The sequence below is a fragment of the Gobio gobio genome (assembly GCF_949357685.1).
Source record: "Gobio gobio genome assembly, chromosome: 2".
NCBI lineage: Eukaryota > Metazoa > Chordata > Actinopteri > Cypriniformes > Gobionidae > Gobio > Gobio gobio.
Window position 1 is genome coordinate 72,846,212 of NC_137098.1, and position 144,179 is coordinate 72,990,390.

Genomic DNA, 144,179 nt, shown 5'->3' on the forward strand with positions numbered 1-144,179 from the left:
TCCGAGAAGAACCGTACCCCGGCAGGGCGGGGGCCTTTACCGGCCTCACTCTGTCCATGGGCTAAGACTCCATCAGAAGGACTTGAACCCCCGGCCTACACCTGGAGAGAGCGGTCTTCTGTACACTACAATTCCCTCACCCCGGCTGGGGGACTGGGATTCTGCGCTCGGCTCTACCCTCTTAACTCGCCGCTTACTGAGGGAATCCTTAGTTTCTTTTCCTCCGCTTAGTAATATATTTAAATTCAGCGTGTAGTCTCGCCTAATCTGAGGTTGTAAACAGAGGGGGGTTGAAAGCGGCCTGGGCCGGGGACTGGTGTGATTCGAAGGTCGTCCCGACCCGCCTGCGATCCCCAACCCCACCGGGTGCGAAAGCATAATGAAGTTTTATCCTCATCAACAGTCAGATCATTACTGATGGACAGATTATTTCTGCTTGAGTCTCTTATTTGTGATGCAGCTGTATTTATATATTGTGCTTGGTCACTTCCAGACCAAGAAAAAGGCATTCAATTAAGGATTATGGCAAAACAAGATGGAATAATAATTCAGCCTTAACCTCTAAAGTAAATATGTAAATTTTTCCACAGAGAAAAGACATAGTCTCACTTTATTTTCAAGAATATCTGCTTGTCTCAGAACTTTTGAAGGCAACACTCCCTAATAATTTACAACGATCACACAAGATAGCAGTGATTCAGTTAGAAACGGTTTGCCACACTCGGGTCAATGGCAGGTGAATTTACTGTAATTATTTCATACATTGCATTATTGTGATTTTGTTCATCTTTGTAAATCATCTATATTGCACATAAGTGTCAGCACAAGGAAGAAAAGTAAAACAAAAGCATTGAGGCATTTTCCAACATCTGATGAATGTGCTTGGAGTCGTGTGAGGTGATGTTTTCTTTGTATTATGTTGCAGTTGAATGTGTGTAGAATAAATCCATTTTGCATTTGACGCTTGGTGAGGTTTAATTTTGGAACCTGAATGAAAGTGAAAGCATTCAGAGGCGTCTGGAAGCAGCATAATATTTCAATATGAACCTTATAACCTTTACCCTTTTATTCTGTTTATGAATATATAAGTAAATAATACGGTGGCCGAGAGAGCTCAACGCGCTGCAAATGAAGAAAACACATGCAAATAGAAAAAACACCAGCAAATAAAGAAAACATCTTCATCAGTTTTACAACACATGCAAATAGAGAAACGCGCTGCAAAAAGTCCACAACACATGCAAATAGAGAAACGCGCAGCAAGAAGTCCACAACACATGCAAATACAAAAACGCGCTGCAAAAGTTCACAACACATGAAAATAGAGAAACGCGCTGCAAAAGTTCACAACATGCAAATACAAAAACGCAGCTGCAAATAGGCCTGCTCATAATGCATATACGATCAGAATGTTAAAACAAACAAACACCTTTCAGGTGCACCCCACCGAAGACTAATGTACGTCAATTGTTGGTGTTCCCTTTACACTTTCGTTTTGGTATGCCAGTCCCGGCGCCAGGACAAACGATTTGGGGTATTATTTTGTGTTAAAAAATAATATTAATAAATTATTAATAATAAATAATATATATTTTTTATAATTTACTTGATTTTATGACTCAAATCCCAATTAATTATTCACAGCAGAAAGTGAAACTAAGTCAGCGATGCAAGCTCTTCTTCAACATGTTCTGATAACACTATTTAACCTAAATGTATTAATATTTCCCTTGTGGCCCGTAGTTAAAAGAAATGAGAACAGAAAGGTGTTATACAAGTTTTTTTATTTTTATTTTTTTAATGAGGAGTTAGCTAATCTTATTACAGCGCGTCAGTTATGTGATGCACTATAAATTATTGTAGTGCAAATTAAAATATTAATTTAACTCTAAAAGTAGCCTAATCATCATCATCATCATCATTCAGATCATTGCAGAAAGGGCCAGATCGCCGGGCCTGGAATGTGTTGCAGCGCGTATTTGCATGTGTTGTGAACTTTTGCAGCGCGTTTTTGTATTTGCATGTGTTGTGAACTTTTTGTAGCGCGTTTCTCTATTTGCATTTGTTGTGAACTTTTGCAGCTGCGTTTTTGTATTTGCATGTGTTGTGAACTTTTGCAGCGCGTTTTTGTATTTGCATGTGTCACGGAGTGACTTAATGTGGCGGAACGTAAAATGGCGGAAATAGTTCCGCCTGGACCGTTGTCCATGAAACACAAAGCCAGTTCCGGTAACTCCAGGCAACCCAAAATTTGGGCTTATTAAGAACAGGTGTGCGAACGAACATGGCGATTTGTGATTGGGCAATGCAGAGAAGAGGAGGGGTATAAATAAGGCATTCGGAGAACAGCAAGTGTGAGGTTTATTTCTGGCAAACGCTGTGGGTGAGACGGGGCGATCAGTGTGTTGGAGGGATGTATTGAAGCGGATAATACAGACTGGGTGAAGTCAAAACAGAGTACTGGGCTGAAGAAAACACGGAGTTAAGTCGGTTGAAACATTCCTTTTGAAGTGCTTGTGTTGATGTGTATTATTACCTTGAAGAGATTGTTTACATTGAGAAGTCACCGGAAACGTGTTGAGAAGAGGAAAGAGTGTGCTGAAAGGTCGTGGTTTCGACGTTTCCATATGGTCATCCTCCGCACCGACCCTTTCCACTATCCAGGACCTATTTCCCAGCCCAACGTGGTGATCAAGATTCAAGAGTTTTATTTGTCACATACACAGTTATATACACAATATACAACTGGCAGTGAAATGTAAACAGGTCCGCTCCATGGACAGTGCAAATAACAGTTACAAGAACACAAGGGGAAATTAAAATAGAAATAGAATAAAATTAGAATAAAAAGTATTAACATAAGTAGAGTTATAAATAAATCAAGTAAGATAAAAATAGGAAATAAGATAAAAATAAAAAAATAAAATAAAAATATAAAATAAGTGGATATGATAAGTGAGAAACTGTAGACTTAAAAATAAGTGGTTAACATAATATATATATATATATTTATATATAGAGAAGTATGATGTGCATGCAATAGGTATAATTGCAAATCGGAGTATAATGTGCAAACAGGAGTATGATGTGCAAACAGGTTATTACAGGTTGTTACACAGTAACAATAGGAACGTAAAGTGCAGTGCAATGGCAGTATGTGGATGTTAATGTTTAAACTGGATGTTTATGTGTGTGCGGGCGTGAAGTGAAGTCACGTGACTGAGTTCAGGAGTCTGATGGCCTGGGGGAAGAAACTCCTCCTGAGTCTTTCAGTCTTTGCCATCAGGCTACGGAAGCGCTTACCAGATGGCAGCAGGGTGAAGTGAGAGTTTGCAGGGTGATTTATGTCTCTGATGATTTTAGTAGCTCTACCTCTGCAGCGTTTGGTGTAGGTGTCCTGCAGAGACGGGAGAGCTGAGCCTGAGATGCGCTCGGATAAGCGCACCACTCTTTGCAGGGCTTTGCCATCGTGACTGGTGCTGTTCCCGTACCACGCTGTGATGCACTGAGTCAGGACACTTTCTATCGCCCCTCGATAGAAAGTTTTCAGGATGGCTGGTGAAACCCTGAATTTCCTCAGCTGGCGCAGGTGGTACAGTCTTTGCCTGGCTTTTTTCACCTGTGTCTGGATGTGTGTAGTCCAGGTCAGATCCTCGGAGATGTTCACACCCAGGTATTTGAAGCTGCTCACTCTCTCTACCGGTGTCCCGCTGATCATGAGAGGGGAGTATGACCGATGCTGTCTCTTCCTGAAGTCCACAATCAGTTCTTTGGTCTTGTTAACATTCAGAGAGAGACAGTTGTCCTGGCACCATGATGTCAGTTGCTCCACTTCGTCCAAGTATGCCATCTCATTGTTGTTGGAGATGAGACCCAGGACAACAGTATCATCAGCAAACTTGATGATGGAGGTGGAGCTGTGTGTGGACAAACAGTCATGGGTGTAGAGAGAGTAGAGCAGGGGACTCAGCACACAGCCCTGTGGAGCTCCAACACTCAGGGTGATGGAGGTGGAGGTGAACTGGCCTATTCTCACCGCCTGGGGTCTGCCAGTGAGGAAATCTTCAATCCAGAGGCAGAGAGAAGAATTCAGGCCTAGATCCAGGAGTTTGTGTGTTAGCTTAATGGGAACTATGGTGTTAAAGGCTTAGCTATAGTCAATAAATAGCAGCCTGACATAGTTCCCACTTTTGCTGTCGATGTGAGTGAGGCAGGAGTGAAGGACGTGAGAGATGGCATCTTCAGTCGATCTATTGGGACGATAGGCAAACTGAAGAGGGTCCAAAGTGTCAGGAATGGAGGAGCAAATGTTGTTTTTAATAAGTCTCTCAAAGACCTTCATGACTAAAGATGTGAGAGCCACTGGACGATAGTCATTTAGGCAAGAGGGTTTACTGATCTTAGGTACAGGGATGATGGAGGATCGTTTGAAGGAGGTGGGGACAACAGATGTAGCAAGGGACTCGTTAAATATGGATGTAAAGAGCCCTGCGAGCTGATCAGCACAGGACCGCAGAACACGACCTGAAATACCATCCGGCCCAGCAGCTTTCCTGACATCCACACGTTTGAGTGCCCTCCGAACCTCGTCCTCCGAGACAGAGATCACGTGACCGTTGCTGCTCTGAGGGACTCTCTCTGACGCGTCACTCGCCGGCGTCGCGCTGCCGCGATTACCATCAAAGCGAGCGTAGAAAGAGTTTAACTCGTTCACCAGCAACGGATCAGCTCTCACCTCTGCAGAGGATTTAGTTCCAAAAGCACAGATGGTCCTCAGTCCCTGCCACATCCGCCGGGAGTCGTTGAGTTGGAAATGAGATTCCACTCGGTCTTTATATCGGAGTTTTGCGGCTTTAACGGCGCGCCGGAGGGCGTAACATGAAGCTTTGTACTCCCTCATATCCCCCGTTAGGAGACCGGCATTGTAAGCGGTAGTGCGCGAGTTTACTGCAGTGCGAATTGAACTGTCCACCCACGGTTTCTGATTAGGGAAGGACGTTATAGTTATTGTTTGTGTGGCTTGCTCTGTCAGTGTGTTGATAAAGCAGAGCGCCACTTCTGTGAACTCGCTGACGTCTTCAGAACTCGCGCGGAACATGTCCCAGTCGACGTCATCAAGAGCTGCCTGTAGCGTGATCTCTGAATGGGATGACCAGCGTTTGACTTCCCTCCTCACCGGGGGCTCTTGAACGAGCCTTTGTTTATATTCCGGTGTGAGGAAAATGGCGGCATGGTCCGATTTGCCAAAAGCTGGCTGTGAACGAGCTTTGTAGGCGTTCTTAAACGGAGAGTAGCAATGATCCAGTGTGTTTGCTCCTCGTGTGGGACAGGAGACATGCTGGTGAAAGTTTGGCAATACTTTCTTTAGGTTTGCTTTGTTAAAATCACCCGCGACGATGAAAGCAGCGTCGGGGTGTTTGTTTATGAAGCCGCTGGTCACATCATGGAGGGCAGATAAAGCCAGCCCCGTGTCTGCCTGTGGTGGAATATAAACGGCAGTGGCGATGACCGAGGAAAACTCCCTCGGTAGGTAGAAAGGCCGGCACATGAGAGTTAAATGTTCCAAGTGAGGCGAGCAGGATCGCGAAAGAATGGAGATGTTCCTAGGATCGCACCATTTCTTGTTTATCATGAAACACACTCCACCGCCTTTAGATTTCCCGGCCTCGGCTGTTCTGTCCATCCGAAAAACAGAGAAGTTCTCGGACGGCGTCACGGCTGTATCCGGGACCGCTGGCGTGAGCCATGTTTCGGACAGACAATAGATGTTGCAGTCTCTCATGTCCCGTTGAAAACTTATCCTGGCTCTAAGATCGTCCATCTTATTCTCCAAGGATTGGACATTTGCGAGCAAAATGCTCGGGAGAGGAGGACTGAATGCTCTTTTTCTCAGTCTGTTGCGGATCCCAGCGCGTTTCCCGCTGTGTTTTTTGAATCTTCGCCGTCGACTCGAGTGGCCATTGTTCAACTCGGCGTCCCGGCGAATCTCAGATGGAAGATTGGAGAAAGTGTCCTGAAACAGGTCAGTGTAGCGGTAACCAAATTCCAGAAGTGTTTTGCTGTCGTAACAGATCAAAGCAGATGATCCGTTGGAAAAAATAGAGAGTAAAAGAGAGTAGAATAATAAATAAAAGCAAAGTCTTAGCGGAGCGACCTGAACGGCGACCGAACACGGCGGCGCCATCTTCATTTGGGCCTGACCCTAATTCACCGTGAGTGTGTGACGTGCAGTGGGTGAGTCTTTTTGATGTGTGTACACTTGAAGAATTGTAGTGTTGTGCTGTGCCAATATTGTCAGCGATCACACCCCAGACTGAAGAGGAGGCCCTGCATTAGAGGAAGTGAATTGGTGACGGTGGGCGACTGTTATATATATATATATATATACACACACCCGACTGTGACTCATTAACCCTTTCCCCCACCTGGTGGTGGCGTGGCAACTGTATGAAGTAAGAGCTTGCCGTGAATATTGTGTGGAGTATCGAAGGAGGGGAAGTTGGAATTGGCTGCTGCGTAGAAAGAGCTTATGTGCTGTCTCTGTGTACGCTTATACGTCTGTTGAGTGCTTTCAGGTGTCCGCCCTTGTCCAGATCTCTTGTCCCACTGTTGGAAGAGGGGAGAAGGAAGCGATTGGCCCACTCAAGCAGCACATCACAGGGTGTGGCACTCTACCTCGATCTACCCACCTGGGTAATACCATCTGTGGGCGTGCTAGGCCCAGCGTGTAGCAGCCTCGACCTGTACTTACATCTGCCCTGCTTGTCAGAAGCGAAGAGGTGTTGTATCTCTCCCTAAATGTTCATTGAAGTAGTATACTGTAAAAGGAACTCTGTGTGTTTATCTGCCGCCAGTCCGCAGGAGGGAGCCAAAGGCTCTGTATCGCCGTGGGACTGTTCTACTACGTGTGGGGAGTCAACGTCAACGTGTTCCTTAGAAGTCTGTCCTAGCGAGGAAGGCTAGAAGTCCGCTGTGTGCAAATACGCCCTCCTTCGACACCTAAGCCTTGACGCGCTAAGGCCTGACGTCCGCCTATCCACGGGTCTGTGAGTTGCATCCATTCCAGCTACAAGCGTAGCATACTCACCTGTATATTCACTTGTACACCCAAAGCTAAGAGCCTAGTGTATCTTCCTGTATACTCACCTGTATGCCCAAAGCTAAGAGCCCAGTGTACCGCCCTGTATACTCACCTGTACACCCAAAGCTAAGAGCCCAGTGTACCGCCCTGTATACTCACTCGTACGCCCAAAGCCAAGAGCCCAGTGTACCGCCCTGTATACTCACCTGTACACCCAAAGCTAAGAGCCCAGTGTACCGCCCTGTATACCCACCTGTATGCCCAAAGCTAAGAGCCCAGTGTACCGCCCTGTATACTCACCTGTACACCCAAAGCTAAGAGCCCAGTGTACCGCCCTGTATACCCACCTGTATGCCCAAAGCTAAGAGTCCAGTGTACCGCCCTGTATACTCACCTGTACACCCAAAGATAAGAGCCCAGTGTACCGCCCTGTATACTCACCTGTACACCCAAAGCTAAGAGCCCAGTGTACCGCCCTGTATACCCACCTGTATGCCCAAAGATAAGAGCCCAGTGTACCGCCCTGTATACTCACCTACACGCCCAAAGCCAAGAGTCCAGTGTACCGCCCTGTATACCCACTTGTACACCCAAAGCTAACAGCCCAGTGTACCGGCCTGTATACCCACCTGTATGCCCAAAGCTAAGAGTCCAGTGTACCGCCCTGTATACTCACCTGTACACCCAAAGCTAAGAGCCCAGTGTACCGCCCTGTGTACCGCCCTGTATACCCACCTGTATGCCCAAAGCTAAGAGCCCAGTGTACCGCCCTGTATACCCACCTGTATGCCCAAAGCTAAGAGTCCAGTGTACCGCCCTGTATACTCACCTGTACACCCAAAGCTAAGAGCCCAGTGTACCGCCCTGTATACCCACCTGTATGCCCAAAGCCAAGAGCCCAGTGTACCGCCCTGTATACTCACCTGTACACCCAAAGATAAGAGCCCAGTGTACCGCCCTGTATACTCACCTACACGCCCCAAAGCCAAGAGTCCAGTGTACCGCCCTGTATACCCACTTGTACACCCAAAGCTAAGAGCCCAGTGTTCCGCCCTGTATACTCACCTACACGCCCAAAGCCAAGAGTCCAGTGTACCTTCCTGTATACTCACCTGTACGCCTAAAGCTAAGAGCCCAGTGTACTTCCCTGTGTACTCACCTGTACGCCAAAGCCAAGAGTCCAGTGTACCTTCCTACATACTCCCCTGTACGCCCAAAGCTGAGAGCCAGTGGACTGCTCTGGATATTCGTCACGTGTGGAGAAGAGGAGGAAGTTGGGGAGATCTATCTGCACATCCCTGTGAGAGGGTCAGAAGCGGCTCGGAAGCAAAGTTCTCCAGTCCCAGAGAGCTATGCCTTTCTTTTTAAAGTATCCCTTTCCCCCTTCCCACACCCTTTTTAAATAAATAAATATTGTTTTAACCTACCCGTTCTTGTCTGTTTGGTCGTTGGGGTGTTTTTGGGACATCCTCGGGGTGGAAACTGGGGGAGGAGCGAGACTCACGGTAGTGGTGGTCGGCTCCGACCTGTGACACATGTGTTGTGAAATTTTGCAGCGCGTTTCTCTATTTGCATGTGTTGTGAACTTTTGCAGCGTGTTTTTGTATTTGCATGTTTTGTGAACTTTTGCAGCACATGTGTTGTCAAACTGAAGATGTTTTTTCTATTTGCATGTGTTTTCTTCATTTGCAGGGCGTTGAGCTGTCTCGGCCACCGTAAAATAAGCTTTAATAATGAACTTTGACATTATTAGGGGCCAAGCACTGAAGGTTTGTAGGCGTTCTTATTATTCTTCCATTTCTTCTTCCGCTCTTGAGTCTATGGCAGCCCAAAGAACCGCTGGTGGGAAAGTTATGAAAAATGTGTCCCCCAAAATTGAAACCGATAATCTTCAGACAATGCCAACAAAAATGTATGGAATTCAATTTGATTCATCAAACAAAGTAAGTAGACTTATGGCTGTAGCTCTGTAATGATTTATCGTATTCAGACCAAACATGGTCCATGTCATCACAAGCATAACTTGAGGCTACTTGCTGTTTCAGCGCCACCTACTGGTGAGGAGATCCGAGATATTGCTATTTTTGCTTATAACTTTTGAACGGTTTGTCCAAAAATTGCAAAAGTCGAATGGTACCCAATTTCCCATATTGGCCATTTTGAATTTTTTAGCAAAATGCTGTATTTAATGAACGCATTAGCGTATCGTTACCAATCTCTGTATGGGTTATCTGTGCGATAACCTGAATGAGCCTGAGAAGTTTCGAGCCAGGCCACCTAGTGGTAAAATCAAATATTCACATGCTTATAACTTTGGGTGTGGTTGACTTATTTTCACGAGAGTCATATCCCTAGATTCCTGAGTCCTTGCAGAGTCCAACAATACCAAACATGCTACTGTAGGGTTTGCCTTATGGTTTGTTCAATGTTGTGATTTAGCATTTAAACAACTTTCGTGAATATCTTTGAAACCGTTAGTCCGAACAAGATGAAACCACCATAGGAAAATCTAAATTATAGGGGGTTGACTGAATATTAATGGCAAAATGTCAAAATGTCGATAGTAAGTGGCAAAAAATGCAAAGTTGGGTGTGGGTAATTTTTTTTTATGCTCATAAATACAAATGTCTATAACTCTGAGGTCACATAAAAAAGTGGTTGGACTGTGCCACTTGGTGGTGCTATAATTAAACAAAACAAGAAATTGGCACTATACAACTCAATGTATTTATGGGTTTAAACCTTTTTGCTTAAAATGTCTTTACTCATGTTTGCAGTTGGTCTGCTGCTAGCTTCCTTGTTTGAAAATGTATAATTGCTGATTGCAGCTATATTTATTATTATACAAAATGATTCATACAAGGAGCCCTAATGGACTAAATCCATAATATGTATTTTTCTTAATGACTTCACATACATTAATTAGTACACCATTCTGTGTCATGATATCACTGATTGGCTGGTGTCACCATGGGAACACATACAATCCTGCAGGTCTGTTACAGACAAAGTTGTTTGAATACACATCCAGTATATAGTTTTTTGTTTAAGGCAGTTTGCATGCTTTTGTTTATAAGTACAAAATGTGCAAGATGTAAAGTGCAGAAGAGGTATTTATGGGTAATGTGCATAAATAGGGGGAATTTACATATTGCATTGAAGTATTGCTGAAAATGTTATTTAAAATGTTATGTAATAAAAACACATTTTGTATATTTTAATTAAATATTTAAAAAATCTGAAAATAATATTTATTTTGTAGTTGTTTATTTATTTATGTTTTAAAGCCATATCAGCAGCAATGGCTATATGCATGGCAATCAACAGTATATCAACTTTTACAAATAATAATGATTGCAATATAATAATTTTGTTTTAAAAAAAAAAACATTAAATTTAATATTTGATAGAAATTCTAAAATTATTCCAGGAGAAACTTTTTAAAAATGCCCATTAATATAATTTTCTGAATAAATACATCTAATATATATATATTTTTAAAGGACATTCTATTAAAATATGTTTTTACACATGAAATTCTTACAAAATGACAAACTGTTTTTTCTTCCCCTTTCAATAAATATGAATGAGTGAGTCTTGAAAGTCCAATTCGCAATCTCGTATATACAACCTGATAATATCTATTTTCAAAATAATAACAATTAACGCCTTGATTAGTACTGGATTCACCTCATATAGTTTATTTTTACATTCTTTCCATTCCATTTGATTTGTTTTGCAGTGCACCAAAAATAAAACTTGCATTTGCACAGCACTGAAAGTATCATAAATACTTTCAGTGCTGTTTCATAAAGTTTCATAAATAAACTGGATCAAAGTGGTTATCAGAACCAGTAAGATTGTAAACTCTCTGTAGTTGCTAGATAATTCGAGTACAAAGGTTGTTTTCATCAAACTAAATCAAGGATGACTGATTTTATGTTGGTTGAGCAACCTTCTGATGCCAATTTTCATTACACCTTTCTGAAAAAACTGCCCGTGTTAGTCGCTGTTGGTTTTCCGACTGAAAATATCTCTGCTTTTCTGGATTATTCTCTATCCTGACCCAGGAGTGTTTTCTCTGAAGAGGTAAGGGAGATTGTTCACTCTTAGTCCTCTGTATGTTATGGACAGTGAATAATCTGTGCATTTACCCTTGATATGTGTGGCATTTCAAACCATAGAGTAGTTCGGATTTGATAAGTGAACATCCTAACAACATAACATCCTGCAAAAAAAAAAAAAAAAAGGCCAAACATAGAAACAATAATGTATATTCAGTTTTTGAAAGAATATTTTAATACAATTTGAATTGGTTTTCAATTGGACAAACCCAACCGTGAGTTATTGAAACATAGCATGTTGAGATGTTTATTAAACGCGACATAATCGTTTGATTTATGCTAGGTCGTTTACATCTTAACTTGTAAAAATGTACAGAAAAGTAAATCACTGTTTACACAGTACGTCCTTTATTTCAGAAATATACACTTCTAAATACAGCACATTTATAGAGCTTCTATTAATGTATATAACCTACATACACAACTCGGTTAACAAACACTTTAAGAAATAAACATTTAAAAGTATCAATGATACTTTTTTTGATTTGTAACTTTCCATGAACATAAAAATGTCCAGTTTCCTTAATGTTAATAGAAATCTTATTTAAAGGTTAGTATGATGTTCCTGAAACATTCAAACACCTGCTGTGAACAAGCACTGAAAGAAAGAGAAATAAGAAAACAAACCACATCTTTCTTCAGTCACAGCTTTAGATGAAATCAACTGAAGATAAAAAAAGACATGAAATCTCTGAAGATCTCAGCAGAGGAGGATTAAACAACTCCACAAACAGCATTACCAGCCTCACACATTAACCAGATTGACTTTGTTACAAATCAGCGTTCCCAGGCTGATGTTAAGTCAGATGGTGGGGTAGGGTGTGTATTGTTTCATCTGTCATTGGTGATCTGTCAACTGTCAGATTGACCCAGCCACTAACCCAACAGCTGGCCTGGGTAACACAGAATCTCCCAACCATGGAAAAATAACCCCAAAAAAGGGCCCAAAAGTTTCCGTACTAGACAGTATATTGGTAAAAATAAATAACCCAGCGGTGTATAGATTATTTAATGGATATGTTTTTGCCCTCTGAAGCTGAAGCTACCCCAAAATGTTCCTAAGCCCCCCTAAATGATAATAAGAACAACAATAAAAATTTGATTTATCAATAACCGTATCCTCATTCATATTTAGATGCAACAAATTATATATAGCTGGAACAAAAAAATTGCCGAAAAGTCGGAAGTTGGACAGAAGTACAAAGAGTCGTTGTGCTATCAAGATGATGTACCGCGTCTCGTTGCATTGGTGTGAACTGTGGCCGCTTTCAGAGCGTTGCAGACCGGAGCTCTACTGCAAGAAACTGGAGGATTCATCTCGTCTCGTCGTTACCAAGGTTATAATCGTTAACGATAACGAACGAAAAAACGAAAACTAGGTGGGTTGTCGTTAACTGAAATAAAAATAAAAACGAGGCATTACAAAAAAACAATAACTAACCAAAACTGTAATGTGTGTTTGGCAAAACGAACTAAAATTAAATTATAGATTAAATGTCCTTAGTTTTCGTCTTTATCAATATCTTTCATAGACCAAATAACGTTCAGCTGCATTTCCTTTCCCTGTGTCTCTCACTCACGCTCTCTCTCACATACACGCGCGCCCCACACACACACACACACACACACACACACACACACACAGCCCCTCCCCTCCGTGCACACCGCCGTCTCCATGAGAACGAGTGTTCGCCGTTGAAAGCAAGTTCGCGAAAGGTTGGTATCTTGTGAACACCTCTAACCTCATCACACATTAAAAAGTGGTATACAAATATTTTTAATTCAGAATATAATTTTGTTAATGTCGACCCGAGAAGCGATTGCTACTTTAGAAAGTTAACTAGTCGCAAGTTTGAGGTAAAATGCACCTGGGTTGTCAATGTCAAAACACTATATAAGCTGTGATTGAAATATTAAATAATGTTATTAGGCTATTGTATTGGGTAAATTTAGTAATGGGGTTGAAAATTGTACAGCTGTTGTATTTGTATAGGTTTAGCTCAATTTAGGTTTAGCTTGTATTTTAACTCAAAAATGGGTTGCATACATGCGGTTCTGTGTAATTAAATAGCATTAATAGTGGACAACTTATCTTATATAGAGAGGAATTAGATATAGTATGCTATTATTTTAGCATACATGAGCAGACAGATAACATTTAATAGTAACTCATCAGGAGCAAAGTCTGGCCTAAGTAAATTCCCCCATCAGCTTTGATGTGTCTAAAAGCTAACATTACAGTAACTTTTCTTTAACAGAGTAGAAATGGAAGAATAGGATATGTCTGTCACTTTTTACTTGTTAACATCTTGGTTTCTTGACTGGTTGTTGACATAAGTGTAGCTCTAGATGTGAGTGCAAAGATTTTGCAAACGCAAGTTACAAATACCCTGGGGGCTAAGCCCCCCCCACGTCTTCCAATAGATTATTTAATGGATATGTTTTTGCCCTCCATACAAAAATACACAAGTTTATAAATAAAACGGTCATATTCTGAAGAAACTAATGAATTGTTTTGCTGTAAGCAGACTGGAGAGTGACAGTGAATGACTTCCGATCACCATGGATTCCAGGTGAGTTTTTCAGGAGAGTAAATGATTTACTTTTTTAAATCAAATTGAGGGCAATAAATTGCTACGTTATCGTCTGTTGTGATGGTCTGTGAATTGATTCTTACAGTTGTGGTCAGAATTGTTTTATGAGTAAAATATCTCTGAAGTATATTCCCATTTATTTTTAAAAAAATTTAGCACACCAGGGTGACTAGGAACATGAAATTGTCTTGCTATGACTTCTTCTTTCACATGAGTATAAATATGAGGAAACACAAAGGCCAAATTCCCTTAATCATCCATCACAATGAGTAAAACCCAAAGAATATAGTTCTGATGTGCAGAACACAATAGAAAGTGGCTGTAAGAAAATAGCTAAAGCATTGAAAATTCCCATTTCCAACATCAGGGCAGTAATTAAGAAGTTCCAATCAACTAAAGATGTTAGGAATCTGCCTGGAAGAGGGCGTGTCTATATCATCCTAATGTGGCAAGGAGAAGAGTTTGAGTGGACAAATACTCTACAAGATCACAGATGGGGGATTACAGAGATTAGTTGAGTCTTGGGGTCAGAAAGCCTTAAAAAAATCGCTAACACTTTAGAATAAGGTTCATTAGTTAACATTAGTTAACTACATTAGTTAACATGAACTAATAATGAACTGCACTTATAACGCATTTATTTATCTTTGTTAATATTAATTTCAAGATTTACTAATACATTATTAAAATTTTGTTAACATTAGTGCACTGTGAACTAACATGAACAAACCATGAACAGCTGTATTTATATTAACTAACGTTAACAAAGATTAACTAATGCTGAACAGAGGTGTTGTTCAAGGTTAGTTCATGTTAACTAATGCATTACAATAAATTTGTATTAGTTAACATTAGTTAAAGTGCAATAGAGTCCAGGCTGAGTGCTTCCAGGACGAGTTGTCACTTTAAGGCAGAGAAAGTTGTACTCGGAAGTAGTCGTCTTCTTACCCTGTCAAGGGAATCATACGAGTTGGAGGGAGACTCTGACGTGCCGAATGGTCGAGACCCTGCCTTCAGACATCCTAATGTACTGGACCCCTTGCATTCAGTGACAAAACTCCTTATTCAGGACTATGATGCCCGTCTCTGTCATCCGGGCCCTGAGCGAGTATTCACGGAGATGCGCCAGGCCTTTTGGATTCTCCGTGGAAGGGAAGCTATTCAAAGGGTGCAACAATGCAAGGAGTCCTGAAGATCAAAATCGAAGGCAGAGATCTTCAACCCTGCTCCTGGGACGTCCTGCAAAGTTTATTTCCAAACCTGCTTCAGCACACTTGCCTGTGTATTTTCAACAAGTGATGCTGAAGAGCTTGATTAGCTTAACCTGTCTTTAATTAGGGTTGGAGCTAATCACTGCTCGACAGAGGGTCCCCAGGAGCAGGGTTGAAGATCTCTGATCTGAGCCGTTGGTACCAAAGATGGTCGACCTACCTGTGGCCCGTCTGCTATTATACAAGCCGCCATTCTCCTCCACAGGCATCGACTGCTTTGGCTCAGGCTGAGCTCTATTCCGACAAGGGTACAAACTTCAAGGCAGGAGAGAAGGAGCTCAGTGAGTCTTTTAACAGCATGTCCTCCGACTTCCAACATCTCCTAGCCAGGCAATAGATTAATTTCCACTTCAAACCCCCTGCAGCTCCTCACTTCGGGGGAACATGGGAGAGGGAGATCAATAGGCGCGTAGTGTTTCTTGACAAAGTGACATTGCCAATTACTGGCCTGGCATGAATAATACAACATTTTAAAGGTCCCGTTTTTCGTGTTTTTTTGAAGCTTTGATTGTGTTTACAGTGTGCAATATAACATGTGTTAATGTTTCATGTGTAAAAAAACACAGTATTTTTCACACAATTTACTTATCTGTATACCGCTGTTTTCACTGTCCTCAAAACGGCCTGAGAATTTCCTCGTTCTATGAAGTCCCTCCTTCAGAAATACGTAACGAGTTCTGATTGTGCCAGCGGTTCCCCTGTTGTGATTCGACAGCAGCTTAGCTCACGTTGCCCGAGAAGGTCACGCCTCTCACCATAACGGGGAGATGAACGCACTCAAACTACAGCCCCTGAAGGCCAAACAAAGGTGATTTGACTCCGGGATGAAAATAACAGCGTCTGATGGCGACAAACGCAACCAAACCGAACCGAACGCAACACTCCTTCTTCTCCACGAGGGAGCAACAAGACCACGCCCCCTTTTTCGCGTATTCTTGTGGGCGGAGGTTAGTCAACAAACTGTTCTACTGACGTAATTAAAGCAGGAAATACCAGGATGTAGTCCAAACCGGCCGTTCGCTTTATGCTTTGAAAGGGAACTTCTGTTAAATAAAATATCTCGCTTGGCATTGAACTTTGAGCTTTATAATTTTACAGGTATTATTTATGCTCTAACAGCAACATTACACACTAACTAAAGTTTGAAAAATGGGATCACGAAGAACAGGACCTTTAATTGTTCCCCTTCGAGGGAACTCGAACTGCATCATCGTGACGACACATTTGGGGAACGCCCCCAGCGTAACGCGTCTGAAGAATGAATTAAATAAGTCATATCCTGATTGGTGTTGCGTCATGACGTAGTATGTGACGGCGTACCCGGAAGATACAAAGGGACGTCGGCACACAACACAGATAGCTTTCTGCTCTTCAGCGTTAGCGCTCTGTGCCGCTTGCGCTTTGTGAGTCTTATTTGGTTTTTTTTGTATACCAACGTTGTTTTCACAAGCATTTTCTTGATGGCGCGAGCTCCGTGGCTGGTCCCGTGTCTGTTGAGGCAGCATGGCTGATCAATCATTGGGCTCGCAGATGGGTCTGTCAAGGGAACCTAAGAGTGCTGAGGCATCTTCTCCTTCCCTGTTTGACAGTTCCATTGTTCTCCTTCCCCGTGTGGAAGCCCGCGCTGCGGCTTCTTCCCCCGGGGTGGAGGACCCGGTGCGTGAGCTGTCTGATTCTGAGGAATTAGACGTGCTCTGTATCAAGGCTCGCCATTCCCTAATGCAAGATTCAATCTTGCGTTGCCAAGGCGGCGCATAGGTTTCGGGTCTGCTATTAAAGTGATACAACGTGACACGGTGAGAATGCATGTGATACTGTTGGGTGTGAGGAATGCAGTCAGCTCCTGACGGTGCTGGCTGTTTTCATTAAGAAATATCTCGAAGCGTACAGCCGTGTGCCTTTCGGGTAATTCAGCCTCGCACCCGTTGACTTTCCTCTCGAGGGATGAAAGCCAATTGTATATTAACTGCTCGAATCGCGCGTTGCTGAGGCAATGTGGGATTACTGGACCGTAATGTTTATTAAAACAGTATCGTCTGGTGATTAGGGCTGCATTTAATTCTGAGGAATTGAAATGGAATATTATCTGACTTTGAGAAGTCAGATATTTTTATTCAGCCTATCATTCAGACCATGTTTCACCGGTTGGGTATTTATGGCTGCGTTTAATTCTGATCCGCCCTAGTGTCCGCCCTAGTTTTGCGGCCCTGTCGAGCTGCTCCCTTAGATGAGGCCCCTGCTGACCAGCCCCCTCTCCCGGGAAGGAGCGATCGAGGTCTCCCCTGTGGAGCTTTTGGGATTCGATGCTGTGCTCCCGCCGTCTAGTACGCTTCGGGCCACATCGATTCTCCGCGCACACGCGCTGCACCAGACGCGTACGCACACCGAAAATCTTCCTCGATTTCGCCCTGCCGGTTAGCCGCTTCAGGGGGTCGGGAAGGAGGCTAGGTTGACACCCGAGGCTGGTCTCGAGAGGCTGGTTCCCTTAGCAGATTATCTCGGCGCACGGTTATGCCTCCGAATATATCTGTATGGGCCCTGCGTACTGTAGAACGGGGTTACAGGCCGCAGTTCAGTTCCCCTCCCCCGAAGTTCAACGGGGTGGTCTGGACTGTGGTCGGTCCGGAGCAGGTGCGGGTTATGGAACAGGAAGTACACTCCCTGTTGGTTAAGGAGGCTATTGAACGTATTCCTCCGCCAGACAGGGAGTCCGGGTTCTACAGCCGGTACTTCATAGTTCCTAAGAAGGATGGCGAGTTGCGTCTAACTTTAGATCTGAGGTACTTGGATCTCTGAGAAGATTTAGATTTAAGATGCTTACAATTCCTTTGTCGTGATTCAGATCCAGTCTAAGGACTGGCCTGTCACGGTGGATCTAAAGAGGACGCATACTTCCATGTATCCATCCTTCTGTGTCACGGGGAATTCCTGAGGTTCGCTTTCGGGGGCGAAGCATACCAATATCGGGTTTCTCCATACGGCCTGGCTCTTTTCCCTCGCGAGTAGCAGGAGTTTGGCATTGAGATGTCGTCCTTGGCTGCTCTCAGTGCTTGGGGTTGAGACTCTAAATGCAGTAGCGTGTTGACGCCTTCTCAGAGAACCGTGTTCCTGGGAGTCGTATGGGATTCTCTATGTTGTGGGCACAATTGTCCCCCGCACGTATCGAGTCCATACGGGGGATGGTCTCTAAAATGAAGCGAGGCCGCAGCATCACTGTGTAGCAGTTTAAAACTGCTGGGGCTTATTGCAGCTGCGTCCAACAGAATATCTCCTAGAGACCCTACAGTGGTGCTTGGGAACCGAGGGGCTTTCCTTGAGGGGAAATCCATTCTGTATGACCAGGGTAACTCGCAGTGGCCTTCGTTCCCTCGTCGTATGGAAGAAACCTTGGTTTCTGCCCCAGGCGCCGGTGCTGGGAGCATCATGTTGCCGGAAGACCGTTTCAACAGATGTCTCCCTTACCGGTTGGGGTGCGGTCATGGAAGGCCGCTTTGCAGAGGTCTGTGGGAGACCCGGCATTCCTCCTGGCACAACATCTGCCTGGAGATGCTGGTGGTCTACAAAGCTCTGAGGAGCTTTTTCCCGGACCTCCGCGGCCACCATGTCCGGATATGATCCAACAATACGGCCGTAGTATCGTATCTAAATCATCAGGAGGGCCTGAAGTCGCGCCCTCTATGCAGACTGGCACACCAGTTCCTCCTGTAGTCCCAGGGGAAACTGTCGTCCCTCATGGCGATGTACATCCCTGGGGACCAAAACCAGGGAGCAGACATCCTGTCGAGGCAGGGGCTGAGGCCCGGGGAGTGGCGACTCCACCCCGAGGTGGTGGAGGCCATGTGCGAGAGGTTTGGCCCGGTGGAAGTGGATCTCTTCGCGTCTCGAGAGACGTCCCACTGCCCACTGTGGTTCTCCCTCAGCTATCCGGCTCCACTGGGGCTGGATGCCATGGCTCAGACGTGGCCGAGGCTGCGTCTGTACGCATTTCCCCCGTTTGCTCTGCTCCCGGGAGTTCTGGAGCGGGTCCGCCGGGAGGGCGTCTGCCTTCTAGTAGCACCCCGGTTTGAAGAGCCCAACCCGGGTTTGGTTCTCCGACATTATCGACCTGCTAGACGGCCTCCCATGGCAGGTCCCTCTGAGGAGGGATCTGATGTCTCAGGCGGGGGGCACAATATTTTACCCTCGGCCAAAGCTGTGGATCCTCTGGGTCTGGCCCCTGAGGGGGCCCTGTACCTAGGAGATGGCCTGTCAGCAGGTGTCGTGGAGACCTTACTTAGCTCCAGGGCTCCTTCCACCAGGAGACTGTACAGCCTAAAGTGGAATGTGTTTTCCACTTGGTGTAGAGAGCGTGAGGTGAACCCAGTTATATGCCTAGTGGCTTCAGTGCTGGAGGTCCTCCAAGATCGTTTCTCCACCGGTCTTACCCCGTCCACACTTAAGGTGTGCATGGCTGCTATTGGGGCTTTCCACTCACCTGTAGGTGATGGGTTGCTGGGGAAGCACCATCTGGTTGTACGGTTCCTCCATGGGGCTCGGAGGATGAGGCCTGCGGCTCATTCCAGAGTCCCAGCCTGGGACCAGGCGGTGGTGCTCGAGGGACTGGCTGAGGCCCCCTTTGAGCCACTGGAGTCGGCCGAGGCGAGAAACCTGACCTTCAAGGTGGCCTTTCTCCTTTCCGTCACTTCTCTGAGGATAGTGGGGGACCTCCAGGCCTTGGCTATCATGCCAACTTGCATGGAGTTTTGCCCCAGGCAGAGTTAAGGACATCTTGCATCCTAGCCTGGGCTGTGCCCAAGGTGCCATCTAATGTGGCACGGTCAGTGGTTCTCCAGGCATTCCATCCTCCACCTCACGTGACGGCGGAAGAGAGCAGACCGGTTCGGGCATTGAGGATCTATTGGAGAAGTCTGCACAGTGGAGGAAGTCAGACCAATTGTTGATGTGTTTTGGTTCACCCAGGAAAGGGCTGCCTGCTTCAAAACAGACAATCAGTAACTGGATTGTCCAGGCTATAGCCACGGCTTATCAGGTGCGCAGTTTGCCTTCACCGATATCTGTGAGGGCTCATTCCACCAGGGGCATGGCCTCCTCTGTGGCCCTCCTTTCTGGAGCCTCTATGCAAGAGATCTGCGAGGCGGCCGGGTGGGCCACTCCGCACACCTTCATAAGGTACTATAGTCTGCACGTCCCTGCGACGCCTGGCACTAGAGTGCTCGCCTCCTTAGTGTGCCTGGTTTCCAGCTTCACACTGGGTGGAAGTGATTGGTGTGGCATAGTGGGTACTCGTTCCCCAAATGTTCCCAAACATCTGGGGTTATGACTATAACCCGTATTCCCCGAGAAGGGAACGAGACACTGCGTCTCGTGGCCACACCAATCAGGCAGAGCACTCGCTTCATCGCAGAACACTATCTGTGTTGTGTGCCGATGTCCCTTTGTATCTTTCGGGTACGCCATCACATACTACGTCATAACGCAACACCAATCAGGATTGAACTTATTTCATTCATTCTTCAGACGCGTTACGCTGGGGGCGTTCCCCAAATGTGTCGTCACGACGACGCAGTTCGAGTTCCCTTCTTGGGGAACACGGGTTATAGTCATAACCTGAGACGTTTTCGTGGATCCGTGTGATGTCATCTGTACAAAGGAAAAACGTCTTTTTTTAGTACATCGGTTTCATGTAAATGTGCCCTTATTTAAGTTCATGGTGCACTTTCCAAACAAGGTGATGATCTGAACCAGGTGTGTTAAATAAGTGAGACACAAAATGTGCAGAGGGTGGTTGAATCAGGATTGAAAACCACTGAATAATAATATAGGTTATATAACTTATATAACTTAATATAGGTTTTATAACTTTTACATCAGTCTCCTAGAGTCCATTATGATACGCAGTGGGTGCTAGATTATACAGCATTATAAAGTTCATACAGAACGCATTTTTGCAGTCCCCTGCATTGCTTTTTCATTGTTTTTCTATGTAAACATACGCTAGACAGACATGACCATTGCACTCGCGTCTTTTTCAGTGTGTCATGTGGACACTGCATTAAAAAAAACTTGCAGTGCTCAATTTCACAGAAGAAAAATGTGCACTCTATTCCATAACACTGCAATGTTACACATGTTGTGCTCATTCAGCTCACCGCAGTTTTAAAGCCCTATTTTTATGAGACTGTTTTTTTTTCCTTTTTAACACTACCTGTTCCGGACAGTAGGTGGGGCTGTTAGTCAAAAGGGAATTTTCTCCTCCCACCACTTTGTGAGGAAAATGACAATGATAAGTGTTCCCATTTGTTTAAAGCAGGGGTCTCCAAACTCAGTCCTGGAGGGCCGTTGTCCTGCAGAGTTTAGCTCTAACTCTAATTAAACACACCTGAACTAGCTCATCAGTGTCTAACTAGGGCCTTGTAAGACACTGATGAGCTGATTCAGGTGTTTATTTGGGGTTAGAGCTAAACTCTGCAGGACAACGGCCCTCCAGGACTGAGTTTGGAGACCCCTGGTTTAAAGGGTTAGTTCACCCAAAAATGAAAATTCTGTCATTAATTACTTACCCTCATGTCGTTCGACACCCGTAAGACCTCCGTTCATCTTCGGAACACAAATGAAGATATTTTAGTTGAAATCTGATGGCTCTGAAAGGCCTCCATTGGCACAATGCACGGTACACTCTCAAGACCCTTAAAAGGTACTAAAGACGTCGTTACAAAGTCCATCTCACTACAGTGGTTCTACAATAACTTTATGGAGTGACGAGAATAGTTTTTGTGCGCAAAAAAAACCTAAATAACGACTTATATAGTGATGACGATTTCAAAACACGGCATCATGAAGCTTCGAAGAGTTATGAATCAGTGAGTCGATTCAGCAGTTTGGATCGCCAAATTTCAGCAGTTTGGCGGTTTGACACGCGATCTGAATCATGATTCGACTCACTGATTCATAACGCTTCGAAGCTTCATGATGCCGTGTTTTGAAATGGTCATCACTATATAAGTCGTTATTTAGGTTTTTTTTGCGCACAAAAACTATTCTCGTCACTCCATAAAGTTATTGTAGAACCACTGTAGTGAGATGGACTTTGTAACGACATCTTTAGTACCTTTTAAGGGTCTTGAGAGTGTACCGTGCATTGTGCCAATGGAGGCCTTTCAGAGCCATCAGATTTCAACTAAAATATCTTCATTTGTGTTCTGAAGATGAACGGAGGTCTTACGGGTGTCGAACGACATGAGGGTAAGTAATTAATGACAGAATTTTCATTTTTGGGTGAACTAACCCTTTAAGTCAAATGAATTGTTCCAAAAACCATCCAATTCCAACCATCTTTATCTAAACATAACATGGAAACATGCCATTAGAAGACTGCTGACCTCAAGATAAATATGAATGTTTTAAAAGTCAACTATAATTGGAGTAAAATATAGTTTCTTTACATTATTATTCATGTTAAAAATGTATAAAACATTGTCATTGTATATAAACATTGAATATAAAATGTCTGCATTTTGATGGGTGTTTAATTCTTTCTACACAAAATGTCTGACATTTGCCTCCATATTTATTTTACAGAGAACTGAGTCTTCCACCAAGCAGATCAACTCTGATTCTTCAAGGTCCTCCAAAACAATATCGTCTATATACAGAGAGAGAAGTGCTTGATGAGAATGGAAAAGTCAGGAAATGGACTTGTGGGAAAAAAGACACCAGTAAACAAAACAAAATTGTTCTGCTGGTGGGAGAAACCGGCGCTGGCAAGACGACTCTCATCAACACCATGGTCAACTACTTACTGGGTGTAAAGTTTGAGGAAGAACTATGGTATGAAATCACAGAAGAAGAAGCCAGAGACCAATCAGAATCACAAACCTCTGAAATCACCATGTATGAGGTCTGTCCTGAAGAGAGTCCTGTATCGGTCACCATCATTGATACTCCAGGATACGGAGACACTAGAGGACTGGAAAAAGATCTAGAAGTTGCTTCGAACTTATCCACTCTGTTTCAGAGCAATGATGGCATTCGTGAAGTTGATGCTGTGTGTTTTGTGATTCAAGCGTCTAAGAATCGTCTCTCGGACAGACAGCATTACATCATCAGTTCAATTCTGTCTTTGTTTGGAAAAGACATTGTAAACAGCATTGTGTTTTTAATCACACACTCTGATGGTATGGAACCCAAAAACGTCCTTGACGCCATTAATAAAGCTAGAATCCCCTGCAGCCGAGACCACAATAACCAACCTGTTCATTTCTTATTCAACAACCGGCAGGCTGATGCCCGTCACACTGGAGAACGTCATATTCGTGCTCAAAGAGACGCCTGGGAAGACAGCATGGACAGCATGAAGCATTTCCTTCAGTCTCTGGATGAAAAGAACAGAAGAAGTTTAGAGTTGACTTCAAATGTCCTGATAGAGCGCATTATATTAGAAGCGTCCATGTGCGAATTCAAGAGAAAGAGTCGAAGAAGTCTGAAAAACTTCAGATTCAGCAAGCAATGATGGAAAACAAGGAAAAGATTAAGGAACGTAAAAACTTCACCATTAAAGTCAGAAAAACTGTCAAAGAGAAGGTGCCCATTGAAAGTGCTTCATGGAAGAACAGGAAGGCAACGACCTGCACTGTCTGTGAGGAAAACTGCCATGAGTTCGACTGCTGGTGGGGTTCTGATCTCAGCAAATGTAAAGTCATGAAAAACGGATACTGCACCGTGTGCACAGGGAAGTGCCATCACAGCAAACATATCAAAGAAGACAAGAAATACGTCATCAGAAACGCAAGCAAGTTGATAGAATTTGATGATTTTAGAAAGAATTATGAAAAAGCTCAAGAAGAGTTAAAGAGATTTTCGGTTATAATGGATGATCTTGACAAAGATCTGCAGGCGCTTGAGGACCAAAAGTTCATTCTTCTGTTCAATGCCTACAAGACCATCAAGCATCTGTCTCAGATCGCATTAAAGCCAGATTCTGCCTTCACTCTTCAGCATCTGAACTTCTTCATCCCCAAACTGAGAGAAGCTGGGAAAAAAGACTGGGTCCGAGAGCTGGAGGAATTGAGGAAAACTGCTGAAGCTGAAGAAGCCAATAAAAATGCTCTGAGTTACCTTCAAGCTGGTCTATCAAACTGGAACATTTCTTTGGTGAGCAAGTGAAGACAAGAGATGAATTGATGAAAATGAAGAAGACCACTTACAATGAGAAATAAATGCAGTTGACTTTTGGTAGATCTGAATGAAGTAAAAAGTTTTGTTTTATCAGAGTATCAAGCTAATTTTTATATGTTTTTAGTGTTAAAGGCAAGTCATTCCAATCCAATATGTTTGTTCAAGAACTGTAATAAATGGATATATTTCATATTAGGGTAATGGATGGTAATTTTAACAAAAAATGTCACATCTATGAATGTTGATGTGTTTACTCTTGTGGTAATCCTTGGCGTTGAACTTTATCTTCATCATTTGCTGGAGTCTTTCCTTTTTTATTTCCTTTGCTTTTGTTATGATATTTACCTCAGACTGTCTATCTTTCTTTTTTACATAATTCTTGTTAAGTAAAATAACTCAAATAAATCCAAAAATATTGTACGACATTAAGTCAAGTTTCAAGTTTATTTTGTCATGTATACAAATGTCAGTGATAATTTGCACATTGGAATGCTTAGGTTGAGGCTCAGGCATTCTACATTTGGGAACAACAGCAACTCAGCCACGAAGTGTTAGGCCACGTAAAATCACAGAGTGGGGTCAGTGCATGCTGAGGGTCACAGTGCACAGAAGTCACCAACTTTCTGCAGAGTCAATAGCTCCAGACCTCAGTGGCCTTCAGATTAGCTCAAGAACAATGCGTAGAGAGCTTCATGGAATGGGTTTCCATGGCCGAGCAGCTCATCCAAGCCTTACATCACCAAGTGCAATGCAAAGCTTGTGGGGTAAAACACGCCACCACTGACTCTAGAACAGTGGCAATGTGTTCTCTGGAGTGACCAATCACGCTTCTCTGTCTGGCAATCCAATGGATGTGTCTGGGTTTGGCGGTTTCCAGGAGAACGGGACTTGCCTGACTGCATAATGCCAAGTGTAAACTTTGGTAGAGGGGGTTATTCAGGGGTTAGGCTTGGCCCCTTAGTTCCAGTGAAAAGAAATCTTAATACTTCAGCATACCAAGACATTTTGGACAATTTCATGCTCCCAACTTTGTGGAAACAGTTTTGGGGACGGCCCTTTCCCGTGCCAACATGACTGCGCACCAGTGCACAAAGCGTCGCTCCATAAAGACATGGATGAGCGAGTTTGGTGTGGAGGAACTTGACAGGCCTGCACAGAGTGCACAACACTTTTGGGATGAATTAGAGTGGAGACTGAGCCAGGCCTTCTCATCCAACATTAGTGCCTGACCTCACAAATGCACTTCTAGAAGAATGGTCAAAAATCCCCATAAACACACTCCTAAACCTTGTGGAAAGCCTTCCCAGAAGAGTTGAAGCTGTTATAGCTGCAAAGGATGGGCCAACTCCATATTAAACCCTACGGGTTAAGAATGGGACTTCATTAAAGTTCATGTGCATGTAAAGGCAGGCGTCACAAAACGTTTGGCAATGTAGTATATATATATATATATATATATATATATATATATATATATATATATATATATATATATATATATATATATATATATATATATATATATATATATATATATATATATATATATCCTGCCTGCCTGATGGCATTTTGTTAAACAGGCTATGTGCTGGGGGACTGGGGTCAGCAATGATTTTGGGAGCCTTCCTCAGACAATAAAAATCACACTCTTCCTCTAGACACATTCTCTAGAGGGATTTGATCGATGATGAAGCAGTTTCCATACCAGACAATCAAGCACCCTGTCCAGATGCCATCGATGGCGTATCTGTAGAAGTTTGTGAGGTGAGCATCCGTAGCCAAAACTTCTTGAGCCTCCGTAGAAAGTAGATTCACTGACGATCAGACTTTACTACTGACGTGGCATGCAGGGACCAGTACAGGTCATCAGAGAGGTGCACACCAAATAACTTGATGCTCCTGACCCTTTCCACACCAGTTACGTCAATGTGTAGGGAGGCGTGGCTGTCCAACTGCATCCTCCTAAAATCAACAATCATCTCTTTGGTTTTGCCGATGTTGAGGCTTAGATAGTGTTTTTAGCTCATCTCTGTAGGCCGTCTCATTGCTGTTCGTGATGAGGCCCAGGATGGAGGTGTCATCAGCAAACTTAAAGATTATGTTGGTGCTGTGTTTGGCAACACAGTCGTGCATGAACAGGGAGTACAGTAAAGGACTGGGAACGCTGTGTAGCACCTGTGCTCAGAGTCAGCGTGGAAGAGAGGCAGTTACCAATTCTCACCCCTTGGGGTCTGCTTGTCAGAAAGTCCAAAATCCAGTTGCAATGTTGTGCCTTCAAGTCTTTAAGCTTTGCAATAAGTTTGGCAGGGATGATTGTATTGAAGGCGGAGCTGTAGTCGATGAACAACATTCTCACGTAGGTGTTTTTCTTGTTCAGGTGTGTAGAGCACTGTGTATCGCAAGACTGATGGCATCATCTGTCGATCTGTTTTTCTGGATGCAAATAGGAGAGGGTCCAAGGAGAGCAGATGTGATTTTTGGCAAGTTGCTCAAAGCACTTCATTATGGTAGAGGTCAGCGCTACAGGTCGGTAGTCATTCAGGCTGCTGACAACAGGCTTCTTAGGGACAGGGACAATGGTGGTCGTCTTAAAGCAGGAAGGGATCACAGACAGCCTAAGTGAGAGATTAAAAATAACTGTAAAATCCTCAGCTAGCTAGCTGGCACAGGCTTTGAGGACACAGCCCTGAACACCATCAGGATCTGGTGCTTTTCGTTGGTGGACCACCCTGAACATTCTGATTTTTAAAGCACATTTGTTCTCGTCTGTTGGAAGTTTCCCTGCAGGGAAGGCAGTGAGGTATTGCTATTCTCAAACCTAGCATAGGTTTGTCCCTGACAACAATAAAAACAGCGTCTGAACACAAGAACACAACAGTTTCTGATGTCTCGCTGAAACATTATCCAAGCATTTAGTTCATCCATTTTGTTGAAAGTTGTTCACAAAGTCCGTTTCAAGCAACGATCTGATGTCCAGAAGTGTTTGACGAGCGTATTGGATGATCTAGGAAGACACATTTGACAACATATTTACAAAAACTATGAAAAAACACAAAAAGCTGTAGTTTGCTCTGAGCTCTCAGCAGCGCAGCCATCTTATGTAAGTATTGGAGCATTATGAACATAGTGTTCATAATACAATATTTAAATATTTAAAATGCATTTAATGATATATCACAGTTTTGATTAGTGATAAACCTTGGGATGAGATCTTTGACCAAGGATATTCAATGATGATTATGTCATTATCAATAAATACCCAATAGATCATCCCAAGCATTTCTCTTGGCTTTGTTTTTTGTTTTGTTTTTTTGGCATAACGACTGTATCTTACACTTAAATACAACTACAGTAACCAGGGGGAAAATGCTAAAAAGTCAAGGGTCAAGAGCCCAACTAAAGCAAACACTAATCACCATAATGGTGACATCAAACTGTATTATTTTTAAAAAGATCATCAACATCTAAATCTCTGTTGATTCACAATAAGAACTTATGTGCTTCAGTCCAAGAGAAGACCAAGAAACATTGATTGTATGCTGCATTTTATTTTTAAAAGGCAGTAACTGTATTGCAGTGATGTCTATTAATCGCTTTAAGTTCTTCTTTTTTTATACGTTTTAGACATGCACAAAGTATTTGCAACTTAATAAATAAAAATAAATGCACAGTCTATCATTGTCCCAACACTCGTTTGTATGTCTTTTTATGAACAACTTACAACTTTGGTTAAAACATTCTTAAATATAAAATATAAATAAGAAATATAAGGCAATCTTTTTCTTTATGTTTTCTAAGTACACTCAACTAATTACATTTTAGAGTGAAAATATAGTCACATTTTTCAATTCACGAAAAACTGCAATTCTTATTTATTATTCAATATTTTAATATATTAAAGGGGTGGTAAAACACATTGTTTTGAAGGCTTGATTGTGTTTGTGGGGTGCACTGTAACATGTGTTAATGCTTCGTTTTAAAAAAAAAATCATTATTTTTCATATATTTGACATTTATTCTACACTGCTCTGTCCCTCCTTGTAAAACGGTCTGAAGGTTTCCGGGTTGTATGAAGCCAGTCCCTCAAAAATACGCGATGGGCTCAGATTGGTTAGCTGGCGCAGTGTGTTGTGATTCGCTAACCGCAGTGTATGTTTGTCGGAAACGTCACGCCCCTTACCTTACCGGTAGACTTTGCTTTTGTCAGTATTAGAAACGATGGCGTCAATAAAACCACACCAATCTGAGCCCGAATCAGACCCAGAACATTTTAATGAAGATAATCGAGCAGAACCTGTTCAGTCCTAATGAGTAAAGACTGCGGATCTATAATGATCGCTACTGAATGGCACTGTTACTTTTGTATTTTTAGAACGATTATAGCCAAATATCTGTCGCAAGAACTAACCCAAAACACTAAACACTGGCTTTACTATAGTAGCCAAATCACACACAGAACCATGTTTAGCATGCCTGTAGATAAACAATACATAAAAGCTCTAATCAAAGAATCATTTACACTAATGCCAGGGTCGCTGTTGAGATTTTAACGTTAGTGTTTGTAACGTTAGGTGTTCGTCGGATAACGTTAAGTATGAATAAGCATTTAACAGACTTGTTTGCAGAACAGCGCTGTCATCTGTTTACTTCCTTGCTACAACCTATTACAGGAAAACACATCGATGAAAAATAAATCAGACTTACAGGTTGTGGCCCGTAAACAGCTTCTGTTTGTAAATCCAGCTTTCAGGTCAAGCCGTTGTGCATATCCTGCATTGAACTCGCGAACATTGTGAAAGTTTTCCTCCGTGAGATGTGCTGCGGGAGGGAGCCCCGCGTGCGTCGTGCATTCACACACTGGCAGTGTTTGTCTTATGCAGCTGACGTTGTGCAAATCCGGTGTTGAACTCGCGAACATTGTGTCTCATACACACGTGCATATAACATGCTGTATGTTAAACGCTCTGCAACGCACCCCTGTCCCTATGAAGGCTGAACAGAGCAAGTACCCCAGACCTGCAATCCGGATGGAAATAACAGCGTTTCCTCGGCATCGCGGCAACAACACTCCAGCCTAACTAACTTATACCACAACAGCGCCGCGATACAAAATGGCCTCACCCCCCCTTATTTAATATTCTCGGAGGAGGGGTTTATGTAAATATTGGGCCTGGTGATGTCACCAACCCTGGAGGAATGTGTGTAGTCGCCTGCTGGCCGTTTGCTGTAGTTCTTAGAAATGGATTTCTTTAAAAGCAAATATCTCCCTTTGCTTTAAACTTTGAACGTTGTAACTTTGCAGATGTTGTTTATGCTAAAGCAGCAACATTACACGCTAGCTTAAGTTAGAATAGTGAAATCGTGGTTTACCACCCCTTTAACACATTTAAACCAATATATTTTATCATATATGAAAATATATTTTGGACAAAATCCATAGTCAGTTGTTTTACATAATGACTTAACATAAAAAAATTAATACACCATTCTGTGTCATGATATCCCTGATTGGTTGATGTTACCATGCTGAAACATACCATTCCCAATAAATCCCAATCCCGCAGGTCCGTCACTTGCTTTGCATGAATCTCTCTCTACATTGCTGGCCATTCAGAAGTTGTCATGTATCTTATGAAACGTCTTGTATTTAAATTGCAAATATTTTGCTATCCAATAAAAACAAATCCTGTTTATATATATCCTGGGTTTTTTTTTTTATAAATCTGAAAATAAGATTTGTTTTGCAGTGCACCAAAAATAAAACTTGCATTTGCACAGCACTGAAAGTATTTCACAAGTTTCATAAATAAAACTGGATCAAAGCGGTTATCAGAACCAGGAAGATTGTAAAACTCTCTGTAGTTGTAAAATAATTCTCAAACACCATGCGCACACTATATCGAGTACAAAGGTTGTTTTCATAAAACGAAATCAAGGATGACTGATTTTAGGTTGGTTGAGCACCTTTAAATGCCAATTTTCATTACACCTTTCTGAAAAGACTGTACCCCTGTTGGCCTGTGTTAGTCGCTGTTGGTTTTCTGACTGAAAATATCGCTGCTTTTCTGGATTATTCTCTATCCTGACCCAGGAGTGTTTTCTCTGAAGAGGTAAGGGAGATCGTTCACTCTTAGTTCTCTGTATGTTATGGACAGTGAATAATCTGTGCATTTAACCTTGATATGTGTGGCATTTCAAACCATAGAGTAGTTCGGATTATATAAAACTGTTTTTGTGTGAAAAATATGTCCTGGATTATCTTGCCCCCTCAGTCAAAATGAATGTGAAAATGGATTTTAATGATGAAATGGATTTTTAAAAATCTGATTTGCCAAGTGCATAGGCTTTCTAGCATTAATATTAGGCTACTATAGCAAGATTTTATTTTAGGACAGTCTGTTTCACAGTCACATTTTGATTGGCACATTTGACACATTAACCTATTGAACTTCCCGCACCGCAAAGAACGCAGCTCTACTGAGTAGGCTAAACATATGATTATTATTTATTTATTTATTTTCATGTTTAGAGGGCTAGATAATTGTTTCGTAGTTAGTTTATTCTTTCACTTATTGTTTGTCACCGGTTGCAGTTTAATTATGGTAAAACTGCTGAATTTATGAATCTAAGACATATTTATATCTGGTGGTCTAAAATGTGTTTTTTCATGGATGTAGATGAGTTGAATTTTCGAATATGTTGGCCTAGGCAATTTTCCTTTTTATTTTATATAATATTATTCAATGCTCTGCATTTGCTGAGTAGGTAACTGATATCCAGCTTGAAAAGAAAATCTTTATCTTTATCATAAGAAGCCAACATCATCTGATAACGTCTCTTGTTTTTATAAACACAGTACAGCAGACAAAGAAAAACGAATGTTAAAATGTCGTCAAAGTGCAGAACTAAATTAAAAACTGATCACATTTAAACATTTTCAACAAATCATCAACAACTAAACCAATTCGGCGACGCTGAGAAGAGCGCTTTCCTGACAACAAATGCAAAAAGTCAAAGCTCTGTGCACCTCAACATCTGGGTTGTAGTAACCCCAGGTTGTTTTTATGTCAGATGATGGGGGAGGGGTGTAATGTTTCACCCGTCAATGAGATTGACCCAGACACTAACCCAACAGCTAATAATAACCATTAAAAAGCCGGAGAGATAGTACATTTAATTTGTCATTATCCCTTGTATCTTAAAGTAACCTAGAGCAGCTGTTTGGTAATGACGTGCGTGAATTCAATCTTATTAGAAAATGAATCTGTGGGTGACCATTGTGCAACTAGACATTTTATATTAACCTAAAACAGAGAAGCTTAAATTACTATATATATATATATATATATATATATATATATATATATATATATATATATATATATATATATATATATATATATATATATATATATATAATTAAAAAACATAATATTTTCTGAGGAAACTAATGAAATGTTTTGTTGTTAACAGACTGGAGAGTGACAGGGAAGGTGTTAGTTCAAGCGATCACCATGAATTCCAGGTGAGTTGAAATTCACATGCTTTCTGCAGGATTGTAAATTATTTACTTTAAAAAATGTATTTTAATGTAATTAACTCTTTCCTCTGCTTTCCATGTTTTCACTGTTATATGGTAGGGGGCGCAATTTCTATGCACTTTCGTCTTGTGGACTTACAATAGCTGCCACGTGCATGTGTCCGTTAATTCCATAAGACTGTAGAGCAGGGGTGTCCAAAGTCGGTCCTGGAGGGCCACTGTCCTGCAGAGTTTAGCTCCAACTTGCCTTAACACGCCTGTCTGGAAGTTTCGAGTATGCCTAAAAAGACCTTGATTAGCTGGTTCAGGTGTGTTTAATTGGGGTTGGAGCTAAACTCTGCAGGACAGTGGCTCTCCAGGAGCAGATCACCGAAAAAAAACTAAAAAAAAAACATTGGCCTGCACATGTGTGCATGTTGTGTCTAATTCCATGGATTCATTGATTCTAATGACATGGATTGTTACTAATGACATGTGTGTCTTATATGGATTCAAGGTTTTCTAAAAAAAACTTCATCAAAAGATGGAGCAAATCCGACCTTTCGTGAGTTGGGGAGCGCAATGTTCCATTATAACAATTCATTCGTATTGACTATTAGGCCCATATGCGAGAGTAGGCTACCTGTGTAATGTCTTGTAGCCTATAATTTGAATTTAATTTTACTAAAGCATAAAATACAGGCGTATAAGCAGGACCTCAGTTTTTAATTGCACGTGCTTAACACAATTCTCTCACATGGTTGCGCAGCCGACAATAGCAGGTAGGGAGATATAAGTCATGAAAGCAGAAAAAGAACGCACCGCCCGGGCAATGGGTTTGTGTCGAACGCTTTCTTCCATAGCTGGCAAAAAAAAACAACGGCTTCAGAAAGAACAAACTGAGCTGGAGCTGCCTCAGCCCTCCTTAGTACTGGTAAGTTTTAACTCTCTTCCAACTCTGTTTGGGAAAGATTGACTACAAATAAGCTAGGCATGTGAAATTTAATTCAGTATAATCAATAAATAATCTATTGTAGGCAATTAAATATAAGGAGGCTATGTGATTCTGAAATTCCAATTTCATTAAAAGGCTATCGAAAAAGATATCCGTCTGGCAGGCTTACAATCACAGTAGTGTGCGACACTTTATTAAAATAAATAGCCTTCGTTAAATATTTGAACCACTGAGGCAAAAGCGCACATGAGATGTATAAATTAATATAAATATGTAATATAAATATAAATAATAAGTAATATACAAGTGTGAGCAGCGACACTTTGTTAAATTAAATAGCCTTCGTTAAATAGCAGCACTGAGACAAAAGCGCACACGAGATATATAGGGCTATATATAAATTGATATAAATATGTGAAAATATGTAATATAAATAACATAAATAATAATTATATATATATATATATATACATACATACATACATACAATCACGGTAGTGTGAGCAAGGGACTATTTGTTAAATTAGCCTAAATAGCCTTGAACCACTGAGACAAAAGTGCACACCACACGAGATATGTAAATGAATATAAATATGTAAATGTTATAAACTATAAAAAATAAATATAAATAATATTCATATTATATATTATATTATATTATATATAAAAGTAGCATAATATACAATCACGGTAGTGTGAGCAGCGGGACACTGTTAAATTAAATAGCCTTGAGCCTTCGTTAAATAGTCTTCATTAACCACTGAGACAAAAGCGCACACGAGATGTAAATTGTAAATGTAAATTAATAGCCTGAATTTGTAAAAATATGTAATATAAAAATATAAATACTAAAAATATAAATAATATATTATATTATATGCGCTGGTGTGTGCGCGAAAGTCGTTAGTTTATTGGTTGATGACGACGACTGTAATCTGAAAGTAAAAATATGGGAAATAAATAAACATGAACAAATAAATATATATTACTGATCAATACCGATAAATAAAAATGTGTTTGTTTGTCTTTGTTTATGCTGTTCCATCTTCAGATCTCTCAGTCGTGATCTGATCTGCTCTCTCAGCAAAAAATATAAAGACTGGGATGTAAACCATAGCCTAGTCTATATTTCGTTTTGCCAGCACTTTTTTTTCAGATATCATTCCATCTCTGTTCTAATTGTTCCTGTCCTAAACGTGAAAAAATCAATGTAAAATAAACATGTTCCTTATTATGTTCAATTGCCTGTGCTGGTGTGTTACCGCTGAACCGTGGGAATTTCTTGCTTTTCAACCGCGGTAAGAAAAAATCCATACCCTCCCAGCCCTACTCTCAGGAGCTCAGAGAACTCAAGCGTGGTACAGTGATAGGTTGCCACCTGTGCAATAAGTCCATTCGGGACATTTCCTCACTACTAAATATTCCACGCTCAACTGTTAGTGGTGTTATAACAAAGTGGAAGCAATTGGGAACAACAGCATCTCAGAAACTAAGTGGCAGGCCAGGTAAAATCACAGAGCGAGGTCAGCGCATGCTGAGGGTCACAGAAGTTGCCAACTTTCTGCAGAGTCAAGAGCTCCAGACCTCCAAACTTCTGTGGCCTTCAGATGAGCTCAAGAACAGTGTGTAGAGCTTCATGGAATGGGTTTCCATGGCCGAGCAGCTCATCCAAGCCTTACATCACCAAGTGCAATGCAAAGTGTGGGATGCAGTGGGGTAAAGCACGCCACCACTGGACTCTAGAGCAGTGGAGATGTGTTCTCTGAGTGACCAATCATGCTTCTCTGTCTGCCAATCCAATTGACGAGTCTGGGTTTGGTGGTTGCCCCTTCCTGTTCCAACATGACTGTGCTCCAGTGCACAAAGCATCGGTCCGTAAAGACATGGATGAGTGAGTTTGGTGTGGAGGAACTTGGCTGGCCTGCACAGAGTCCTGACCTCAACCCGATAGAACACATTTGGGATGAATTAGAGCGGAGACTGCGAGCCAGGCCTTCACTCGTTAACTTCCCTCCATCTTGTTCACTCAGATGTGCGTCATTGCTTATGTTGCATGAGTGCAACATAAGCAATAACATAAGCTTAGATATGTTGCCTTAGCCCTTGATCACTTGGAATTTAGTTTTTTTTTTCTTACGAAATTGTTTTAATGCAGCATTCTATATGTATATAGGTGTGTTTGGGTCATTTTAAATATTTCTTTAAAATAATTAATATATCAGAGTTTTTTGTGGTGGGGTAAATTAAACGTAATATGTGGTGACGTCACAATCATGTTGCATTGTGGTATATGGAGCTGCCTGAAGTGTACATATGAAGTAGACCAGCTCCCTCGGTCAAAATCGAAGGAGCGAGGGTCTGTCTATATAAACTTCCCTCTTCCACTTCACAAAGTCGAAACGCACTTCAAAATGGCGGCAGGGATTCCCCCAAGGGGGAGTGCTTAGGGAAGTTTGCGAGTGCATGTCTAAAAGTGGAGTAGAACGCAGCCTCAGTGAGCAGATGCATATGTAAATAACATGATCATCAACATTAAACAGCATATAAATCAAAACTACATCGTTTTTTTAGCAAAACGATTTTTTTTACGCCTAAGCGAGCGTATACACAGGCATTCGACGCATGTGCAGTTTTAAGCAATCTCTTGCCACGAGTTACAACCCATGTAAATACTGCAATAAAAAATGTAATGCGCATGTGAAACCTGCATGTGCAAAGTACGCGCGGTTACAAAAATCCAGCGGTGCGCGTTCAGTATGCCCATACTCCTCTAATGACGGAATTCGCACCACGCGCATTGTACGCTGACCTTCGCGTATGCGTAAAAAGGGAAGTACACTCTGGACTTCATGTTACTGAATGAAGAGCTATAGGACTGTGAAGCTTTGGAAGCTCTAGACAGTAGGTGCTGCTCCAACACTTTTTGTGAGAAAAATTGTGATGATGATGTGGTAAATGGTCCCATCTGAATAAGTCCAATTAACTGATGCAAAAACACTGGCATCCAGCCATCTACTGTATATCTAAAAAAAAACATGTCAATAAAACTGCTGACCTCAAGGTAAATATGAAAAAAAAAAAATAAACGTCAACTGTAATTGGAGTAAATTATTGTTTCTTTACATTATTATGTTCATGTATATAACACAAAATGTCTTTTATACTCTTTAATTCTTTCTACACAAAATGTCTGACATTTGCCTCCATATTTATGTTACAGAGAACTGAGTCTTCTACCAAACAGATCAACTCTGATTCATCAAGGTCCTCCAAAACGATATCGTCTACATACAGAGAGAAAAGTGCTTGATGAGAATGGAAAAGTCAGAAAATGGACTTATGGGAAAAAAGACACTAGTAAACAAAACAAAATTGTTCTGCTGGTGGGAGAAACCGGCACTGGTAAGACGACTCTCATCAACACCATGGTCAACTACTTACTGGGTGTAAAGTTTGAGGAAGAACTATGGTATGAAATCACAGAAGAAGCAGCAAGCGACCAATCAGAATCACAAACCTCTGAAATCACCATGTATGAGGTCTGTCCTGAAGAGAGTCCTGTATCGGTCACCATCATTGATACTCCAGGATACGGAGACACTAGAGGACTGGAAAGAGATCTAGAAGTTGCTTCGAACTTATCCACTCTGTTTCAGAGCAATGATGGCATTCGTGAAGTTGATGCCGTGTCTTTTGTAATTCAAGCGTCTAAGAATCGTCTCTCGGACAGACAGCATTACATCATCAGTTCAATTCTGTCTTTGTTTGGAAATGACATTGTGAACAACATTGTGTTTCTAATCACACACGCTGATGGTCTGCCACCCCAAAATGTCCTCAGCGCCATCAATAAAGCGAGAATCCCCTGCAGACAAGACCAAAGCGGCCAACCGGTTCATTTCTTATTCAACAATCGGCAGGCTGATGCCCGTCACAATGAGAGACGTTACCTTCGTGCTCAAAGAGACGCCTGGGAAGACAGCATGGACAGCATGAAGCATTTCCTTCAGTCTCTGGATGAAAAGAACAGAAGAAGTTTGGAGTTGACTTCAGATGTCCTCATAGAGCGCATTCAGTTTGAAGCATTTATTTGCAACTTACAGCTGCGAGTCGAAGAGAAAGAGTCGAAGAAGTCTGAAAAAATTCAGATCCAGGAGGTAATGAGACAAAACAAGGAAAAGATTGAGGAACATAAAAACTTCACAATTAAAGTAAAAAAGACTGTCAAAATTAAGGTTCCCATTGAAAGTGCTTCATGGAAGAACAGGAAGGCGACGACCTGCACCGTCTGTGAGGAAAACTGCCATGAGTTCGACTGCTGGTGGGTTTCTGATCCCAGCAAATGTGAAGTCATGAAAAACGGATACTGCACTGTATGCACAGGGAAGTGCCATCACAGCAAACACGTCAAAGAAGACAAGAAATACGTCATCAGATATGCAAGCAAGTTGATAGATTTTGACAATTTTAGAAAGGAATATGAAAAAGCTCAAGTACAAACCAAGAGATTCTCGGTTATAATGGATGATCTTGACAAAGATCTGCAGGCGCTTGAGGACCAAAAGTTAATTCTTCTGTTCAATGCCTACAAGAACATCAAGCATCTGTCTCAGATCGCATTAAAGCCAGACTCGGCCTTCACTCTTCAGCATCTGGACTTCTTCATCCCTAGAGTGAGGGAGGCTGGGAAAGAAGACTGGGTCCGAGAGCTGGAGGAAATGAGGAAAACCGCTGAAGCTGAAGAAGCCAATAAAGATGCTCTGAGTTACCTGAAAGCTGGTCTGGCAAAACTTGTCTTTGGTGAACAATCAGATGCGTAGCAACAGGGCAGGCAAGGCAGGCAATTGCCGAGGGCTGATCATTTAAACAGTCAGAAATGTTAACCCCCTTACAGGGAGACTCATACAGGCATGATCACTTGCATTTCTTTCCTTATAACGGCTGAAACAACTTAAAATGCTCCATCATTTATGGTTATATAGGATAAATATGTAGTAAAAACTTATGGTCATGTAAGAGTAATACATCATTTGAAACTGTAAAAGGTCTCTTTATTTGTGTAAACTCACAATAACAACGTTTATGCATGCGCTTGAGCCCAGAATAGGCTATAATCCTCCATGCATCCAGTATTCACAGCAAACACCCCAGTGTTAAATTAAATTAAGTACAGACTGACTCAGAGATAATTAAGTCATCAATGGCATGTTGATTGACCATTAGTGAAGACACCTGATGATAACAAGCAGAATCGCTGAACGAAAGAGTATTTAGGTTTTTAGGTCACCATCATGGGGAACAGTGTTTGATTTAGTTGGGCCCTTGACTTTTTAACATAACTTTTTCAAGGCAGATCTTATGCTGTAGAATCACAGAGCTGCTGAAATCAATGAAATCAACCATAGGCATAAATCATGGGGGCTCAGGACCCCCCTACTGAGGGTTGACACAACCTACAACATCTGATCACATATCTCTTGGCTTGTCTCGCAATAACTTGTCTCGCTGTGTTTAAGCAGCCTAATTAAATAAATATAAATTTGTGATTTGTCGACTAATTGCTTAAATGAATGACTACTAGTCGAGTAGAAAAATCTTTAGTCGGGGGCAGCCCTAATCAATAAATTTCCTTAGTTGACATTATTTAATTGGTAATTAGTTTATCCAGCTCCTCTACTTCAAATCAATTATGTTAACACTATTTAGTTGATAAACCAATAAAATAATAAAATGAAGATTAAATTAAGATGCTGGCCATATATTTCTATATGTATGAGCTTGTTGTTGCTTGTTCCTGTCACCACCACACAAAGCATCGTTTTTAAGGTGACAATCCATTTTAATAAATATGAATATTGTACTGTATCTTGAAGAGTATTGTATCTTCTATCATAAAGATGAAGAAACACATTACAATGTTTGTAAAAAATAAACAATTTATGTTCTCTTAGATGTGTTTTGACTACTTTTTGTATGTTGTGTTATTTTAGTGGTAACAAAGATATATTAATATACCCAGTCGTTTAGCCATCACAAGTTGGCCCTTGTCAAACTCGCTCAAATCCTTACGCTTGCCCATTTTTCTTGATTCTAACACATCAACTCTGAGGACAAAATGTTCACTTGCTTCCTAATATATCCCACCCACTAACAGGAGCCGTGAGGAAGAGATAATCAGTGTTATTCACCTGTTATGCCTGATCGGTGGACAGCTATGGTAACTTAAACTGAGAACCTTTATGTTTAAGTGTAGCCAAACTTTGATGTCATAGTTCAACCACTAGAGGGAGTGATGTGTCCGCCATAAAGTAACTGAGGATTGTGAACAACTACAAGACATTAATTTGTTAATTCGGCTGATTCGTTCTTGTTTCTCATTCCTTTGCCCTTCAGTCCTTCCATCATGATGATGACAGGCTGTATCAGGACAGAGAAAGCAAAAACTTTAATTACAAAAGTTACATAGCCTACTTCAACAGTGCTTTATCGAAGGGATACTTCGATATTTACCCCCAAAAAAATTATTCTGACATCATTTCCTCATATTACTTTCTGTGGAAGAAAATAAGAAGATATTTTGAAGACACATTTTTGGTTCCTATTCACATAACACTGTATTATTATTTATTCAAAATGAATTAATCAAAAACAAGAGGATTCGGCACACCTAGTCCAACAAACATAGCAATTACGTTAAAAGAAACAAGATATTCAAGAGCAACCATTTTAATGAAGAATTGAATAAACATCAGCTAAAGTAAAAGGAAAAGCAATAGGAAATATTTTCAGGTAAGTATCATCTATATAATTTGTAAATGTATGTATTTGTCAGGTGTGTGTAATACTGTAATTATAGTGGCACCAGCCTATATAATCATGGATGAACAATTATAAATGTAACGATTGATAAAGCCAGCAGGATTCAGAGTTATGATGAGAAATGACCTTTGGGTTCGGCTCTGAACCGTCAGTCATGCTGTTGAACCGGTTTGTCCAGTTCAAGTGAACAAAAAATGGAACCACAAACTATTTTGAGAACTTGAGTGACGGAGAGAAGGATCGGAGGAAAGCTGGCAGAACGGAGGTACGTTCACTTTAATCTGTTTTTATGGCCATAAAAGAGTGTTTTATACATGTTTAAATGATTTTACATGACAGTCACTTATATAGTCACATGGAGTTTTTGTGATGAAAACTGAATGAGGTGTCAGACTTTATATATTCAGTGCTCTCACATGGAAACATGCAGAATGATAATGCTTTATTTCTTTATGCTTTATTGCTTATGTTCTTCTGGTAAACCCCATCTGAACTGGGAAATGACACAAACTAGTGTCTAAAATAGAGACTTTCCTTTCTCATTTCTTTAGAAAAACAGCCAATCATATGTGTGTTTACATGTTTAATCAAATGTTTGAAGGATTAAACACATCACCTTATTTCTGAATGTTCAAAAATATATATTTTTAAATATTGTTAAAATGTTATTTCTTGGTTATGTGAATGTTAAGGTATCATTCTTCACACATTATTGGAACGTTACTCTTGAGTGTTCTCTGAGCGTTACTTTTTAATGTTCTCTGAGTGTTACTCTTGAGTGTTCTCTGAGCGTTACTCTTAAATGTTCTCTGAGCGTTACTTTTGGATGTTCTCTGAGCGTTACTCTTGAATGTTCTCTGAGCAATACTCTTGAATGTTCTCTGAGCGTTACTCTTGAATATTCTCTGAGTGTTACTCTTGAATGTTCTCTGAGCGTTACTCTTGAATATTCTCTGAGTGTTACTCTTGAATGTTCTCTGAGCAATACTCTTGAATGTTCTCTGAGCCTTACTCTTGAATATTCTCTGAGCGTTACTCTTAAATGTTCTCTGAGCGTTACTTTTGGATGTTCTCTGAGCGTTACTCTTGAATATTCTCTGAGCGTTACTCTTAAATGTTCTCTGAGCGTTACTTTTGGATGTTCTCTGAGCGTTACTCTTGAATGTTCTCTGAGCGTTACTCTTGAATGTTCTCTGAGCGTTACTCTTGAATGTTCTCTGAGTGTTACTCTTGAATGTTCTCTGAGTGTTACACTTGAATGTTCTCTGAGCGTTACTCTTGAGTGTTCTCTGAGCGTTACTCTTGAATGTTCTCTGAGCGTTACTCTTGAGTGTTCTCTGAGTGTTACTCTTGAATGTTTTCTGAGTGTTACTCTTGAGTGTTCTCTGAGTGTTACTCTTGAATGTTCTCTGAGTGTTACACTTGAATGTTCTCTGAGCGTTACTCTTGAGTGTTCTCTGAGCGTTACTCTTGAATGTTCTCTGAGCGTTACTCTTGAGTGTTCTCTGAGTGTTACTCTTGAATGTTTTCTGAGTGCTACTCTTGAGTGTTCTCTGAGCGTTACTCTTGAATGTTCTCTGAGCGTTACTCTTGAATGTTCTCTGAGCGTTACTCTTGAATGTTCTCTGAGTGTTACTCTTGAGTGTTCTCTGAGTGTTACTCTTGAATGTTCTCTGTGTGTTACTCTTGAATGTTCTCTGAGTGTTACTCTTGAATGTTCTCTGAGCAATACTCTTGAATGTTCTCTGAGTGCTACTCTTGAGTGTTCTCTGAGTGTTACTCTTGAATGTTCTCTGAGTGTTACTCTTGAATGTTCTCTGAGCAATACTCTTGAATGTTCTCTGAGCGTTACTCTTGAGTGTTCTCTGAGTGTTACTCTTGAATGTTCTCTGAGTGTTACTCTTGAGTGTTCTCTGAGTGTTCTCTGAGTGTTACTCTTGAGTGTTCTCTGAGTGTTACTCTTGAATATTCTCTGAGCGTTACTTTTGGATGTTCTCTGAGCGTTACTCTTGAATGTTCTCTGAGCGTTACTCTTGAATGTTCTCTGAGCGTTACTCTTGAATGTTCTCTGAGTGTTACTCTTGAATGTTCTCTGAGCCTTACTCTTGAATGTTCTCTGAGTGTTACTCTTGAATGTTCTCTGAGTGTTACTCTTGAATGTTCTCTGAGTGTTACTCTTGAATGTGCTCTTAGTGTTACTCTTGAATGTTCTCTGAGTGTTACTCTTGAATGTTCTCTGAGCGTTACTCTTGAGTGTTCTCTGAGTGTTACTCTTGAGTGTTCTCTGAGTGTTACTCTTGAGTGTTCTCTGAGTGTTACTCTTGAATGTTCTCTGAGTGTTACTCTTGAATGTTCTCTGAGTGTTACTTTTGAATGTTCTCTGAGCGTTACTCTTGAATGTTCTCTGAGTGTGACTCTTGAATGTTCTCTGAGTGTTACTCTTGAATGTTCTCTGAGTGTTACTCTTGAGTGTTATCTGAGTGTTACTCTTGAGTGTTGTCTGAGTGTTACTCTTGAATGTTCTCTGAGTGTTACTCTTGAATGTTCTCTGAGCGTTACTCTTGAGTGTTCTCTGAGTGTTACTCTTGAATGTTCTCGGAGCGTTACTCTTGAGTGTTCTCTGAGTGTGACTCTTGAATGTTCTCTGAGTGTTACTCTTGAATGTTCTCTGAGTGTAACTCTTGAGTGTTCTCTGAGTGTTACTCTTGAGTGTTGTCTGAGTGTTACTCTTGAATGTTCTCTGAGTGTTACTCTTGAGTGTTCTCTGAGCGTTACTCTTGAGTGTTCTCTGAGTGTTACTCTTGAATGTTCTCTGAGCGTTACTCTTGAGTGTTCTCTGAGTGTTACTCTTGAGTGTTGTCTGAGTGTTACTCTTGAGTGTTCTCTGAGCGTTACTCTTGAGTGTTCTCTGAGTGTTACTCTTGAATGTTCTCTGAGTGTTACTCTTGAATGTTCTCTGAGTGTTACTCTTGAATGTTCTCTGAGTGTTACTCTTGAATGTTCTCTGAGTGTTACTCTTGAATGTTCTCTGAGCGTTACTTTTGAATGTTCTCTGAGCGTTACTCTTGAATGTTCTCTGAGTGTTACTCTTGAATGTTCTCTGAGTGTTACTCTTAAATGTTCTCTGAGCGTTACTCTTGAGTGTTCTCTGAGTGTTACTCTTGAATGTTCTCTGAGTGTTACTCTTTAATGTTCTCTGAGTGTGACTCTTGAATGTTCTATGAGTGTTAGTCTTGAATGTTCTCTGAGTGTTACTCTTGAGTGTTCTCTGAGCGTTACTCTTGAGTGTTCTCTGAGTGTTACTCTTGAATGTTCTCTGAGTGTTACTCTTGAGTGTTCTCTGAGTGTTACTCTTGAGTGTTCTCTGAGTGTTACTCTTGAGTGTTCTCTAAATGTTACTCTTGAGTGTTCTCTGAGCGTTACTCTTGAATGTTCTCTGAGTGTTACTCTTGAGTGTTCTCTGAGTGTTACTCTTGAGTGTTCTCTGAGCGTTACTCTTGAATGTTCTCTGAGCGTTACTCTTGAATGTTCTCTGAGTGTTACTCTTGAGTGTTCTCTGAGCGTTACTCTTGAATGTTCTCTGAGTGCTACTCTTGAGTGTTCTCTGAGTGTTACTCTTGAGTGTTCTCTGAGCGTTACTCTTGAATGTTGTCTGAGCGTTACTCTTGAGTGTTCTCTGAGTGTTACTCTTGAATGTTCTCTGAGCGTTACTCTTGGATGTTCTCTGAGTGTGACTCTTGAATGTTCTCTGAGTGTTACTCTTCAATGTTCTCTGAGTGTTACTCTTGAGTGTTCTCTGAGCGTTACTCTTGAATGTTCTCTGAGTGTTACTCTTGAGTGTTCTCTGAGTTTTACTCTTGAATGTTCTCTGAGCGTTACTCTTGAGTGTTCTCTGAGTGTTACTCTTGAATGTTCTCTGAGCATTACTCTTGAGTGTTCTCTGAGCGTTACTCTTGAATATTCTCTGAGTGTTACTTTTGGATGTTCTCTGAGCGTTACTCTTGAATGTTCTCTGAGTGTTACTCTTGAATATTCTCTGAGTGTTACTTTTGGATGTTCTCTGAGTGTTACTCTTGAATGTTCTCTGAGTGTTACTCTTGAGTGTTCTCTGAGTGTTACTCTTGAGTGTTCTCTGAGTGTTACTCTTGAATGTTCTCTGAGCGTTACTCTTGAATGTTCTCTGAGCGTTACTTTTGAATGTTCTCGTGAACTCTTTAAAGGGTAACTAAACCCTAAACCAACTTTTTTAGTTAATGATCTGCAAGACTGGGGCTTTATTAATGCTGTTCATTGATTTGAGTAAATGTTTTGACATTTGGGTATAAAGTGTTTTAATTCTATAATATATGTTGTAAACTGTCTAAGTGCTTCCCTCTTAAGGTTGAACGGTGGCTACTGCAGTTGAATTTTCCTATTGGACGTTGTGGGTCATCGTGACGTAGGATGGTTCTTCCAACAGCTCACACGCAAGTGCTTGCCGTGGTAACGAACAACAATACTATAACGTGCTGGCGTATATAGTCTAACTTTTATTTGAGGAAAACTGTTTATAATAGGCTATTAGGTTTGAACTTATTGGTCCTGCGCTGCTTATTGATTCAGTTAATTTGAATGAAAATACATTGTATGTATCTGATCTATTTTTAGTGGCATTCAGTATAAGGATTTGACTGTTCATAGATTAGATCAGGTGTCTCATTCTCTCTTGCGCTGCTGCTTCGCTAACATTGTCGGCATCGGGAGGTAACGCAGTTTGAGCCAGCGGCTCGCATTGTTAAGGCTCCAGGTCTGTGTCTACAGACAATTCACCCTCCTCCACTTCAGGTGAAGGTGGGGGAGAATGATCGCTCTGTTGCAAAGCTACTGGCGTCACTCCAGTCATTCTCCATCTTTGCGACTCGCAATTCAGACAGCTGTCAATCAATCCGTCACAGCGGGTCTCAGGTGCGCGCCCTCCACTCAGCCCCGCCCTCGGTTCGTCCCCTCTGTCTCCGCTGGGCTCTGCCCACTTTACCAGCATTTTTCAAAAATTGCCAGTGGGTGGAGTTAAGCTCTGAGCAGGGGTTTAGTTACCCTTTAATGTTCTTTGAGCGTTACTTTTGAATGTTCTCTGAACGTTCTAAAACAAATAGTAACATTATTGAAGTCCAGATGGCTTTGAACGAACGTTCTATTAACGTCACAGAAGAATGTTTATTCATAAATATGAGAGAACGTTCTTTCTGAGCAAGCACACATCACTGATTAACCTTATACAAGCTGGACAGAGTGGGAGTAACTAGATCATGGGTTTGATTCTCAGGGATCTCACCAGACACAACATAAACAGACCAGGACAATAGGGCTGTTTAATATTTCAGTTTGACCCGCACCACACAGTTGATGAAAATGCTGGTTAACCTAGAAAGCTTCTCTTGAAATTGTGTGACTATTTCTCAATTATCGTCATGAACATGGTTTATGCATTAGACTTTTTTTATTCGAAGCACATTATAAGTCGTTTACGCCAAATAAATAAATGCACTAGACAGTGGGATAAAGCAAGAGGCATAATGACCTTCGCTGTGAGTTACAGGGAAAATAAGGGACGAGTTTATGGAAAACAGTGTCATATGAAAAGGCCAGATATGCAAACGAATGCAACCAGACAAAGACTTTATGACAGGTCCAGAGCAAAACATGACATTCTTCACTAGGAAACCTTCATAGGTAGTACGTTATTTAGTTCGTTTTCCTCATTGAATCAGGCTTGTGTTGGTCTTTCGGTTCAGGGTTTATTTCAGGACGTTCTTTGGCTGCATCAGAGATTTCAGTGGATACACACGGCAGTTTTTACAGTTTTTCGGGAGGTCTGGACGAGCCCTGGTGCTTCCCTTTGATGTGATGTGTGTCGTAAGATCCAATTCAGTGATGATAATACAGGTAAAGCAATCCTTTGTCAGTGGTTGACTCATGCGGTGTTGTGAGAGGCTTTGTGCCTGTTTATGACTCACTGGTTCAGAAGAACAACTCGTCTGAATCTAAGCAAATGTGTTGAGTTTTATGCTCTTATATACAAACTAATGTTCAGAAGTTTAGGATCGGTAAGAATTTTTTGTTTGTTTGAAAGAGTCTCTCCTGTTCACTAAGGCTGTGTTTATTTGATCAAAAAAACAATAAAAACAGTGAAATATTGCTCCAATGTAAAACAGCTGTAAATATATAGTAACGTGTCATTTATTCCTGTGATCATTACTCCAGTCTTCAGTGTCACATGATCCTTCAGAATTCATTCTAATATGAGAATTTGATGCTCAAGAATTTTTTAATGGAACCGGATTCTCAGGATTCTTTGATGAATAGATAGTTCAAAAGAATTTATTTTGTAACATTATAAATGTCTTTACTGTCACTGATAATCAATTGAATGCATCATTGCTGAATTAAAGTATGAATTTATTTATCTTACTGACCTCAAACTACACCACTACATACATCGATCAGACATAACATTATGACCACCTTCCTAATATTGTGCTGGTCCCCCTTTTGCTGACCCGTCGAGGCATAGACTCCACTAGACCCCTGAAGGTGTGCTGTGGTATCTGGCACCAAGATGTTAGCAGCAGATCCTTTAAGTCCTGTGAGTTGCGAGGTGGGGCCTCCATGGATCGGACTTGTTTGTTCAGCACATCCCACAGATGCTCGATTGGATTGAGATCTGGGGAATTTGGAGGCCGAGTCAACGCCTCAAACTCGTTGTTGTGCTCCTCAAACCATTCCTGAATCATTTGTGCTTTGTGGCGGCGCATTATCTGCTGAAAGAGCCACAGCCACCAGGGAATACCATTTCCATGAAAGGCTGGACATGGTCTCAACAATGCTTATGTAGATAATATGTGTCAAAGTAACATCCACATGGATGGAGGACCCAAGGTTTCCCAGCAGAACATTGCCCAAAGCATCACTGCCTCCGCCGCCACACCTGCTTCCCATAGTGCACCTGGTGCCATGTGTTCCCCAGGTAAGCCACGCACACGCACCCGGCCACGTGATCATCAGACCAGGCCACCTTCTTCCATTGCTCCGTGGTCCAGTTCTGATGCTCACGGGCCACTGTTGGTGCTTTGGTCGGGGTCAGGGGTCAGCATGGGCACCCTGACTGGTCAGTGGCTGTGTTGCCCCATTCACAACAAACTGAGATGCTCTGTGTATTCTCAACACCTTTCCACAGAACCAGCATTAACTTCTTCAGCAGTTTGAGCTCCAGTAGCTCGTCTGTTTGATCGGACCCCACGGGCATCAATGAGCCTCGGCCGCCCATGACCCTGTGGCCGGTTCTCCACTGGTCCTTCATGACCCTGTGGCCGGTTCTCCACTGGTCCTTCATGACCCTGTGGCCGGTTCTCCACTGGTCCTTCATGACCCTGTGGCCGGTTCTCCACTCCTACTTCATGACCCTGTGGCCGGTTCTCCACTGGTCCTTCATGACCCTGTGGCCGGTTCTCCACTCCTACTTCATGACCCTGTGGCCGGTTCTCCACTGTTCCTTCCTTGGAGCACTTTTGATAGAGACTGACCACTGCAGACCGGGAACAGCCCACAAGAGCTGCAGTTTTGGAGATGCTCTGACCCAGTCGTCTAGCCGTCACAATCTGGCCCTTGTCAAACTCGCTCAAATCCTTACGCTTGCCCATTTTTCCTGCTTCTAACACTAATATAATATATAGTATAATATATAATAATATATTATACTATATATATCCCACCCACTTACAGGTGATGAAGAGATCATCAGTGTTATTCACTTCATGTAATGTTATGCCTGATTTGTGTATACAGTATATACACTGAATATGGATACAAGCCAAGTCAGAAAGCCAACTTTATTTCTAAAGCGCTTTTATACAATGTAGAGTGAGAGATATGTGTGTGTCATCGGGTGTTTCTGCTTAGGCAACAGACGTATGGCTACACAGGTGTTTGTATTATTCTCTGTATCCAGTTCATCCTGTTCACGTACAGTAACTTCACTTTGAACGTGACATCAGTCTGTTTGTGTTGTCCAGAGTAGACACTATAAATAAACCTGTCACAGTTGTGCTCCTTTGTATCTGTACTTGTTTGTTTTTGTCTTCTAAAGAATGTGACGTGATGTTTGTTAGTGGATGAATATTGAACTTTAGGAAAATGAGTGCGTTTGCATGTTTTCTGTCAGTGCGTGTTTGAACTGTTCTCGTATTGGCAGTGTCATAATGTGTGAATGTACCTGTAACATACAGTGCCTTCACGGTATAAATACTAAGAAAAGCAAAGATGTTCTGTATCTTTGATCTGATTTGGTAGTGAAATGACGTTTCATTGTAAACCTGTCATCACTTACAGCTGGTATTTTCAGTGACGTAAACCTATACTTTCCATCACACTCTTAATGTCTCAATGTTACAATGCTGGTTCCTAATCATGAAACACAACAACTATAACTAAACCATAAAGCCTGAAATCAACTGAAGATTAAAAAAAAGACAATACATCTCTCAAGATCTCAGCTGAGAATTAACAGAGGTTTAGATGTTGATGTTTTATTGAAAATAAATTCACCATTATGGAGATCAGTGTTTGCTTTAGTTGGCCAGTTTGACTCTTGGCTTTTGTTCTTTATGGTCTTTGTAACAGTGTTTACTAAAACATAATTTGTTGCAAAGAAAGCCAGAAACAAAATGATCAGATGATATCGTTTTCAGCACAATAACTGTCTCATCATTGACCAAAAGTGGTTGTTGATAGATTATATTTACCTACAGTACTTTCTCACCATAGATTAGACATTCTGACAGAATGGGGAAAACATTTTTAGACCTACACACAGACATCAAGAGTCAGCATATGAATCTCAACAATGGTGACATGCTTCATGCTGCAATGCATGCTGGGAGCTACAATAGTATAAAACGCATGGCTCCCAGCATGCATTGCGGCATGAAGCATGTCACCATTGTTGAGATTAATATGCTTATTCTTGATGTCTGTGTGTGTCTGCAAAATTAATTTCTACAATTTATTTAAAAATCGAAATTCAGAATGTCTGATCTGTGGCAAGAAAGTTTTGTTGTTGAATATCATCTATTAACAACAAATAACCACTTTTGGTCAAGGGTAATATTAGTCAATTTATCAAAAAATTATTGTTTAAATTAGGGATGCACCGAATCCAGATTTTTGGGGTTCGGCCGAATACCGAATCCACTGGTTAAGATTCGGCCGAATCCGAAACCGAATACCGAATCCTACTCCCATCCGCAGTCCATTATCACAGTAAACACATTAATGAAGTTAACAACGTCCACAGCAGTGTAGGGATGCCATTAACTGTTTTGGTCAAGTTTACTAAAGTAAACATTGTCGTGTATGTTCTTCTAGCCGCTGTTTCATGAAGGTTTATAGAAAAATTACCCCGAGTCGTCCTCTGTCGTTTCAAAGAACAACCCAACGGACAGCGCAGGAGGCGCGCGCTAGGGTTGTGCCGACATCAAGATGGAGCGCCACCATCGTGATGATGCCACGCCCCCGTTGCGAGTCTGTTGTGTGCGACACACACTAATCCTCTTCTATAGTATAAGTTAAACTAAAAACTTAGCAGAGATTGCTCTGTAAATTAAATTGAGAATGTAACTAATGCATATATGCTATTTTAAATACTGTAGTCTATGCCAGATATATAGCCTATATTTTGAAATAATTTGAGGCTGAAACATCCATATGCGTGTTTATTTTAGCACTTCCGTCAGTGAAACAACACAGCCTATAAAACAAAAACGATTTTCAGTAAATAATGGTAACCTCAAGAATATATGAAAATTAAATATTAGTTAGAAAAATATTTGATTCATACTATTTCCCCGCAAAGATGCGTCATATACCGCTCTGCACTTTGAGAGGAATGGGACACTGAATAGACACCTTCTTGAATATCTTCGTCTTCATATGTTCTACTGATGTTGCAAAGCAACACTTGTTGTTAAAGGTCTGAAGAGTGGATTTTATTTTCCACAGGGTCAAGACATTTAGGCAATGTTTGATTATTCACTGCCAGAGAAAACTAAACTAAAATCACCGCCGTGTGTGAAATGCGCTATTCAAATAAACCAAACTTGACGCGCCTTACCAAGTTTAATAACAAGAACAAACTGTGTTAAATAAAATTTTAAGTAAAAAGGTATTCGTCTTACAGTGTTTTTTATCCTTTCCCACAGTAAAGGATGTGAATAGTTATAATAGACTTAATTATAAGCAAACGAAAGGAAGAAACGTTTATAATCCCCTGCGAACATGGGCGCGACGTGAGTGAAGATTTGGGAAAAGAAACGAGATGTCCATGTCCATTGGGATAAAATGGACTAGGCCTATTGTTCAAATTCACGGAAAATCGAGTGACCAGATCCAGATCACAAAGCAGAATGAAAAAGAGCTCTCTGACCATTATTTCCTTTCTAGGCTAAAAAAAGCTTTGTGCTTCACTCCTGTGGTAATATTCACGTGAAACAGCATTCACATACAAAACACTGGGTTAGTAAAATAACGAAATTATTTTTTTTAAAGTAGAAAATAGTATTTATGTAAAGAGATATATTAAAATAAAAAGAGCTCAACTCTTAAGTGGAAGGAACCTATTTTTCCCCCTCACGTGCAACCTAGCGGATGAATCATTATTTGGGTTAGTAAAAATAACGAAATGATGGTTTTAAGAGAATAGTATATGTAAAGATATATAGTATATTATCTACCTATTTACCTAATTCCGGTTCTTCAAAGCTTACGGATTCAGTGTATTTTCGTTTTGTCATCTTAATTTGGTAATTATTTAAGTGAAAAATATTTAGTGTAGGCCTATATATTTTATTAATTTTATTTATATTTTATCTGATCTATAGATCTATAGGCTGTTTGCAAGGTAAAATAAAATAAATTTTGGCTGCTGTCTGTGGATTCCTTCATGCACAACTCGTATTCTCTCGGATGTTTCATATGCAAATGTTATAACAGCGGCTGTTGTTAAGGGTCCTTGTCATCACGAGACAAATCGGCATTGCAAATTGAACGCGTAGCTCAACTTGAATCGCATTCTTTTGACTTAAAGTAGCTACTGCCACGTTTTCTGTTCATGAGTTCCATTTTCACTTTCAACAGCGGCGTCATTATGTTCGACCAGCGGGGCGCGCATAGTGCAAGCCTAGGGTTCGGGTTCGGTGGAAAAAAATTCTGAGGTTCGGCAGAAACCGAACCCAGTCAAAAAGCCCAATATTCGGCCGAATCCGAACCCGAACCCTGGATTCGGTGCATCCCTAGTTTAAATTATATTTTTAAACAAATTATGTGTTTCAGTGACTAAGTCAAACTGCCCAAACTAAAGGAAACACTGATCTCCATAATGACGACCAAACATTTTCAATAAAACATCAACATCTAAACCTCTGTTAATTCTCAGCTGAGATCTTGAGAGATGTATTGTCTTGATTGATTTCAGGCTTTAGTTGTAGTTGTTGTGTTTCATGATGTTGAATCATCATCACATTGTAACTGATTCAATGCCATTACCATTGATTTTTGCATGAAATTTCTACATTAATTGCGGGTGCAAACATGATGTTGATTCAATGCAGCTAATATTGACAAGTTAACATTGATTTAAAGTTGTTTCGATGGTGGCTTGCTATCTGGGTATTGACCCCTCTGTTGGTTAATTAGATGCGGGCAAATGAAAAATAAGTGTAATTAACCCATGTTAACCTCGATTTCTATTCAGTTTTGAACTGGATTGCATTGTGAAAGCCAGTTGATCTCTTGCTGATCTTTCACTGTTCACCGTTGTGTTCTTCAAGCGCAGGTGTAATGGATAACCGATCCAGGAACGACGCTTCCCTACATGGATTCACTTCAACAGACCTACGAGTGAACCTCTGAAAACATTAGTTTGGGAAACACCTGCTCTCAAACCCTCAGACTTGCCTGATGTAAGCTTTAACCCAGACATTATTTATGTATATGTATTGAGTGTGCAGAAATAATCAATTGGGCGTCTTGCTGCGTTAATAGAAGCCCAAATAAAGCCCAAGCGTAATGCTGGACGACGCCAAGGCTTACATCGAACTGGGTGTCGCCAAGCTCGAGAACGTCCCCGAACCCCTGAGACCTCGGGATAGGAACCGTCTCAGCGACGTCCCCAATCCGCGCGAGGAACGCATTTCCTCTTCTCGAAACATCTCAGAATGGACTGAACCTGACGCCGTTGACCGGAGACAGAGTTTGGCAACCTTATCTGAGAGCTCCAGGACTTCCAATGTCACCGTTGCGTTTTCTCAAAGCTCCCGGAGACCGATCCTCGTGACTCCTGAAGGCGATGGATCCCGCCCGAGGTGCGGCTGTTTCCGCGCGGTGCGGACGGCGTTCCTGCGGTGTCTGGGGGAGACGCCGCTCATGGTGTCCGGACTAGTGCTGGCCATCCTCTTCTGCGTGACCATCATCATCATCATCCCGTCCACCGGCAGGGTAAGATCCGACTGACGGGTGAACGGACGTGTGTTTCCAGGAGGTGTGTGTTTCTAAAGCAAGGTTTTGTCTCGCTCTCTCAGAGCCTCAACACTCACCTAGCGGCGTTCACAGTGGTGTGTGTGGCGGTGTGTGTCTGCGTGGCTCTTCTGGTGTGTTTGCCGTGTTTGCCGGTGGTCCGGCGAGGAGAAACGCCGCTCGCGCTCTTCATCTGGTTTCTGCTCCTCATCATCGCCGTCGTGTTCATCTTCATCGGAGGCGTCGTCACCGCCTGGGAGCAGGTCAGATGATTGTTAAGATCTCTTATTGTGTGTTTTAGTTTACTAAACAGTGACAGGACTGTCACACTTATAAAAGTAGTCCATGGCTCGCACGCTAACTTTTCTTTTTAAGCCAGAAACATGTTCTATGCAAATAATTTTCATTTAAACTTTAGTCATTTAGTCATTTTTATTCATTTTGTTTTTTAAATGTCTATATATTTTTTGTATTAATATTATAAATTAGTTAATTTGTTTATTTCAATTAGTTAGTTCATTTGAATTTTTTGTTCAAATTAGTTTTTTGTGTCTATATAGTTTTTGTTAATATATATATTTGTGTTTTCATGCTTTGTTGTGTGCTTTTGTCATTATTATTTTTTTTATGTCTATAAAGTTTTTATTTATATTTTCTTTTACATTTAAATTTTAGTTTAAAAAATAGCTTTTTTGTCATTTTTTATTGTGTTTTTTTAAACAATTTAATTTAGTTTTAGTAATTTTGTCGTCTTTTTTGTCATTTTTAGAGGGGTTTTTTAACATGTCTGTGTAGTTTTAGTAATTAATATTTCAGTTTTAGTTATTTTATTTTATTTTATTTTAGCAACTAGCAGAAATAAAATAATTTAGTTTTTTACATTTTATCTCAGTTAACATTTATTTTATTTCACATAACAAAAATGCCATTTTAATGATGTAGTTTTTGTTCAACAGTAATAAACCTGCTGTATATCTGAGAGATTTTCTCCTTTACTCTAGCTGTTTTTCATCCTCAGGTCGCGTTCTTCCTCTTTCTGGCCCTGTCCGTTTATACGGTTCTTCCTCTCAGGCTCTCATGGGCACTGAGCTTCGGCATCGGAGTGAGTGTTTGTCACATCGTCATCATCAGTGCGTATGTGTCCGTCACCAGTCCGGGGACACGTGACCTCGCCCTGCAGGTAACACACACACGCATACACACATACACACACTCTCACACATACAGACACTCACACACACACACACACACACACACAGAGCTTTACCAACACCTGAATACCTCATGGCTGGTCAGAGGAAATGTTATATGCAAAACCTGTGCAGCGGAGGCCACCGGCTGATTTTCCTGTCTCCACACGTATTCAAAACTCCTTTCTTTGTGTCTCAGTTGGTAGCGAATGGAGTGCTGTTTGTGTGCGTCAACTGTGTGGGCGTGTTTCACCTGTGGCACACCGAGCACGCTAACCGGAAATCCAGCAAGAAACGAGAAGATTTTGGCAAAAACCGTTCCACGCAGGCCAAACAGAAAAGCGATCAGGTACAGATTCCCATATATCTGACACTCTGCTTGACACACAGCGCTGCTCACGTGAAGCTCACGCTGCTCAGTTAACATGCATAATAATAATAATAGCACTAATAATTGTTTTTATTTTCAAATATTATTTTTATTTTATTTTTATTAAGTTTTGTATTTGTATATGTTCATTATAATCAACTATAAGCCATGGAAGCTTGTTTCCGCTACAGAATGAAAAATAAACACAGTTGGCCTATAGAGTGCAACGGTTGGTTCCAGAAGTAAGAATCTCTATAGAGAAATATAATATAAACCGTTAAAAACAGCCCTATTTTGAGTTATGGGGTTGTTAATCTATGGTATTTGCTTCTGCTGAAGCCGTCAGCCTGCATTTTTTCAACTCATTGTTTTTAAATAATAATGTTTCCCTCACTAAATCCGTCCTTTCAGTCAGTCACGTTTGAAGTTACATCGAAAGACTGACATTATGGGGTCTCAGTTGGGATCCCAATCACCTTCAAGTGGTAAGAAAACAGGCCAATGGACATTGACGGCGAGCCACGCCCTCAGAAATACGGGTATATAAGCTTGCCAGCAACTCACTCGTTCAGCTTCAGTTGTTTTCACAGCGCTCTGCGTCTTTTGTTGGACATAAGGCGCATTTTCACATTGAAAGAGAAAACTTGAATCGATTTTACCCTTGGGCGCTTCAACAATAAAAAAAGCAGTTTCCCTAAAAGAGCACGCACAAGTGACGTCGCGTCTTTGTAAAGATGACATTTCACCCGTGTGTTTCTGGATGCGGCCGTTTCCTGGCCTCGTCCGACAGCCACGATCGCTGCGGGAACATGACCATCGCAAAGTTAATAACGCAATGTTCCAATACCTTGAAAAATGTACCGCAGCGAACCATTTCAGTTAATATGCAGGGTGATCTGAGGGTTATAGTGGGAGCTCTCGTCCCCACGGGCCTCCCACTCCTCACATATGTTGCTGGCTGTGGAGTTTCCTGATGAGCCTGCGGGTCCTTCTCATGGGGGACCGAGCATATCCTATGGACATTGTTTCAAGGGTCAGGCATACCAGTACAAGGTCCTCTCCTTCGGGCTGTCCCTGTTTCCCCGCATCTTCACAAAGACCACAGAGGCTGCCCTTGCTACAGTAAGGGAAGTGGGCGTTCGTTTTCTCAACTATCTCAACAACTGGCTTTTTCTAGCTCACTCTCGAGATTTGTTGTGCAAGCCCAGGGACCTGGTGCTCCAGGGGCAGGACAGTAGTTCCACTTTAACAATTTCAGAGCCTCTTGGGGCATATGGTATCTGTAGCCACGGTCACACCACTCGGATTGTTGCATATTATGAGACCACTTCAGCACTGGCTAAATGGACGAGTCCTGAGATGGGCAGGCGCACATCGGTGACCATCACACCAATCTGATGGCAAACATTCAGCCTGTAGTCAGACCTTGCCTTTCCTTTAGAACAAGTGTCTAGCCACGTTGTTTTCACAATAGATGCCTCCAGAATGGGCTGCACCCCCAGGTGGTCCAGCTGATCTGGAGGCGATTCAAAGATCTCTCCAGAACCCTTCCATTGCCAGCTTTTTTACGCCCTGACTCACTTGGGACGGATGCACTGGCACACAGCTGCCCTCCGTAAATATGCGTTTCTGCCAATATGCCAGTTCTCCTGACTGCTCTCACATCTATTAAGAGGGTGGGGGACCTGCAGGCATTTTTGGTCATCGAAACGGACTTGGAATTTGGACCGGCTGACTCTCACTGGCTTAGTTCCCACCACTCCTTTTCGGGACCAGGTGGTGAACTTGCAAGCGCTGCCCCTGAAGGAGGCAGACCCAGCCCTTGGGTCGTTGTGTCTCATTTAATCCCTGCACATCTACGTAGACTGCACGCAGAGCTGTAGAGGCTCAGAGCAGCTCTTGAAGGGTCAGCAGAAGGGAAATGCTGTCTCCAAACAGAGGTTTGTCCACTGGCAGACATCTGCAGAGCTGCAGGTTGGGTGACACCTAACACCTTCACAAGATCATACAATCTCTGGGTTGAGCTGGTTTCTTCCTGTGTGTTGGGTACAAACAGGTAAAGTGCGGGAACACTGGCTGAGTGTCTCACTTGCATCTCCATTCCCCTCTAAGGGGGGGATATGAGTGGTTTCTTACTCTCCAGGTGTGTTCCCCACTTGGCGAACCCTGAATGGAGTTTCCTCCAAGTATCCTTCGGCAGTCAGACTGATGCCAGGCCCAGTACTTGAGTTGCATGCCCAGCTGGTCAGTCCCTTTGCTGGACCCATTTGTGTACAGTTCCCCTGACAGCAAACTCTCCCTGGGCAGATTTTGCTCTGCCCCATCTCTGCGTCCGTAGTGGTTCCATCCCAAACTAGGCAGGACCTACCGTAGAGATCGTCCATATGTAGCACTGGTCCTTCTTCCACATGTTACCTCCCTGTGAGCAGGATGTGGCCTCCATAGCGTCCCTTTGACTGATTGAAAAGGAACGTCTCATTACTGTCATAACCCTCGTTCCCTGAAGGAGGGAACAGAGATGTTACGTCCCACCTGCCAGAACCCTGAACCACCTACTGAATGCCGGCTTATATACTTATATACCCATATGACCTTGGGAGTGGCTTGCCATCTAAGTCTCAGTCACCAATGTCCATTGGCCTGTTTTCTTACCACTCAAAGGTGATTCGGCTTCCATTTGAGAGCCCATTTTGTAAGTTTTTTGATGAAATGTCTCCGTTACCTCCTTCAGGGAACAAGGTTTATTTTTGTCTGATTTTCAAATACTCTTTTTGCTTCAAATCAAAGTTTGTAGTGTTGTGATTGTCCTCGTAGCTGGTTGGTTTGGTTCATGCAATATAATGCTTTAATAAAGATTTTTTTAAAAATAAATTAATGCAAATAATACTTTCGGAATCAGCGCCGCTGTTGCACACTATTGCTCACACTATTTATCTCACAATTCTGACCTTTTTTCTCTTGCAATTGCGAGTTTATATATTACAATTCAGGCTTTATAATTCACATTTGTGAGTTTATATCTAACAATTCTAAGAGAAAAAGTCAGAATTGTAAACTGCCGTAGTTTTCATAGTGAACAGCCAACATTTAGATTAATGAATTATATCACATGGCAATTTATTAAATTAAACATAATAGTCCCTTGTGACGTGTTTGCTTAAACAGAATATATTTGATTCTTAATGGAATAGTCTTTAATCAGTTTTCCTCTTGTACCGGTTAACCTGTGTGTCCAGGAGCATCTCTTGTTGTCCATCCTGCCTCGGTACATCGCCATGGAGCTGAAGACTGAAATCGTCAAGCGTCTGACCGCTAAATGTACCGCCGAGGAAAATCGACCCAATTTCCACAGTCTTTACATCCGACAGCACAGAGACATCAGGTGTGACATCACACACCCACACACTCACATAAAAAAGCGTTAATTATTAGTAGTGTACACTTGCTGTAATAAACACACGGTTATTATTTTGCAGCATCCTGTACGCTGATATCGTGGGCTTCACACACCTGTCCAGCACCTGCACACCTGAGGAGCTCGTCGGCGTTCTCAACAAACTCTTCGGCAGGTTCGACGACATCGCCAAGGTGAAGAGATCTCCGTCATTGTCGCTCTTTGGATTTTTGTGTGTGTTTGACTCTTTACTTGATGTTCCACACACTCTCTGTAGAAAAATGGCTGTTTGCGTATTAAAATCCTGGGCGACTGTTATTACTGTGTCTCTGGTCTTCCTGATCCGATCCCTCATCACGCTCGCAACTGCGTTCAGATGGGCCTGGACATGTGCACCGCCATAAAGTGAGTCCCACCATCACAAACACATACAGTCCAAAAATCATCTTCTCTCTATCAGTGTTTGCCTAGGCCAACTGAAATAAAATAAAGTTTAATTGTGTGTGCACAACAAAATAAAATGTAATTATTTACGTGAGAAGATTGCATACAAAGTCAATGCATAGACGTAAAGAGACGGGGCAAAGCGAATGATGCAAATGGCTCAATCGCATCTTCTGCGCAAGTTGAAAAAACGAGCTTGAGCGGAAAATTCACATGACATTGTCGCGCAGGCCAATCATCAAAGAGCTTATTAGCAAGTTATCAAACTGGGCACCTGTCTGAAACTGGGCTGTCATCCAGAGGCAGTTTATGGAGAAGATGGTGAAATTCACAGAGTTGTGTGCGCTTCTGGATGGGGTTTGGCTTTCCAGCGTATTTGGGACTTCCACAACAGGTACAGAGCAGCAATAGTAGTTATCTCCAACATGGTTGATGACAGACAAAATGGTGGAAAAAAATGTTGTTGTTGTGCATGAAGACACTCCTCATCTCTAGGGTTGGGTAACGAACTCTGTATTTTTTAGGGCACCGACCGAATTTCGTCGGTACTACAGAGTACCGATTCACATTAAATCAATCGCTGACACATTTCGGTACCTGAGAACGCATCTAGTGATATAGACGAGTGAATATTAAACTGCAAAAAGACTATTTAAATACAAATCCTGCGTGTCCTGCGTGTCTCTGTGTGAATGAATGGTTGTTTTTATGAATTCAATTACGTAAGTAGCTAGTATATATTTCAGTAAACAAACATAACAGACAATTAACCCAGCTCTGGAATAATGTCAATAACACTTCTATAAATGACTTTTTTTCAGTTTCTGTACAGTTATTGAGGTAAACATCCCTAAAGTACCGAAAAAAAGGTACCATTGGGATCCCGGTACCGGATAAAATGTGAATGGGACCCAACCCTCATCAACGTGCAATGTTTTTATTCGCTCGAGTGACGCAAAAAACAAGTAATCCCGCAAGTAATCTAGAGCGAGTAACATTCACTTCGCTTTTGGTGTGCACACCCCATACATTTCTGGCCTTGAGGTGAGATTATTTGACCTTTGACCCTTGCAGTAAGCTGAGGGAAGCGACGGACGTGAACATCAACATGCGTGTTGGCGTGCACACGGGTCACGTCCTGTGCGGCGTGATCGGCCTTCAGAAGTGGCAGTATGACGTCTGGTCAGATGACGTGACTCTAGCCAATCACATGGAGTCTGGAGGAGTGCCTGGGTATCTATCACACAAGTACACTTTTCCTCTCATTCCTGATTATCCTAGTAATATTAGTGATGATTATGGTCCCTCATAGGAGAGTCCACATCACAGAGGAGACGCTGGGTCACCTGGGGGGGACATACCAGGTAGAGGATAGAAACGGCGGAAGTCAGGATTCGAATTTGAAGGGAAGGAAAACGTTCCTGGTTATTGATCCAAATCCAGAAAAGTGCAGTACAACAGCAGAGGTGAATAACTAAAAATGATTTTTGACTCTGTGGATAAATGATCTGTTGGTTACTTGATGGTTTGTTTACTGACTGAATGACTATTAACAAATGGTTCACTAGCTTCAGTATTGACTTACTACCGAAGCAGCAGTATTTTTGACTTTTCAAGACTTCAGTGAATAAAAGTATATTTATTTCAACAATAGTGTGGACGTGATTGTTTTCGCTCTGCTTGTGTCTCTCAGACTCATGAGCTGAAGGTGAACAACAGACCCACAGACCGGCACAAGCTCCGGGCGTCGGTGCGGATGTCGCAGTACCTGAAGTCCTGGAAAACCGTCCACCCGTTTTACAACCTCAACCAACCAGAGGTTCGATTCGCAGCTCCGCCCACTGCTGGCAGAGGCATCAGCCAATCACAGCCGGCTAGGGTCAGTGTCAATCATTATCACTGTCCAATTACACTCAATCACTTTGAATATGTTTAACGGCGCATATTAATTATGGGCATTCATTTACTTTCTCATCAACAGGAGAGCGTGGAGGTGAACACTCACAGGTGAATTTTCTTCAGGGATATGAAAGTAGACCATTTAACATAATTCATATAATGTCCAGCTAAATTAGAGATCAGAGCTCACGTTCATGCATGGCCGCTTTGTGGTTCATATAAAGGGGGTCTGAATTTGGTGCTTTTCATAACTTAATTTTGAAACGGCTGTAATTTAGGTTAGTTTCTTTTCTCAGATCATCACAAGTTCTGGACAATGGAGTGATCAACTCGTTAGACCCTCTGGAAAATGAAAGGTGAGCTAATTCACTAATGTACAATCTTCACAGGGAATCAATGATAAAGAGCATTTGACCTAATGTTGTCTTTTCATTGTTCAGGGGAACAGCGAAGCTGAACTGTGTGACGTTATGTTTTAATAACATTGAGCTGGAGAAAGAGGTGTGAATTTGAAAGCATGCTGTTGGTTTTCCATTTATGTTTGGTTTTCACTCTTATCTTCTAACCGTCTGTGTTTGTGTGCCAGTATTCGTTGGGTGAAGTCCAGGGGCTTCATCATTCTGTCGGATGTTTGGCCGTCATCTTCATCTCTGTGTTTGTGGTTCAGATGTTGACCTCGCAAAAGTGAGTGTCATATGTAATGATGATCATTTACAGGATGCTCCTGATCTTATTGTGAACGATTCACCATTATTCTAAAGCAGGGTTTCCCACACTAAAATCAAATAAATAAATAATTAAATTAAATTAAATTAAATTAAATTAAATTAAATTAAATTAAATTAAATTAAATTAAATTAAATTAAATTAAATTAAATTAAATTAAATTAAAAAATTACAAATTAAATTTAAACATTTTAAATTAAATAATAATAATAAATAAAATAAATAAAAATAAGTAAATGTAAAATAAATAAAACCCAATAAAATAAAATAAAATAAAATACAAAACAATAAAATAAAATAAAAATGAAACCCAATAAAACCCAATAAAATAAAACACATTACAATAATATACAATTAAATTAAATATAAAATAAAAAAATTTAAATAAAGCAATACAATTAAATTACATTAAATTCAATAAAACACAATAAAATAAAACATAATAAAATTAAATTCAGAAAACACAATAAAATACAATGCAAATACAAATAAAATAAAACACAATCAAATCAAACAATAAAACACAATAAAATCTTACATTTAAATTAAAATGTAAAATTAAACTAAATCATTTGTAAAATAAAAACAATCAAAAAGATAGAGACACCAAAATTGCTATGGTGACAGATCAGTCCTCAATTAGTGAGCCAAATTTCACAACTTTTTACCATACGGTTCTATGGGCTGCCATACACTCCCAAGGTGGAAGAAGAAGAAGACGGGAACGGTTTCAATAGGTGTCTTCACACCTTCAGTGCTTGGCCCCTAACAAAACAAATCAGAGAGCCGTGAACGTGAATGTGTTGTTAGATTATTGAAATATTAATAATGAATTAATTATTATAATTTTAAACGATTAAACTTAAAATCTCGAGAGAAAAGATAATATTTTAGCTGGCAAAAAAGCTTGGTACACTTTTCACCATGCAATCAATGTGCCATTGATTAAAACATTTATTTTTATTAAATACAGTATATTCCAGAAATCACATAATTTGGGACCGATCTTGATCCAGAATGGCAGATTTCTGATCACATATTTTTGGCGAGGGTTATTTTTTTCCTCACTTTAAGAAAACTTTGAAAGAGCTTTCCATATTTTTCTAGTTTTTCTGCACGAACACACAACAGAAACCCCTGGTTCTCTTTGTGCATTTACAGAAACTTTGCACTCGCGGTGTCGTATGCTGCCACTTTCCCTGTCCAGATCCTGATTGTGCTGGTGGTCTTCACTAGATTCCTGAAGGTATGACCACATGTCTTACGTGTGTGTGTGTGTGTGTGTGTGTGTGTGTGTGTGTGTGTGTGTGTGTGTGTGTGTGTGTGTGTGTGTGTGTGTGTGTGTGTGTGTGTGTGTGTGTGTGTGTGTGTGTGTGTGTGTGTGTGTGTGTGTGTGTGTGTGTGTGTTTGGAGAAAAGTCAGATTAGTGGTTGACAAATATGACTTTTTAATGGTAAACTCTTTAAATTTTACAATGAATATGTTCATAAAACAGAAGGGGCTCACAGATAGAGGTTTGTAATTAAGTATGTAAAATGTTGGTCTGTGTGTGTGTGTGTGTGTGTGTGTGTGTGTGTGTGTGTGTGTGTGTGTCAGCGCTGGAGCTCTAAGATTCCCTCCAGCATCCTCTGGGTGCCGCTGCTGTGTGACGGTGTGGCCACCAGGGCGGCGCTGCGGCTGATGCTGGTGTTTCTGTGTCTGCTCATCACGCTGCTCATGGCAGTGCTGAACATGGTGAGAAATACCTGCACACACACAACATACAGAGCGTAATGGAATTATTTACAATAGAATTACACGTGGAAAATTAAGAATTCAACACTACAGGCAAAACCATCATTTTTTCACGCACTGGTATCTTCCATATCATTTCAGACTTGTGGGAAGGATAAAAAATACAAGATACACACTTAAGTGATTATTTTATTGCACTTTATCAATTTGCATCTCTAGATTTCAGTTACAATACATATTATTAAATTAGTTTTCCTGCAGTTCAGTAACACTTATATACACCAAAACTTAGAGTTTTATTAATATCTATATTCTGAAGGTTTTTAGTGAGGGAATTGTTCATATATCATTCAACCTGATTTATATGACATTTTATTCCTAAAAACACGTTTTTTTCTATCTGTTGACAGTATTTTCTGATTTATGGAGTGATAAAAAGAGATATCCAAAATCCCCTCGCTAAAAACCTTTAACTCTAATGTGTCAACAAAATCAAACAAGAGTTTTGAGTCTAGCTTTATCCAATGTTCAGATTCCTCTTCTGGAAATGTATGCATATTTCCCAGCTGGCACAGGATGTAGACTCCAGTGTTGGGCAGACGATGGATTTTGGTTCATAATGAAAGTCGGGTTGACATCTAAATCCAACATTATTATGGAAGCGGACCCTCGACGCATGTGGCAAGGATTAAATTCTATCATTGATTGGAAACCTAAAGGAGGATCTATTATTAATGTTGATCCATCCTTGCCAAATGTATTAAATGAGTTTTATTGTCGTTTTGAAACTGGATATGTTGAACCCGTTGTTTTTTCAGCTTGTAATGAGCAGAGTTTTATAATCATTCAGGAGGACGTCCGGAGGATCTTGTCCAAGACTAAGGTTAGGAAGGCACCTGGTCCGGATTGTATTCCTCCCCGGGTCCTTAAATTGTTCTCTGAGCAACTTGCTCCTGTTTTAACTGATCTTTTTAACATGTCACTAGAGAAGTGTACTGTTCCAGTTAGTTTTAAAAGATCAATCATAATTCCAGTGCCCAAGAAGACTGTGACATGTTTAAATGACTGTCGGCCAGTGGCCCTCACATCTGTCTTGATGAAAACCTTTGAGCGGTTGGTGTTGAATTTTATTAGAGAGCAAATCCCTATGTCTATGGATTCATTACAGTTTGCATTTAGGAAAAATAGAGGTGTTGATGATGCCATTTCCTTCGCTTTGAACTCTGTCTATAAGCATCTTGATGTACATAAATCATATGCAGGAATGCTATTTATAGACTATAGTTCAGCTTTTAACTCAATGGTCCCCACAAAGCTCTTTCACAAATTGAATGCCTTGGACTCGACGATGCCATTTGTAAATGGATTTTAAACTTTCTAACTTGTCGACCACAAAGGGTCAAAATTAATGGCTGTATTTCAAATGAGTTGTATGTTAGCACTGGTTCACCACAGGGGTGTATTTTGAGTCCCCTGTTGTTTCCATTGTATACTCACGACCTCGAAGCATCTTATGATAATAATGTGATAATCAAATATGCAGATGATACAACTATCATTGGGCTGATTAGTTCAAACGATGAATCTCAGTATCGCGAGGAGGTGGAGAAGGTTGTTAAATGGAGTAAAAAAAATAATTTGCTCTTGAACACCTCGAAAACATGTGAACTTGTTATTGATTTTGGTCACAACAGGAATCAGTTGCCTATTACTATCTATGACTCTGATGTGCAGATTGTTGAGAGCTGTAAATTTTTAGGTGTGACCCTTTCTCATGAGCTCAAATACGACTAGTATTGCAAAGAAAGCGAGACAGCGCCTCTTCTTTTTACGCAGGCTTCGTGAGTTTACTCAGAATACAAAAATTCTCTTGAATTTTTACTATTGTGTAATTGAGAGTGTTCTAACTAATTGTATTACCTTGTGGTATGGTAATCTCACCTTGAAAGAGAAGAAGGCTTTGAACAAAGTGGTTCGCTCAGCGAGCAGGATCATTGGCTGCACTTTGCCGCTTCTGGAGGTCACATATAATGCTAGACTCTTGAATCGAGCTTTAAAAATTGTTAAGGATGCCTCAGGCCATCCTGCAGGGGCCTTTTTTGAGATGCTTCCCTCAGGGAGAAGGTACCGGTCGTTAAAATGTTCTACTGACCGACATTTAAACAGTTTCTTTCCTCAAGCTGTAATTGCTTTAAACAAAGCACTCTGAATGGGGTCTTTTAAAATTAAGAGAGGATTTTATCGTATAGTATTTTACTGTCTGGGTTTTTTATGTGGCATCGGCTTGTCTGTTTTATGTGGTGCTGTGTTTTGTATGTTATTTATATGTTTGTACTTTGAGCTTCTTGCACATCTTTTCCAATGTGGTTTTATACTGCAAATGGCAAATAAAGTGAACTGAGAACTGAGTGAACTGAGATTTGTTTGACGTTAAGCTGCAACGTTGGGCAGACGTCAAATTTTGGTTGGAATAAGCACCAACAACAACAAGAAAAAACGTTAAAAAAAGGTGAAGTGCATGTCAGTTCCAGCTTCACTTTTTACTAATCAGTCTGACTTTATTTCTGTCATTTGTCTACAGAAGCTCTTATTGAGAATTAACAGAGGATTAGATGTTGATGTTTTATTGAAAATTGTTGGTCACCATTATGGTGATCAGTGTATGCTTTTGTTGGGCAGCTCGACTCTTGATGAGACAGTGATGAGCGCTGCCTTTACCCAACGTTGAACAGTAAAAAATAAAGACGGACGGGGCAAATCAACTCTTGAAATATTATTATGGTACATAGTGAATCAAAATGCAATGTCGTCCGTTTGCCTAAATTAGAACACAGAACGTTCAAATGTTTTACGTACCATTTACACGGGGTAGGGAGCAGGTGTAAATTTCTTTCGTACCAACTAACATTTTGAAAATACGAACATTTTCGTGAATCCGAAAATTTACGTCAGAACGGCATTACGAACGATTTACACACAAATTCGTTCTGCTCGTGTTTCATGACTCTTGGCTTGAGTTTGTGATCTTTGTAACAGTGTTTACCAAAACACATCATTTGTTGCAATGGAAGTCAGAAAAAAACATGAGTCATATCAAACTGCACTCAAAAAAATCTGTCCTTCATAGATATTTAAATTCTGTTCACTTTACTTAAACATATTTAATATTGTCACAACTTAATTGAATTGTGTTCAATCAACCTAATATATTTAAAACTGAAGTTTACTTCATCCATTTATGTTAAAACTACATGAATCATTTTTGTTGATATAACTAATTGGGCAGTGGATCTGCAGTTCCCAGCATGCTTTGCAAGGAACTGCATTAGGAGGGTACATTTAGGGATTAAAGTGTTATTTTTTTGTTCAGTTATGTAGGACATTTAGAGGAGTTTCCGTAATGTTTTTGAATTTTGTGGTTACCATTGTGCCCAAGATTGGCACCCAGGCACTCAGGGATTTATGCTAATGTCTGCTGTGACTTTTCCTATATGTTCATTATATACTGTACATTGTGTATGATGATGAGTGAAACTGCTTATAATTGATTCCATTTAAAGGGATAGTTCACCCAAAAATGAAATGTATTCCATGATTTACTCCCCCTCAAGCCATCATAGGTGTGTATGACATTCTTCTTTCAGACGAACACAATCAGAGTTATAGTAAAAAAGCTTTATATGAATGGTAGTTTGTGTCTGTTTTTGAAGTCCATAAAAGTGCATCTATCCATCATAAAAGAAATCATGAAATGAAATGGTAGCCTGACAAGCCAGACCCACATCAAGATGTTGGGTCTGGAAACTCACCATTGGCAGGGCTCAATTCGAGGGGCGGGATAAATGGTTGTCTTTCAAATTCCCTCTGCACGCAATTGGATAGGGCCATGATTGCCACAACCAACCAGAGCAAAGAAGAAGGTGAAGCCGAGCTAACGTTAGTTGATAGACTTTCGCCGTATCCGGTCAGCAAAACTTCGAACATATCTTCTTTTCTTAAGAATGACTTCAGTGCCGTTCTTTGTTCTTTTCTCAAATAAAAGCTTAACTCCAAGTCTTCCAGAGTCGCGGCCAAAGCCGATTCTAAAGGCCGCTGCTCGTCAGCTTCTGTGTTTACGAGTAGCACGCAGAACCTCCGCAACTCTGTCGCGACGTGCCGTCATTATGTTAAGCCCGCCCACCGACTCTACACATGCTGTGATTGGCCTGACCAGAGTTTGGTTTTTCCAGCTCTCAGGTCTACCGAGAGTTGCTAGACTACACTCACGGCAAAATACATTTTCTGCCGCTACGGTGCGTCTAGATTTCTTGGCTAATGAATTGGTGCATTTGTGTGAGAAAAATATCCATATTTGGACTGAACTGATGCATGCGTAGAGTAGCGGCTGCGCAGATGTTTTGCTCTATCCTCTGCACATGCGTCAGTTCAGTTGTTATTCTTTTGCCGTCTGCCAGAAGCTTGTTATTTTACTTAATGACGTTTTAAATATGGATATTTTTCTCACACAAACCCATCGATTCGCTTCAGAAGGCCTTTATTAACCCCCGGAGCCGTGTGGAGCAGTTATATGATAGTGAAGGAATTGAAAATAATCAAAGATATTTGATATTTGAAATCCAACAAAGAAATTTGCTTTACTGTTGTCAACCCACATTCCTTATCAGAAGGGCCATCTGGAAGACAATAGAAAGGCCTGAATGGCAAATGGGTGCCACACCTTTACAGTGGGGGAAGTTTGGTCTGATTGGTCAGTTTTGGATATCTCACATTTGGTTTGGTCACATGGTCAGGGTAAGGGATAAAAGAAGATTGGAACTGTTGCTCTTTCTCTTTTTCTCTGGCTCTCTTTATTCTCTGGCTCTTGAGGTCATTGGGGGCTTCTCTTCTTTGTTCTCTTCTTCTCCCTCTCCCCCACTCTCTCTCTCTCTCTCTATATATATATATATATATATATCCCTCAGGTAACATTTTATTCATGCTGTGTACGATTAATGGTATAAGTTTATCATCTCATGCATCCATTTTGAAGCTGTTTGAAGTGTAACCATAACCAGATTTTGTCATTAAATCCTTTCTATTACGAATACTGTGCTAACTAGTTTTGATTTAGTATTGACTTTGAAGTGCTCCCTATTGCAACACAATTTAGTCATATTATAGCAACGCTCTCCCACATATTTTGCTATTGTAACTGCACTTATTTCCGTCGTTGGTATAAGTTGCAGTGGGTGGAAACCAAATATTCAACCAAAATATGACGTCTGAGTGACAATGGATTAGTCTACCGTCTTCCTGACGTCACTTTGACGTACTGTGTTTGCTGGGTCAATTAGATAATGCCTCATTGTATAACATTTCAGAAAACTGATGTCTATTCATCAAATATTGTGGCAAGCAGTGAGAAATCAATGTCAGCACATGCACACACAAATGATCGACTGCCTTTTTTATGTCTGTCTGTACAAACTCTACAGCTTGTGCGTTTGTTTCATAGGTTTTTATACCAGGCGATAACTGCTTAAATGTTTCCAACAATGCAACAGAACTGGAGCATCTCAATCTGTACACTGTGCCGGTAAGCTTCCCCCTTCTACACGGTCAGTAGATGTGAGTGCTGATGTTATATTGATGGTGTGTTGATGTGTGTTTGCAGTACTATCTGTACTGCTGTCTGCTGGCGATGTTGGGCGTGATGGTGTTCGTGCGCGTGTGTGTGTCTGCGAAATTCCTCCTCCTGACGCTGGCGTTGGTGGTGTATCTGGCGCTCTTCCTGCACGTGTACGCGCCGCGCTCCGACTGCTACGTCCAACAGTTCAACAGCACGTAAGACACACACACACACACACTGGCTTTGAGTTTATTTTAATAATTATTATACTGTATAATTCTAATAATGATATCAAATAATAATGATAATTATTACTTTTGAAATTATCAATTGTAATTCTTATAACAGTAATAATAATAATAAAAACTATTGTTTTTGTAGTTTAACTATAATAAAATTGCGTCTATTGAAATAATACTATTGTACTGTAAAATAAAAATTAATATTTAATCATTATTATAACAAATTATAATTCAAATATTAAATCACAATCAGCCACATGAATATTTAGCATAAACGCAGTTAATCATAAGTTTAGTTTAGAGTGTGTTGAATATATGTTAATTTCAAGTATTCATACGCACAGAGAGAAACTCAATGAGAATATGTGGGCGGACTTAGTTATTCATGAGGTGTTTGATTGGATGGTGTAAAGGCGGTTGAAAAATATCAAGGATTAGTGATGTCAGAATATTAATATGCTTTGATGAAGGATTATGAAGACAAACAGTTTTCCTTTATTATAACGTGACTGATGGATCATGCATAATATGAGCAGGAACATGAAATAAGAAGGAGTCAATATTGATTTTGTGACTTTAATGTTTGACAGTCCAGGTTCAGATGCTGTTTATATATTCATAACTCTAACCTGTGTCCAGAAACTCTGTGATTGATGTACACTTGTAAAAAACTGAATAAACACTATAGTTTATTGTGAAATCATAGACCGGGAGTTCTGAAGGAGCCCAAGATCATGTCCGGCATTTGGCTCGTCATTTTCTACTTGACCTCCCTTATTCTTGTGCGACAGGTAAGAGTGAGTGTGTGTGTGTGTGTGTGTGTGTGTGTGTGTGTGTGTGTGTGTGTGTGTGTGTGTGTGTGTGTGTGTGTGTGTGTGTGTGTGTGTGTGTGCGTGCGTGCGTGCACGCGTGCGTGTGCGTGTGTGTGTGTGTAAAATATATATTTTTTAAGTATTTTATTTCAGTTAAAGTTTATTTTATTTTAGTTAACTATAATAGCCCTGCTAATCTGAATAACGTGTGTGTGTGTGTGTGTGTGTGTGTGATCAGGATGAGTTGGGCTCTCGGACGGAGTTCCTACTGGAGAAGTGTTTCAAAAAAGAGACGGAGGAAATGGAGACGACCAAGAACGTCAACAGACTCCTCCTGCAGAATCTGCTGCCAGGACACGTCACAGACTTCTTCATCGGCAAGGACGTCCCGAACCAGGTGACACACTGACAGATGTTCACTGATGGAGCGCTTGAGCGTCACCGCCGCCCCCTGGAGGCGTCACAGCGCATTACACGGATGGTCATAGTTCAGACATGATCAAAGCGCAGCTGTCGCACTCGATCTCCTCCAGTCCTCCTGTCTCTGACTGAGAGTTTAGAGTGATTTAGCCAGTACAAGTCTTTTAGTATAACTGGACAAACGTCCTCCTTCAGCTCGTGTGTTTCTGCTGTCAAATCATGAGGGTCAAATATCAGGGTGCCTTAAAAACTCTTAAAGGCAGAAAATGTAAGATTTTTAGATTTATATATTCAAAAGCCTAGATCAGCGTTATATATGTTGTTGACTTGTGTACATTATCCCAAATGTTTCCAAGAGAAATCAGTGATTTTCCCCAGGACACGGATTGTGCATCGCCTATCAGTGACATCAAACCCGCTTCACCCTCCTTTGTTATTGTGTAGTAACCATGGCAACACTAGCGGCGCTTTAATATCTGTTTTATTAGCCACTGTTTGGATCGTTGATGGACAGAAACTCATCATTGTTCTCCAGCTCAACACAGTTAGTCTTATTGTGTAAATCTGCTGTTGTTGATCGATGTTTTACCGCCTGATATGATCTCACTCACTGCAGTGTGAACAAGTGTCTCATAGTAGCGCCGAGCCAACATTACAACATCACTTTAACACACTCACATGTGTGTGATATGATAAAACAGCGCTGCACACACACACACGAGCGGAAGAAGCGCTCGCGGCAGAATAAAAGCTTCGCTGTTCTCGTGTCGCGCTCGTCTCTCATTAGCAATCGCTCCAGCAGAACATGATTTCTGCCCGCGTCCCGTCCCCATTCTTTTCCACATCTCCCATGAATCCGCGCTCAATCCCGGCGAAATCAAGACACGCCTTTGTTTTGAATAGGCGACCTCTAGCGGCGAAGTTTTTAAATGAAGTTTCCCTGATAAAAGGCCTTAAAAAGTATTAAATGGTCTTAAATTCTTGGTCACATTACTGCTGAAATTTCTCCAGTCCGATGGACGAAATGTCTGTTTACAATCACTGGATTTTCCTGCGGTAGTTACTGTGTCATCAGAGAGAACTGAGGTAACCTTTTCAAATTGAAAATACAAGTTTACTGAGAAATGTCTTGAGAACGATGAGTTCTTGTGGTGGTTGAAGCCGGTGTCTGGGATCGTAAACTGTGCCGTTTGTCGGAGATGTTTTAAACTCTGTAGTGTATGGGCATGCATGCAGGGCTCGACATTATCACTCGTCCGGGACAAGTGGATTATTTTTTGACGGGGCAAGTGAAAGAGAATATATAATTGCATTATATGTTTTAAAGCTACAGAGCTTTGATTCTCATTAGCCCCGTTTCCACCGAAATTACCTGGAACAATTTGTACCAGGAACTTTTTTTACAGGAACTTTTTTCCCCCCAGATCTGCTACTGTCTGCGTTTCCACTGCGGTCTAAAGTACCGGGAAGATTAGGCAAATTAGTCCGGTGATGTAGGACTGCGGGCGACTGCTCCTCCCAGTCAGGACCGGACAGGAATCACTTTTGCGCGACACACTGTGCAACAATAACAAGTGGAGGAGATGCAAGCAGCACTGCTTTTGCTGGTTATGTATTGGTTTACTAAAGAGGTAATTAACAAAATGGGGGAAAAGAGATGAGCACTGATACTAAAGCGTATTCTGAAATCTCGTAAAGCTAGATTTAAAATAAGACAACGTATGTTATGATCAGCTATTACGAAAATTGACCGTGAGATGGCTGAGACGAACGCACGCCATTGGACAGAAAGAGCAAGACTGATATTTACTGAACGCAGAACAATCCTCGCAAGACTTTTAAAAATACTGGTTAGCATCCGGGAAGTATTCACAGCGCTTCATGTTGTTATGTTACAGCCTTATTCAAAAATTTATTAAATTCATTACTTTCCTCAAAATTCTACAAACAATATCCCATAATGACAACGTGAAAGAAGTTTGTTTGAAATCTGTGCAAATTTATTAAAAATAAAAAAATAAAAAAATCACAAGTATTCACAGCCTTTGCCATAACACTCAGAGTTGAGCTCAGGTGCTCCTGTTTCCACTGATCATCCTTGAGATGTTTCCACAGCTCGACTGGAGTCCACCTGTGGTCAGTTCAGCCGATTGGACGTGATTTGGAAAGGCACACATCTGTCTATATAAGGTCCATCAGTTGACAGTGCATGAGCACAAACCAAGCCATAAAGGAATCGTCTGTAGACTCAGAGACAGGATTGTATGGAGGCACAGATCTGGGGGAGGGCACATTTCTGCAGCTGAAGGTCCCGATGAGCACCGTGGCCTCCATCATCTGTACATGAAGAAGTTTGGGAGCACCAGGACTCTTCCTAGAGATGCCGCCCGGCCAAACTGAGCGATCGGGGGAGAAGGGCCTTATGTAGCGTTTACACCGGACGCGAACAACGCAAATAATTTGCGCTATTCACGCGAAGTTGGACGCTTGAACATTTTGAGTTTAGTCGCTTCATTCGCGCGTGACATTCACTTCACAACAGTTGCGAATTCGCGTCATGGGAGGGGCTTCTGCCAGCGGCTCGTCTTGTTGAGAAATGGCTGACATGGGCTGTGTTTACACGTCTTTTTTGTTCAAATCTACTGTTAATGTGTGACAAAACGTAGTTTTAAGACTTTTTCAGGCAATAATGTAGTTGTTTAAAGCTCAAATCTGTGGTTTATAAAGAGAGCGCCTATTTGAACATTCTATCAGGCGTTTTCGGAGTTGTGAGCTCCAGTGGATTAGCGGCGCTCAGCGCTCATCAACCCCAGCGAGAGCATCCTTTCCTCGGCCAGTCCTTCTGCCGTCTGCCGCTGGCTCTGATGTCTCTGTGGTGTGTCTCGAGCTATAATTCGTCTTGTGTAGATGTAACGGCCCATCTTTGGTCTCATGGATCTATAATTTGTTCCCTGGCAAATCGTTTAGGCTGAGGGCAAAGTTTCATTACTTTTTTATTTTTAGGCTATTTAACTTTACGTTACCGTTGTAGCTGACTAGCACTGGCTTTGAATGTTTGACTGAATTGTTTGCTTTATTATAGCTTATTATACCTTTTAAGTTACTTATACTTCTGTATTATTGATCATACACAAACTTGCATTTAACGAAAAGAGACTGGGTTGTGTTTCATGTCATTTAATGTTATCCCAGGGATAATCATATGCACACTTGTCTGAACCAGATATTAATATATGATTAATATAAACCAGATTTTCTCCTCAGTGTTGTCACTACTATAGCAAGCTCCTGATTGGTTAACGCGGCGCGAATATCCGCAAAAGTTCAGATTTTTCAACTTGGGCGATTCGTGCGAATCACGCGTCAAACGCTTCATTTGGGCGAATCGCACCGCAGAATGTCTATTCACATCTTTGCATTGACTTAACATGTAAATCGCCCCATAAGTCAGGGAGGTCAAGAACCCGATGGTCACTCTGACAGAGCTCCAGCGTTTCTCTGTGGTGAGAGAAGAACCTTCCAGAAGAACAACCACCTCTCCACCAATCAGGCCTGTATGGGGGAGTGGCCAGACGGAAGCCACTCCTCAGGAAAAGGCACATGACAGCCAGCCTGGAGTTTGCCAAAAGGATCCTGAAGGGCTCTCAGATCATGAGAAACACAATTCTCTGGTCTAATGAAACTCATGTCTGTAGGAAACCAGGCACCGCTCATCCCCTGGCCAATCCCATCCCTACAGTGATCATGGTGGTGGCAGCATAATGATGTGGGGGGGTGTTCAGCCGCAGGAACTGGGACACTAGTCAGGATCGAGGGAAAGATGAATCCTTGATGAAGACCTGCTCCAGAGCGCTCTGGACCTCAGACTGGGGTGAAGGTTCATCTTCCAACAGGACATCGACCCGAAGCACAGCCAAGATAACAAAGGAGCGGCTACTGGACGACTCTGGGAATGTCCTTGTGAATGTCAAAAAATGAAGAGCTGTTAATACTTTCCGGATGCACTGTATTATTGATTCTATGATGTGAATATGTTTTCTGTGATGTAACTGTGTGTGTGTGTGTGTTTCAGGACTTGTACAGCAAGTCGTGTGAGTGTGTGTGCGTCATGTTCGCGTCCGTGCCGCAGTTCTACAAAGAGTTTTACAGCGAGAGCAGCATCAACAATGACGGGCTGGAGTGTCTCCGCTTCCTGAACGAGATCATTTCAGACTTTGACGAGGTGTGTGTGTGTGTGTGTGTGTGTCCGATGTCATCCGTCTGTTTAATCTCTCCAACCTGTCTCATCATGTGGTTTCCTCTCACAGCTCCTTAACAAGCCTAAATTCAGTGCGGTGGAAAAGATCAAGACCATCGGCAGCACCTACATGGCGGCAGCCGGACTGACCAATCCTGCGAAGGCAGAGGAGCGGCCGGTAGGTTGCGAGCGCATGCTTGTGTTTTAAAGCACATGTTTCGCGTATGCGCAGGTTTTCATGGGTTTCGTCCATCTACAGCCCTGCGACATGTCGCACAGTCACATCCGCTGCATGCTGGACTTCGCCATTGCTCTGATGGGGAGGCTGGAGAACATCAACATGCATTCGTTCAACACCTTCAAACTGAGGATCGGTAACACACACTGCATGTTCATCACATACACACACTACAGGACAAGAGAACATGCTAGTTCATGCTAACAAAATGCTAAAACATGCTAGCAACATACTAAATCATGCTAGCAAACATGCTAATTCATGCTAGCAATATGCTAATTAATGGTAACAAAATTATAACCCATGATAACATGTTAAAACATGTTAGCAAACATGCTAAATCATGCTAGCAAACATGATAAATCATGTTAACAACATGATAAATAATGCTAGCAATGTGATAAAAAATCCTAGCAACAGGCTAAACATGTTAGCATCATCATGTTAATTCATGGTAACAAAATGTTAAAACATGTTAACAAAATGTTAAATCATATTAGCAAAATGCTAAATCATGTTAACAACATGTTAAATCATGCTATCATTGAGTTAAAACATGTTAACAACATGATAAATAATGTTAACAAAATGTTAACAACATGCTTATTAATTCTAACACGTTAAAACATTAGCAACTTGATAAATCATGCTAACAATGTGTTAAAACATGACAGGAACATTTTAGTTCATAGTAGCAGTATGTTAAAACATGCTAATTCATGTTGAAACATGCTATCAAAATGTTAAATCATGTTGAAACATGCTAGCAAAATGCTAAATCATGTAAGCAATGTGTTACAACATGCTAGAAACATACTAAATCATGCTAGCCACATGATAGAACATGGTAACATGGTAATAGTAACATGCAAATTCATACTAGCAAAGTGTTAAAACAAGTTAGCATTGTGCCAATTCATGTTACCAACATGCTAATTCATGCTAAATCATGTTGAAATATTTTAACAAAATGCTAAATCATGTTAGCAATGTGTTAAAACGTGCTAAAAATACTAAATCATGCTAGCTACATGATAACAACCTGGTAAATAATGCTAGCAACATGCTAATTCATGCTAGCAAAACATGTTAAATCATGCTAGCAATGAGTTAAAACATGTTAACAATGTGCTAAGTCATGCTATCAACATGCTAATTAATTCTAACAACATGTTCAAACATTAGCAACTTGATAAATAATGCAAACAACATGATAAATAATGATAGCAACATGCTAGCATTGTGCAAATTATTGTTTACCAACATGCTAATTCATGGTAAATCATGCTAGAAACATGTGTTCCCTTGCTGTCCCAAGCTTCAATTTCAACAATTCAATTCAAACTTTAAGCTTGTCAAAAAAGTTCAAACTTTCAGAGAAACAAACTTTACTCATTGTGTTGTGTTTTGTTCAGGGATAAACCACGGCCCCGTGATCGCAGGCGTCATCGGCGCTCACAAACCGCAGTATGACATCTGGGGGAACACGGTGAATGTGGCCAGCAGGATGGACAGCACTGGAGTCCTGGACAAAATACAGGTACGCCGCCTTTACACCTGTCCAAATATCACAACATCCATCTGTGTTGTAATTTAACCCTTAAATACATGAATCACTGCATACTATCATTATTACATGTTCGGGTCTTTAGTGATCCGGATCGAATGGACCTCTATAAAGTAAAACAAATCATATTTCGTTATCTTTTGGATCTTGGAGGGGTTTCCATTTGAGCAGATGCTTTTTCCCAGCATCACTGTCATCATCAGAGCTCATATTCGCCATCTCAACAATGTTCTCAAAACTATAGTTTTTTTCAATATTCTGATTATCGCTGACAGATTCTTCACCAGAGCCATGACACTAATATTTGATTGCGATAAAATATTTACTCTGCAGTAAATCGCTGAGCCATCATGTATCAGACACTGCCACCTTGAGGAATTAAGGTGAATTACACTTAGGGATGCAAGATACACCGATCAGGCATAACATTATGACCAGTGGAGTGAATAACACTGACCATCTCTTCATCACCTGTTAGTGGGTGGGATATATTAGGCAGCAAGTGAACATTTTGTCCTCAGAGTTGATGTGTTAGAAGCAGGAAAAATGGGCAAGCGTAAGGATTTGAGCGAGTTTGACAAGGGCCAGATTGTGACGGCTAGACGACTGGGTCAGAGCATCTCCAAAACTGCAGCTCTTGTGGGGTGTTCCCGGTCTGCAGTGGTCAGTCTCTATCAAAAGTGCTCCAAGGAAGGAACAGTCGTGAACCGGCGACAGTTCCCAACTCATAAATACGACTGCCCAACTCACAAACACGAACTTCCCAACTCGAAAATATGAACTTCCCAACTCGAAAATATGAACTTTCCAACTCATAAACACGACTTCCCAACTCGAAAATATGAACTTCCCAACTCATAAACATGACTTCCACACTTGAAAATATGAACTTCCCAACTCGAAAATATGAACTTCCCAACTCATAAACACAAACTTCCCAACTCATAAACACAAACTTCCCAACTCATAAACACGACTTCCCAACTCATAAATATGAACTTCCCAACTCATAAACATGACTTCCACACTTGAAAATATGAACTTCCCAACTCGAAAATATGAACTTCCCAACTCATAAACACAAACTTCCCAACTCATAAACACAAACTTCCCAACTCATAAACACAAACTTCCCAACTCATAAATATGAACTTCTCAACTCATAAAAAGGAACTTCCCAACTCATAAATATGAACTTCCCAACTCGTAAACATGAACTTCCCAACTCATAAACACGAACTTCCCAACTCGTAAATACGACTTCCCAACTCATAAACACAAACTTTCTAACTCGAAAATATGAACTTCCCAACTCGAAAATACGAACTTCCCAACTCATAAACACGACTTCACAACTCAAAAATATGAACTTCCCAACTCATAAACACGAACTTCCCAACTCGAAAATACGAACTTCCCAACTCATAAACACGACTTCTCAACTCAAAAATATGAACTTCCCAACTCATAAACACGAACTTCCCAACTCGTAAATACGACTTCCCAACTCATAAACACGAACTTCCCAACTCATAAATATTAACTTCACAACTCATAAACACGAACTTCCCAACTCATAAACACGAACTTCCCAACTCATAAATACGACTTCCCAACTCATAAACACGAACTTCCCAACTCATAAACACGACCTCCCAACTCACAAACACGAACTTCCCAACTCATAAACACGACCTCCCAACTCACAAACACGAACTTCCCAACTCATAAACACGAACTTCCCAACTCATAAACACGACCTCCCAACTCACAAACACGAACTTCCCAACTCATAAATATTAACTTCCCAACTCATAAACACGAACTTCCCAACTCGTAAACACGACTTCCCAACTCGAAAATATGAACTTCCCAACTCATAAACACGACTTCCCAACTCATAAACACGACTTCCCAACTCATAAACACGACTTCCCAACTCGTAAACACGACTTCCCAACTCGTAAACACGACTTCCCAACTCGTAAACACGACTTCCCAACTCGTAAACACGACTTCCCAACTCATAAACACGACTTCCCAACTCGTAAACACGACTTCCCAACTCATAAACACGACTTCCCAACTCGTAAACACGACTTCCCAACTCATAAACACGACTTCCCAACTCGTAAACACGACTTCCCAACTCATAAACACGACTTCCCAACTCATAAACACGACTTCCCAACTCGTAAACACGACTTCCCAACTCATAAACACGACTTCCCAACTCATAAACACGACCTCCCAACTCACAAACACGAACTTCCCAACTCATAAACACGACCTCCCAACTCACAAACACGAACTTCCCAACTCATAAACACAAACTTCCCAACTCATAAATATTAACTTCCCAACTCATAAACACGAACTTCCCAACTCGTAAACACGACTTCCCAACTCGAAAATATAAACTTCCCAACTCATAAACACGACTTCCCAACTCATAAACACGACTTCCCAACTCATAAACACGACTTCCCAACTCATAAACACGACTTCCCAACTCATAAACACGACTTCCCAACTCATAAACACGACTTCCCAACTCGTAAACACGACTTCCCAACTCGTAAACATGAACTTCCCAACTCATAAACACGACTTCCCAACTCATAAACACGACTTCCCAACTCGTAAACACGACTTCCCAACTCATAAACACGACTTCCCAACTCATAAACACGACTTCCCAACTCGTAAACACGACTTCCCAACTCATAAACACGACTTCCCAACTCATAAACACGACTTCCCAACTCATAAACACGACTTCCCAACTCGTAAACACGACTTCCCAACTCATAAACACGACTTCCCAACTCGTAAACACGACTTCCCAACTCATAAACACGACTTCCCAACTCATAAACACGACTTCCCAACTCGTAAACACGACTTCCCAACTCATAAACACGACTTCCCAACTCATAAACACGACCTCCCAACTCACAAACACGAACTTCCCAACTCATAAACACGACCTCCCAACTCACAAACACGAACTTCCCAACTCATAAACACGAACTTCCCAACTCATAAATATTAACTTCCCAACTCATAAACACGAACTTCCCAACTCGTAAACACGACTTCCCAACTCGAAAATATGAACTTCCCAACTCATAAACACGACTTCCCAACTCATAAACACGACTTCCCAACTCGTAAACACGACTTCCCAACTCGTAAACATGAACTTCCCAACTCATAAACACGACTTCCCAACTCGTAAACACGACTTCCCAACTCATAAACACGACTTCCCAACTCATAAACACGAACTTCCCAACTCATAAACACGAACTTCCCAACTCATAAACACGACTTCCCAACTCATAAACACGACTTCCCAACTCATAAACACGACTTCCCGACTCGTAAACCTGAACTTCCCAGAGGACATTAAATCAGGGCTGTGTGTTGTTTGTTGTCTCCTCAGGTGACGGAGGAAACCTCACATGTGGCTCAAATGCTAGGCTATAATGTCACTCTGAGAGGAGTGATCAACGTCAAGGGCAAAGGTCAACTGACCACGTACTTCATCGACACAGATCAAACGCTGAAGTCATGAGAACACTGACCACACCATCAGAGAGAGATGCAGCCGAGCGCTTGAGACATGAATCTGACATGGTATGACGGCGCCGCCAGATTGAGACTTCAGTGTTCCACTAAGGTCCTTTACGGCAGGTGTTTGCCAATTGGGGTCAGTGGAAACGTTTAGAGGAAAACAGTGTCAAAATATAAAAATAAACAATAAATGAATGAAATTATTAAAATGAATTAAGTGAAATAAAGTTTGGATGAAAGTAAATATACTGTGAATGTTAGTGGTGGCCCTACCGAGAACTAGTTAGCACTTAGATTGAACTGCATCAGGTACTTTTAAACATGAAGATTAAAGTTAACCATTGGTTTTTCTTTTGAAGCTTACCATAATGGTTCATCTATTTTATTTTTATGTAAAGTGTAAATTCTATAAATTTCCAAGCTTTTGAGTTTAGTTTTATATTGAATACATGTATTTTCTTTCACTTGTGCACTTATTTATTAATGTTTGTTAATATGTATTTAATATTTTGTATGTTCAATTTATGTGAAAAGTGTATATAAAAATGTTTCATAAAAAACAGCTCATTGTGTGTTTAAACTTTATCCATCCATGTGACTTGAAAGTTTTTTGTTCTTTTTTTCTAATGAATAAAGGGAATTTTATGGATTTTGAATTTTGGCAATGACAGCTGCCAAACAAAAAACACAATCAAACACCTTCACTGTATTTTTTCATACAAACGTTCTTAGTGAGAATTAACAGTGGTTTAGACGTGTTTGCTTTAGTTGACCCTTGACTTTATAACATAAGAGTTCGAGCTGATGGCTGCTGTGGATAAAACAGCGTGGCTCCCTCTGTTAAAGTCCCCCGGTGGTGAAACTCAAGGTTTTGATGTTGTTTATATATCTATGTGGTGTTTTTAATATGCTTTAAGCCAAACCATGTGCAAATCCATCAGTCAACACCACTGCTGAGTATTTTCTTGGTTCTATTTCCTGGTGTTTCTTGCGTCACAAACTACCTTGTAACCAATCACGTCAATGTGTGATCATCAACGAGTGGCTCTGTGAGCTGGTGCGAGTGAGTGGAGGCGGGGATCATTTGCATATTCATTTAACCGTATAAGGAATGAGGCAAGGGTGTCGAGTTACATTTACACTATTGTAAGCCATGAACAAGAAAAATTCACAGGAAAAAACTGCTTAAATATGTTATTTTGCTTATCAAAGATGAGTTTTAAGGGATACAATTATTGACTACAGGGGGACTTTAAGCTGCCCTTTGAGTGAGAAGATCCCTTCTATTTCGGGTATGCCCTTGCTACCTTCTTAGCTCAGTTGTCCAGGCTAATGAGTATATGTTTCCCCCAAAAAATAATCATTGTCATTTGCACTATTTTTTATGAATAAAGTGATGTTAATCAACCTGGGCTCTGGGAAATATGTTTAGCAGGGCATGAGCGCTCCCCTTCATGTATAGGGTGATTTATTAGAGCTGCAGCTCACCTACACTGTCAAATCTAAAACTAACACGTTTTAGGTAACTTACTTAATGTCTTAACTTAATTGTAAAAATCAAGTAATCTCTATTATTCACCAACTATGCCTTCTTTTACTCAGAAAACCCAAGATAAGATTAATTTGATTGGTTTGAGTGCCAGTTTGAGGCGAGGCAATTCTTAATCAACTTTTCACTCATTTTCTCCAGTTATCTTTCTCTAGTTGCGTTCACTCATTTCTCAAAGACATCTTGAATGATCAATGTTGTCTTTGAAGGAGTAGAAAAAGCTGGTAGTTACAGAAGTGACAAGAGTGGAAGAGGAAAGACTGCTTGTTAAATCTGTTGGCCAAGGTCAACAAGGCCAGTGGACGGAGTGGGCTGACATCCTACCAAGGTCAGTCAGTTGGAGCGACCATTGGAGAATTCCCCAGTTCCCCAAGCAATACAATTTTAAAAGACCATTATTTGACAAGAAATATAGTCAGCATATGAATCTCAACAATGGTGACATGCGTCATGCTGCAATGTTTGCAGTGTGTCCCTTTAAATGCAAATGAGCTGTAGCTCCGAGCCCCCTTTCAAGAGGAGGGCGAAGCTTCAATAACTTGTGTTAGCAGCTCTGATTAAACGCAGACACATTTAAAATGTCAGAAACTGTTCCGCCTTTTATGATCAAACCGGAGTTGGTCAATGATGGAGAGACTCCAGAAGAAGAGACAACATGTAGAATGAGACAGGACGTTTCTGAAGGGATAGTTGATGAATATATGAATATATACAATTTGTAAGAGCGGGACAGTTAGTGCAGAAATGCCTTACTAAGCACAAAGCATCGAGCCTGGCCAGTGGCAGGGACTGGTCATTACGACCAGACCCGAACAGGCGACTGCAGTTCCCCGCTTCTATCGCGCAAACAACATTGAGACTGGACCTTTTGTTGTGGTCCGAAACGAGCAAGCGGGTGGGAGGGTGCCCTGGGAGGAAGCAGTACAGGAGGAATATGAGCGGAAAAAGTCACGGTATGCCGACCTGGTAGCAGAATGTCAGGGAAAGGGATGGAGAGCAATAACTTACCAGTGGAGATCAGCCGCTTTCTGAGGGACATCGGCTTCAGCTCTGGCGAGGTCAGGTAGGCCTTAAAGGGGTGGTAAACCACGATTTCACTATTCTAACTTTAGCTAGCATGTAATGTTGCTGCTTGAGCATAAACAACATCTGCAAAGTTACAACGTTCAAAGTTTAAAGCAAAGGGAGATATTTGCTTTTAAAGAAATCAGTTTCTAAGGACTACAGCAAACGGCCGCTAGGGACTACTACACATTCACCCAGGTTTTGCTGACATCACCAGGCCCAATATTTACATAAACCCCTCCTCCGGGGAATATGAAATAAGGGGGGGCGAGGCAATTTTGTATCGCCGCGGGGAAGCGTTAGTAGGCTGTGTTTTTGCCGCAATGCCGAAGAAACGCTGTTATTTTCATCCGGATTGCAGGTCTGGGGTACTTGCTCTGTTCAGCCTTCTTGGGAAGGGGGTGCGTTGCAGAGCGTTTAACATACAGCATGTTATATGCACGTGTGTTTGAGTCAGCGGGGAATCAGGCGCGCGCAGGGCTCCCTGCATCCACCGTCTTCGCGATTTCAATACCAGATTTGCACAACGTCAGCTGCGTGAAAAAAACACTGCCGGTGCGTGGATGCACGACGCGCGCGCTGCACATTTCACGGAGGACAACACAAACTTCCACAAACTTCGCGAGTTCAATACAGGATATGCACCACGGCTTGTCCTGAAAGCTGGATTTACAAACAGAAGCTGTTTATGGGCCACAACCTGTAAGTCTGATTTATTTTTCATCGATGTGTTTTCCTGTAATAGGTTGTAGCAAGGAAGTAAACAGATGACAGCGCTGTTCTGCAAACCAGTCTGTTAAATGCTCATTCATACTTAACGTTATCCGACGAACACCTATCGTTACAAACACTAACGTTAAAATCTCAACAGCGAACCTGGCATTAGTGTAAATTATTCTTTGATTAGAGCTTTTATGTATTGTTTATCTACAGGCATGCTAAACATGGTTCTGTGTGTGATTTGGCTAACTTACTAGTTAAAGCCAGTGCTTAGTGTTTGTTTTGGGTTAGTTCTTGCGACAGATATTTGGCTATAATCGTTCTAAAAATACAAAAGTTAAAGTGCCATTCAGTAGCGATCATTATAGATCCGCAGTCTTTACTCTCGAGGACTGAACAGTTTCTGCTCGATCATCTTCACTCAAATGTTCTGGGTCTGATTCGGGCGGTAAGGGGCGTGACGTTTCCGACGTGCACTGCGGTTAGCGAATCACAACACACTGGGCCAGCTAACCAATCTGAGCCCACTGCGTATTTTTGAGGGACTGGCTTCATACAACCCGGAAAGCATCAGACCGTTTTACAAGGAGGGACAGAGCAGTGTAGAATAAAGGTCAAATATATGAAAAATAAGGCAATTTTTTTTAAAACGAAGCATGAACACATGTTACAGTGCACCCCACAAACACAATCAAGCCTTCAAAAGAATGTGTTTTACCACCCCTTTAAAAGAGCTTGCCGAAGAGGCGGAGAAAGGAAACTTTTGGCTATGGATGTGGAGGAAGGACAAGAGCTGGGGTGCTGAGAAGCCTCAAGGCATAAGGACCTGAGATCTAATTCCTGCCGCAGGGGGTGGCAGGGAGACGTCCCTGTCCGCTGTCCCACCACCCTGAGATGTTCTGGGACTAAAGGGATGAAACTTCGGTGAAAGGTGGCAATTCGACACCGGTGCAGATGCGTCAGGCCGTAATGCCCAGGAGGTTTTACCATCAACCTGTTTCTAAACAAACATTTGAGAGAACATCACGTATGCTGACTTCATGAATTGATGTTGATTTTCCTAAAATGTTTTTGTTTAGTCACCATTATGGAGATCATTGTTCCTTTTGGTTGGGCACTCATTTATATTATTGTAATTCTCTTCATATTGATGCAGCAAGAAATCACAGTTATTCGGTTTCAAAGGAAGGGAAGTAGTATAGGGTGCTTTTGACCTGACGTCTAACTAAATCACTAACTAGTGTATTTTTCATGTCGAATAATGATCTTTCAAGAATGTGTTGCTAACACTGTCATAAACACCTTGTGAAACTTTTAACTGGGTTGATATAATCCCTCTATATTTGTGACAATATCTTGCGATTGACCATTCTTGATTCACGCACAAGCTTCAACATTCAGCATCAAAACACAACAATGGTGACCCTTCAGACGGCTGTGTTTTCTTTGATGTTGTTAACCTAAAGAAATCCTCATTCAAACAGACTCTTAGAGTTTGTATATGAGAAATGTGCAGCATTTGCTTATTGTACTTGTCGTGCTTCAGTCTGGGACACATAGTTCTGGCTCATTTGTTTCTGCGATCAAACTCTCAAACTTTGCATTAATCTAGTAATCTTCCTCTGACTCCTCAGAAATGTGGACACATATACACATATACAGCTGCAGTCCGTAACTTTTTTTGGTTAAATATTTTCCAAAATCCATTTTTGAGCAAGTACTTAACCAGCCGGTGTTCAAAATGATCTCATTACCTTAGCCCCATTCACAGCTTGTAATAATGTGTTATAATTTGAGTGGTACGGGTGGGTTTCTGTTGCAAATTTTAGCATGGTGCCATTCGTCTTTATACATACACGTCCATATACTGTACATAAAGAAGGAGTCCGGCTTGTAGGTTATCGCATGTGAAGATGCTGCAGGTGACGGATCATTTATAGCCTTTTCTTACAGCAGCTGGAATACTTAAACGTATCATGTTGATGGTGGATTGTAATCCAGAAAGGTCCAAACCACAATCATCAGCGATTGAATCATAAACTGGAGATTCAACCATAGTCAAAAGCAAAAGATTAGATCTACACTTCTACAGGTAACACTAATACACACTGTGTTAGAAGCAGGAAAAATGGGCAAGCGTAAGGATTTGAGCGAGTTTGACAAGGGCCAGATTGTGATGGCTAGACGACTGGGTCAGAGCATCTCCAAAACTGCAGCTCTTGTGGGGTGTTCCCGGTCTGCAGTGGTCAGTCTCTATCAAAAGTGCTCCAAGGAAGGAACAGTGGAGAACCGGCCACAGGGTCATGAAGGAACAGTGGAGAACCGGCCACAGGGTCATGAAGGAACAGTGGAGAACCGGCCACAGGGTCATGAAGGAACAGTGGAGAACCGGCTACAGGGTCATGAAGGACCAGTGGAGAACCGGCCACAGGGTCATGGAGGACCAGTGGAGAACCGGCTACAGGGTCATGAAGGAACAGTGGTGAACTGGCCACAGGGTCATGAAGAACCAGTGGAGAACCGGCCACAGGGTCATGGGCGGCCACGGCTCATTGATGCACGTGGGGAGCGAAGGCTGGCCCGTGTGTCCGATCAAGTAAATAAGGAAGATAATGCATTAGGGCCTCTTCTATCATGTCCGAATGATTTAAAAACCTGGCTGTTTGTCAGTTTCCTGCATTTAAATGAATGCAAAACTGAGATTATTGTGTTTGCACCCCCTATTGTATCTGGGTATTGATTTAGGCACTTTATGGTAAATCCATGGTAAAAAAATTTAGGGGTAATGTTCTATGACTCCCTAAAATTTGACAAACAAAATAAGAACTTTGGCAAGTCAAGCCATTTTTGTAATTTGATGATCTAGAGAGAGTGGTGCACGCATTTGTGTCCTTATGTTTGGGACTACTGTAATGCCCAATTGACACGACTGCAAATTGTTCAGATTGCTGACAGGTTCTCCAAAGTGGGACCACTACAATTTTGTTTTCTTCAATTGGTTGCACCATCAAGATCACTCTGATCAAAAACTCCTGACTGTCCCAAAGGTCAAGACGTAAACTTTTTTGGGGGGATCGTTCTTTTTCAGTGTTGGCTCCGAAGCTGTGGAACAGTCTGCTTTTGCATATTAGAAGGTTTCTTTTAAAATCTCTCTCTGGCTTTTCTGTCTGTCTCTGCTTGCTGATATGTTAATAGCTTGTTTGTTTTTATGTGAGTAGTTAGATGTATGGTAAATAGACTGCATTTATACAGCGCTTTCAACAGACCCATGGCCATCCAAAGCAGTTCACATATTGCCTCACATTCACTTCACATATTGCCTCATACACCGACAGCGGTGTCAGCCATGCAAGGCGCCATCCAGCTCGTCGGGAGCAGCTGGGGTTAGGTGTCTTGCTCATGGACACCTCGACACTTGGTCAGGTGGAACCGGGGATTGAACCTCCAACCTCCTGGTTAGTAGACAACCTACATGAACCACTGAGCCACTGCCACCACATTTAAATGACCTTACCTTACCTAACCATGTGTGCTCTGAGCAGTGTTGATTTAACACTGGGGATTTAGCAGTGTACAAATTGTTCAATGACCCTGCAAATCCATTTAAATCGCGTTTTAGCTCATTTAAAATGTAAATCAGTGTCTGTTTTCATACTAAAACATTTTGCATTGATGCAACAGGTTTTTGCATATGTGATACACGACAAACTGAGACTGATTAAATGAGAGGAACGCAGTCATCAGACCTTCAGTCTGTCCGCCACTACAGGTAAATGATGCTCATGCTTATTTGAGGAAGATCTCTGTGTTTAAAACTGATAAGTTGTTTAAAGATGTTTTGATCCTGGAAACGCTGAAGCAGTTCTGCTGGACTGTGAAACAGCATTTTCTGTATGCAAGTTAGACCTCTTTGGTTACTTTGAAGCAAGTTTTTGGTTTTGGTTAAATCACTGTGATTGAACTTTCATGATTTCAACATCTTGCTGACATTATAACATGAAGATCTCATTGAATTTTGTAAGGCAAGTAACACTGGGACAGAAATACTGAGGCACTGCGATTTACTACGACACACCATCACAGGGTGAAAATCACAGGTAAACATGTTTTGATTTATCATTCAGGGGTGGAGTGAGCAGTTTGATCGCTCTGAATTAAAACATCATGTTTAATACACAGCAAAAAAAACTGTGTTAAATGAACTCTGAATCAGTGTTAAAGTTAATGAGATAATTCAGTGATTGATGAACACCTTCCATTTACATTTATGCATTTGGCAGACGCTTTTATCCAAAGCGACTTACAGTGCCATTATTACAGGGACAATCCCTGTAACCCTTTTAAAACTGTAGTTTAAAACTAATGCTTATATTTATGGGGAGTTGATAGACTCACTTATTTATGTTCTCCATTTGAAAACATTAGACTTTGTAAATGTATTTAGCCTGTTGTTAATATTCTGTAGTTATAAATAAAGATACAACAGCATTAATGTTAAAAGACTTTGCACTGTATTAAAAAAATGCACTCTTTCATTCTATTTATTGATGTAGAAGTGTCTTTTGTTCTGTATATAAGGGAGCGAAATTGCATAAATTACAGTGTTTAAAAAGTTCAGTTCAGTGCTGTTGCTATCCATCCATCCATCCATCATCTTCCGCTTATCCGGGGCCCGGTCGTGGGGGCAACAGTCTAAGCAGAGACGCCCAGACTTCCCTCTCCCTAGCCACTTCCTCCAGCTCTTCCGGGGGAACCCAGAGGCGTTCCCAGGCCAGCCGTGAGACATAGTCCCTCCAGCGTGTCCTAGGTCTTCCCCGGGGCCTCCTCCCGGTGGGACGTGCCTGGAACACCTCCCCGGGAAGGCGTCCAGGAGGCATCCGAAATAGATGCCCGAGCCACCTCAGCTGGCTCCTCTCGATGTGGAGGAGCAGCGGCTCTACTCCGAGTTCCTCCCGAGTGACTGAGCTCCTCACCCTATCTCTAAGGGAGCGCCCAGCCACCCTACGGAGAAAGCTCATTTCGGCCGCCTGTATCCGGGATCTTGTCCTTTCGGTCATGACCCACAGCTCATGACCATAGGTGAGAGTAGGAACGTAGATTGACCGGTAAATCGAGAGCTTTGCCTTGCAGCTCAGCTCCTTCTTTACCACGACAGACCGGTACATCGACCGCATTACTGCAGAAGCTGCACCGATCCGTCTGTCAATCTCCCGTTCCATCCTTCCCTCACTCGTGAACAAGACCCCAAGATACCTGAACTCCTCCACTTGAGGCAGGAACTCTCCACCCACCTGAAGCGGGCAAGCCACCCTTTTCCGACTGAGAACCATGGCCTCGGACTTGGAGGTGCTGATTCTCATCCCAGCCGCTTCACACTCGGCCGCAAACCGTCCCAGTGCATGCTGAAGGTCCTGGCTTGAGGAAGCCAACACGACAACATCATCCGCAAAAAGTAGTGACGAAATCGTGTGGTCCCCAAACCGGACACTCTCCGGCCCTTGGCTGCGCCTAGAAGTTCTGTCCATAAAAATTATGAACAGAACCGGTGACAAAGGACAGCCCTGCCGGAGTCCAACATGCACCGGGAACAAGTCTGACTTACTGCCGGCAATGCGGACCAAGCTCCTGCTCTGGTCGTACAGGGACCGAACAGCCCTAAGCAGGGGGCCGCCGACCCCATACTCCCAGAGCACCCTCCACAGGATGCCACGAGGGACACAGTCGAATGCCTTCTCCAAATCCACAAAACACATGTGGACTGGTTGGGCAAACTCCCATGAACCCCCCAGCACCCTGGAAAGGGTATAGAGCTGGTCCAGTGTTCCACGACCGGGACGAAAAGCACACTGTTCCTCCTGAATCCGAGGTTCCACTATCGGCCGAATTCTCCTCTCCAGTACCCTGGCATAGACTTTCCCGGGGAGGCTGAGAAGTGTGATCCCCCAATAGTTGGAACACACTCTCCGGTCCCCCTTCTTGAAAAGAGGGACCACCACCCCGGTCTGCCACTCCAGAGGTACTGTCCCCAACCGCCATGCGATGTTGCAGAGGCGTGTCAGCCAAGACAGCCCCACAACATCCAGAGACTTGAGGTACTCAGGGCGGATCTCATCCATCCCCGGTGCCTTGCCACCGAGGAGCTTTTTAACCACCTCGATGACTTCAGCCCGGGTGATGGACGAGTCCACCTCTGAGTCCCCAGCCACTGCTTCCTCAACGGAAGACATGTCGGTGGGATTGAGGAGATCCTCGAAGTATTCCTTCCACCGCCCGACGATATCCCCAGTTGAGGTCAACAGGTGCCCATCTCCACTGTAAACAGTGTTGGTAGGGCACTGCTTCCCCCTCCTGAGGCGTCAAACGGTTTGCCAGAATCTCTTCGAGGCTGACCGATAGTCTTTCTCCCTGGTGTTGCTATAATTGTAAAAAACTGAAATAATACAATAATTAAATATCGGTTATCGTCACATAAACATGCAAATAATCGGTATCGGTTATAACAAATAAATATCGGTCGATCACTACACCTGCCGTTAACAAGCAGAATCACAGAAGGACATCGTCACCATGATGGAGATCGGTGTTTGCTTTAGTTGGGCTCTGACTTCATCAATTATGGTGATCTATAAATTGAAATAACGTCACTTATACTTCACCAATGGTCCATCATCACTCAATTATTCACTTAATTATCTCATTAACTTTTAATGATAGCCTTTTAACACTGCATCTGCTTAGGCAGGCTGAAAAGCTATTTGAACCAAATCAGGCTTCAGTGTTTTGGAGAAGACAGAGTTTCCCCATCAAGAGAAAATATCTGATACAATACTCGTTCCCGTTATCTCAGGGAACAAATGTTACGCCAGTAACCGGAATGTTTTTCTCATAGGTGTCTCATCATGATGAACGGGCTACAGTTTCTGCTTTTCTCAGGTTAGTTCAGGGTTTTGGTAAATGTGTTAATTTCTTGTTTAAGATTATTTTCCCATCCAAGTAGCTAACAGGGAATGTTCTGGCAAGGTTCTCTCAAAGTTAGGGGTGTATATAATATAATATTTTAATAGTCTGAATCATGTCTGCTGAATATAACCTGAATGTAAACTCATGGCTTCTTTTTTCTTCCTCCAGCTCTGTTGCACGTCACATTCTCTCTTCATCAGTTTGTCTACGTGACTAAACCTGTGACCTGGACGGATGCACAGAAATACTGCAGAGCGCATTTTACGGATCTCGCCACCTTCGATAACCAGGAGGATCACGATCTGCTGCTGAAAAATGCGGGAATGGGAAACATCTGGATTGGATTGTATCGCAATACGTCTACTGGAGACTTTGTCTGGTCAGATCAGAGTAACTCCTCTTTCAGTAAATGGAGCGCAGGAATGGGGGATACTCAATTGTGTGCTAAAGTTTACACCGGTTTTTGGTATGAGAGCAACTGTCTAAACCTTTATCCTTTTGCGTGTTATATTGGTGAGTTGTTATCTTAATATATGCATTTCTTCAGAACTTAATTTGATTGAATGTGTTTTGCTTCACACATGGCTTTGGAACGGCTTTAATGCTTAGCTAAAACAATGATTTGAACTAAATCTAATATCTTTTGAATGTTTTTTTCTTTAATGTTATACTTGCTACTTTTGAATGTTCTCTGAACTTCCTGAAATGTTCCTGTAATGTCTCACTATAAAATCCTTAAATGTCCTAATTGAACTAAGGCCTATTCCTGGCTTAATCTAAGCGCCGTCTGTGAAACTCAAAGTGCATGGAAATGAAACTAACTAAATATAACTGACAACTGATTGAACGTTATTCTGTATGACTCTGAATCCTTCAGCAGGGCAACCCATAGTCCCACTGAAGAGACAGATCATGAAACTGGAGGTGAAATCAAGTGAAGATCCGAATGATCCGGAAGTGATGAACAAGATTTTATTGAAGGTGAGTCTCGCTCTTCTTACCACTGTAATTCCACAGCAGAAATATCCTTCATAAATCTGTTTGTGTTCTTCAGATGAAGCAGATCCTGAAGGAGAAGGGACTGGAAGAATATGCTAAACTTTCATGGAGAATCCAATCCGATGGGAACGTCTTCCAAAAGAAGGACCAGAAGAGAGACTCCACTCAGCAGACATGCGTTTCCTAATTTGACGGAAAATAACAACTTTTTTTTATTTACATTCGTTTTCTTTTCTTTTAAATTGTACTCAAAACTCTGTAAAACGATATCTGTAACATTAATAACTTGGCTTTTATTTTAAATATTATGCCATCAATGACAAATTTATGTAAAATTATAAGAATAATGGCGAAAAACACTAACCCTAACCCTAACAAAAAATGTAATATTAAAGCGAAATATCCTAATTTTAAAAACTTTTCAGAAATGTTCATGGTAATACTTTACAATAAGGTTGTATTAGTCAACATTAGTTACTGCTTTAGTTAACATGAACTAATGAACAATGCCTGTAGCTTTACTGTTTTTCTAAAGCTGCGTTTCCACCGCAGGAACTTTCCCCAGGAACTAGGAACTTTGGGGTGGTACTCGGTGTGTTTCGACAGCAGGGTCTAAATGAAGTTCCGGGTAAATATTTCCCCCTCCAAACCACCCTGCTCCCGGGGTAGTACTTTTTCAAAGTTCGGGAACTTTCGGGGGTGGGATTTGAGCGCTGAACATGCTGATTGGTTGAGCTCACGCAGCATTTTATTTCAACCAGTATTTTTAAAAGTCTTGCGAGGATTGTTCTGCGTTCAGTAAATATCAGTCTTGCTCTTTCTGTCCAATGGCGTGCGTTCGTCTCAGCCATCTCACGGTCAATTTCGGTAATAGCTGATCATAACATACGTTGTCTTATTTTAAATCTAGCTTTACGAGCTTTCAGAATACGCTTTAGAATCAGTGCTCATCTCTTTTCCGCCGTTTTGTTAATGACCTCTTTATTAAAACAATAACGCTGCTTGCATCTCCTCGTTATTGTTGCAGACAGTGTCGCGCAAAAATTATTACTGTCCGTCTCTGACTGGGAGGAGCAGCCGAGCGGAGTACTTCCCGGTACTTTAGACTGCAGTGGAAACGCAGACAGTAGCAGATCTGGGGGGAAAAAAGTTCTTGTAAAAAAAGTTCCTGGTACAAATTGTTCCGGGTAATTTCGGTGGAAACGCGGTTTAAGGTTATCTTACTGTACATATTTATATTAGTTTACATAGCAGTTGACACATTTCTAACTCACCATCTCACTCTAAAGGTAAAAATGCTGTGTGTCTTATGAACATTATTTAATAAGCCATTGATTTTGGGCTGTTGGTAAACATAATTCTACAGTGGAAACCATCTGAACATCAACGGATAGGTTGTTCATGTTTATATGCACTTTACTATCATTACTTGCATTAAACAAAGCATTTATTAATGGATTTTTTGTCCCTTATTGTAAAGTGTACACTATTTCAACATGAATTGATGTGTTTAGGGATGTTGTATTTATGTTATACATTTATGTTATATATCTCTATCATCAAGTAAACAATATCATCTGATCATATTTTCTCTTGCTTTTCTTGCCATAACAAACATATTTACAGCAGCCAACTAAACCAAACACTGATTACCATCATGGTGACTTCAAACTAAAATTATTATTTTCAGTAAAACATCAACATCTAAACCTCTGTTAATTCTCAATAAGAGCTTCTGTAGACGTATGACAGAAATAAAGTCTGTCTGGTTAGTAATAAGTGAAGCTGGTGATGCTGTTTGTGGAGTTGTTTAATCCTCAAATTTTGATTAAAGAGCACCTATCATGGCATTTAAAATGTTCCAAATATTGTTTTAGAAGTCCCCAACAACAGTTTTTCATGCATGCAATGACAAAAAACACTTTAGTTTTCTTATAATATGCATTCATTTTTACCTGTTTTGACAGCGATTCTCAAATGATTCCTTTAGTGATTCATTTTTCAAAACCCTGCCTTTACGTGACGCTGATCTGCGGTGATTGGTCAGATGACCCAGTCAGTTGTGATTGGTATAGTCTGTGCAGATATTTTCGGAAACGGAACGCCCATCAAAGTCTTATAGTGACAGTAATTTGTTAATATGTGTCAGGAGTTATGAATATGAAAACCGCGTCGGTACCGTTTGATTGTAATATGAGCCTCAGCTGATCTCATTCATAAAAAAACTCCTCTATTCTCCTCATGAAGACTCGCGACAAATCAACATCCCTCAGGGCTTTTAGTTCAAAAGTGTGCAGATGAGGAGAAATATTGATAGATTCTCATATGTCTGTGTCAAATTTCTAAACAGAGGAGTATTTTTTATTCAATACTTCCTCAAAATGCGCAGATATAGCCTAATCATGAGCGATTGAGTCTCTTATGTGTTGTTTTCAACTCATCCTGGCAGCCGGAGGGCGCTCTGTGCACATGTAGTCCATATATGGTACAGACAGACGAAGAAGATACCATGTGCCATAATAGAAGTCCATAATAAAAGCTTCCTGAGATCGCGAAACATGCAAATAGAGACATTTGACGATTAAATAAACACATAATCGCGACAATGTATGGTTTGTCTTCAAGCCACTTAGTCTTCAAATGCTCATCCTTAAGCAGATGAAAAAAGTTTGCTTTTGAGTCGCACTTCAGAACACAGTCTCGTCGCCATGATGTTTTCTAGTTTTCACTGGCGTCTCGTCTCCATGATGTTTTCTAGTTTTCACTGGCGTCTCGTCGCCATGATGTTTTCTAGTTTTCACTGGCGTCTCGTCGCCATGATGTTTTCTAGTTTTCACTGGCGTCTTGAAGCAATAAGTATTCATATAACTTGACAAGTTGACGTCATCTAGTCAGAGAAAAAGCTTTGGTCTTCTAACGATTCTTAAAAATGACTCAGAGTCGACTCTTACTTTTGAAAGAAAATAACTATATATACGGTGCACTGTCATATTTCAAACTTTGCAGGATGATTTTGTTCACTTAGATCTATGTTACACACTACATGAAAGGTAAATTTCAAAATTCCATGATAGGTGCTCTTTAAATTATATACAGAAAGAACGCTCCCTTTACCAGTAACGCCGCTGGCCGTTTTGATGCCCTAAGTGCGATCACATTATGATTTTCTATAAATTGTATTTTAATTTTGATCAAGGTTTCATAAACTAATTGCCTGTATATTTAATACATAAGAAGCAAAATAAGAGCGCGGGGAATGGATTGACGTGCGTAACGAACCCACTGGCCTGTTTCCGCGGCCTTTGAGTAAGGCTGAATGTGTCTTTCTTTTTAATACATTTCTTGAATGTCTTAATTACAGTAGGCCTATAGATAGTTATGATATTTGTGGCTACACCGGGGTCCGTCATTACTAGGTTAAAGCTACGCGCTAATCATAAGCGATCCATGGCACCTGCTACCCATGGCTGTTAAGAACTGTAGACTACATCACTAAATTACAACAATTTCGTGCTATGGGCACTGCCACTGATACAGGCAGCGGATAAGCCTATTTTTCTGCTTTTCAAACAAGTATGACAAAGGCATGGGCTAAATAAATTCTCTAATGTGGATACAGACATATATACACACATCACTATACAACATATGCCCTTATTAGGAGAAAATATATGTCGTTTTTACAAGAAACATATGTCGTTTTAACGACATAAGATCTCGTTATTACGAGAAAAGATGTTGTTTTAACGACATAAGATCTCGTTATTACAAGAAAAGATGTTGTTTTAACGACATAAGATCTCGTTATTACGAGAAAATTATGTTGTTCGTCACCGTAAAATAGTAAAAGAATCCAGCTGCATAATTTATTCATGACTCAATGCATGCTGGGAGCTGTGAATGTGTTTTGTGTGCTGGCATGAAGCACGGGTTTGAGGCGGGGCAATGTCCTCCACTTCTGCAGTTATCTTCCTCTGTTTGATTTCCTAAAGTCATCTTGAATGTTGAATTGTCAATACAAATGAAAAGTTTGAGAGAACATCACATAAACTGACTTCATAAATAGATGTATTATGGAGATCGGTGTTCCCTTTGGTTGGGCTCTTGAACTTCATTTATATTATTGTAATTCTCTTCCTATTGATGCAGTGATGAAACAAAAACTTATTTTAACTTACGCAACAAGAATTTATTTGATTTCAAGTACTTTTAAAATGAAGATTAAAGTTGACCATTGATTTTTATTCTTCTCTTTTTTAATCTTACTGTAATGGTTAATCTTTATATATATATATATATATATATATATATATATATATATATATATATATATATATATATATATATATATATATATATATATGTGTAAAATTTACATTTTATAAATTCAAAATTATTTTATTGGCATGAATGTAAGTAATACAATATTGCCAAAGCTAGGAATATATGAACATAAATAATAATACATATATGAACATTAATATTAATGATAATAATAAACATAAAAATAATAGAAGAAAATATTACAACATAACTTAACTTAAATAAACAGTGTACCAAATTAGAATTCCTGTAAATGTTTTACATTTCCAAGCTTTTGAGTTTAGTTTTATTTTGAATACATGTATTTTCTTTCACTTGTGCACTTATTTATTAATGTTTTTTAATATGTATTTAACATTTTGTATGTTCAATTGTTAAATTTTTTTTCATAAAAACAGCTCATTATTGTGTTTAAACTTTAACCATCCATGTGACTGAGTCGACTAGAAAATGGCTGACTGATTTAAAAGGTGACTCTTATTATTTTAATTTCTAATAAGGGGAATTTTATGGAAGCCCATTTCAACCACATAATGAAAACAGATTTTTTTTCTTCTTATATGGCGGAAATAACTTAAATAATTTATCATATTGATTAATATGGTCCTAAAAATTATATTCAGTGTTTCTGTCTAGTGGGAACGCAAAAGTTTTGCAAGTAAACACAGAAACCTTAATTAATTATAATTTTTCCTCCCATCTCATACGTTAGGTTTGGTTAATTTCTTTTACATATCATTTCAAGTGCTCCTGTCTTGAACGCAAAAAGGCATGGTTAATCAACTTTTCACTCATTTTCTCCAGTTATCTTTCTCTAGTTGCGTTCACTCATTTCTCAAAGACATCTTGAATGATCAATGTTGTCTTTGAAGGAGTAGAAAAAGCTGGCAGTTACAGAAGTGACAAGAGTGGAAGAGGAAAGACTGCTTGTTAAATCTGTTGGCCAAGGTCAACAAGGCCAGTGGACGGAGTGGGCTGACATCCTGCCAAGGTCAGTCAGTTGGAGCGACCATTGGAGAATTCCCCAGTTCCCCAAGCAATACAATTTTGAAAGACCATTATTTGACAAGAAATATAGTCAGCATATGAATCTCAACAATGGTGACATGCTTCATGCTGCAATGTTTGCAGTAGGGATGCACCGAATCCAGATTTTTGGGGTTCGGCCGAATACCGAATCCACTGGTTAAGATTCGGCCGAATCCGAAACCGAATACCGAATCCTATTCCCATCCGCAGTCCATTATCACAGTAAACACATTAATGAAGTAAACAACGTCCACAGCAGTGTAGGGATGCTATTGACCATTTAACCGTTAACCGAAAGTAAGAACTTTGACCGATTAATACTACCAGTTAAACGGTTTAAATGTTTTTAACGCTTTTTTGTTCATTTGTTTTTTGGTGCATGGTTAAGAAAAATATGCTGTATAGCGTTATTTGTTCACTCACGGAGAGCGTCGACATGTGCAACCACAAACAAGATATATCGTTATATCGCAAAATGAAGCAGAAAACAAAAATGGTGGAAAGCAAATGAAAGGCGCTTCCCGAGGCTGGCCACTCTAGCGAGGCGTTTTCTCTGTATTCCCGGGACATCAGTGCCATCTGAAGCCTTGTTTAAGGCTTTTAATAGTGTGGTTTTGGTCAAGTTTACTAAAGTAAACATTGTCGTGTATGTTCTTCTAGCCGCTGTTTCATGATGGTTTATAGAAAAATTACCCCGAGTCGTCCTCTGTCGTTTCAAAGAACAACCCAACGGCTGACCGACATCAAGATGGAGCGCCACCATCGTGATGCCACGCCCCCGTTGCGTTTCTGTTGTGTGCGACACACACTAATCCTCTTCTATAGTATTGAGAATGAGGAGATACGTCATTGTCGCTTCCTGTCATGTGACAAATTGGGCGGAGTCTGAGCCCGTCCACCATTTTGGGATCCCACGCTATCGGTTGCCAGGGGCAACATTGTAAGAGCGATACAGAGATCAGAGCAGGAAAGACGGCTCGAGGTATTATCATCGCGCCGTTTAAGCGGATAAATTACGAGAAAATTTAGAAGAAATGGAGAAGAAGAGGTCTCTTACAGGGAGAAACTTACTACCAGCGCCAAGCTGAGGTATTTAGAGAAGCTGACTGATCAAAAATGTTGACCTACGAGCTGCCACGGCAGAACTCAGAACTCTTTACCACCTTGCACTGAAATGTTTCTATAAATATATTTCCTGTGCATTTTGAATAATAAATAAATATATCTCCCCACTATCCTACAGCAGTTGAGTTTAAATTTTTAAATGAATTTGACTAAAAATTAAAATGATTGTTTGTGTGCGCTGGTGCTTTTATTCCAGCCTTCTTAAGTAGAATGAATGCTCGTTACGTGCCTTAAATGAATGTAACGTTAACAATGTTAAATATTGAATTAATCTTAAACAGTGATGCACACATTAGAGGAAAATGACAGTCAACTAGCCCTACCTTGAATATTAATTAAGCGTTTTGGGCATAAACATGTTTATAACATACAGTAAAATGACTGACAATGAAAAATGACAGAATAGTGATCAACATGTTTAATACAAATAAATAAAGGTTTGTATTCATCAAGTGTCTCATACTTCAGCATCGCGATCATTAGTTTAGACCATGACTGACACCCTGTGGTGAAATAATGGCGTACGTTTACCAGCCGCTGCTTTCTCAGATCGGCTTGGATGGATTAAAACTTCATGTTCAGTTGAGTTTGAAAAACTATGTACATAATAATCATCAGAATATCTCTTCTCCAGTCTCTGTCCGAATCCATTACCTGGCGGGCATACCCCCAAAATGGCGGAAGGGGGAGGATGCCGTGATATTTGGGGGCGGGGCGCTGCGTCGTGACGACATCTCCTCATTCTCAATTAGTTAAACTAAAAACTTAGCAGGGATTGCTCTGTAAATTAAATTGAGAATGTAACTAATGCATATATGCTATTTTAAATACTGTAGTCTATGCCAGATATATAGCCTACATTTTGAAATAATTTGAGGCTGAAACATCCATAAGCATGCATGTTTATTTTAGCACTTCCGTCAGTGAAACAACACAGCCTATAAAACAAAAACGATTTTCAGTAAATAATGGTAACCTCAAGAATATAAGAAAATTAAATATTAGTAAGAAAAATATTTGATTCATACTATTTCCCCGCAAAAATGCGTCATATACCGCTCTGCACTTTGAGAGGAATGTGGGACACTGAATAGACACCTTCTTGAATATCTTCGTCTTCATATTGTCACGGTTCATCAATCCATCGTCTCGTCTTCTCTGTGTTTGTGTGGTTGTGTTGGAGGCGTGGTTATTGATTGCTGCTCTGATCACTATCACCTGCCGCACTCATTATCTCTGCCTATTTATACGTGTCACTCACATACCTCTCTGTCAGATCGTTACAGACTGTCCTGCGGTTCCTGGTGCCCGCTCCTTTGTCTCCCGGGAGATTTATCTCTGTTCCGGATCCTGGATTCCTGCGCTCGTTTTGCCCGCTGCTTCCCTGTGCCACGATCCTGCCTGGAGGATTCTGTTCACCTGTTTCCCTGGATGTCTGGACTTCCTGTTCGCTCTCTTTTTCCCTGCATCACTCTCTGTTGTTTCTCTATGGTCCCCGGACTCTATATGAATGTTGAGCAGTTGAAGTGACATTAAATGAGTTTATCGCTATTGGATCTTTCAGTCTCTTTTTCAGTACGTGACAGAACGATCTGACCCTGAAATGGATCCAGCGAGAGTCGCAGAACTGCAAGAGTATCTCACAACAAGTAATCAGAGAATGGATCGCCAGGATGAACAGGTAACCGCCGCCACTCAAGCAGTGCAGACACTCGTGGCACAGGTGTCCGAGCTCTCGAACCAGATTCAACAACTGAGATCGCCCACTGCGCCCACCCCGCCGTCCGTTCCTCCCATCCCGGTTAACATCAGTGGCCAGCATGAGCCGCGTATCCCCACACCGGAGCGTTATTCGGGCGAGCCCGACTTGTGTAGACCTTTTCTAACCAGATGCTCACTGTTCTTCTCGTTACAGCCGGTGACGTTTTCTACAGAGACTTCTAGAGTGGCACTGGTGTTGAATTTGCTGGCGGGACGCGCGGCGCTGTGGGGAACGGCGGTTTGGGAAAATAAACATCCTTGCTGTTCCTCGTTCCTTGCACTCTCGGAGGAGATGAGACGGGTTTTTGACCGCGCTGTTGTGGGCCGCGAGGCGGCTCAGAGACTCGCTGAAATACAACAAGGCAATCGACCCGTCTCTGATTACATCATCGAGTTCCGGACTTTGGCCGCAGAGTGCAAGTGGAACGAGGAGGCGCAGTGGGATCGATTCCTGCATGGGCTGGCTGACCGTGTCCAACGGAGGATATTTACACTGGAGTTACCTACTAGTCTCAATGGACTCATAGAACTGGCTTTGCGGGTGGATTCACGTCTGGAGTACCGCGATCAACGTTTTCGTACGAGGAGAACCCCTGAGTGTCATGAGTTTCTGGACGGAGACACGGTCAGTCCACCCTACGATCACGAGCCCATGCAGGTGGGGAGAGCTCGGCTTTCCCGGGAGGAGAGAGAACGTCGGAGGACTGGAGGACTTTGTCTTTATTGCGGCGCGGCGGGGCATTTCCTCAACCAGTGTCCGTTAAAAGATCGAGCCCGACAGTAGAACGAGGGTTACTGTCGGGTGGAGCTGCGTTGGGGAAATCCTCGTCCGCGACTATCCTTCCGGGAAGATTGCAGTGGGCAAACGGATCCCACAACTGCCAGGCGTTAGTGGACTCCGGAGCCGAGGGTAGTTTTTTGGATCGCAAACTAGCCTTCCAGCTTCAGATTCCTCTCACTCCCCTCTGTAACCCCATCGCGGTGCACGCCCTAAATGGGCAGACTCTTCCTACCATCACCCACACCACTGACAATATTTCACTGGTTATATCGGGCAATCACACGGAGACTATCAAGTTTTTCATCACGGACTCCCCTCTCATTCCCATTGTCCTCGGTCATCCCTGGTTGCTGAAACACAATCCCAGGATTGACTGGGGACACAACTCTGTCTTTGGGTGGAGTAATCAGTGCCATGCCTCTTGTCTTGTTTCTGCTCGTTCGTCTGTGTCTAGTTTTGTGTTTCAGGAGGAGACGGTGGATTTATCTAACGTGCCCGAGGAGTATCTCGACCTGAAGGAGGTGTTCAGTAAGTCCCGGGCTGCTTCTCTTCCTCCTCATCGTCCCTATGACTGTGCCATAGATTTACTTCCAGGCAAGTCTCCGCCCAAAGGCAAGTTATACTCTCTTTCTTTACCTGAGAAGGAGGCCATGGAGAAATATATTTCTGATTCTCTAGCTTCCGAGTTCATCCGCCCTTCCTCTTCTCCAGCGGGGGCGGGGTTCTTTTTCGTGGGTAAGAAGGATGGTTCTCTGCGACCTTGTATTGATTACCGAGGGTTGAATAACATCACGGTAAAGAATACTTATCCTTTGCCGTTGATGTCTTCAGCTTTCGAGAGGTTACAGGGAGCATCCTTATTCACGAAATTGGATTTACGCAATGCTTATCATTTGGTGCGCATAAGGGAGGGGGATGAGTGGAAGACGGCATTTAACACCCCCAGGGGCCATTTTGAATACTTAGTTATGCCCTTCGGGCTTTCTAACTCCCCTGCGGTCTTCCAGGCACTAGTCAATGATGTGCTGGGAGACATGGTTGATCAGTTTCTGTATGTCTACCTGGATGACATATTGATTTTTTCTTCGTCTCTCCAGGAGCATGTCCAGCACGTCAGACTAGTGCTTCAGAGGTTGCTAGAGAATGGGCTTTTTGTCAAGGCGGAGAAATGCGCGTTTCATGCACAGTCTGTTTCTTTCCTAGGGTATATCGTCTCGTCCGAGGGAATGCGCATGGATCCTGACAAAGTTAAGGCTGTCATAGATTGGCCAAGCCCGGATTCCCGTAAGGCCCTACAGAGGTTTCTGGGGTTCGCTAATTTCTATCGGCGTTTCATTCGCAACTTCAGCCAACTAGCTGCGCCTCTGACCGCGTTAACCTCTCCCAAGACGGCTTTCAGGTGGTCTGGTGCAGCCGAGGCTGCATTTTCCAAACTTAAGAGTCGCTTCGTTTCGGCTCCCATTCTCATTACCCCTGATCCATCTAGCCAGTTTGTGGTAGAGGTTGACGCATCAGAGACGGGGGTAGGTGCAGTTCTTTCTCAGCGCTCTTCCTCGGACGACAAGATGCATCCTTGCGCGTTTTTTTCCCATCGTCTATCACCAGCCGAACGCAATTACGACATTGGTAACAGAGAATTGCTGGCAGTCAAACTTGCATTGGAGGAGTGGCGTCATTGGTTAGAGGGATCGGGGGTACCTTTCATTGTCTGGACCGATCATAAGAATCTAGAGTACATCAGATCTGCTAAAAGACTCAACTCTAGGCAGGCTCGGTGGGCCCTTTTTTTTCGGACGTTTTGACTTTTCTCTATCGTACCGCCCGGGTTCTAAAAACATCAAACCCGATGCTTTGTCGCGCGTTTTTGACCGCTCCGAACGCCCTGCTACTCCCGAGTGTATTTTACCTGAGAGACTTTTTGTTTCCACACTCATATGGGAGGTCGAATCGAGGGTTAAATCAGCCTTAGAAGGGGTAACGCCTCCGCCCGGTGGACCACCGAGTCGATTATTTGTGCCTGAGGGAGTTCGGTCCGACGTGATACGATGGGGTCATTGCTCCAATGTAGCTTGCCATCCAGGGGTTAATAGAACTAAGTTTTTGGTTAAGCAACGATTCTGGTGGCCGAGGATGGCTCGCGACATCCGGGATTTTGTTTTGGCCTGTTCGGTTTGTGCCATGGGTAAGACGTCTAATCGCTCCCCTGATGGGTTACTCCAACCGCTGTCTGTTCCTTCGAGACCCTGGTCCCACATTGCGCTAGATTTCATCACCGCCCTCCCGCCCTCCCAGGGCAAGACAGTCGTTTTGACAGTCGTGGACCGGTTCTCGAAAATGGCTCATTTTATTCCCTTACCCAAATTACCTTCTGCTAAGGAGACAGCGGTAGCTGTCGTGGATCACGTCTTTCGTTTACATGGCCTTCCGATGGACGTGGTTTCCGACAGGGGGCCCCAATTTATTTCCAAATTTTGGCGTGAATTTTGTAAGTTGCTGGGGGCGACGGTTAGTCTGTCGTCGGGGTTTCATCCCCAAAGTAATGGCCAGACCGAGCGCGCCAACCAAGATCTTGAGAGAGGGTTGCGATGTTTGGTCTCCAAGAATCCTTCGTCCTGGAGTCAGCAAATCTCTTGGATTGAGTACGCACATAATTCGTTACCAGTGTCGGCTACGGGCCTCTCGCCGTTTGAGTGTAGCTTAGGTTACCAGCCACCACTGTTTCCCAGTCTGGAATCCGAAGTCGCGGTTCCCTCCGCTCACGCTTTCGTCCAGAGGTGTCGTCACACATGGAGCAGAGCCCGTGAGACTCTGCTCCAGGTGGGTAGACGCACCAAGGCCCAAGCCGATCGCCACCGGTCTAAGCCTCCCGTCTACGTCGTGGGTCAAAAAGTGTGGCTTTCATCCAGAAACATTCCTCTCCGCTCCGTAAGTAATAAGTTGGCTCCCAAATTTATTGGCCCATTTCCTGTCACCAAGATTCTTAGTCCGGTGGCAGTCCGCCTCAAACTACCTCCTGCGTACGGGAGGATTCACCCCGTGTTTCATGTTTCTAAATTAAAGCCCGTATTTCATTCTCACATTAACCCGCCAGTCCCGGTTCCCCCCCCGCCGCGTCTCGTAGATGGGGAACCAACTTATACGGTTAATCGTATTCTGGACTCAAGACGGAGGGGACGCGGATTCCAGTACTTGGTGGACTGGGAAGGTTACGGTCCGGAGGAGAGAAGTTGGGTTCCTGCGAGGGACATATTGGATCACTCCCTTATTGATGATTACAATCGACAGGTTGGTCCTCCTGGGAGCTCCAGGAGGCGCTCCTAGGGGGAGGGGTACTGTCACGGTTCATCAATCCATCGTCTCGTCTTCTCTGTGTTTGTGTGGTTGTGTTGGAGGCGTGGTTATTGATTGCTGCTCTGATCACTATCACCTGCCGCACTCATTATCTCTGCCTATTTATACGTGTCACTCACATACCTCTCTGTCAGATCGTTACAGACTGTCCTGCGGTTCCTGGTGCCCGCTCCTTTGTCTCCCGGGAGATTTATCTCTGTTCCGGATCCTGGATTCCTGCGCTCGTTTTGCCCGCTGCTTCCCTGTGCCACGATCCTGCCTGGAGGATTCTGTTCACCTGTTTCCCTGGATGTCTGGACTTCCTGTTCGCTCTCTTTTTCCCTGCATCACTCTCTGTTGTTTCTCTATGGTCCCCGGACTCTATATGAATGTTGAGCAGTTGAAGTGACATTAAATGAGTTTATCGCTATTGGATCTTTCAGTCTCTTTTTCAGTACGTGACACATATGTTCTACTGATGTTGCAAAGCAACACTTGTTGTAAAAGGTCTGAAGAGCGGATTTTATCTTCCACAGGGTCAAGACATTTAGGCAATGTTTGATTATTCACTGCCAGAGAAAACGAAACTAAAATCACTGGCGTGTGTGAAATGCGCTATTCAAATAAACCAAACTTGACGCGCCTTACCAAGTTTAATAACAAGAACAAACTGTGTTAAATAAAATTTGAAGTAAAAAGGTATTTATCTTACAGTGTTTTTTATCCTTTCCCACAGTAAAGGATGTGAATAGTTATAATAGACTTAATTATAAGCAAACGAAAGGAAGAAACGTTTATAATCCCCTGCGAACATGGGTGCGACGTGAGTGAAGATTTGAGAAAAGAAACGAGATGTCCATGTCCATTGGGATAAAATGGACTAGGCCTTTTGTTCAAATTCACAGAAAATCGAGTGACCAGATCCAGATCGCAAAACAGAATGAAAAAGAGCTCTCTGACCATTATTTCCTTTCTAGGCTAAACAAAGCTTTGTGCTTCACTCTTGTGGTAATATTCACGTGAAACAACATTCACATACAAAACACTGGGTTAGTAAAATAACGTAATTATTTTTTTTAAAGTAGAAAATAGTATTTATGTAAAGAGATATATTAAAATAAAAAGAGCTCAACTCTTAAAGGTAGGGTAGGTAGGATTTGGTTAAAAAACCTTTTTTCCAAATTTGTTTAAACTTTCTTTATATAAATCAATACATAATTAAAACGTAAGTACTCAGAAAAAGAAAGTATAAAAATTGAGTGTCTGTAGACCTCTCACGACTGTTTTAAAGACAGCTCATTATTTCCATTCACTCCACCTTCTCCCTTCTGGGCTCTTTCCAAAGCCACGCCCCCAAAACACATGAACACCGACCGCTCAGCTGGAAGATGCATTATTTACCTGAGGCGAGCGGAGAAGAAGTGCATGTTGTGACATCATGTCAGAATCACATGTAATAAAAAATATAACTTTATCATTATGAAAATAAACAAATAAGATGTCTTTTAGTACTCACTATCAAGCTAGAATAACGATACTGGTAAAGTTTAAAATACACACACAACACAGTGTCTACGACACACACAGATACAAGATAAAAACATCAACATAAACATTGGTAGAGAATATAAAAACAAACCAAGGGCCGAAATAAACGTGCAGGTAAAGTTCCCGGTGAACATGGTAAAAGAGTTTAGACAGAGGGTAGTAGCTAAAGCTAACTTAGTTCTAAAAAAAGTTCTGGATGCGGTGTACTAGCTTTAACACATGCATTTTGTTATCTAAAGTTACATTTTGCGAAATTCAACACGACAGCGATCAACTTGAGCTAAGCATATTGAGTATTTATCATCTCTACTAATGGCTCGCTAGGTGTATAACATTGTAACTTTATGCTAAGTAATGTTATGTTAGCTATATTAGGCAGCTACGTGTGATAGTGAGACATGCTTCATGAAAACATAAACCAAAAAAATGTATAATCAAAATGAAAGATTACCTGTTCAGCAGAAATACAGCCTCTTAAACTCAAATCAAACGCGTGCGCCAGGGTTGCCAGGTTTTCACAACAAAATCCGCCCAATTGCTACTCAAAACTAGCCCAAAACAAGCCCAATCGTGTTTCTCTGGTAAAAATCACGTGTGTCTTTTTGGTAGGGCTGCCTGCTGAAATTCGCAAATCCCGGGGCAAAATATCACATAATTGGGGTCGCTTCAACCCGCGGACATGAAAAACAGCCGTGCAGTGTTTGAAGTAGCCCTTGGCAACACTGGGGCGCATGTGGGCAGATCCTGGAGCAAAAGCGGCGGTAGCCATGGTAGCGAGAGAGAGTGACAGGCGCCCAAGCCAATCACTTGTTTCGGCCCGAACGAAAATAATGAGCGGTGTTTATTGCAGATTAAAAAGTCTAGAGTCACTCGATTTTTATACTCTCTTTTTCAGAGTACTTAAATTTTAATTATGTATTGACATCTAAAGAAAGTTTAAACAAATTTGGACAAAAGTGTTTAAGATCATTCTTACCTACCACACCTTTAAGTGGAAGGAACCTATTTTTTCCCCCTCACGTGCAACCAAGCGGATGAGTCATTATTTGGGTTAGTAAAAATAACGAAATGATAGTTTTAAGAGAATAGTATATATGTAAAGATATATAGTATATTATTGTCATATATTAGAATTATGATCTGTATCTTTAAGATCGAAGTGCACTATGCATTATGGGACCGGATGTTAAGTGTATGAGTGGAGCAGAAAAGAAGTAAAGTTGCCATGCAGAAAACTGTCAAGTGTGCGACTGATTTAATTCAGTAGAGCCTATCTGAGACATCAGAACAGATATACAACAATTATCTACCTATTTACCTAATTCCGGTTCTTCAAAGCTTACGGATTCAGTGTATTTTCGTTTTGTCATCTTAATTTGGTAATTATTTAAGTGAAAAATATTTAGTGTAGGCCTATATATTTTATTCATTTTATTTATATTTTATCTGATCTATATGCGGCTGTTTGCACGGTAAAATAAAATACATTTTGGCTGCTGTCTGTAGATTCCTTCATGCACAACTCGTATTCTCTCGGATGTTTCATATGCAAATGTTTTAACAGCGGCTGTTGTTTAGGGTCCTTGTCATCACGAGACAAATCGGCATTGTAAATTGAACACGTAGCTCAACTTGAATCGCCTTCTTTTGACTTTAAGTAGCTACTGCCACGTTTTCTGTTCATGAGTTCCATTTTCACTTTCAACGGCGGCGTCATTACGTTCGACCAGCGGGGCGCGCCTAATGCAAGCCTAGGGTTCGGGTTCGGTGTAAAAAAATTCTGAGGTTCGGCAGAAACCGTACCCAGTCAAAAAGCCCAATATTCGGCCGAATCCGAACCCTGGATTCGGTGTATCCCTAGTTTGCAGTGTGTCCCTTTAAATGCAAATGAGCTGCTGCTCCGAGCCCCCTTTTAAGAAGAGGGCGGAGCTTCAAGAACTTGTGTTAGCAGCTCTGATTAAACGCAGACACATTTAAAATGTCAGAAACTGTTCCACCTTTTATGATCAAACCGGAGTTGATCAGTGATGGAGAGACCCAAGAAGACGTGACAACATGTAGAATGAGACAGGACGTTTCTGAAGGTATAGTTGATGAATATATGAGTTAACAATCTTCAGTCATTGATTAGCATTTTCTGTCATGATAATTGCCCCACCTCAAAAACCCTTTGTTTGCTTGACAAAATGGTACTCAAATCAATCAAGTAATCTTAACTTGGGTTCCCTTTCAGTCGGTCACGTTCGACGTATGTCGGAACTGACCAACGAATTGGGATCTGATCTCAGAGACCAATCTACTTTGAGTGTGTTAAAAAAGAGCCAATGGAGATTGGCATGCGATCCACGCATTCCACGCTCCGCCCCGCAGCGCGGGTATAAATAAGGAAGTGGAATGCTAGATCATTGCTTTCTATTTCGGAGCCGAACAGTGAATGTTTCCTTTTTCTACGAACAGTGTAAATGAGTCTTGTGAGAGGAACGACTGCTGCTTCCAGTGCGGGTGTGACGACGCGTCTCAGTGGGTGGCCGCTTCAACGGCGATCAAAGAGTTGGTTCGCTGGGCGTTTCCGTTTTTGAGTGTACACACAAGCTTGCACCTTTGTACTGTGTGGTGCCGCGGTCATCTCCTTGAGTGCTTCAGCACATAAAAAGAGCAGTTTTCCTTTCTAAAAGAGCAACACGGTTTGACTCTGCGTCTTTCAAGATGTCATTCAAACCGTGTGTTTCTGGATGCGGTCGATATCTGTCCCCAGCTGACGGTCACGTTCGTTGTCTCACGTGTTTGGCCGTTCAGCACGCTGAGGCAGCGTTCGTGAATGACTCATGTTCCCATTGCGGGAAAATGACCATCGCAGTTTTACAGTCCAGACTCCAATACCTCGAAAGGGGTGGATTGCCATTGCGCATCCCCCAATCTAGTGGCCCTCCCGCTGCAAAGCAGAGGGCTGCTACTTTGGCTGATAACTATGGTGGTGACCTGAGGGTTACTGTGAGGGCTTCCCCGATGGGTCAAACGGCTCCTCGGGCCCCTCCCCCCTCCGCTGTGGCACCCGCGTCCAGACCTCTGGAAACTCCATGTCTGGTCCCTGGACGGGACGCTGAGGTTCTAGGTGGTCTACCACAGGCAGTGGTGGACACCATCTCTACGAGGCGCCTCTATGCTTTGAAGTGGAACTTGTTCGTTGAATGGTGCTCTTCCCACCGGGAAGACCCCCGAAGGTGTTCGGTTAGTGTCGTGCTTTCTTTCCTGCAAGATGGGCTGGAGCGAAGGCTGTCTCCCTCCACCCTCAAAGTGTACGTCGCACCAATAGCGGCGTATCACGTCGCAGTCGAAGGTAAGTCCTTGGGGAAGCACGACCTAATCATCAGGTTCCTCAGAGGTGCGAGGAGGCTAAATCCATCCTCGTCCAAACTCGTTACCCTCTTGGGACTTGGCTCTACTGCTCAGAGCACTTCAGAGCCCTCCCTTTGAGCCTTTGCAGTCTCTGGAGCTTAAAATCCTGTCAATGAAGACAGTGCTTCTGACGGCATTGGCCTCCATCAAGAGGGTAGGGGACCTGCATGCACTTTCGGTCAATGAATCGTGCCTAGAATTCGGGCCGGACAACTCTCACTTTGTCCTGAGACCCAGGCCTGGATACATGCCCAAGGTGCTCCGCGTCTCCCCTCCCAGGCATTGTTAGAATAATGATGAAATTAATTATTTTATTCCCAATATATATACAGGAATAAGGCCTGATGTAAGGAGGTCTTACTCCCAATGTGTAACCAAGGATGATGCCAAATGTAGAGAGGCCTATGTTAACCACATTCTTTTTATAAACTTTTATTTGATTGTATGTAAAACTTTTTGTTAATAGAAAAATAAAAACTACTTATAATTGATTTATAAAAGAAACCGTTTGCCACGTCTCTGCTTTCTAAACGAGTTGATCTGAACCAGACACGGAGGGGGTCTGTTCTTCTAGAGTGTGAGTATAAATTTATATTTATGATCTAGTTGAGGATTTGACCTGCTTTACCTAGCCTGAGGTTGTAAACTAAAAATAGGTAGAAGGTGTGTGGGATCTAGTTAGATTGTACACCGAATAACAGCATGTAAGTTCTCGTCCGCACTAACGGGCAAGGCTTACACTGCCTGTGGAGAAGCTGCATCATCTCTGCATGCCATGGCGCTCCTGCAGGTCCACCAGGCCAAAGCGCTCAAGAAAATGCACGAGGGTAGTTCCGACCCAGGCGTTATGCAGGAACTGCGTGCGGCGACGGACCTCGCTCTCAGGGCCATGAAAGTCACTGCACGGTCCCTGGGTCGGGCGATGTCCACACTTGTGGTCCAGGAACGCCACCTGTGGCTGAACCTGGCAGACATGCGTGATACCAACAAAGTGCGGTTCTGTCAGGCCGGCCTCTTCGGCGACACCATCGAGAGCTTCGACCCAGCAGTTCTCGGTGGCCCAGAAGCAGACGGAGGCGATCAAGAATATCCTGCCCCGACGACCCGCTGCTGCCTCCACCCAGTCATTGCCGGCAGCACCTCCGCCTGCTCGTCGCCGAGGGCGTCCCCCTGCGTCCGCCTCCATCCCTGTGAAACCTAAGCAGCAGCCTCCATCGGGGAAGCAGGGTGCCGGACGTAAGGGTGGGGGAGGAGGACCCGCTCAGGAGGAGGACCCCCCCCCTCCTTTCAGCCCGTGGTCCAACGCTTCGTTTCTCCGGGTGCCCTTAGAACAAGTGTCCAGGCATGCTGTGCTCTTCACGGGTGCCTCCTCCACGGGCTGGGGGGCCACGTACAACGGGCATGCAGTTTCAGGTCTGTGGACGGGACCTCAATTGCATTTGCATATCAATTGCCTCGAGTTGTTAGCAGTACACTTGGCACTGCGCCGCCTCAAGGGGCCGCTACGTGGCAAGCATGTACTGGTCCATACGGACAACACTGCGGCCGTTGTGTACATCAACCGCCAGGGTGGTCTACGCTCCCGTTGCATGTTCCAACTCGCCCGCCACCTACTCCTTTGGAGTCAGAAGCATCTGATGTTGCTTCGTGCCATTTATATCCTAGGTGCGCTCAACCGGACAGCCGACGAGCTCTCACGGCAGCCGACACCTCCGGGAGAGTGGCGACTCCATCCCCAGGCGGTCCAGCTGATATGGGACCTCTTCGGAGCCGCACAGGTAGACCTGTTTACCTCTCTGGACTCGACCCATTGCCAGTGGTACTATTCCCTGACCGGGGGCACCCTAGGCACGGATGCAGTGGCGCACAGCTGGCCCCGGGACCTGCGCAAATATGCGTTCCCCCCCCCGAGCCTTCTTACACAGACCCTGTGCAAGGTCAGGGAGGACGAGGAGCAGGTCTTGTTAGTTGTGCCCTACTGGCCCAACCGGACCTGGTTCCCAGAACTAACTCTCCGCGCGACAGCCCCTCCTTGACCGATTCCCCTGAGGAGGGACCTTCTTTCTCAGGGACGGGGCACTCTATGGCACCCGCGTCCAGACCTCTGGAAACTCCATGTCTGGTCCCTGGACGGGACGCTGAGGTTCTAGGTGGTCTACCACAGGCAGTGGTGGACACCATCTCTACGAGGCGCCTCTATGCTTTGAAGTGGAACTTGTTCGTTGAATGGTGCTCTTCCCACCAGGAAGACCCCCGAAGGTGTTCGGTTAGTGTCGTGCTTTCTTTCCTGCAAGATGGGCTGGAGCGAAGGCTGTCTCCCTCCACCCTCAAAGTGTACGTCGCACCAATAGTGGCGTATCACGACGCAGTCGAAGGTAAGTCCTTGGGGAAGCACGACCTAATCATCAGGTTCCTCAGAGGTGCGAGGAGGCTAAATCCATCCTCGTCCAAACTCGTTACCCTCTTGGGACTTGGCTCTACTGCTCAGAGCACTTCAGAGCCCTCCCTTTGAGCCTTTGCAGTCTCTGGAGCTTAAAATCCTGTCAATGAAGACAGTGCTTCTGACGGCATTGGCCTCCATCAAGAGGGTAGGGGACCTGCATGCACTTTCGGTCAATGAATCGTGCCTAGAATTCGGGCCGGACAACTCTCACTTTGTCCTGAGACCCAGGCCTGGATACATGCCCAGTGTTCCTACCACTCCCTTGCGGGACAAGGTAGTGAACCTGCAAGCGCTGCCTTCGGAGGAAGCAGACCCAGCCCTGGCTTTGTCATGTCCGTCCGCGCTCTTCGCGCTTACGTTGACCGGACTCAAAGCTTTCGGACCTCAGAGCAACTCTTCGTCTGTTACGCAGGCCAGCAGAAGGGAAAGGCTGTCTCCAAGCAGAGGTTAGCCCACTGGATAGTGGATGCTATCGTCTTGGCTTACCAGTCCCAAGACGTGCCTTGCCCGTTCGGGTTGCGAGCACACTCAACAAGGAGTGTTGCTTCCTCCTGGGCGCTGGCTCAAGGCACCTCGCTGACATATGTAGAGCTTCGGGCTGGGCGACACCTAACACGTTCGCTAGATTCTATAGCCTCCGTGTAGAGCCAGTATCTTCCCGCATCCTCGCCCCCAGGGGCCAGTAGCGCTAAGTGCCCGTTCTAAGTGTCGGGTTGCAACGCCACTCCCGCCCTCTGGGCCGGATACGTGCGTCTATTCGCTCCAGTTGAGTTCCCCGGAAACGGCTAACCCTGTCGAGCTCCTCCATCACCCCTTTGGTGCCAGACGTTAGGGCCGCCTGATGCCAGGCCTGCACCCGTATGACGTGTGTGTGTAGGCTGGGTTCCATATGTAGCGGTTCCCTCACGGCAACCCCATATGTGTATTCTTCCACAGTACCAGCTACCCTACTCGGCTAGCCCCGTTTCTTTCCCTTGACAGAGCCCACTCTGTCGTCTCTGGGCGTGTTCTTTCCCCCCTGGAACCAGGCTGGAACCACCCCAGAGACTGCCATATGTTGCACTACCCTGCCAGGATAGTCCTTATGTGTATTCCGCCACCAATCCTTCCAGCAAGCGGGTGGGAGGGTGCCTTGGGAGGAAGCAGTACAGGAGGAATACGAGAGGAAGAATTCACGGTATGCCGGCCTGGTAGCAGAATGTCAGGGAAAGGGATGGAGAGCGTTAACTTACCCAGTGGAGATCAGCCGCTTTCTGAGGGACATTGGCTTCAGCTCTGGCGAGGTCAGGATGGCCTTAAAAAGAGCTTGCCGAAGAGGTGGAGAAAGGAAACTTTTGGCTATGGATGTGGAGGAAGGACAAGAGCTGGGGTGCTGAGAAGCCTCAAGGCATAAGGACCTGAGATCTAATTCCTGCTGCAGGGGGTGGCAGGGAGACGTCCCTGTCCGCTGTCCCACCACCCTGAGATGTTCTGGGACTAAAGGGGTGAAACTTCGGTGAAAGGTGGCAATTCGACACCGGCGCAGATGCGTCAGGCAGTAATGCCCAGGAGGTTTTACCATCAACCTGTTTCTAAACAAACATTTGAGAGAACATCACGTATGCTGACTTCATGAATTGATGTTGATTTTCCTAAAATGTTTGTGTTACGTCACCATTATGGAGATTAGTGTTCACTTTGGTTGGGCACTCATTTATATTATTGTAATTCTCTTCATATTGATGCAGCAAGAAATCACATTTATTTGGTTTCAAAGGAAGGGAAGTAGTATAGGGTGCTTTTGACCTGACTTCTAACTAAATCACTAACTAGTGTATTTTTCATGTTGAATAATGATCTTTCAAGAATATGTTGCTAACACTGTCATAAACACCTTGTGAAACTTTTAACTGGGTTGACATAATCCCTCTATATTTGTGACAATATCTTGCGATTGACCATGCTTGATTCACACACAGACTTCAACATTCAGCATCAAAACACAACACACAACGACCCTTCAGACGGCTGTGTTTTCTTTGATGTTGTTAACCTTAAGAAATCCTCATTCAAACAGACTCATAGAGTTTGTTTAAGAGAAATGTGCAGCATTTGCCTATTTTTCTTGTCGTGCTTCAGTCTGGGACACGAAGTTCTGGCTCATTTGTTTCTGGGATCAAACTCTCAAACTTTGCATTAATCTAGTAATCTTCCTCCGACTCCTCAGAAATGTGGACATATATACAACATTAAAGCTGCAGTCCGTATCTTTTTTTGGTTACAAATGATCCAAAATGAGGAAATACAAAACCAGCCAGTGTTCAAAATGATCTCATTACCTTAGCCCGATTCACAGCTTGTAATAATGTGTTATAATTTGAGTGGTACGGGTGGGTTTCTGTGGTAATTTGAGCATGGTGCCTGTGGCGGAGGGGGCGTGGTTTTGCGAGGTCTGCAGCGGGAGAGAGAGGGCGGTACAGAGCCGTGAGTAAGTAGGTCAAGTGCAGATCACGAACACCTGTGTCTCATTGCAGTAATAGGCGTGGAGAGACCGCATAAAAGCCACTGCGGGACGGGAGAGAGGCAGAGAGAGATCTGGACTGGGACTGCGGACCAGGCTGAGCAAGAGAGGAAGCAAGCTACCCGAGAGATACTGTTCCTGAGAAATGTATGAGTCTGAAGTTCAACGCCCACGTGCGTCCTTTGTGTTTATTATTATTGAGTTGGAGAAATAAAAACCGCAAGTCCCAGTCTCGCCGACCTTGTCTTCTTCCTTCCCACACACGCACGAACCTTCGTTAAGCTGGTGCCGAAACCGGGGAAGGGAGAAGATCGCCGCCGCCATGCAGACTCCAGTCGCTCGCCGGTCTTCACCAAGAGCAACATCAAGACCTGCTGGCCGTGAGGGAGGAGCAACGGAAGCATTTTGAAGCCCTCCTTCGGACCCAGCATGAAGACCGGGAACTGTTCCAGAGCTGGATTGGCCAGGAGATTCGGGCTGTCCCCCCCACCATCACCGATTCGGCCGCCGCCCTTCACCTCTCGAAGATGGGCCCAGAGGACGATCCGGAGGCGTTCATTGACCTCTTTGAGAGGTCCGCCGAGTCCCGGGGATGGCCCAAGGCGGACTGGCCGATGCGGCTCCTGCCACAGCTGTCTGGGGAGGTGCAGGTAGCCGCCCACCAACTGCAAGTCCAAAATCTCCTGGCTTACGACGACCTGAATCGCGCGATTCTACAGTGGGTTGGCCGTAGCCCGGAACAACTTCGGCAGTGGTTCCGCACCCTGACCCTGGATGACTCCGGCCGACCCTTTGCCTTTGCGCACCAGCTCCGGGACTCCTGCCGCAAGTGGCTGAAGGCCGACTGAAGCGACGTCGAGGACATCATCGATCGCGTGGTACTGGAGCAGTTTGCCGCGTGGCTTCCCTGCAAGACTGCGCAGTGGGTCCAGTGCCACCGCCCGACGTCGCTGAGCCAGGCCATCAAGTTGGCAGAGGATCAGTTGGTGGCGTGCCACGGGGTCAGCGAACCCCTTCCATCTGCTTCTCTCTCTCGCTCTCTACCCTCTTCTTCGCCCACCCCCTCTGTCTCCAAGCCTATTCCCTTTCCCAGGTCTGGGCCGGCTTGTTGGCGCTGCGGGGTTCCGGGCCATTTTATTGACCGCTGTCCGGTCGTGGAGGTCGGGACGCTGGTCCGGGTCCCTGACGCTCCACAAGCCGCCCCTGATCAAGCTGGATTGTACCTAATACCCGTGAGTATCAAGGGGGGTACTTATCAGGCCTTGGTGGATTCTGGTTGCAACCAGACCTCTATCCACCAAAGCCTGATTCAGCCTAAGGCATTGGGTAACAGCCATGTGGTTACGGTGCGGTGTGTGCACGGGGAAGTGGTGAACTATCCGTTGGTGCCTGTCACTATTCAATTTAGGGGACAAACGCATAGAGTGGAGGTTGCAGTTAACCCGCACCTCCGGCATCCGCTGATTTTGGGGACCAATTGGCCGGCGTTTAACAAATTATTGGGACATTTGTGCGCGGATGCTTCTTAGGGAAAACACTCGGAAAGGAAGGTGGCGATTGCTCAGTTGGGCGAGGTGGAACCGTGACCTCTGGCGGCTGGTTCAGGGGAAACGAGCGAGCTGGAGACACCGGTGCTCACAGATCGCGATGACTTTCCCCTGGAACAGTCCCAGGATGACACGCTCAAAAATGCGTTTAATCAGGTCCGCTCCATCGACGGCCACCTCCTCCATCCTGATCAGCCGCTCTCCTTTCCGTATTTTGTGATTATAAAAGATAGGTTGTATCGGGTGACCCAAGACGCCCAGTCAAAGCAAGATACAACCCAGTTGTTAATTCCTAAAAGCCGCCGAGAAATGCTTTTCCAGGTGGATCATTCTAACCCGATGGCTGGGCATTTAGGTCACACGGCTACATTAAACCGTCTCATGGCCCGGTTCTTCTGGCCGGGCATTCATGAGAATGTACGCAAGTGGTGTGCGTCATGACGTGAATGTCAGTTGGTGAATCCACCGGCCACCCCAAAAGCACCATTGTGCCCACTTCCTCTGATGCAGGTCCCCTTCGAACTAATTGGTATGGACCTCATCGGGCCATTAGAACGGTCAGCACGGGGGCATCACTTTGCATTAGTCCTAGTGGATTATGCAACGTGATACCCGGAAGCAGTTCCGCTCCACACTATTTTGGCGATAAGTGTCGCGAATGCACTGTTTTCGTTAATCTCACGGGTGGGAATCCCAAAAAGGATACTCACCGATCAAGGCACGGCGTTCATGTCACGAACGATCCGCGAACTTTACAAGTTATTGGGCATTAAATCGATTCGCACCAGCGTCTATCACCCACAAACGGACAGTCTTTAATCGCATGTTGAAAACCATGATTCGGAAGTTCGTTCACAAGGACGACAAAAATTGGGATAAGTGGCTAGAACCTCTGTTGTTCCACGGGTTTTCCCCCTTCGAGCTTCTCTATGGCCGCCAGCCCCGCAGGGTGCTGGACGTTCTTAGAGAGGCTTGAGAGGACGGACCTTCCGCGAGTAAAAACTAAATTCAATATGTCCTGGACCTGAGAACAAAAATCCAGACTTTGGGACGGCTATCAATGGAGAATTTGTTGCAGGCGCAAGACAGACAAAAACAGCTGTACAACAGAGGGACTGGGCTACGTCAATTTGCACCGAGAGATAAAGTTCTTGTGTTACTCCCTCCCTCTAGCTCTAAATTGCTCGCAAAGTGGCAAGGGCCCTTCGAGGTCACACGGCGAGTTGGGGACCTCAAATCTACCACCTTAACATGTTGAAAAAGTGGTCAGAGGTGGAGTCAGTGATGCTCGCGACGGTGGTGAGCGGAGAGGAGGATCGGTGTCGAAATTTGATGCTTATCCAATGCCAAGGGTTGACGAACTGCTTGATCGGCTAGGGACCGCTCGCTTTTATTCGACACTGGACTTAACGAAGGGATATTGGCAGATCCCCTTGTCTCCAATGTCCAAATAAAAAACACTTTTGACTTCCGGTTCCGATATGAGAGAGTAGCACGCTTCTCACGACGTCTCCGTAATAATTTAGAAATAACTCCGTCAAAACATCTCTATAGTATTTATTAAGACTAATAAATTACGGTCCTACATTCGTGGAACTACTAGTCGACTTTTGGATCCAGTTTGTCCAGTTTATTCAACATGCCATGCAAATCTCGAAAAGCCCCGGACCAGGCCGCGTCAGTCCCCGGCCCTAACACGGAGAATACACCTGAGGAAGATGCTCCTGAAGCGGATAACTCTGCAATCCTGAACGCGATTTCCTCCCTTCGTGCGGAACTCCTCTTAATTAAATCAGACATCGGAGGAATTATTGACTCTAAGATCAAACAGCTCGTTGTTACCATTAGAGGGGAATTAACCGCATTCAAAAACGAGGCCAAGACGGCAATCTCGGAAATTAAAGAGGTTGTGGACGATCATGCAACGAAATTGACAAGTTTGGAAAATCATGCCTCCACCTCTTCTGACACAATGGTTCAGATGGAACAAGATTTGGGGAAACTAAAGCTTACGGTGGAGCAACTCACTGAAAAATGCACTGACCTCGAAAGCCGCAGCAGAAGACAGAACATTCGCATACTGAACATCAAAGAGGGCTCGGAAGTTGGATTGAAACCTAGAGATTTCGTTGCCCATCTCTTAGCAGAGGCTCTGTCGCCTGAAAAACCTCCGCATGTGGATCGTGCCCACCGAGCTCTACGTGCCCGTCCTGGAAGTGAAGAGCCACCTCGAGCCTTTATTTTGCGTTTGCATTATGTCCATGAGATGGAAGAAATAATGCAGAAGGCAGCTAAGATCGTCTTTAAAGGTCAGCGAATCAACATTTTTCCGGACTTTCCACCTGCCGTTGTAAAGCAACGCGCACTTTTTAAGCGCGCAAGGGAATTGCTTAGAGATAAACCTGCCGTTAAATATGGACTACAATATCCAGCAAAACTGAGGGTCTCGCACAACGGTAAAGAGTATTTCTTCACCGATCCGGTCAAGGCAGTCAGATTTGCTGAAAGTAATTTTGAAACCTAAGGACCAAACCAAGGATGCTGCTGAACTGAGTCAGTACACTATCGTTATGACTGTGAATTCTAATCACCAGCATTGACTGACCTCAGGACTGTTTGCAAGTCTTATTTCGTGCTATGCCATTTTGAGATGTTCTCCTCTTATTACGGAGCCGTGCTGATTCGAGTTTATTTTGTTGTTGGAAGTTTAAAGCTCAATCCATTTGAGGGTTTTTGTTTGATTTATCTGTTTTTCTTCTTGATATTGTTTTTGTTGTTGTTAAAGTTAATTTCCTTTTGTGTATTTCGTATCGCGCTGCAAGTTCTAGATAGTCAGCTAGATGACGGGATCAACGTTTAAGTTTTGGGGATCAGGGGGTGGGGGCCTGTTTAAAATGATACACAGTAGTTAGAGACTCTTCAACATTAGACGGTTTTAAGAAGTCTTTAAAGACACACCTTTTTAGAGCTGCTTATTGTAACTAAATGTGACTATTTTATTGTATTTTATTGTTATTATTCTTAATTGTATGAGGTTGTAGCGCTTTGAGTTTTAAGAAAAGCGAGTTATAAATAAAATGTATTATTATTATTATTATTATTAAACAAGTGGTGATGACGATTAATCTGATTTGGATTATTTAAAATAATTACAACTCAAAACAATAAGAATGGTCTCAAATTCACTTCATGGAATGTGAAAGGACTTAATCACCCGGTTAAAAGAAGCAAAGTATTAACGCATTTAAAATCTCTCTCATCAGATGTAATCTTTCTGCAGGAAACTCATCTTAAACCAGACTCTAAAGACAAACTCAAAGCCAGATGGATAGGACAAATTTACCAATCAAATTTTTCAGTTAAATCTCGAGGAGTCACTATTTTATTGCGAAAAGGGGTTCCATTTAGACAAAAAGCTTTGAGAACTGATGGGGGAGGACGTTACATTATTTTATCAGGTGAGATTCATGGTTTTCCGATTACGTTGATAAATATATACGGCCCGAATCATGACGAACCAGATTTTTTTAGAAAGGTATTCTCTATACCAAATTTGTCCCAAACCAACCTGATTATAGGCGGGGACTTTAACTGTGTCCTCGACTCCTATCTTGATAGATCGTCATTAAAAAACTCTCCGCAATCAAATTCAAGAAATTTTTTGAATACATTCATTAATAACACCAATTTGGTAGATAAATGGAGACTATTACATCCAACCGAAAGAGATTATACATTCCATTCGCATGTACATAATGTATATACCCGTATTGACTATTTTCTGGTGGACAGTAACCTTATATCTAGTATTACAAACTCTAAAATCCATGATATATTAATTTCAGATCACGCCCCAATTTCATTTGAGGCTGTCCTTGACCAGTCGTCTTTTTCCCGTCCGATATGGAGGATGGAGCCTCTACTTATGGAAGATTCCAAGTTCATTGACTTCCTTAGTTCATAACTAGAACTTTTTTTTGATAGTAACGATAAGCCAGAGATATCATCAGGACTACTATGGGAAACGTTAAAAGCATATATTAGAGGTTGTGTAATATCATATCAAGGATCCCGAAATAAATTATACAAAACAAAATTAATGGACTTAGGTAAACAAATTCATGAGTTAGACAATAAAAATGCAATAAACCCTTCAATAAACACTTATAAGAAAATTCTTCAGTTAAGGTTTGAATACAATAAAATTGTCTCAAATAAAATAAATAAAACTTTTCACTATGTTAAGCAAAAATATTTTGAATTTGGAGAGAAACCTCATAAATTATTTTTAAATTAATAAATTATAACAATTGCGGAGAATAGAAAGTGAAAGGACAATTCATAAAATAAAGACAAAAAATGGGACCCATTGTACAGTAACTAAAGAGATAAACCAATGTTTTAAAGAATTCTACTCAAAATTATATTCCTCAGAAATTGTCCCGGATCCACAAGCAATAGATAAATTCTTATGTAAATGTAATCTTCCTATTTTGTCACCAGAAGACCGGGCGTCTCTTAATGCATTGATCTCTTTGGAGGAATTGAAGAACACCATAAACTCTTTAAAGAATGGAAAAACACCCGGTCCGGATGGGTTACCAGCTGAGCTATATAAAAAATGTAGCGACATTCTCTCTCCTTATTTGCTTAAAACTTACCAGCAAGCATTAGAAGCTGGACTACCTCCGACCTTTTCTGAAGCTATTATCACAGTGATTCCCAAAAAAGGTAAAAATCCTGAAGAAGTCGAGGGATATAGACCTATCTCCCTTCTTAATGTTGACCAAAAAGTATTATCCAAGTTGCTAGCAAGTAGACTTGGCAAATTGATTAATAAATTGGTTAACACAGATCAGAATGGATTTATACCCGGAAGAAGTACTGTTCATAATATTAGACGCCTATTTAATATAATCTATCACCCTAAGGCAATTCAAGAAAACCTGGTTGTAATTTCATTGGATGCGGAAAAGGCGTTTGACCGAGTGGAGTGGCCTTATTTGTTTGCGGTCCTCAAGAAATTTTATTTGGGAGATGGCTTTATAAATTGGATTCAATTTTATATAGTAACCCATCAGCCCGGGTCTTAAAGAATAAAACAACATCAGACCCCTTCTATCTCCATAGAGGGACTAGACAGGGCTGCCCCCTCTCACCCCTTTTGTTCGCATTAATAGTAGAACCCCTGGCAGAGTTTGTCCGAAGTAGTCCGTGCATACATGGATTTAATACTTCCAATACTGTTAATAAAATATCATTGTATGCAGATGATATTTTGCTTTATATTACCTCAAGTGAGCCTCCCTGTCATACTCAATACTATTAATCATTTTGGTACATTTTCTGGTTTTAAAATTAATTTTGACAAAAGTGAACTCATGCCCATTGGTCTTAAGGACTTATCCGTTATACACTCTTCTCCTTTTATTACTTGTAAACATTCTCTACTATTCAAAGCTAATTTCAGTCCAATAATATCTAAGTTACAAACCTGCATACAATATTGGAGAACTCTTCCAATTTCTTTAATTGGCAAAATAAATGCGATAAAAATGATATTTTTACCTCAAATATTATATTTGTTTCGTAATATCCCAATATTTCTACCCAAGTCCTTCTTTAAACATTTACATTCTACTACACTTCCTTTTCTATGGAACTACAAAAGTCACAGAATTAAAAAAACACATCTTTGTAAACCTAAATACGAGGGAGGTTTGGCCCTTCCGGATTTTCGCATTTACTATTGGGCCACTCATATTCAAGTTTTTGCACTATGGTTGGAGCAATCTACTAATGCCCCAGACTGGCTTCGGATAGAGCGGGACCATTGTCATCCTTATGACCCTGCTGCAATGCTACTTTCCCCAGTGATATTAGGTCAACTTGCAGTTGGCAGTATTGTCATTAAGAATCAACTTCGTATTTGGAGACAAATAAGAGAATATTTTAAGATAAAATCACTCTCCCTCCTAATCCCGATTGCAAATAATCCATCATTCCCTCCATCAAGACTAGACACAACCTTTAATCAGTGCAAAGAATTGGGTATACACACAGTAAAGGATCTTTTTTTTGAAGGGACATTAGCTTCCTTTACGCAACTACAAAAGTAATATAACAGGCCGGATGCCTCCCCGGCCTGGTGCGGGCGGTGGGAGTATGTGGCGGAGGGGGCGTGGTTTTGCAAGGTCTGCAGCGGGAGAGAGAGGGCGGGACCGAGCGGTGAGTTAGTAGGTCAAGTGCAGATCACGAACACCTGTGTCTCATTGCAGTAATTGGCGTGGACAGACCGCATAAAAGCCACTGCGGGACGAGAGAGAGGCAGAGAGAGATCTGGACTGGGACTGTGGACACAGCTGAGCAAGAGAGGAAGCAAGCTACCCGAGAGATACTGTTCCTGAGAAATGTATGAGTCTGAAGTTCAACGCCCACGTGAGTCCTTTGTGTTTATTATTATTGAGTTGGAGAAATAAAAACCGCAAGTCCCAGTCTCGCCGACCCTGTCTTCTTCCTTCCCATACACACACGAACCTTCAGTACAGTGCCGTTCGTCTTTATACATACACGTCCATATACATAAAGTAGGAGTCCGGCTAGCAGGTTATCGCATGTGAAGATGCTGCAGGTGGCGGATCATTTATAGCCTTTTCTTACAGCAGCTGGAATACTTAAACTTATCATGTTTATGGTGGATTGTAATCCAGAAAGGTCCAAACCACAATCATCAGTGATTGAATCATCAACTGGAGATTCAACCATAGTCAAAAGCAAAAGATTAGATCTACACTTCTACAGGTAACATTAATACACACTGTGTTAGAAGCAGGAAAAATGGGCAAGCGTAAGGATTTGAGCGAGTTTGACAAGGGCCAGATTGTGATGGCTAGACGACTGGGTCAGAGCATCTCCAAAACTGCAGCTCTTGTGGGGTGTTCCCGGTCTGCAGTGGTCAGTCTCTATCAAAAGTGCTCCAAGGAAGGAACAGTGGTGAACTGGCCACAGGGTCATGGGCGGCCAAGGCTCATTGATGCACGTGGGGAGCGAAGGCTGGCCTGTGTGTCCGATCAAGTAAATAAGGAAGATAATGCATTAGGGCCTCTTCTATCATGTCCGAATGATTTAAAAACTTGGCTGTTTGTCAGTTTCCTGCATTTAAATGAATGCAAAACTGAGATTATTGTGTTTGCACCCCCTATTGTATCTGGGTATTGATTTAGGCACTTTATGGTAAATCCATGGTAAAAAAAAATGTAGGGGTAATTTTCTATGACTCCCTAAAATTTGACAAACAAATGAAGAACTTTGGCAAAAGTCAAGTCATTTTTGTAATTTTATGATCTAGAGAGTGATGCACGCATTTGTGTCCTCATGTTTGGGACTACTGTAATGCCCTATTGATCCCTTCAGTCAGTCAACATTGACACGACTGCAAATTGTTCAGATTGCTGACAGGTTCTCCAAAGCGGGACCACTCCAATTTTTTTTTTCTTCAAATTACATTTACATTTATGCATTTAGCAGACGCTTTTATCCAAACTCCTCCGCAACAACTGAGGAGTACAAGAAGCGATCCATCATGAGGAGGCAGAGAAACACAGAAAGTGCCTAAAGTTCTACGTTATGGACATCGCACAGAGCATCACACACTAGGGCAGGGAAGAAGTAGAGGAAAATAGAAGGAAAATTAGGAAAAGGAAAGGTTTTTTTAAAGATAAGGTTAAGTGCTCGTGGAAGAGGTGAGTTTTCAGCTGTCGTTTGAATGCTGTCAGTGATTCTGCAATTCGGATGGAGGTGAGAAGATCGTTCCATCAGCAGGGAACGGTGAATGTGAATGTTCTGGAGAGAGATTTTCTGCCTCTCTGTGATGCAACCACAAGCCGTTGCTCCTTAGGTGAGTGAAGGATTCTGGTGGGGGTGTGGACTTGTAGGGGCGAGTCAAAGTATGCAGGAGCGGAGCTCGTGGTGGATCTGTAAGCGAGGGTAAGCACCTTAAACTTGATGCGAAAAGCGAGTGGTAGCCAGTGCAGAGAGATGAAGAGTGGTGTGACGTGGGCCCTTTTGGGTTCATTGAAGATAAGACGTGCTGCTGCATTTTGGATCATTTGGAGCGTTTTGATCGCACATAATGGAAGTCCAGCCAGAAGCGCATTGCAGTAGTCAAGCCTAGAAATTACATGGGCCTGGACGAGAAGCTGGGTTTCATGCTCTGTTAGGAAAGGTCTGATCTTCCTGATGTTGTGGAGCGCAAACCTGTATGAGCCAGCTGTCTTTGAAATGTGATCTTTGAAGGACAGCTGGTCGTCAAAGATTACGCCAAGGTTTCTGACCGACCCTGAAGGAGGGATCCAAGATGAACCTAGCTGGATGGCGAAGTCATGTTGTATTGTCGGATTGGCCGGGAAGACGAGAAGCTCAGTCTTTGCCAGGTTGAGCTGCAGGTGATGTTTTTGCATCCATGCCGAGATGTCTGCCAGACAGCTGGAGATTCTTGCAGCTACTGTGGGGTGGTCTGGTTGGAATGAAAGGTAGAGCTGAATGTCATCAGCATAGCACTGGTATGAGAGGCCATGTGCCTGTATGATGGGACCCAATGATGTAGTGTAAATGGAGAAGAGGTCCAAGCACTGAGCCCTGAGGAACCCCTGTGGTCAGCTGATGCGCTTGGGATACCTCCCCTCTCCAGGCAACCTTGAAAGACCTACCTGTGATGTAGGACTCAAACCAGTGGAGTGGAGTCCCTGTGATGCCCAGTGATGAAAGGGTGGACAGAAGAATCGGATGATGGATGATGATGATGAAAGGCAGCAGATAGATCGAGGAGGACAAGGACTGATGATTTGGAGTCAGCTTTAGCCATCCGCAGGGCTTCAGTGACCGACAGTAATGCAGTCTCTGTGGAGTGGCCGCTTTTGAAACCTGATTGGTTGATGTCCAACTGATTATTCTGTGAGACCTTCCAATTGGTTGCACCATCAAGATCACTCTGACCAAAAACTTCTGACTGTCCCAAAGGTCAAGACGTAAACTTTGCGGGGATCGTTCTTTTTCAGTGTTGGCTCCGAAGCTCTGGAACAGTCTGCTTTTGCATATTAGAAGGTTTCTTTTAAAATCTCTCTCTAGCTTTTCTGTCTGTCTCTGCTTGCTGATATGTTAATAGCTTGTTTGTTTTTATGTGAGTAGTTAGATGTATGGTAAATGGACTGCATTTATACAGCGCTTTCAACAGACCCATGGCCATCTCACATTCACCCAATCATACACGACAGCGGTGTCAGCCATGCAAGGCGCCATCCAGCTCGTCGGGAGCAGCTGGGGTTAGGTGTCTTGCTCATGGGTCAGGTGGAACCGGGGATCGAACCACCAACCAGTTAGTAGACAACCTACATGAACCACTGAGCCACTGCCGCCACATTTAAATGCCCTTACCTTACCTAATCATGTGTGCTCTGGGCAGTGTTGATTTACCTCTGGGGATTTAGCAGTGTACAAATTGTTCAATGACCCTGCAAATCCATTTAAATCGTGTTTTAGCAAATTTTAAATGTAAATCAGTGTCTGTTTTCATACTAAAACATTTTGCATTGATGCAACAGGTTTTTGCATATGTGATACACGACAAACTGAGACTGATTAAATGAGAGGAAAGCAGTCATCAGACCTTCAGTCTGTCCGCCCTCCAGGTAAATGATGCTCATGCTTATTTGAGGAAGATCTCTGTGTTTAAAACTGATAAGTTGTTTAAAGATGTTTTGATTTTGATCCAGGAAACGCTGAAGCAGTTCTGCTGGACTGTGAAACAGCATTTTCTTTATGCTAGTTAGACCTCTTTGGCCACTTTGAAGGGAGTTTTTGGTTAAATCACAGTGCTTGAACTTTCATGATTTCAACATCTTGCTGACATTATAAAACGAAGATCTCATTGAATTAACTCCTTTTTTAAGGTGAGTAACACTGAGACAGAAACACTGAGGCACTGCGATTTACTACGACACACCATCACAGGGTGAAAATCACAGGTAAACATGTTTTGATTCATCATTCAGGGGTGGAGTGAGCAGTTTGATCGCTCTGAATTAAAACATCATGTTTAATGCACAGCAAAAACCCCAGTGTTAAATGAACTCCGAATCAGTGTTAAAGTTAATGAGATAATTCAGTGATTGATGAACACCTGCCTAGTGATCGACCGATATATCGGTTTTGCGATATTTAAGCATTTTCCCATAATCGGGTATCGGTTTTGTAATATCGGATTCACCGATAAATGACGAATGAGAATTGCGTACAAGCCCGACATTAAAGGATTGCGTCTGAGGGGAGATGAGTCAACAACGGTGTTCAAAGGTCAAATAACTTGCATCCCATAATTAATAAACTTTATTTAACACAACAGCCAGGAATGCACAAATAAGATGCTACTATATAGTTATAACTTGGCGCTAAAAATAGAGACGAACTCACAGAGTCAGGTCACAATAAAGACGTAACTTTATATGAATTAAAAAAAACAGCCATGAATAAGAGCATGTTGGAAATAAAAGCGCCAAATTTATTTCTCTCTTTCTCTCTCGTTTATGCCCATCTCATGAAGTCGCCCGTTACTCACCGGGTTGTTGCTCCAGCATATAGAATAGTCACCGTTTGTAACTTTAAACAAGACCCACTCATTTAAAACTCCTTAAATTATATCAATGTCTGCTATATAAAATGTATATAATAAACATAGAAATAATTACAGAGCTGGGGAAATGAATTATTAGGCCTATCTCCGCGAGAGACGTTCTGAAAACAACGCTCATAAATCATAAATCTAGACCGACAAAAACATTATTAATAATTCTGATAACGTGCCAGATGAGATGGACTCTGTAATAGCTATGATGTATTCACGGGTTTGTTTATATTTCTGACAATGTTTGCATATTCCAGAGAATATTCCCTCTTTAGTCTATTAAACAAATAACCCTTTTGAAACTGTAGTTCAAAACTAATGCTTATATTTATGGGGAGTTGATAGACTCACTTATTTATGTTCTCCATTTGAAAACATTAGACTTTTTAAATGTATTTAGCCTGCTGTTAATATTCTGTAGTTATAAAAAAAAAGATACAACAGCATTAATGTTAAAAGACTTTGCACTGTATTTAAAAAAAATGCACTCTTTCATTCTATTTATTGATGTAGAAGTGTCTTTTGTTCTGTATATAAGGGAGTGAAATTGCAAAAATTACAATGTTTAAAAAGTTCAGTTCAGTGCTGTTGCTATAATTGTAAAAATAAAAAGAAATAACACAATAATTAAACATCGGCTCTATGTATCGGTTATCGGCACACAAACATGCAAATAATCGGTATTGGTTATAAAAAATCAATATCGGTCGATCATTACACCTGCCGTTAACAAGCAGAATCACGGAAGGGCATAGTCACCATGATGGTGATCAGTATTTGCTTTAGTTGGGCTCTTGCCCTATGACTTCATCAATAATGGTGATCTAGAAATTGAAATAATGTCTCTAATACTTCACCAATGGTCCATCATCACTCAATTAATCACTTAATTATCTCATTAACTTTTAATGATAGCCTTTTAACACTGCATCCGCTTAGGCAGGCTGAAAAACTGTTTGAACCAAATCAGCCTTCAGTGTTTTGGAGAAGACAGAGTTTCCCCATCAAGAGAAAATATCTGATACAATACTCGTTCCCGTTATCTCAGGGAACAAATGTTACGCCAGTAACCGGAATGTTTTTCTCATAGGTGTCTCATCATGATGAACGGGCTACAGTTTCTGCTTTTCTCAGGTTAGTTCAGGGTTTTGGTAAATGTGTTAATTTCTCGTTTAAGATGATTTTCCCATCCAAGTAGCTAACAGGGAATGTTCTGGCAAGGTTCTCTCAAAGTTAGGGGTGTATATAATATAATATTTTAATAGTCTGAATCATGTCTGCTGAATATAACCTGAATGTAAACTCATGTTAACTTTCTTCTTCCTCCAGCTCTGTTGCACGTCACATTCTCTCTTCATCAGTTTGTCTACGTGTCTCAGCCCATGACCTGGACGGATGCACAGAAATACTGCAGAGCGCATTTCACGGATCTCGCCACTGTCGATGACCAGGAGGATCACGATCTGCTGCTGAAAACTGCGGGAATGGGACACGTCTGGATTGGATTGTATCGCACTGCATATCCTGGAGATTTTCTCTGGTCAGATCAGAGTAACTCCTCTTTCAGTAAATGGAGCGCAGGAATTAGGGGCACTCAATTGTGTGCTAAAGTTTACACCGGTGTTTGGTATGAGAGCAACTGTCTACACTCTAATCCTTTTGCGTGTTATATTGGTGAGTTATCTTAATATATGCATTTCTTCAGAACTTTGTTTGGTTGAATATGTTTTGCTTCACACATGGCTTTGGAACCATATTGGGCATTTTTATAAAGTGTTAATGCTTAGCTAAAACAATGAGAATTTGAACTAAATCTAATATCTTTTAAATGTTTTTTTCTTTAATGTTATACTTGCTACTTTTGAATGTTCTCTGAACTTTCTGAAATGTTCCTGTAATGTCTCACGATAAAAAATAGGCCTTTTCAGGCATTAGGATTAAATGTCCTAATTGAACTAAGGCCTATTCCTGGCTTAATCTAAGCGCCGTCTGTGAAACTCAAAGTGCATGGAAATGAAACTAACTAAATATAACGGACAACTGATTGAACGTTTTTCTGTATGACTCTGAATCCTTCAGCAGGGCAACCCATAGTCCCACTGAAGAGACAGATCGTGAAACTGGAGGTGAAATCAAGTGAAGATCCGAATGATCCGGAAGTGATGAACAAGATTTTATCAGAGGTGAGTCTCGCTCTTCTTACCACTGTAATTCCACAGCAGAAATATCCTTCATAAGTCTGTTTGTGTTCTTCAGATGAAGCAGATCCTGAAGGAGAAGGGACTGGAAGAAGATGCTAAACTTTCATGGAGAATCCAATCCGATGGGAACGTCTTCCAAAAGAAGGACCAGAAGAGAGACTCCACTCTGCAGATTTGCGTTTCCTAATTTGACGGAAAATAACTTGGCTGTTATTTTAAATATTATGCCATCAATGACAAATTTATGTAAAATTACAAGAATAATGTTGAAAAACACTAACCCTAACCCTAACAAAAAAACGTAATATTAAAGCAAAATTTCCTCTTTTAAAAATCTTTTCAGAAATGTTCATGGTAACACTTTACAATAAGGTTGTATTAGTCAACATTAGTTAATGAACAATGCCTGTAGCTTTACTGTACATATTTACATTAGTTTACATAGCAGTTGACACACACTTATGAACATTTCTAACTCACCATCTTACTCTAAAGGTTAAAATGCTGTTGTGTATCTTATCAACATTATTTAATAAGCCGTGATTTTGGGCTGTTGGCAAACATAATTCTGAAGTGGAAACCATCTGAACATCAACGGATAGGTTGTTCATGTTTGTATGCACTTTACTATCATTACTTGCATTCAACGAAGCATTTATTAATTTATTATATATTTTTGTCCCTTATTGTAAAGTGTACACTATTTCAACATTAACTGATGTGTTACTAAAATTTGCAAACTCTTTTTTGCCATTTACAAAGCATTTATTTTTTAGTTACTGCTTTGTAATGAACCTACAAATGTTAACACATCAGTTCATGTTGAAATAGTGTACACTTGATAATAAGGTTCTCAAAAACCATTAATGCATGCTTTGTTTAATAATGTTAAGGTACACAACAGCATTTTTACCTTTAGAGTAAGATGGTTAGTTAGAAATGTTAACTAATGCATTAACTAATTGCGCTGTTAATATGAATAGATGCATTAATTTATGTGAGTTAAGATGAACGTTAACAGTGCAAATGAAGAAATGGTGGCTGGAGTCTATCACTATTTCCACATCTTTTGTTTAGGGATGTAGTATTTATTTTTCCAACTGTTATATATCTCTATCATCAAGTAAACAATATCATCTGATCGTATTTTCTCTTGCTTTTCTTGCAATAACAAGTTACAGCAGCCAACGAAATCAAACACTGATCACCATCATGGTGACTTCAAACCAAACTATTATTTTCAGTAAAACATCAACATCTAAACCTCTGTTAATTCTCAAGAAGAGCTTCTGTAGACGTATGACAGACATAAAGTCAGTCTGGTTAGTAAAAAGTGAAGTTGGTGATGCTGTGTATGGAGTTGTTTAATCCTCAAATTGTGATTAAAATATATACCATTTAAAATATATACAGAAAGAACGCTCCCTTTACAATCGCTGAATCAATGAAGCTCTTACTGTATTTACATCATGTTTGCATTGCATTTGTGAGAGTGCACAATTGTCTGTGTTAATAGCGGTCAAATATCTGCATTAAAGTGATTTAAACAACTGTTTATCCTGTAGTTTGATTACTGGTTTTAATAATTGTGTAGTTGAAGCATTAATAAGTAAAACATTAATAAGTTCAGCTGCTGTGACACAGAGATCACTTGTAATACTGAGGAGATCAGTGTGAGATCTTGTGTAACAGTTGAGACGCACCTATTTCTTATGTTCATGTTAATGATTTATTGCAAATAATAAATCAGTGTTTGCATTAGTTGGGCTCTTGACTCTTAATCACGTATTTCTCTTTAATCAGTGTCTGTTTTAATAGCAGTCAAATCCATTATTAAAGTGATTTAAACAACTGTTTATCCTGTGGTTTGGTTACTGGTTTTAATAATTATGTAGTTGAAGTGTTGATAAGTAAAAAAGTTTAACTGCTGTGACAAATTTCACATGTAATACTGAAGAGATCAGTGTGAGATCTTTCAAAAACACTACATCTTGTGTAACAGTTGAGACGCACTAATACATCAACACTCGTCATCCCAACCTCAACAATGGAGACAATGAAAACGTTCAAATAGGAAAAGAATCCAGCTGCGCAATTTATTCATGCCGCAATGCATGCTGGGAGCGGTGAATGAGCTTTGTGTGCTGGCATGAAGCACGGGTTTGAGGCGGGGCAATTCTTAGCAGACTTTCACTCATGTCCTTCACTTCTGCAGTTATTTTTATCTAGTTGCATTCACTCCTTTCCTAAAGTCATCTTGAATGCTGAATTGTCAACACAACTGAACATAAAATGTTTTAGTTTGAAGTCACCATTATGGAGATCCGTGTTCCCTTTGGTTGAGCTCTTGAACTTTGTTTATTTTATTGTAATTCTCTTCTTATTGATGCAGTGATGCAACAAGAACTTATTTTATCTTACGCAACAAGAATTTATTTGATTTCAAGTACTTTTAAAATGAAGATTAAAGTTGACCTTTTTTTTTTCTTTTTCTTTTTAATCTTACTGTAAAGGTTAATCTTTTTTTTTAATAAGGTAAAATGTACATTTTATAAATTCAAATTCAAAATTGCTTTACTGGCATGAATGTAAGTAGGCCTAATACAATATTGCCAAAGCTAGGAATATATGAACATAAATAATAATACATATATGAACATTAATAATAATGATAATAATAAACATAAAAATAATAGAAGAAAATATTACAACATAACTTAATTTTAAATAAACAGTGTACCAAATTAGAATTAATGTAAATTTTATACATTCCCAAGCTTTTGAGTTTAGTTTTATATTGAATACATGTATTTTCTTTCACTTGTGCACTTATTTATTAATGTTTGTTAATATTTAATATTTTGTATGTTCAATTGTTGAAAAATGTTTCATAAAAACAGCTCATTATTGTGTTTAAACTTTAACCATCCATGTGACTGAGCCAAATAGAAAATGGCTGACTGATTTAAAAGGTGACTCTTACTATTTTAATGTCTAATAAGGGGAATTTTATAGAAGCCCATTTCAACCACATAATGAAAACAATCATGCTTTTGTAAATCATAATGACAAAGTCAAAATTATGACATACTATGTCGTAATTATGACTATTTATGATAATTACAACATCTCATAAATATGACTCATTGTGATTATTATGGCATTATGATTTACAAAAGCATGATTTTTTTTTTCTTCTTATATGGCGGAAATGGGCTTCCATGGAATTTGTATTTCGTTATTACTTAAATCATTTATCATCTTGATTAATATGGTCCTAAAAATTATATTTCAGTGTTTCTGTCTATCTAGTGGGAACGCAATTTTTTCTCCCGTTTTGTTAATTTCTTTTACATGTCATTTCAAGTACTGCTATCTTGAACGAAAAGAGGCATGGTCTGAGATAAGTGTATTTACCGCTCGTTGAATTCTCGGAAGATGAAGGAAAAACTAATTTCTAAACCAAAATACAAACCGCAACAGTGGAATTTCCCTCAGAAACAAGCCCCGCCCACCCGTCGTTCCGAGCTGAGATCTTCAATCTGATTGGTCCACGCAGCCGTCCGTCATCTCGCTTCCTGCTTTAGTGAAAGTGAGGCATTATTGTGTTTTCGGAGCGATAAAGTGTCGGACTTTAAGCCGAGGTGATGACTTTATCGGTGAGTTAGCGTCTGTTGTCTGTTCCAATATGTTTAAAATCAAAACGATGTTATAACCGAGAACAAACCGCCAGGTGTGGTTAAACAGGTTTGATAAAGCAGGAAATGTTTTGGTTCACTTTGCTCGTAGTTTTTCCTGTTTAAAACAAAAGCGATTCGATCCAAACCTTGTTTTTATGGTCGACTGATACTCTTTTATTCAGTTTGTCAAATGAAACGTGTTCTTTTATGGACTAGATTTAAATGTTATTATGTGTTTCGTGCACGCGCAGGTCCGGGGGTGTTCACATCACCATGTCCGGCGACGCGCATCACGGTAGGAGGCGACGCCCCTCCAAAATGTACATGGTCGCGTCCGACTATAAAGTGCAGGACCACCTGGAAGGAACCATTCGCCTGCAGAGGGGGCAGCTGTGTGTGGAGCAGGACGGAGGAGGAGGACACAGGGCTGGAAGAGGAGACTACCTGTGGGTGAAGGTAAGAGGACTCTGGAGGCTCGGTCCCGCCACGGGATAAAAAAGGGGATTGTGGCGTATTGTCTTACGATTTTGACTTTTTTTATCGCAATTGCAAGTTTTAGGTCTTTTGTTTTTTTTTTAGTTTCTGCCACAAAATAAAAAAATAAAACTTGCAATTAACTTGTTAAATCTTGCAATTCAGACTTTTAAAAAATAAAAGGTAATTGCTACTTTTCATCTCACGATTCTGACTTTTTTCCCTCACAATTGCGAGTTCGTTACATTTTTACCCCAAAAAATCTCAGAATTATGAGCTTACATCTGTTTTATTTTTTTTAAATAAAAAATTTAATTTCTCGGAATTGTCAACATTTCCTTGGAACTCTGAGCTTACATTAATAAATATATATATATATGGTAATTGTGACTTTTTAATTGTACAATTTTTTCTTACAATTGTGAATTCTTGCGAATTCAAGTTATAAACACATAATAGTTTACATTTCACAAATCTTTTTTCTCGGAAGTATGAGTTTACGTCTGTTTTTTGTTAATTAAATAGGTCATTGCGACTTTATCTTACAATTTTGACTTTTACATAAAAAATTAAAACGGTAATTGTGACTTTTATCTCAATTCTTTGATTGTTTTTGCTCAATTTCTGAGTGAACATCTCGCAATTCTGACTTTTTTTCTTTAATTCTGAGAACAAGTTGTTTTTGTATCCGCTCTGTTTTTTAATTTTACATCTGGGTATTTTTTCCATCAAAGAATAATTAAAAAGGTACTCAAAATGTACTTAATTTTTATTTATTTTTTTCAGAATTGCAAGATATAAAAAGATATGTACATTTAAAACAAGTCAGAAATGTGAGGTATAAACAGAATTGGAAACATTTACTTGGAAAGTAAGGTTTTAAGAATGTTTTATATATATTTATTGGTAAATGTATTATTTATGATTACATTTGCGCTTAAAATAAGGAAGAAAAGAAAAAAATGTGTGTAAAATAAAGCTCAATTTATAAATAAATTAAAGTAATGGTATCTCACGATTTAGACTTTTTATCGCAATTGTACGTTTTAGATCTTCTGGGGTTTTTTTTAGTTTCTGCCACAAAATAAAAAATAAAAAATCGCAATTAACTTTTTAAATCTTGCAATTCAGACTTTAAAAAATAAAAGGTAATTGCGACTTTTTATCTCACGATTCTGACATTTTTTCCTCACAGTAGCGAGTTCATGTTTACATTTTTACCAAAAAAAAGTTTTTTTTCTCAGAATTATGTTATCTGTTTTTTAAAATAAATAAAAAAATTATTTCTCGCAATTGTCAAAATTTCCTTGGAACTCTGAGCTTACATTATTAACAAATATATAAAAGGTAATTGTGACTTTTTTAATCGTACAATATTTTAAGTTTTTTCTCACAATTGTGAATTCTCGCAAATTCAATTTATAAACTCATAATAGTTTGCATTTCACAATTATTTTTTCTCAGAAGTATGAGTTTATGTATTAAATAGGTCATTGCGACTTTATCTTACAATTTTGACTTTTTACATAAAAAAATGTAAACGGTAATTGTGACTTTTATCTCAATTCTTTGATTGTTTTTGCTCAATTTCTGAGTGAACATCTCGCAATTCTCCCTTTTTTTCTTTAATTCTGAGAACAAGTTGTTTTGTATCCAATCTGTTTTTTAAAGGTCCCGTTTTTCGTGTTTTTTTGAAGCTTTGAGTGTGTTTACAGTGTGCAATATAACATGTGTTCATGTTTCATGTGTAAAAAAACACAGTATTTTTCACACAATTTACTGATCTGTATACCGCTGTTTTCACTGTCCTCAAAACGGCCTGAGAATTTCCCTGTTCTATGAAGTCCCTCCTTCAGAAATACGTAACGAGTTCTGATTGTGCCAGCGGTTCCCGTGTTGTGATTGGACAGCAGTTTAGCGCACGTTGCCCGGAAAGGTCACGCCTCTTACCATAACGGGGAGATGAACGCACTCAAACTACAGCCCCTGAAGGCCAAACAAAGGTGATTTGACTCCGGGATGAAAATAACAGCGTCTGAACGACATGGCGACAAACGCAACCGAACCGAACGCAACACTCCTTCTTCTCCACGAGGGAGCAACAAGACCACGCCCCCTTTTTCGCGTATTCTTGTGGGCAGAGGTTAGTCGACAAACTGCTCTACTGACGTCATTAAAGCAGGAAATACCAGGATGTAGAACAAACCGGCCGTTCGCTGTAGGCTTTGAAAGGGAACTTCTGTTAAATAAAATATTTCACTTGGCATTGAACTTTGAGCTTTATAATTTTACAGGTATTATTTATGCTCTAACAGCAACATTACACACTAACTAAAGTTTGAAAAATGGGATCAAGAAGAACAGGACCTTTAAATTTTACATCTGGGTATTTTTCCATCATAGAAAAGAAAAAAAATGTAGTTTAAAATAAAGCTCAATTTATAAATAAATTAATGTAGTGGTAAAAATAAATTAATAATAATACTGTATAATAATAATATTAATAATAATAACAATTATTATTATTTAAATTATATATATATATATATATATATTAGAATTTGTCATTATTATTACTATTATTAAAATATAATATTTATAAAGATACTTATTGTGATTATTGAAAATTAATGATATATTAAAAAAGAAATACATTTAGTGTAGTTTTTTGAAAACTAAAAGAAAAATAATGAAAAATAAATAATTATAATAAAATATGAATTTAGAATTTTATTATATATATATATATATATATATATATTAGTGGTGGGCTGTTATCGGCATTAATGTGCTGCGTTAACGCGAGACTCTTATCGGGCGATAAAAAAAATATCGGTGTTAATCTATTCTCAAAGTTGGGTTGGGAGCTGGGTCTATACTACGCAAGCTATGATGACTTTCACCCTGATATTCTATCTTGGATGTACACCTAGCCGAATTGCACTGTAGGGGGCGAGAGAACGAGTCTTCGAACCTGTGTGTATGCCTACTGAAACGATACTCATTTTCTACAGTATGGATATCAGCTGCGCTCTCCTCTCCGGCCGACAGTGAGTTGCACGCACCCGCCTCCTCTCACTCAGTCCGGTTAACCCTCTGAACATGGCGAACGCGTGTTCTGCTGGACTTTTCCTCATTACAGCGTGTTAGTGTTGGTGTGACCGGTCTGAATTTCGCGCAGGGTTGCTCATAACGTTAATTCTCGCATCTGAAGCGCACACACACATACCGTAATAAAGCCGCCTCTGACATACAAGGGCAAAAATGAGCTCCTTTTTCCAGCTTATTAATGGTCAAATACACTCAAAAATGTCTCAATGCCCATCTTGGTGAGTTTTAACATATGGTTTTATATGGTTCAATAAATTGTACTCATAAAATGTTTTTTTCTTCAGAATTGTGAGATATAAAAAGAGATGTAAACTAAAAGAAAGTCAGAATTCAGAGATAAAGTCTGAAATGTGAGAAAAATACGCCCACGTTTTCTTGTTTCCGCCCGCGGGAGAAATCACCTTGTGTGCTGTGTTTATCTGATCGGCTGAAGATCGTGTTGTGGTGTGACGGCCTGTCAGAGGGGGTGTGTTTGTCTATGGAGGAAGTGACGTGTGTGTGTGTGTGTGTGTGTGTGTGTGTGTGTGTGTGTGTGCAGGTGATTGATAATGGCTCGGTGGTGAAGGTGGAGCGGCAGGTGCTGAGTGAAGTCCCTTCTGAGCTGGCGGGTCTGCTGGAGCCCGTCCCTGAGCTGGACCTCCGGGTCAAGCTGCTGTCCCGGCCGCTGATCCTGCACAGGCTCGCCGCTCTGCCGCTGGGCTCGGAGGTGCGCGTCTTCTGGAACCGCAGCCAATCAGAGCTGGCGGAGGCGGAGCTTCGTTACCGCGGCCCCTTGGCCAGAGGAAGCTCCGCCGTTTACTTCGGGGTTCAGCTGAAGGTACGTCATCACCACTGCAGAAACTACATTAATAACTGCAGAAACTACATTAATAACACCACACATTTACTGCAGAAACTACATTAATAACACCACACATTTACTGCAGAAACTACATTAATAACACCACACATTTACTGCAGAAACTACATTAATAACACCACACATTTACTGCAGAAACTACATTAATAACACCACACATTTACTGCAGAAACTACATTAATAACTGCAGAAACTACATTAATAACACCACACATTTACTGCAGAAACTACATTAATAACACCACACATTTACTGCAGAAACTACATTAATAACTGCAGAAACTACATTAATAACACCACACATTTACTGCAGAAACTACATTAATAACACCACACATTTACTGCAGAAACTACATTAGAAACTACATTAATAACTGCAGAAACTACATTAGAAATTACATTAATAACTGCAGAAACTACATTAATAACTGCAGAAACTACATTAATAACACCACACATTTACTGCAGAAACTACATTAATAACTGCAGAAACTACATTAATAACTGCAGAAACTACATTAATAACACCACACATTTACTGCAGAAACTACATTAATAACTGCAGAAACTACATTAATAACACCACACATTTACTGCAGAAACTACATTAATAACTGCAGAAACTACATTAATAACTGCAGAAACTACATTAATAACTGCAGAAACTACTACAAGCTCCTCCACAGATCCTCTATTGGGTTTAGGTCTGGAGACTGGCTAGGCCACGCCAGAACCTTGATATGCTTCTTACAGAGCCACTCTTTGGTTATCCTGGCTGTGTGCTTCGGGTCATTGTCATGTTGACCCAGCCTCGACCCATCTTCAATGCTTTAACTGAGGGAAAGAGGTTGTTCCCCAAAATCTCGCAATACATGGCCCCGGTCATCCTCTCCTTAATACAGTGCAGTCGCCCTGTCCCATGTGCAGAAAAACACCCCCACAGCATGATGCTGCCACCCCCATGCTTCACAGTAGGGATGGCGTTCTTGGGATGGTACTCCTCATTCTTCTTCCTCCAAACACGTTTAGTGGAATTATGACCAAAAAGTTATATTTTGGTCTCCTCTGACCACATGACTTTCTCCCATGACTCCTCTGGATCATCCAAATGGTCATTGGCAAACTTAAAACGGGCCTGGACATGTGCTGGTTTAAGCAGGGGAACCTTCCGTGCCATGCATGATTTCAAACCATGACCATGTCTTAGTGTATTACCAACAGTAACCTTGGAAACGGTGGTCCCAGCTCTTTTCAGGTCATTGAGCAGCTCCTCCTGTAGTTCTGGGCTGATTTCTCACCTTTCTTAGGATCATTGAGACCCCACGAGGTGAGATCTTGCATCGAGCCCCAGTCCGAGGAAGATTGACAGTCATGTTTAGCTTCTTCCATTTTTGAATGATTGCTCCAACAGTAGGGTTGGGTACCGAAACCCGGTGCCAATATGGGACTGGTACTTATATAACCGGTATGTACCGGACCGAATCAGAACGCAGATTTCGGTTCCTCATTTCGGTGCCAAAATTCAAACGTGCTTTTGCGTGCTTTGGCTGAGCCAGAGACAGACGCTCAGCGCTGGTCACAGCACAACTCATGACAACTATTCAGTGTTTTCAACCACATCATGTTTATTTCAGGTTTCAGACATTTAAATGCTCATCAGCAGGCTACTAGCAAAAAACACACACTGATGTCTATGAAAGCGGCAATGACAATCCTTTCAGGCGGTTATAATTTAACTAACATTACGTGTTTTATTCACATCAGATACATGCACATTATATAGTAACTATAGCGTTTACTCTATTCTTCTTCCAGTTCACTGGTCACTTACTTTCATGTATTTCGTGAGACGAGAATGAACTCAAGTGTTGTAAATCCGACAGATCCGATTCTGAGGCGCAAACTAACATGGCGCCGCCCATTGCGCTTTATAGATCAACTAACACACATTGACTCACACATTTGAACATCAGATAGTTCTTGACACAGTGAAGAAGTTTGTGAATATTTTGAATAAAAAGAAAAAATGAAATAAACCCGATACAGCTGAGCTGTCAGCGCTATTGCGGCTGCTGTGTGTCATGTGAGAAACATGACGTGTCGTCATGGAAACATTAAGGCGATGCGTTCTAAAATATTTAGCCCGAGAATATGATCATATTTCAAAATAAAGCTGAAGCTGGAAGCTGGTTAGTAGCAGACCGAGAATACAGACTAGGCCTACTGCTGTTATTACTGTAACTGTTATTTAGAGTTATATTAGGCTTGTTGTAGTTGGGTTAGGTGGCTTAGGTTTTACTGTGAATTTGTAAATAAGTCAATATTAATTTGTAAATAAGTAAATTGTGTTTTGTATTTATTTATTTATATTCATACATTTAAGTATACATTAAACTTTTAATAAATGGTTCAATTTAAATAAAAAATAAATAAATAAAAAGCCATTTAATGTCATCCACCTCGTTTGTGGCCCTTTCTTTTTTTTAAGTATCGGTTCAGGCACCGTTTAGGCACCGGTACCGTTTTAAAAGTATCGGTTTGGCACCGGAATAAAAAAAACCCCAAACGATACCCAACCCTATCCAACAGTGGACCTTTTTTCACCAAGCTGCTTGGCAATTTCCCCGTAGCCCTTTCCAGCCTTGTGGAGGTGTACAATTTTGTCTCGTGTCTTTGGACAGCTCTTTGGTCTTGGCCATGTTAGTAGTTGGATTCTTACTGATTGTATGGGGTGGACAGGTGTCTTTATGCAGCTAACGACCTCAAACAGGTGCATCTAATTTAGGATAATAAATGGAGTGGAGGTGGACATTTTAAAGGCAGACTAACAGGTCTTTGAGGGTCAGAATTCTAGCTGATAGACAGGTGTTCAAATACTTATTTGCAGCTGTAGCATACAAATAAATAGTTAAAAAATCATACATTGTGATTTCTGGATTTTTTTTTTTAGATTATGTCTCTCACAGTGGACATGCACCTACGATGACAATTTCAGACCCTCCATGATTTCCAAGTGGGAGAACTTGCACAATAGCAGAGTGTTCAAATACTTATTTTCCTCACTGTTGATCATATTAATGCTCATCTGCACTGCCGACTGTATTTACAGTAACAATGTTTACATTTGCATTTTGCACCGTACTTCTAACTGGAATATGCAACCACTTTCCACTGCACTTTTACACTTTCTTTCGGATAGCTCTGTCCATAATTTATTGTACTAACTTAATCCACTGCTATATTCCTCATATTAGCCTAACATATTACTGTATACCTCTAACTGTAAAATTCTGTTCAAGTAATAACCGTCTGTATATTTATTCATAGTACATAGTCACCTGTAAATTCTGTTTATAGTAATAGCCATCTGTATATTTATTCATAGTACATATTCACCTGTAAATTCTGTTTATAGTAATAGCCATCTGTATATTTATTCACTGTATATATTCATCTGTAAATTCAGTTCTACTTATAGTAATAACCATCTCTCTACTTATACATATTTATATATATTCAGAACATTTTTATGTCCTGCACTTACGCAACCATTGTATATATCCTGCACTTGCTGCTATTGCACTTCTGGTTAGACCTAAACTGCATTTCGTTGCCTTGTACTTGTACTTGTGTAATGACAATAAAGTTGAATCTAATCTAATCTAATCTAATCTAATCTAATCTAATATTAATGTGTTATTATTATTATTATTACAATTGTAATATTTATTATGATATGTATTGTTATTAAGTAATATTAATAAAATAAAAATAAATTGCAGTTTTTTGAAAACATATAAATAAGTCATATTAAAATGTGTTGTTATTATTATTACATTTATAATATTTATAATGATACGCATTGTTATTAATTAATATTAATAATATTTAATAAAATACGTTTAGTGAAGGTTTATGAAAACAAGGAAAATAATGAAAAAGATAATAATAAAATATTAATTTAGAATTGTATTAAATAAATATATACATCATATTAATGTGTTATTGTTATTATTATTATTAAAATTTTAATATTTATAATGATATTTATTGTTATTAAGTAACATTAATAAAAAACTAAAAATGTGTAGTTTTTTGAAAACAAGAAAGAAAAAATTATTTATAATAAATATTCATTTAGAAATGTTTTAAATATATATGATTCATATTAAATTTGTATTGTTCTAACAATTATTATTACTTTATTAAAATAAAATGTTACTATGCACAAAAAAACTATGTATAAAATGAATAAAACAAATATGTGGTTTCTTCCTCTAATAAAGTATTTTTATTAAATAATAATATTTTATTATATGATAATTAAACATGTATGTGTGTGTGTGTGTGTGTGTTCCCTCAGGGATGGGCGGCCGGCCGTGGCACATGTAATGGTAACTGTAAAGGTCGTCAGCTGTTCTCGTGTCCGGAGGCCTGTGGGCTCTTCCTGCCGGTCAGCGAGCTCAGGCTGCCCCGGTCCTCCCGCGGCGGCAGCTCCGGCGACCACGAGCTCCACCCGTCCAGCACCGGCACCAGCCCGCTGAACATCCTGTCCCGCGCCGCGGAGTCCGCCGCGCCGCAGCCGCTCGCTGTGGGGCAGAGGGTCTGCTTCACCCAGGACGAGTGTGTCCAGCGGGGGACCGTCCAGTTCTGCGGGCCCCTGCCGGGCCGGACCTCCGTCTATGTGGGAGTTCTGCTGGTGAGCATTCGCCACATGTAGCGCTTGCTGCCCGAGAGCTGACTTTAACACTCATGTGTGTGTGTGTGTGTTTAGGAGCATGCAGTGGGATCATGGGATGGGTATTATAAACACAGCAAACTCTGCTCCATCCCCTCACCTGAGTTTGGGGCTTTACTGCCCCTTTCCAAAGTGACCGCAGGTAACAAACACATTAAAACACATTCATTTCAGGATATTCTCATTTGAAATAGAATCTTGTGTTACAACCCCAAATCAGAAAAAGTTGGGACAGTATGGAAAACGCAAAAAAAAAAAAAAAAGAAGTGATTTCTAAATTTACTTTGACTTGTATTTCATTGCAGACAATATGAACACAAAATACATTTACATTTTACATTTATGCATTTGGCAGACGCTTTTATCCAAAGCGACTTACATTGCATTCAAGGTACACATTTAGTCAGTTCTTGCTTTCCCTGGGAATCGAACCCATGACCTTGGCGTTGCTAGCGCCATGCTCTACTGTTTGAGCTACAGGAAAGCTATATATAAAATATTTCATAAAATATTTCATGTTTTGTCTGGTCAACTTCATGTCATTTGTAAATATGCATCCTTTCCTGTCATTCAGACCTGCAACACATTTAAAAAAAAGTTGGGACAGTAAAGCATTTACCACTTTGTAATGTTGCCATTCCTTTTCACAACACTTAAAAGACGTTTAGGGACTGAAGACACCAAGTGATGAAGTGTTTCAGGTGTAATTTTGTCTTAAGGTGGGCAACAGTACGGGGTCTTCGTTGTCGCATTTTGCGCTTCAAAATGCGCCACACATTCTCTATTGGAGACAGGTCGGGACTGCAGGCAGGCCAGTCAAGTACCCGAACCCTCTTCCTCCGCAGCCAGGACTTTGTAATGTGAGCAGAATGTGGTTTTGCATTGTCTTGTTGAAATATGCATGGACGTCCCTGGAAAAGATGTCTTCTTGAAGGCAGCATATTATGCTCCAAAATCTCTATGTACTTTTCAGCATTAATGGTGCCTTCACAGAAGTGCAAGTTACCTTTGCCAAGGGCACTGACACAACCCCATACCATGACAGACCCTGGCTTTTGGACTTGTTGCTGGTAACAGTCTGGATGATCCTTTTCTTCTTTGGTCCGAAGCACACGGCGTCCATTGCTCCCAAAAAATACCTAAAATACTGCTTCATCTGACCACAGTACACGTTTCCACTGTGTGATGGTCCATCCCAGATGCCTCGAGCCCAGAGAAGTCGACGGCGCTTCTGGACACTGTTAACATAGGGCTTCCTTTTGGCACAGTACAGTTTTAACTGGCATTTGTGGATGTAACTACGTATTGTGGTACTTGACAAAGGTTTGCCGAAGTAGTCCTGAGCCCATGTGGTGATATCTCTTATAGATGAATGACGATTCTTGATGCAGTGCCGCCTGAGGGATCGGAGATCACGGTTGTTCAGCTTAGGCTTGCGCCCTTGTCCTTTACGCACTGAAATTCCTCCAGATTCCTTGAATCTTTGAATGATGTTATGTACTGTTGAATGTGAAATATCCAAATCTCTTCCTATCTTTCTTTGAGGAACATTGTTTTTAAACATTTCAATAATTTTCTCACGTATTTGTTGGCAAACTGGCGATCCTCGGCCCATCTTTGCTCCTAAAGGATTAGACCTTTCTTGGATGCTGCTTTTGTACCAAATCATAATTACAATCAGCTGTTGACATCACCTGTTTCAAATCACATCATTATTTAACCATTATTTAACTAAATTGCTCCTGTCCCAACTTTATTTGAAATGTGTTGCAGGTTTGAATGACAGGAAAGGATGCATATTTACAAATGACATGAAGTTGACCAGACAAAACATGAAATATTTTGTGTTCATTTTGTCTGCAATGAAATACAAATCAAAGTAAATTTAGAAATCACTTCTTTTTTTATTTTTTGCGTTTTCCATACTGTCCCAACTTTTTCTGATTTGGGGTTGTATGTTACTAGCATGATTTAATGCGTTTTTACCCAGATCTAACACATCGCTAGCATGGTTAACATGTTGATAGCATGATTTAGCAAATTTGTTATCATGATTTACCATGTTACTAGCCTGATTTAACATTTTGATAGATTTAACTTATGATTAGCATGTTACTAGCATGATTTGGCACCTTTCAAAGTTCCCAAGCTAATTCAATAATACGTAACAATGATGTGTTTTGTTTGGCAGAATCCCGCTCTGAGCGCTCGCCTGTGGCAGTGACCAATCCCAAACCTCTTCCCAAACTGCCGGCGTTGGCTCTGTCCGGGAAAGCCGCCCTCCAGCCGGGCTCTCCGCCGCGGGACAGGCCGCTCATCCAGGCGGCCATGCTAGTGACGGCTAAAAAAGCCCTCCAGCCTCCGTCCTGCTCCGCCCCTCTGAAACCTCCACCGCTGGCCACGCCCAAACCGGCTCTGACACCTCCCGCTGTCCCGCCCAACAAGCCCCAAGCCCCGCCCACGTCCCCGCCCACTGACCACAACGGATTCCACAACCTCCCCTCTCCACCAATGGCTGAGCAGAGGGCGGAGTTTGGCTCGTGGCTGGAGGTGGGCTCCATGGTGGAGGTCAATGACCCGCCCCTTTTCGGGGTGATCCGCTGGATTGGACAGATCGGCGGCGTCTCGGAGCCGGTCGCTGGAATTGAGCTGGTACACAAACGACATCACTTCCTCTTACACATAAAGCGTTGATTGGTGTATTTAACGGTGTTTCCCAGGATCAGGAGTTGTCCGCGGCAACGGATGGCAGTTACCTTGGCGACCGCCACTTCCGCTGTCCCGCCAACAAAGGGCTGTTCGTCAAACTGAGGAACTGCAGACGCGACTCCCGCTTCCCCGAGCCGGAGCTGCCCACCAATCAGGTCGACCGCTGCAACTCCATCGGTGACGCCTCCTTCAGAACACCTCACCGCCAACAGTGTGTGTGTGTGTGTGTGCTAACCGTGTGTGTGTGTTGCAGCGTTTGCTAACTGGAGCAGTGAGCGAGTGCAGGACAACACGCCCCCTCTGACGGGCCGGGACGCACGGCTGGCCTACGAGGGCTTCAAGAAGGGCATCCAGGGGCACCTGAACTCCTGCTACCTGGACGCGTCTCTCTTCAGGTACACACACACCTGCACTGACTGACTGTACACACACACGCCGCTCCGTGGGCTAATGCGCTGGTGTGTGTGTGTGTGTGGTAGCATGTTCTCCTGCTGCAGCTCGTTTGATTGGCTGTTGTTCTGGCCCACGGGACCGGCGAACAGCAAGAGCGCTCAGGATCTGCTGCGCTGTGAGATCGTCAATCCTCTGCGCAGGTCAGTGTGTGTGTGTGTGTGTGTGTGTGTGAGTGTGTGGTAAAAATGTCCCCTCACGCATGTGTGTTTCCTGCAGGTTCGGCTACGTGTGCGCCAGCAAAACCATGGCCTTACGCAAACTCCTGAAAGCAGAAACGGCTGATTCGGGGTTTACCAACGAGGAGAAAGGTGTGTGTGTGTGTGAGTGTGTGTGTGTGTGTGTGTGTGTGTGTGTGTGTGTGTGTGTGTGTGTGTGTGTGAGAGAGTGTGTGTGTGTGTGTGAGAGAGAAACTAAAGTCATGACGATGAAGAAGCAAATAATCTTGTGGTTTAGTGGTTAACCGCAGAGTTCTTGTGCGCAAAAAACCCCACAATATTGACTTATATTCAGAGCATTGATTGACGTTTCCATAAGTTTAGCCCAGTTATTCACAGGGTTTTCAATTTCGTTATTTTGCGTTTCGTAGTAGCCTTAAAAAAAAAAGGAATTATTAACGTAGGCCGAATAGACAGATTACCAACAATAACATGAAATAAAATGTATTTATATAACTTTGTTGTTTTTTCGATAACCTTTGAGTTTATTAGGAATTATGGATCAGTTTTTGTCATCGTTTGCAACCCATTTTTTGTAGAATAAATTATTCAAAGTTTCAACAAGTTGCGTTTTGACGAATGCGTTTATATCCACAGACTGTTCCCTGAAAAACAATGTCTAGAGAAATAAGACTGGAACAGTATAATGGCATCATTTCTTCAAGCAGACAGCGAGTCGTGAATAATGCCAACTATTGCCTAAACACACAAGAGAAGCATCGCCAATCTGACTGCTCATTATACCATTATTATTATTATTAACCGTCAACTGATAAGATTTGGCATTAAATAAATATACAATTAATGAATGTCTGTGACCCGATAATTGTGCCATTTATTCATTTACACGTGTTTTAAATATTACACACTACTGATATTAATGAACTGAATATATATTGTGTTTGTAGGTTGGGGGTTTTATGGAAATGTATGCAGTTATACAGTATAAAACTTTAAAAGCCGTTTCTCAAAATGAGCACCAACTCTTCCAGTCTTATCCTGAACTATATCCAGAGGGATTTGTTGATATATCATTCCTATCCTGAATTATAGGTCCTTTACCTCCAAAAAAACATGGCGGAAATTGATTTTTTAAGGCGATTGTCAGTATTCTCTAATTTACTAAAGCACAGAATCAGATACCCAGAATCCCCTCTGTTAAAGCCCTCTCCTCTAATATTCTAATATTAGATAATAATATAAATTCTAATATAAGAATTTTAAACATGGCCCTTTCCAATTTCCAGATTTAGTTTTTGGAAATGTATGCAAATGAGCGTATATTTAAGTATATAAGGCCTCATTTGCATATTAAAATATGAATTATTAAATATTAGAATCCTTATTCATCTGTAGTGTCTCGCCTTAATTAAAACACATTCTGGTAACACTTCTCACTCAGGGTAACATTATTCATAATTTCACCACAGCAACAAAACTGAATA

General features: G+C 41.6%; 3 protein-coding genes and 1 pseudogene across 6 annotated transcripts in view; all 4 read left to right on the forward strand.

The window, feature by feature from the left end:
* The first annotated feature begins 19,192 nt into the window (after positions 1-19,192).
* Positions 19,193-26,053, forward strand: LOC307118723 (annotated as a pseudogene). Its single transcript has 3 exons — positions 19,193-19,317; positions 22,649-24,220; positions 25,916-26,053. The product of its transcript is annotated as an uncharacterized misc_RNA (transcript).
* A 598-nt stretch (positions 26,054-26,651) lies between these two features.
* LOC307118725 (uncharacterized protein) lies at positions 26,652-37,538 on the forward strand (the record flags this gene model as incomplete). Its single annotated transcript, XM_079804459.1, has 2 exons — positions 26,652-26,863; positions 35,939-37,538. 2 exons carry the CDS (start codon positions 26,652-26,654, stop codon positions 37,536-37,538), a joined length of 1,812 nt encoding a protein of 603 aa, XP_079660585.1.
* A 2,213-nt stretch (positions 37,539-39,751) lies between these two features.
* On the forward strand, positions 39,752-79,123 carry LOC307142562 (adenylate cyclase type 2). Of its 3 annotated transcripts, none has more exons than XM_079843531.1 (27): positions 39,752-39,802; positions 51,401-51,527; positions 51,610-52,062; positions 52,146-52,343; positions 53,099-53,260; positions 53,470-53,619; positions 56,877-57,022; positions 57,117-57,228; positions 57,312-57,439; positions 58,553-58,711; positions 58,791-58,944; positions 59,172-59,357; positions 59,460-59,485; positions 59,674-59,733; positions 59,818-59,878; positions 59,964-60,061; positions 61,265-61,349; positions 61,700-61,837; positions 67,332-67,412; positions 67,491-67,660; positions 68,394-68,478; positions 68,738-68,896; positions 72,992-73,141; positions 73,227-73,334; positions 73,416-73,530; positions 74,810-74,934; positions 78,410-79,123. In XM_079843531.1, the coding sequence occupies exons 3-27, from the start codon at positions 51,634-51,636 to the stop codon at positions 78,539-78,541; spliced, it is 3,417 nt and encodes a 1,138-aa protein (XP_079699657.1). In that variant the 5' UTR covers positions 39,752-39,802; positions 51,401-51,527; positions 51,610-51,633; the 3' UTR covers positions 78,542-79,123. The 3 variants fall into 3 exon arrangements, with proteins under 3 accessions (XP_079699657.1, XP_079699658.1, XP_079699659.1); XM_079843533.1 differs by lacking the exon at positions 39,752-39,802 and adding an exon at positions 45,219-45,459 and having other exon boundaries at positions 78,410-79,117; XM_079843532.1 differs by having other exon boundaries at positions 51,401-52,062; positions 78,410-79,117.
* Positions 79,124-130,066: 50,943 nt separating this feature from the next.
* cyld3 (cylindromatosis (turban tumor syndrome) 3) overlaps positions 130,067-144,179 on the forward strand; it is a 21,592-nt gene continuing 7,479 nt past the window's right edge. Inside the window, exons 1-10 of the mRNA XM_079840962.1 lie at positions 130,067-130,154; positions 130,427-130,631; positions 134,299-134,577; positions 138,983-139,318; positions 139,394-139,499; positions 141,549-142,009; positions 142,078-142,243; positions 142,320-142,461; positions 142,546-142,659; positions 142,736-142,827. Of these exons, the coding sequence (XP_079697088.1) occupies positions 130,449-130,631; positions 134,299-134,577; positions 138,983-139,318; positions 139,394-139,499; positions 141,549-142,009; positions 142,078-142,243; positions 142,320-142,461; positions 142,546-142,659; positions 142,736-142,827 (1,879 nt within the window). The 5' untranslated portion in view covers positions 130,067-130,154; positions 130,427-130,448. The remainder of the gene's footprint in view (positions 130,155-130,426; positions 130,632-134,298; positions 134,578-138,982; positions 139,319-139,393; positions 139,500-141,548; positions 142,010-142,077; positions 142,244-142,319; positions 142,462-142,545; positions 142,660-142,735; positions 142,828-144,179) is intronic.

Excerpts from the sequence above, each read along its gene's own strand:
- LOC307142562 (XM_079843531.1), top strand. The coding sequence starts at position 51,634 with ATGCTGGACGACGCCAAGGCTTACATCGAACTGGGTGTCGCCAAGCTC. Across the intron at positions 60,062-61,264 it reads CAGATGTTGACCTCGCAAAA|AAACTTTGCACTCGCGGTGT; the intron begins GTGAGTGTCATA and ends GTGCATTTACAG. Across the intron at positions 68,479-68,737 it reads CCCTTATTCTTGTGCGACAG|GATGAGTTGGGCTCTCGGAC; the intron begins GTAAGAGTGAGT and ends GTGTGTGATCAG.